This window comes from Trachurus trachurus (genome assembly GCF_905171665.1).
Source record: "Trachurus trachurus genome assembly, chromosome: 18".
NCBI lineage: Eukaryota > Metazoa > Chordata > Actinopteri > Carangiformes > Carangidae > Trachurus > Trachurus trachurus.
Window position 1 is genome coordinate 14,264,547 of NC_139909.1, and position 141,219 is coordinate 14,405,765.

At 40.8% G+C, this 141,219-nt stretch overlaps 5 protein-coding genes and 4 long non-coding RNA genes across 12 annotated transcripts; 3 read left to right on the top strand and 6 right to left on the bottom strand.

Moving 5' to 3' along the window:
• The first annotated feature begins 6,582 nt into the window (after positions 1 to 6,582).
• Positions 6,583 to 27,288, top strand: casq1b (calsequestrin 1b). Of its 2 annotated transcripts, XM_083993446.1 has the most exons (12): positions 6,583 to 7,021; positions 21,753 to 21,785; positions 23,696 to 23,789; positions 24,719 to 24,819; positions 24,907 to 25,018; positions 25,136 to 25,209; positions 25,334 to 25,464; positions 25,609 to 25,654; positions 25,758 to 25,812; positions 25,935 to 26,035; positions 26,165 to 26,239; positions 26,414 to 27,288. In XM_083993446.1, exons 1-12 carry the CDS (start codon positions 6,785 to 6,787, stop codon positions 26,720 to 26,722), a joined length of 1,368 nt encoding a protein of 455 aa, XP_083849572.1. In that variant the 5' UTR covers positions 6,583 to 6,784; the 3' UTR covers positions 26,723 to 27,288. The 2 variants fall into 2 exon arrangements, with proteins under 2 accessions (XP_083849572.1, XP_083849573.1); XM_083993447.1 differs by lacking the exon at positions 21,753 to 21,785.
• A 2,289-nt stretch (positions 27,289 to 29,577) lies between these two features.
• Positions 29,578 to 31,064, top strand: LOC311001678. Its single transcript, XR_014596193.1, has 3 exons — positions 29,578 to 29,852; positions 29,936 to 30,073; positions 30,542 to 31,064. It is a non-coding gene; the product is annotated as an uncharacterized lncRNA (long non-coding RNA).
• A 1,078-nt stretch (positions 31,065 to 32,142) lies between these two features.
• On the bottom strand, positions 32,143 to 33,623 carry LOC311001791. Its single transcript, XR_014596204.1, has 3 exons — positions 33,485 to 33,623; positions 33,022 to 33,204; positions 32,143 to 32,865 (listed from the first exon to the last, which is right to left on the bottom strand). It is a non-coding gene; the product is annotated as an uncharacterized lncRNA (long non-coding RNA).
• A 7,513-nt stretch (positions 33,624 to 41,136) lies between these two features.
• On the top strand, positions 41,137 to 42,553 carry LOC311001439. Its single transcript, XR_014596182.1, has 3 exons — positions 41,137 to 41,408; positions 41,492 to 41,629; positions 42,093 to 42,553. It is a non-coding gene; the product is annotated as an uncharacterized lncRNA (long non-coding RNA).
• Positions 42,554 to 52,299: 9,746 nt separating this feature from the next.
• Positions 52,300 to 73,593, bottom strand: LOC311001893 (uncharacterized protein). Its single transcript, XM_083993072.1, has 23 exons — positions 73,476 to 73,593; positions 71,005 to 71,588; positions 70,788 to 70,883; positions 70,165 to 70,398; positions 69,930 to 70,077; positions 69,822 to 69,848; positions 69,177 to 69,735; positions 67,349 to 67,448; positions 60,396 to 60,471; positions 60,073 to 60,156; positions 59,736 to 59,834; positions 57,150 to 57,259; positions 56,801 to 56,969; positions 56,600 to 56,685; positions 56,283 to 56,355; positions 56,026 to 56,186; positions 55,615 to 55,944; positions 55,314 to 55,409; positions 55,126 to 55,229; positions 54,919 to 55,027; positions 54,675 to 54,807; positions 54,554 to 54,580; positions 52,300 to 53,823 (listed from the first exon to the last, which is right to left on the bottom strand). The coding sequence occupies exons 2-23, from the start codon at positions 71,584 to 71,586 to the stop codon at positions 53,270 to 53,272; spliced, it is 3,957 nt and encodes a 1,318-aa protein (XP_083849198.1). The 5' UTR covers positions 71,587 to 71,588; positions 73,476 to 73,593; the 3' UTR covers positions 52,300 to 53,269.
• Positions 60,132 to 63,940, bottom strand: LOC311002222 (uncharacterized protein). 3 transcript variants are annotated; one of them, XM_083993508.1, is made up of 10 exons: positions 63,862 to 63,940; positions 63,559 to 63,687; positions 63,234 to 63,344; positions 62,815 to 62,898; positions 62,517 to 62,589; positions 62,394 to 62,434; positions 61,836 to 61,919; positions 60,396 to 61,680; positions 60,274 to 60,311; positions 60,132 to 60,156 (listed from the first exon to the last, which is right to left on the bottom strand). In XM_083993508.1, the coding sequence occupies exons 1-8, from the start codon at positions 63,907 to 63,909 to the stop codon at positions 61,468 to 61,470; spliced, it is 783 nt and encodes a 260-aa protein (XP_083849634.1). In that variant the 5' UTR covers positions 63,910 to 63,940; the 3' UTR covers positions 60,132 to 60,156; positions 60,274 to 60,311; positions 60,396 to 61,467. The 3 variants fall into 3 exon arrangements, with proteins under 3 accessions (XP_083849634.1, XP_083849635.1, XP_083849636.1); XM_083993509.1 differs by having other exon boundaries at positions 60,396 to 61,919; XM_083993510.1 differs by lacking the exons at positions 60,132 to 60,156; positions 60,274 to 60,311 and having other exon boundaries at positions 60,431 to 60,471; positions 61,582 to 61,919.
• On the bottom strand, positions 65,378 to 66,896 carry LOC311002233. Its single transcript, XR_014596230.1, has 4 exons — positions 66,697 to 66,896; positions 65,752 to 65,827; positions 65,558 to 65,646; positions 65,378 to 65,469 (listed from the first exon to the last, which is right to left on the bottom strand). It is a non-coding gene; the product is annotated as an uncharacterized lncRNA (long non-coding RNA).
• A 6,012-nt stretch (positions 73,594 to 79,605) lies between the features above and the next one.
• On the bottom strand, positions 79,606 to 81,598 carry LOC311001894 (E3 ubiquitin-protein ligase TRIM47-like; the record flags this gene model as incomplete). Its single annotated transcript, XM_083993073.1, has 6 exons — positions 81,510 to 81,598; positions 80,699 to 81,287; positions 80,497 to 80,592; positions 80,180 to 80,413; positions 79,757 to 79,837; positions 79,606 to 79,611 (listed from the first exon to the last, which is right to left on the bottom strand). Exons 2-6 carry the CDS (start codon positions 81,275 to 81,277, stop codon positions 79,606 to 79,608), a joined length of 996 nt encoding a protein of 331 aa, XP_083849199.1. The 5' UTR covers positions 81,278 to 81,287; positions 81,510 to 81,598.
• A 734-nt stretch (positions 81,599 to 82,332) lies between these two features.
• LOC311001895 (uncharacterized protein) lies at positions 82,333 to 96,156 on the bottom strand (the record flags this gene model as incomplete). Its single annotated transcript, XM_083993074.1, has 14 exons — positions 82,333 to 83,278; positions 83,367 to 83,393; positions 83,528 to 83,675; positions 84,055 to 84,285; positions 84,380 to 84,475; positions 84,793 to 85,831; positions 86,822 to 86,895; positions 88,212 to 88,738; positions 89,610 to 89,636; positions 90,467 to 90,614; positions 93,002 to 93,235; positions 94,507 to 94,602; positions 94,707 to 94,898; positions 95,683 to 96,156. 14 exons carry the CDS (start codon positions 96,154 to 96,156, stop codon positions 82,725 to 82,727), a joined length of 3,867 nt encoding a protein of 1,288 aa, XP_083849200.1. The 3' UTR covers positions 82,333 to 82,724.
• Between the last annotated feature and the right edge of the window lie 45,063 nt (positions 96,157 to 141,219).

Here is a 141,219-nt window from a genome sequence, read left to right on the forward strand (position 1 = left end):
AGTCATTCACAAATTTATTCGCCCTCTCCTGAAACACTGCAGCTCTACTCAAAATGTGTGCAAGTGTGTTGCAAGAGAGTCGTGACTCTGTGTAGTTCCCTAATTGCCACTGTGACGTTGTCTGGTGGCGTGATGAGTAATGATGTGATTTTCATTGTTGTACGCCATCGCAAAATTGGTTCGTCACGTGTGACATTTCACTGCATGACACATGTTATTAACATGAAAATAAGGCTCATTCTGGGGTTTCTCTTTCATTATCATCTAGCTGAAACCTTTTTCCCCCATCCCCCGTCTTTGTGTTTATTGTTGAGTTGCAGCCTAGCTCTTTGATATTATATCCAAAATATATTCCAAAATATCTAAAAAGACAAGACAGATAATGGGATCTCTCATAGTGACGCTTTTTTTCCACCATTTTTGGTTCTCATATTTTTATTCCTGCACTGTCAGACACAGCTATTAGACTAGGACTTGGTTGGACATCCATTCAATGATAACTGGTCTCCATTACCAGCACTTTCTTAATTATACCATCCCCACAAGGCCTGTTAGCAGGGGCCCAATTACAATTTCCAATTACGGGGCCTAAAAGGGTTGTCACATTAGGTGTTGCTCGGAAACCTGCAGAGGTATTGATTACAGCTCATTAATTGGGACACAAAATGGCTGCTGCTCAGTTTCTCAAACTAGAAAAGTGATGGAATGTCACATCTGGAAAAATTACATGGATTTTTTGGTTTGACACAATTTAGACAAAATATTATTGTAATTCCAAATGCAGATTCTGCCAGAAAACCAACAATTTAAAAAAGGCACTAAATACACTCCTATGCAAAGAAATGTCATCCTTAGAATACATTTTAGGAAGATTTATGTTCAAAACATACTTTATATGAAATAGTATAAGTTGTAGTTAATGTACATTCAATATAGTAAAATGTGATATAATGATTCTTTTTGTTTAGTATAATACAGTATGGTGGCTCGGGTGGGTCAATATAAAACAAACAAGCAAACAAAAAACGAACAAACACGAGTATTATCTAACCCACAAAGTATGACAACTATTTGTTGTATTGTGTTGACATGTCTTGGCCAATACAGTATTGATTTTGTAGATTTCTTGTCAAGAAGAAATCTCACATTCCAGTAGAGTGGTCACATATATAACCTGAACCCTAATCCAATGTATGTTGTATGATAATACATACATATACATAATTGTATGGGTAGACATCAATAACTGTTTAAATTCTTATTTGCAGTATAATGTTTTATTTTACATATATGATGCATATATGAAAATGAAATGTATGTACATAATTACATTTGCATATGGGTCCAATTTTCTGCTTTTTTCATCAGGTCATGGCCACAGCATGTTTCTCTGCTTTTCACATACGATCACATGCGTCATTTCATGCGCTGATGTCACCAGTGACTCAAACACATCAGGTCTAAAAGGAAATGAAAGACAAAATTTCAACCTTGCAACTGAAGGACCATCTGCTTCAGGCAGCTGATTACAGGCATCCTGATTGTAAACAGGTAAAGCCCTTTAACCCTGCCTCAAACACACACACGCCTTCCATGACTACCTCTTCCCACATCTTTTGGTTCACTACTCACACACACACACACACACACATACACACTTACTATAGCACGTATGCCCATCCTACACACACCAACTGTTCTGGCTGAAGCTTGATCAGTCAGTCTGTCAGGTTTTCAGTTACTAAGCAACATCTCATCCTCCAGTCATCAGCCAACTGTCAAAGACTCTCTTCATATTGACATTTCTTGACAGAGACTAAGTGGTCTCCCAATGCTGGCGCGAGAATACACACTCAGAGTCAGAAATTAACTTGTACTCCAGGCCCAGACGCCCTCAAATGGTCATCAAATGAGCAGTAAAGTGTCTCTGATTAGGTGTGCACTTCTTTTCATCTCGCCGTGTTCCCGTTTTACTCTCTGACTTGCCAAATATTCAGGGTGAATATAAATGTTGTCCCCTCCAGGCCACTGTGGGTGAGAAAAATAAAAGTGGTAGAAAACCAAGTGCGCAGCCTGAAGCAGTTGGAAACATTGGCAGCGCTGCACTTAAATCACTGCATCAACAAAAAAAAGAATACAAGCACACAGTAAACATGATGCAAACCCAATACTCAGCAAATAAGTCACTGTTTTTGTTTCTATTCCTTTTTTTTCTTATTTAAGGACACAGTGATCATTCAAACCACTGATTGGTTTTAATGGCACGCCGCCGGGCCTGTGGTGGTCGTGGCCCCCCCGAGGAGCCTGGCTCTCATTACGGGAGCGGTCCTTTATCTTTCTGCATAGAAGGTGGCCACGCTATTGTGTACCTGCCTGCTGCTTGTGAGTGTGAGATTAGAAAACACACTCTTTGCTGCCCTTTGTGGTTGCTTGGACACCGATACAGAGAGACCGGCCAGTTTTTTTTAAAGGGAGTATATCAACCCACCACTTTACCAGGAGGGATGTGTGTGTGTGTGTGTGTATGTGTGAGTGTGTTTGAATGAGTTTGTTTTTATCGGTGCATCTGAATATTTGTGCTCATGTCATAAACCTAGTGTGTGTGCAGGAGAAAATGCATAAGGGCCGTGGGTGTGGGACAGAAAGGGAGTGAGCACCAGGGCCAGACTGCTGCTCCCCTGGTGGGAGGTAACACTGTGTGGTGTGTGTGGTGTGTGTGTGTGTGTGCGAGGTTGTGACTTGGTTCTGATTCGGCACATTACTCAGATCTGACAAAGTGCTAGTCAGACACAAACCTTCAATCTGCTCGGCTGCTGTATGTTGCCGATGCAACAGGTTGTCGACACGCGCGTCACACTTTCCTTGCGGGACACTTTTTGCAAACATGTCGGAACCAAGCAGTGACCACATGGCGAAAACTTTTAATTTAAACAGCGTTTGGCTGCTCACTGTTAGTTTGTGTGGATTTTCATAGAGAGTGCAACACTTGTTTTTGCTTTGTCACACCCACACATTGTTTTTCTACAGACTAATTTTGTTTGTTTTCATTTTTTCTTTTTGACTGATAGGTATATTAGTTGCATTTTACTCTATATTACGTTTCTCAAATAATCTTTTCGTTTAAATATTATGTGCTCCAACTCAATCTTATTACAGCAATAAAACAAAAGTCAGCTTAGTCACGTCGCTCTGTTTTTAAATGTTTGCATACATCTCTGTGTGTTTTTCTGTCTCAATGCTCGAGTGCTCATTTTACATTACTCTGGTGTCAGAGCGTGGCCCCCTCATCTCCGCCGAGTGTAATTAGCCCCGCACTTATTACACACATTAATTACTGCCTGGTTATTAGCCACATAGGCACATTTTCCTGTTTTCACCTCCTTTATTTAACTTCTCTCTCCATCTTCCTCAAGTGACCTCCCTCTCCCTCTCTCTCTTTCTCTCCCTCTTAATTTTTTCTCTCTTGCCCCCCTCCTCTCCCTCCCCCACTCCTTCTCCCTGTGATAGAGCCTTTCTCTTTCTCATTAGCAGCCTAACTCCAGACGTGTCACATTCTCACCCTCCGCCATGGTGGAGGAGGTGGTGAACAAAGTGGAGGCCTTTCATCGCCCTGCAGAGCAGAGATGTGCTGCAGGTCGCCGCCCATCTCCAACCAGAACTGATGCATTCATCTCTACTTTGTCTAAAGAGACAAAGTATTCAATCAGCATCTGAGCTGAGGTGTTTAAAGCATTTTGTAAATATAAAGACTAGTCAGAAGGAGTAGAAACAGGTGTGCACCTTGAGATAAAATTGCATTTTTCATGTCTGCATCATAAATTTCAAAAACTTTTTTCACCAAACAAAAATACATCACAGGAAAAATGAAGTGACTTTAATTTGCTCCAGTTTCACCTCATCACATCCTCAGCACCAGACGTGTTTGCAGTCGTGTGTGTTGTGCTCTTTCTCTCATCTGACAAAGCGAGCTGATGGAGGCAACCATCCAGTTTCCGTAGCAACAAACTCAGCACAAACAAAAAATAAATAAATATATAAATAAAAGCGACGTGGATGCTTGTTGTTACTCATCTCGCTTCAGTCGATGTGAGAGGAGGGTCAAGAAGGGATGAGAGGGAGAGGATGGACTTAATAGAAATGAGCTTCATTAGTGCAACTGCCAGAGGGGGGAGCTGTTTACCACAGTGGTGCAACAGGAGGTTTGACTGGGATCATCAATCTTTACTAAACAGTGTTTATAAAGGTTGAAGATTGTTATTTCTTCACTTGGATATCCAAACCTTTATTTACCCGTTTGAAAAAATATCCATTTCCTATATGCCTATTTTGTTTTCATTTTGAAGTGTTAATGTTTGTGTTGCTCTTTTTTTTTTTTAGCAATATTGTATGGTTGAAATTAGGAACATAGTGATGAATGAAGAATGACATTAAAATTAGCTACTAATGAAAAATGTAGACCAGATCATTTTATTTAGAGGTATATTACGCTCATTTAATGTCTAGTTCGGCCGGTCAAAACAGTTTTTTTGTGACTCTGAAGATCCTTTGCCAAATCGAGGCTCAAGCACTAGTACTTAGACCAGTACTGCTCATGGTAGAACAAGACAAAGAATGAAAACCTGTTTTAAAACCTGGGAAAGGGTGAAATATTGGATATGTAACAGAAGTCACAGATAATCTGCTGCACAGATGTTAATTCTTTGTCATGATTTTGTTCTGTGTTATTTAAGTTTTGTGGTTCTTATGGGAGCACAATAGAATCCTAATAGTTGAGCAGTATTTAATATGATATGATTAATAGGACTTGAATTGTTTTGCAGAGCTAGTACAGTCACATCATCACGCTGTGTGTCGACTCACCGAGGTTCAAAAATACCAACACACCAGTGCTCAATTCATCAGCCTCCTACAGTCAGTCTAATGTTTTACACACCACATACCAAGAGGCAAATGTGTCTTCATCTGAAAGCTCACAATATCGTGACGACCACAGGACCCTCACCAGTGTCCAGTGCCCACACACACCCCTCACTGGCATCTATGCAGCAACACACACTGTTTGACCCACTGTGCAAGCAGGGGGACGGGGCCGATCATATTACACACTGTTATTAATAGGCATCCTCTCCCCTTTCTCTTTGTAAACTAATAGCAGCCATGATCTCACACCGTCTCTCTGTGCCGCTCCTCTGCTTACATCTCTCTCCCTCTCAAAACATGTTCCCATCTATTTTCTCCACCCAAAATATACACATGCATGCATGTGTGACAGATATGTGTGCAGAAATATGACATATGTGACAGGCCTATATAAACAAGAACTTAAGCTTCTGTTATGTGATCTTAAAAACGTAGAGAATAGAAGCTAAATCTATAGGACAAAACAAAAACAAAAACAAAACACAATTTGGGATGTTTTTTCCAAGTAATTTAATGGATTTAATTGGTACATTTGAAATAAATAACTTAATATATAAATGAGGATGTATTACGAAAGCCTTAGGCATTGGTGTTGTCGTCCATTTGTAAGTTGATTCGGGTAAAAGCATCTGCCAAGTGTAAAGTAAATGTTAAAGAGGTCAAATGTTAGAGGAGCTGTTGGCTATTAACTGTAAAGACAACAACTGAGTAAACTTTATCCACTGATGATGGTCATGAGAGGTGGCTAAAACCTCTAGCATATTACAGTAAGTGTCCTTTCAGTTCATTTTCCCCCCATACAACTATTTTGCCAAAGAATTTAACTTAAAGCAACAATGGTTTTATTATTTGGATGTCTGATTTGGACTATACTGATAGAGCATAAGGTTGCTAATGCAACATAATTGTGGCTAGGCCACAGTCAAAGTCTGATGGGCCCTTGCAAAGTCCCTTAGCAATGTGTTCCTGTAGGAATGACTTAAAAACAGAAAAAATAAGGTTGCTTTTGAATTTGAAATTTTGTAAAAACGTATGATGTAGACAGGAAAAACCAGCAGGCAAACAAGTATTCCTTGTTTATTGTCATGGCGGAACTTGCTTTAGAGTCAGAGCACAAACAAGTGCATGGTTCACAGTACTTTGCATTTCTACTTCTTCTCATCCATCTGCCCTCTGACCCTTTGCGTGGACTTTGTGGACGCCATCTTGTCCACAGTGTTGTCTCACACAGAACTTTATTTTTAGCGAGAGTCCAGCTCCTCTGCAAAACTTAATATGGGAATGGCATCTTGGAGCTCTTCTTTCCTCAAGGTCTCGTCGTACATCCATCCATACCTTCAGTCCTCCAAGACACTAAGCCGGCATCTGCAGCTCTCCAAAGCAACCAAGCTCAACCACTGTCCCTTTTCATAGCCACAGCTTCAAACAGGTGGCTGTATGACCAAACCATGACTCCTCCCATGTTGCCACCCCCTCGCTATTTTTCTGGTGACCCCCTCCCCTCCGTGCCCCATTGCCCTGAGTGTCCTGCTTTTTTGGCTGCCCCTCTTGCATTGCTGTTGGACATGTGGGATCAGTGTCTTGCCTACACACATACCGATTAGCGTCCCCAAAAAGGGCCCCACCCCTTTCTGTGGCGTCAGCAGAAACCACGTGTGGGTCTTTTTTAAAGGGAGGGCGTCACTGTCGGACCTGCTCTTCTCTAGGTGGTGGGGACAGGAAGCGGACTTTGTTCCTAACTCTCCCTGTTTTACATCAACTTTCGTTAGGGACAACGTTAAACCTACTTTTTGTACTTGTGCCCCACGTCAACAAGTTTAGGCTCTGAGAAGAGGCAGTCTTGTGGCCACCAGGTGCGATAGCCATGAAGTGGGGCTGGGTGTTTTTGGCGGTCTTCCTCTCTTTGGGGACCCTGTCCTGGGGGGAGAAGGGCTTGGAGATCCCTGAATATGATGGAAAAGACCGCGTCCATGACCTCAGCGCCAAGAACTACAAGTCTGTCATGAAGAAGTACGATGTCATGGTGATCTACTTCCACAAAAATGTGGACGGAAACCGCAGTGCCTTGAAGCAGTTTCAGATAGAGGAGCTGGCTTTGGAGGTGGGTCTCCGCCAAAGCATGCCACTGGATGGATCTGTTGCCCATGTGGGGGAAGGGTCATGGTGGGAACAGGGGAAGTAAGAGAAGGGTTTCACGTGGAGAATTTGGCTCCAGTTGGGGATTCCAAGATACAGTTGTGACTATTGCGCTTAGTACTTTCAAATGAGAAGGATTACAGTTGTTGACAGATGATGAGGAAGGCAAACGGGTGAACATGTGCGATCTGTTCAGTGAGATCGATTTCAGGGGATTTGTACACAGCATCCTTTTCACCTGAAGGAGGCAGGTGGGAGAACAGGGGATCGGGGGTACAAGATGGAGGAAGGTATACGTACCACACCTTGTGTCTGAATGTCAATTGAGTTGCGATTGGACCATCTTGTCTTGACCCTTTGAACCCAAACAACACAACCTGTTCAGAATCCGCAATCAAAAACAGTCTTTGCTTATTTATTAGCTTGGATGATAGTCTAGATACTCCAACATCTTCACACAACTACTTCCATAAAGTTCCAAGTTCCTGTCTCCTTGAAATTTGTGACTCAGGACTTTGGTGTCAAAGTCTTTCTTTCAACCTGAGCACCTTTAAGTGATTCTGGTGCAGTAGATAAATGTAGCGCTCAAGTCTCTGAGCATAACCAAGCCAGTAATTAAATTTCTTTTAGGGGGCAAGGTTGTGAGAAGAGTCAGTACGAAACCACCTCCTGTATTTCTTTATGATTTCAGGCGTTTTACTCTCCTCTTGAGTGCAGTCAACCAGAATAGCTACAAGCAGACAACACTTGTTTATAATTCAAGCATTCCCCGACCTTTCACCTCACCAAGCTACTTGGGTTAGCCCAGTTCATGTAGCTACTGTAGGGTTAAAAGCCTCCCACATTGGCAATGACCACCACTGGCCAACTATGTGCTATGTGGTTTTCACAAAAATGACTCAATGGAAAAGCAAGCAATGCGTTTCCTCATATAGCTATACCAAACATTACTTAGTGTATCCTTCACCCCATGGCCAGTTCAAACCAGGCCAAATCAATAATACATTTTATGCCTTATGTATTATGTCTAATGTACCATTAATCATATCTAAAGTAAAATTAATGCATTAATGACCTGCTTATTTTACATTATTTATATCACTTCTTAAAATTCTTTAAATGCAACTGCCCAGATTTTACTTTGTTGATATAGGCCGAGTGAATCAAGGGTTATGTTACACATTAAATAAACACAAAGGCCCTCATTCATTCATATAGTGAGTGCAGACTGTAGAAAGAATCCCACAATTGTCACATACTGATCCTGATATCTTATTATGCTATCAGAATGAGCAAAAATAACAGTGTTGTATATAGAATATACTGTAAATTGGATAACATATAAACTTAACGAGATTTTAAATAGTCCATTAGTGCTGTCATGATGCACAAGTGCTGCAGATTTGATACATCATATTTACAGCTGACTTTAATTGGCTGTTAACCAGTGGCCCTAGTAAATAGTGAAGAGGCCACAGGGTCTGTGAAGTACACACCTCTTTTGACGACTACTGCTGAGAAGCCTTTGACTTACTGTACTCTTAGATTATGACACAACTCTGGTGGTGTTACAAATCAGTCAACAGCAGAGAAAATAGACTTTGCATTTTCTAGAAACTCTTCAGATAAAACAAAAAAAAAGTCTTAAAGACCCACAGTCGCTGCACCTGGGCCCCACCGTCAGCCAGTGTATTCCCCCACACCAATCCTCTGCCTGTCAGAGCAGCAGTGTCTTCTTACAGAGGCAGCGTGTACTTTACACTAGCCTGCATAAGTCACCTCTGTAAATAGCCCAGGACAGCACTGCATGCTTAGCAAGAGGCTAAAAGCCCTCCTGGGATGGACAGAGAGTTTAGGGCAATATCTCACCTCAGCTACAGCTACCTCAGCTCTGTCAGCTCTGTCAGGAAACACACACTGCAACACACTGTTTTGTATTAGGACAATGGTCATCCCCCCACCGGGTGCAGGCTGAACTCCTAAACCATCATTTACACACACAAGTCATTGGATCTGATCAATTTCAGTATCAGTGCCGCCAAGCTGTGCTTCTTGGCTTGAGATAGAGATGCCGACTGGAACAGGTCCCTGCTGGACTCTTACATTGTAACTGACTTCCTGCCAGTCCTAACTGTTCAGCCATTGGCTCAGGAGAGGACTCTTAAGGTGCTCAGAGCGGGGGCTTAAAATAGCCGGTCATTATCACCTATGAGGAAGTATAAATTATTAAGTGCAGAGCTCAGGGAATAAAACCTTAACTAGCTTTGTTTAAAGCGGGGATGACACATATACTGTAGGAAAGGAAGTGTCAATCACATGCCTCTAGACAACAAATGTCATACCTATGTCATAAATGGAAACATAGAGTAATTAATTAATTAAGTAAGTAAGTAATCAATGTAAGCAAAATAAATGATTTTGCCACACTATATTTATTCTTTCATATAACAATCTTCCCTTGTTATTGACAGACGCCATAAGAAAATAAATGATCTTTAGTCATTTTTTAAACCACAGTTTCCTCTTTGGCTTAGGAATAGAAATAGAGTTAGAGCTAAATTTAGCAAATTAGTCTACAAGAAAAATGCTGCAGGCGCTTCCACAAGAAGATCGATCAATATTTCATTTTCTTTCTTTCTTTTTTTTGCATGACTCTAAGTATTTAATGGGACACTGTAGGTATCAGGAAATCATCACGTGTTTTAAATCACAAAGATGTAAATGATTGATGATGAAGGTTACCGTTCCACAAGTCTATAGACACAATGTGTTGGACTTTTGCCTCTGATACCTCGAAGAGTATCAGAGCATCAGTAACATATTGACTAATAATAGCATTATTCTCATACCTTCAACATGCTGTACTGTATAGCCTCAGAGGTATTGAACTGACTGGTACTTATTGGAGGGATGGTTCATGAGTAAGAGATACAGTAAGGGAGTAGATCTGGATCATTTATTATGAAGTCTGGTGCATGTTGTTTGATGGTTGGTGGAAGTGGGTGATCCCTGCTTGGCCAACTAGTTTGGATTTGTAATCTCCTGATCATGATAATCAACTTGTTTGGTAACACTTTATTTTAAGGGGTCCTTGTTCCTGTGTATCTACCTAATTAATTACAGTGTAATTACCTATGTAACCGTATGTAATAACATGTACTTACATTGTAAATACATAGTGTATTTTGGTGTACTTACAGGTCCTTGTTACACTTGTAATAAGAAATGCTTGTGCAAAGAGAGAGGCCACTTTGGCATTTCTTATTACAAGTGTAACAAGGACCTGTAAGTACACCAAAATACACTATCTATTTACAATGTACGTAAGTACATGTTATTACATAAGGTTACATAGGTAATTACACTGTAATTAATTAGGTAGATACACAGGAACAAGGACCCCTTAAAATAAAGTGTTACCACTTGTTTAGGTTAAAAGTAACAGTTAGAAATGAAGAAATTACGTACTGTAAGTCCTAGCAGAAAAATGCCTGTGCGATGAAGCAGGATTTGGGATTAATTCATTTTTTCATGGTTATGATAGTGGTCCAGTCAAATTGTTGGAGTCAGCTTTCCTACAGGATCTTGACAGGGACAAAAGAGTTTACAATAAACATGTAACATATAAATTAAATAAATAGGCATTACAGAAGACTTTATTCACGGTTCTGATATTTCGGCTTTTCTTTCACATGAGTGTACTGGAGCCAGCTTCATGATGCAGGTCATCCAGTATGGTCAGTGTTTAGGCTCAATACAGTATGTTGAACCTGCTTCGTCGTACAGGCCTCAAATTTCTGATGTTCAGATGCACAAACACGCACATCAGCGACACTATGACACACATCACAAGTGAACTTAGCAAATTTCACTCAAAGAGGCAGCATAGTGGAAAAAGAGTTCCCCTGTCACTGGTAAAATATCTTCAACATGTCACCTTTGACCCCCAGCTGGATCCATCTTTGTCTGCGAAAAACTCAAAAAATCTCAAAGCTTTGATAAGACACAAAAAGTTAATCTTTGAATCTGTGCTGTTGCTGTAGATTTAAGCTACACAATGTGAAGATGGTTTATTGTGTAAAACTGGTCTGCTAAAACATACAGTTTGTGTAAATGATGTAACACAAAAAGCATGTAATGTAAACAGTGGGAACAAACACTCATCAGTTGCAGACATGTAGCCTACTGTAAAGGAAATTACCTTCAACACCAGATGTCTGTATCATCATACGCAGACAGAACTCGTCTTCCCTGGATAAACAAATACATGGATATTAAATCTCTGTTAAAGCTACAAAACCAAACAGGGGCAGATTAGGGTTATTGAGGAGGATGCATACATGGTTTAACTGCTGCTCTTTGTACCTGAAGGAATACGATTGGATGTCACTGCTGTTGAATTAGACAATGACTGTGCAGCATGAATGTAAAAGATGCTAATCTGTTTAAATGAGCTGAAGCTTCAGTTGACTGATGAGAAAAAGTCAATGAGGTTGTTGTCATTATCATAACCGCCAAACCTTTTTCCCCCCTAGTGTTTCCTATCAGTCAAACAAAATTTGTTTCAATTCAATTAGATAATTTAAAAAGACGATGTGCCATATTATGGTCTGGCTGGAAGAGGTGTAATTCTGGGAAGCTGGAAACAGGTGTGTGAGAGGGTGGAGAAGGTCTGGTGGTAAGGGCAGTGGGGAAAAGTCTGAGGACATCTAGTGGACGACCCAGGAATAACAGCTGAGGATACTTGGATCACCTGAGGCCGGTTTGCTTGAACTTGCAGATGCAGTGGAAAATCAGGCAAAGAGATAATGAAGGTTTTGTTGATGTGAAGGTGACAAAGGGTTCATTTCATGGAGCTTAGCAACAAGGGTTCAGCATCGCTCTCACCGTGCAATTATTCTGTTCCATTTAATATCTGGCAGTGTAATCACAGGTGTGTAATGTTCGGTCTCTGCCACGTGACAACAGTTAAGTGTTTAACGAAGTGGAAGCAAATCCAGCAGGAACAGAGGAAATCGATTTGACAGTCATAAGATTAAAAAAAAACAACTAAAACACCTTTAACTCACCTGCAGCAGTTTAGCTGAAAATATCTGCTGTCATTATGATGATGATTGTGAAGCAGAAGTGATTAAAGACAAACAGGCAGGATGCAAAATTAACAACCATCCCCTGAAGGTTGGACCTAAATGAATGGATAAACACATTTAAAGGAATACTTTTGAAATGTGAATGAACAAGGTCATTCGAGACTGTTGTTGAACCTGTTTTTTTTTTTGTTGTTGCTGTTTTTTTGCTCGTCTGCATGTCTCTTGCTATCTTCTTCCTGTTTGACCTCTGACCTTTGGCATACTGTAAATGCTTTAAGGCCCACTCATCAATCACTGCACACAGCTCAGATTGCAGTGATCTTATACTCACAGTATTTATCAACACACTGCCCTTCTACCCCTTTACAAACACACACACATTGTTGTTGCTATGGCACCCTGTCCCTGTATGAACAGACAGCAGTAGCTAATCACACGTTAATTTGCCCCTTCTTTTATATCACACTACTCTATCTGCAACACCCAGAGAGGCAAGAGGTACAAATTTGACTTTATTTACATTAAAGAAATATAGATTATGTGCATGCAAGCAAAGCAGAAAGATACAGCTATAAAAACTATTAAGCGATGACATAACATGGTAGAGGGATAATCACCACATGCAATTGTCAGCAATATTCAAGGTTTTAAAAGCAATAGATAACCATCTATCAACAGTGCAGCATCAGGAAATATTAAATTACTGGCTATGCGCTGAGGTTGCATTGATGCTTTTATCCAATTTTATAGATTAGGTTATAATTGTTCTTCACGATACTGATTTTTTTTTTTGCTTTTGAAGTGACATATCTTGTTGATGCTACTGCTGTGATCCAGAGCAACATTTTCATCATAAATGGTTAAAATGGTTTTGGCTGAACTGATTTGATAAAAATGTGAAATTCTGTAGCCGTTCAACATTCACATGTTAGCACTGACAGGTCAGCATACTGTACTGGTGTTAGCATTTAGCTCAACACAGGGTCGTGTGTTAGCATTTAGCTCAACACAGGGTCGTGTGTTAGCATGGACTCACAGAAGTGCTAATGTGGCTGTAAACAAAAATTACTTTTATGGCACTTGAGTAACAGTGACTACAAGTCTTCCTGCTTTTGAGGAAGGCTTCAGCTTTGTCTTGTCTCGTCTAATCTCCATCCATCCGCTGAGAGATCTGGGAAAAGGTCAGCCTGTCGCCTTGGTAACCATTATCCAAACTGTCAGCCCTCCTCCTTTCAGTTGGCGCAATAAATTTTCATGCTTACATTTTTAATGGTAGTGGATGGTATTGACGGAGAGGGATGATAAAGAGGGAGGTAATATTGTACAAGCTATTTCTGGCAATAGCCTGAAATAGCTTAGCCTGCTAGAGCCACTCAATTTCTCACAGCTTTGCCCACATTTTGACATTCCTCTGCTAAGGAGAACTCCAACACTGGATTTTTATTCAACTTGAAAGGAGGGATTACAACACCTGGAATTGCATAGAAAGACATTTTCAAATTTAGGTTTAGACAAGACTTAACGACTTACATCTCATCTGTTGGACATAAGTGCTATAATTAAATTTTCCTCTACACTGTAGTTTGCGAAATCATACCTCTATATTTTTCTTCTACCATTTAGATTTGCTTTATGTCAAATATTCTGTTGTGTTCTCCATTTGTCTCCCTTTGGCTGTGGTCTGTTGGCACCAATGCTAAACCAATGCTTGTCTAACCCTAACCGTAACCTTTACATTTTGCCCACCCTATACATTTCACTTGTGAATCTGTCGAGCAGCAGAGAGACTATATCTGTCTCTGATTTTAAGCAACAGGCTTTGACACCCCACATCCAGAATGTTTAAGTAGGATCGGGTCTAATTTCCTCACGTTATCCTGGATCAGACTGGGCCAACAGGCCAACTCCCTGTGGCCCCTTTACCCCATGAACTGCAGATTAGGTGCTTCAGCTTCAAGCCACTTCATTTCCTTTCAAGATACACGATGGGTCTATAGTCCAGTGTTGTCAAGCACTCCTCTTCCTCATCATGATTATGTAAGATAATTAGTCTAATTCTGGCACAGTGGTCTTGTATCCAAACTGTTTTGTAAGCAAGATAACTGAGTAAACCTTTGGGCAATTTTTACACATGCAGTTCAGGGAAAATTCACAATTAAATTACCCTAAAAACAAGAGAAAAAGTAATTGTTTTTCATGCGATCAGCTTCAAATTTCCTTAATTAGGTGTCACATCTGTTGATACTTAACATTGCTCTCCATTAAGCATCATTACTGTCAAATTGTGTGGAAGCTACATCATGGCTTGGTTAGATCTCCTCTTACCTCGCTTCCTCGACTTCCGCTGTGAAAGTGGGACTAAATTAAGAAGTCATTTGTCAGATGTGATGTCATTAAATGTGACAGGAGTTATGTTTGGACGGAGTGGAGCCACGGCGTCATTCTGTGATGACATCTCATCAGTGTTGATGGGTGAAGATGTTTGTTTGCCGTCCAGATTGCCGCTGCACTTCGTCCATTTCATTTCCCTGTCAAAAACCCACCTGTTGTTTTGCAGAAGATTAATAATAGAAGCCTTTGCCTATTGATTTCAAGGGTCTCAGCTGTTGTTGAAATCATACATTTTGTTACCTGATGTGTTGTCACAATATGGATCACTGGCATCACTGGCATGCTTTATTGTTGATGTTGATGATTCCACATTGCAGTGTTTCTCTCATTTTCTCTTTCAATGCAAGAAAACCTTATCATTATTAAGCACTGGTAAGACTGTATGGAGAGAGTCCAATAGGTAAGGAAAGGATGCTGTGTGTTTCTGCCCATTTAGGAGAGCTGGTTTGTACAGACTAGATTTATTGTACCAATACTCTGAATAATCTCAGACACATGAATTCTGATATTTGCTATGGTTGTAATAAGTAATATTTAATAGTATAATCTCATTGGTAGCAGGTCGCTCTGTGCAGATGAACAGTGTTGTGAAGTTTCATATTCAGCTTCCACATGGTTGAGTTCGGCAGAAACAGCTAATGGCTTCATCATTGTTAGTGCTCCATCAGGCAGCTGTTGACGGCACTGGATCTGAAGTGTGGGGAGAGAAGTGGCTCATGTGAGCTAACTCTGTTTTCTCCAAATGAAATTCACCTCTGCAGTCATCTTTGTACAGCTGTGTTATGAACTATTACCCTAATGCTGTGAACTGTTATTGCCATAATGTAATTCCAGAAAGAGAACATAAGCCTTTTAGTGATTGGGTATTACATTTCCTTTTGGTCGGGATACTGGATCATACATTTCCCGTAATTTAACACATTGACCTTCATTAGATGCATTTGTCTCCTTATTCTCATGCATTTTAAACCTCACGTCCAGTTCATAAAGCAGATTTTCTGATGTAAAAGAAGTCATGACCCTGATGACATCACTATGACATAACCATGCGGTGACTATTTTAAACTTAACATGCCTTTTTAACAATGTAAATAAATAATATGCACTCATAGAATAATGATAGAAAAAAATGTCTAGTGGAGACATTTTCTGCAGATATGTAATATTAGAAAATACATGGCAGTAGAACAGTGACTGAAATATGTAACTTGATACAAATTTCTACAACGCGAGTCTAAACATTTCCTTTCAGCATCTCCCAACAACCGGCTAAAATAGTTCCCATGGTGCATGGCAGAAAGCAAGCACTACTGTTTCTGTCATGCTAAATTTACCCCTTCCCAACCCCCATCCGTTCCGTGAACTCCACATCTCCAACCCCAACGAAGACTGACTGTCTTCAGAAATAGGAGTTGGTACGTTTTGGTAACCTACATTTACAGGCAGTCCCATTAATCCACCTTGTCCCCAGTATATCAGTCGTAAAAGTTAATGTTGTCCTACTATGGTTAAATGAGTGTACCTCCCTTCTGAGTGACTATGATGGTGCCACTGAAACACACTGATCTCAACTTTCTGATATAAATTTAGCAACTGTAAAAAATTTATAAGGTTGCTGTCAGTTCAAATAGGAAGAAATCAAAGAAAAATAGAAGATCAACAGGTTTAAATCAGGAGGTATACAGTGTTTTCATTGTGTATACTTTTTGCTTGCCTCTAATGATTTATAAATGACCCTACTTTCCATTTCCTCCTTAAACATCACATTCTGTACATTTCTTTTGTTTTTCTCTTTCACTCCCTCGTCATCTGTATCGGGGAATGTTTTTATATCACTTATTCATGGAGGAAAAATGTCAAGGAAAAGGAGAGGATCAAGGTACTTCATGAAAAATTTAAATTTGAATTTTGTGACGTTGAAACCCTGACTTACATCCCTGCTCCACAAAGTGATGGATCTGAACAAAGACATGGACTGAGAGTACAGGGCATAAGTGCTTTACATCACTGGACGTGACTGAATATACTGTATTCCCTTCCTTTTTAGTTCCATGTTCTTCCTGTTATTTATAGTAAAGTATGGTAGTCGCCATGGAAGTCACTGCAGGATTGCTGCGTTCATGTCACCTCGGAGCTGTAGTAATTATGGGTTTTCGACTTGCAAATATGTAGATATGCTGTTAGTGAACTGTATTTAATCCCGTCATGACCAAGTCTAATCATACAACCTCTTAAGTCCCGGAGTAAGAAACAGTACAGCCAGCTGAATTTTTTATATGCGTAAAAATGCTCTTGGAAAAACTGACTTGGACCATTTTACACACATGTATTGAATTAACATTTCTAACATAAACACAGGTATACTTAATGAATCAATAATAGCTCCAGCAGATCTGCCATAGTTGGAAAATAACCAACCATAACCAATAACATATTGTTTTTTTCAAGTGTCCTCATAATCATGACTTATGGGGACACTTGAAAAATAGTGTGACAATGAGCTAGACTATCGCCTACATTATGAGGACATTGAATTTAAAGCAGCTGAGAATTGTTTTGTAATGATGGATTTTATTATTTATACACGTGTTGTCTTACTGTATGTGTTTTTTGTTTTTTTTTTGTGTGAAATTCAGGTGTTTCAATGTGCTTGCTACCAGATGAGGTTTATTGGGATATCAATGCGTCATTGTAATAATGTTTGTAATCACATCTCTAAATTAAAAAAAAGGAAATCAATGTAATATGAAAGAGGTAATAATACTTTATACTCTGATGAGCACCAACAGGATCACACTGAAAATTGTAATTATTGTATGAGTACAGATGATCATAAAGTTCACATCAAATTTACATAACATCATCTGTGCATCCTTTGACACGTTTGTTGCTTTGAGGACCTGCAGGCTTTAATGAAACCCATCAAAACAAGCTTGACAAATGCAGGAGGGACTCTGAGTTTATTAGCTGAGAGTGTTATGTGGCATGTTTCTAATGTGGCTTATTGCTGTCACAGTGACTCATTCACAGATGGTCGCAGACACTTCTGCCCTCACAAGTTGTTGTAGTGAATCAGCTTGTGTGCCTGCGAGGTTACTAAAAGCTTTCCATGCATTTCATCATATCTCCCATGGGACAATGTTGTGCAGAGAAAAAGAAAATAGTAAAATTGCAAATTAAAATCAAAGAACGGGATCTCTTTCAGCCTTTTATTGTCTTAAAGGGGGCATTTGAATAAGCTTTGAAAATCATGTGTGTGTGTGTGTGAAATCCTGGATCATCTCCTCCAGAACAGTACAGTTACACTAGCTGGTGGCAAGTCAGAGTCTGTTTTAGAAGCTGTTGTATATGAATCTTTCATGACCACCCCGGCGCAGTGTTATGTAACAGCCTGGTGTAGAACGTCCTGATGTGTTACAGCAGCCATTACTAATTTACTCTCTGGCTGAAGGGGAAAAGCTGGCTGAACATCTAATTTTGCAGAGATCCCAGGACGCTCGCTTACACAGGAAGATGGGAAATCTTACTGCTTTGAAATCCTTTTAATGTTCCCCCATTTTACACATTCAGCAGTTTTCCAAACTTTAGGGGAAAAAAATTGAAAGATGATGGTGTGATTTTTGTATTGCGTGTATCACTCACTAGTTTGTGTGCTGCATGTGTCAGTTTGTGTATTGCATGTACCATTTACTACAAATCACAGATACTGTACCTTTGCTACAATGCAACAATATCTTTCACAACCAAACATTAGGGTCATTTTCAAGAAGATTTTGAGGTTTTGCAACATATTTATACCACATCAAAATGAATAAAAAAGAGTGGGTGCCTCAGAAATCACTTGACAGAACATAATGTACTGTATAAAAGTATAGATGCTTTGGGGTAATCAAAATCTGACGTTCTAATTATTTGTGTCTTGAGGGTCAAACAATATTAGTAAAACCATATATTTTCTTCTTTTTTTTTAAAATCCGGTCTTCGACCAAAAAAAAAAAATCTACACAATATGCTATTACTGGGTTCAAATTATTTACTGTCATTTATGGCGTACATTAGATAAGATAATAAGAGAAAAATCCTCTGTTACCTTAGCTATGTTTGCACACTGTGTACAGAAAAGTGAGTAATGACAAAATATGCAACAAGCTGGTTTGAAAGCTACAGGAGTGTGAGTGTTTGTTTGTTTGTGTCCCTCATGTTCTGACTGAGTGAATGACATCATAAGGTGGTGGACACGTGTGAGTCATCAGCAGCTCAGCCTTTCACTTGAGAAAGACACGTGGCCTACGTGTGAACAACCGCACAAAAGGAGGGAACATCGTGGCAAGTTCTTTTAGAGTAACTGTGTATTCAGCTTCTTTCAGATCCTTTGGACTGTGTCTAGGAGAAGTTGAGGGAGTGGAGAAGGACAGCGTTGGCTGGACGGATAAATAAAGATCAGGCTTATAGGTCAAGGAATGTATCTCTGTTTGAATACGGTTTACATAGAGCAAATAGCATTGAAGCCACACATCACTCTTGGGTCACAGTTGTCTATGAACATCGAGTCTTGAATGTATTAAAGGATGTCTTTAAAGTTGTGTTTGCTCTTCCAAACTCAGCTCAGCCTGCATGTTCCAAATCTATGGTTGGTCTTTGTTTTAAAAGGGTAAGTAATAACTGGACCTCTGTCAGCCATCTGCCCAACAGCATGATGGAAGTCATTTCCCCTCATTAGCTGTGTATGTGTATAGAGTTTACAGTGAGCTCACTAATGAGTGTGGGAATCCAATGGAGTCATGAAGTGTAGAGATAGTCTGTCAACGCCGTGATGAGAGGGTCTGGAGAGTGCCCCACTCTCCAAACACTCTAAGCTTCGTCTGCGGCTGATAATGAAGCAAAATGAGCAGGTAGAATAATGACATATGGAGAATGGATTTTAGCAGTATAGCTGTGATGCATGTAATGGGTGGACGGCATGTAAATGGCTGTGATTACAGTGTGGCTTTATCATTTGTGCCTTTGCTTGAGAGGATTTTTAGACATCTGAAATGTGCAGCAGAAAGAGGCAATTATATATGAGAACTAAAATGTCTCCACGTGACAGGTTGTGCGCATGTGAGTGACTTCTGAAGTACTGAAATGGCCCCAAGTGAAGGAATCTTTGATCAATAACCCATCAAACACCAACCAACACTATCATCTTCTGCTATACTTTCCAGTGCAGAGTAAAAACTGAACATTTTACCTCTGTAAAGAAATCTGCCAACAAAAAACTATGTTTACTTATCCTGATCGCAAAATCCAAACATAATCAATCCACTGCATTGGTTAAATGATCAGATGTTGTTTTACACATTGAGTAGGATTATGTTACAGAAGGTTGTGCAAAGGTTTGTTGTCATGAAAATAGAGTTCTTTGAGTTGAATTAAATGTAGTTTGACATTTCCTTGAGACTTGCTAGGGCCTCGGATTGTAGTATTTTTTGTTAAAGATTCAAACCAACTAAAGTTACTGTCGTCTGTAAATGACCAGGAATCACCATTCAAGACAGTTGAGTGTCCAATCACTGAGGAAGGTGAGAACAGGAGTCTGGTGGTCTTCAAACATCTTCGACAAGAATGTCCCACTCCCAAATGTCCCAAATAACACCAGTCGGTCACACCCAATTAAATCAATGCAACCAATAACTTGGCTAACCTGCACAGAGCAGTGCAGAGTGAGCATTCAGGCGGGCTACATTACAAGAAATTTGACCTCGCTGCTGCACTGCGAACCCTCTCCTTGCTCATCATTCGGTGCCCCAGCCAAGTGCGGCGGGGACCCTGAGCACGTTTTTGACAACTCACCATGGCACCCTGCCCTCATCTTGTGTCACCTGACAAGCTGACAGTGACTGGGCATTGCGAGACGGAGCCAAGCGATTGCACTGCTGACCTCTCACTTGGCTCCGTGCTGTCAAGACTTCTGGATGGGTCGGGTGATATCAAAGGGGACAGATGGGGGAGGGGTGAACGGGGTGTGTCAGGAGACTGAAGTTATGACTAAATAATCCAGATGGATGCAGAGAAAGGGGGAAGGAGGGAGAGTTGTGAGAGGAAAAGAGAAAAACACCAAGAAGGAGATATGAGAGAGGTTGAAAACTGATGGGCACGATTGAAGGAAATGATGGATGTCAGTAAGCGTGAACTCACATATCAGGTGTCTCCCATTCATCAGCCCTGTCTGTCTTCCCCGCTCCTCTTTCCACACCCATTTCTATATGTAACAGATCTCTGCCTTCTTTTCTGCTCCTCAACATGCTTTCTTTCACGCCCTTATATAGCTGCAGAACTCCCTGCTTTGCTTCACCTCTCTTATAAATACCACCAGGGTTACTAATATGGCCATACCCTCTGCTATAATGGGGAGGGCAGCATAGTATGAGTTTTGGGGAATAGCTTTGGAGTTAAACACAAAATGAAATCTGGCAAGTCATTTCTGTCTTTGATTTGTTGAGTCTTGCTGGCATGCTTTTGCTTCTTGTGTCAAAGTCCACTGGGGTCTTCATACAGTATATTTGTGATTTAAACAAGTGCAAAGTCATGTCCAGATTAGTTGTGTCCAGTTCCATGCATCACAATAAGAGGTTGAACGATTGTAAACAAGTGCAGTGCCTCAGCAAAGTTCATGGGTCGCCTTTTTAAAAGAATATGATTTTTAAATGTTTCTCTATAACTTCCAGCGATCTTCTGCTTCTAATGATTCAATCGCTGGTCCAGAACTGATGCTGCAATTGAGAATATTCAACATCTGAACAATTGTTTGATTACTTGTGTTAAGCCCTATTCACACTCCAACATTACCTATGGACCTCATTTGATGTACGGACCGACCTCTGGTACAAAAGCAAAACAAAGTCTGTTTAATTCATATGTAATGACCACATCCTATGTTTGGATGTGATGAAAAAGATTGTGAAATGCTTGCTAAAATAGGGATTGTACGCTGTAGTGGTTTTACTTATTTGATTATAGACATGGGAACTTTGGAGTACTTTAGTGTACAAACCAGTTGGAATAACATGAGGTCCTCAGGTAATGATAGTTCTGTATGAGCAGGGCGTCAATCATCCAATCTCAGTGTTTACGTTTGGACCTATTTTGTCTCCTATGAAGGCCCCTCCAAATTTGTTGTAAACCTGGAGGCTGTGACTATTGTGCTTTGCCCTAAAGCGTTACCTCTTCTTGCAGTTGATCACAAGTCAAGCAGCAAATACCTTTCAGGTATGTTGAGGTCTGCCTTTTGTGTCTGTAAAGCTGGGCTGCGAACCACAGATTCATCTACCGCTGCTGATTGTTCTTTTCCACTCCTGGACTGCAGTTTAGTTTAAAACAAGATGAAATTACACGAAGCAACAACCAGATATCACGGACCAGTGAAGACTGAACTGCATTCAAAGTCCAGCAGCAGCAACAGCTTGGGCTGAAGTTTGACTTCATATTTGTGAAAAAGAAAAGTAAGGGTGAATTGTCTGAAAAACAGCTTCCATCTAATCTATTAATCAAACTTTAACATGCCCATCCATCCATCCCCCAACCTCTTCATCCATTCTTAGTGCAACCATCAATAATTTATAATGGGTCTTTCACCCAAATTGTAATAAATCTATTTTTCTGATTTCTTGTTAACACTTGAAATGGAATTGAGTCCACTTGTTGTAGCTACTTAGTTAGCTACAACAAACTAGTAAGCTACAGTTAATTTCAGTAAACAACAGCTGGCTACACTTAGTTAAACAACTAGCTACATTTAAATGACAACAGTTAGCTACAGTTAGCATGATGACTGGAATCAGACTAGAAAAAGACTTACTTAGTAACACTAACACTAAGTAATTTTGTCTTGTCCTTTTTTTTTTTTTTTTTTTACTTTTTTTTTTTATTGAACAACGCCGTCACATATAAATACATGTTCCAGTAGTTCCTTTTTTTTCTTTTTTAAAAATCCATACATGACTAAGATCAAATAACACCCTGCAAACTTCTAAGCTAAGCTAACCAGCTATTGCATAATGCCATGTTCAGCATATTTAAACAGGAGAATAGCATTGATCCTCTCACCTATAGCTACAATGTTAGCAGATAAAACTGAAACTATCTGCATCACTATAGGCCAAAAATGTATAAGTTATTTCATATGTACTGTATGATTTGGGAGAATTAACCCTTTAAATAAAAGAGTGTTACTCTAAAAGGAAACGTATCCATTAGCTGTTAAATGGTGATAATCGATCTTTAGTGTTTTGAGGCATATAGGCCAATGCTTGTAACCAGAATACAGAGAAATTGGCCTTGGTCCTGCAGTAATGTGTCTGAACTCTATAGGCTATACAAAAGAATGGACGGCATTAAAGACTGCCTGTGAAGAGTGCATAGCTACTATACCATACTTTACACACTATACAAGCTATTTGTGCTGGTGCTTTGGGGCATTTGGCCGCTTATGAATGTTGTCCACTTTGCAATGCTGCTTTGCAAGCTGCTACAGCACGCTTTTGATTCATTTGAATCACTCTTTCATACCCTGCGAGTGCGAAACTGAGTGACAAAGGGATGAAATGGAGACCAAGTTAGTGTTAAAAATGGAAAATGGTTGTATACAGCTATGAGACGTACAATCTATCAATGTGTGTAGATAGAAAGAAAGATAAGACTGATGTATGCATATTTACAGTATATGGATTATATTTGCGCATGTATGCAGCGGCTTTACGTTCACAAAGTATGAGCTCCTCTCTTTTCCACTACACCTGTTGCAACGTCTCTTCCCCTCGACATAGTTGGCTCAAGTTCTGCCCCTCTTGTTCTTCTGGATACCCCGCTGCCCATGCTCCTCTCATGCTGGCTACGGGGGCTGTCAATTGTTGGCTTCAGTTTCACTCCGATTTAGAAAGTGCAAGGCAGCAATCCAAAGCTTTTGCTTTTAAGGCCTTGAAATTGAGATGAAATGCCAAGGGTTTACTTGTGTAAATGAAACTGAAAGTATGTTTTTAATGGAGTTCTGAGATTAGGAAATGTCTATCATGAACAGATGAGTGAGTCAGACAGAATCAGCATGCATGTGATACTAAATACAACCTTGTCTTTATCTCCCTCCCTCCCCTACCCCTCTCTCTCTTCATGTTTCTGTCCAGCTTGCAGCCCAAGTCCTGGACGATCTTGACGATGAGGACATTGGATTCGGCCTGGTGGATGAAAAGAAGGACTCTGCTGTTGCCAAGAAGTTGGGTAAGCCTGCCAACCGCTGACCTTGCTGCTGAAAACAGAGCCTATTTGTCAATGATAGAAGCAGGATAAAAAAAAATCTCTGTGGGCAGCTCACAGTATAAATCTTCAGTTTCTATCAAATCTCTCCTGTGGTTTTTACTGAATGTTGCTGATTAAAATACATACATCTCATGACTCAGTAAGGTACAACTTTATTCCATTTGTCAACATAATTTAATAAAGCACAACTGGCCCCAATTTTAACCTGCTCACTTTTAATGCATGGTCACCAATGAATTAATGAATAATTGACAACAGAAAACATGCACTGACTAAAAATCTGTTCATCATGACACATTTGTTATTGTAAAATAAATCTGCAACTTCAAGGTTGACAAACTGAGACATAAGGTCTGTGCAAGGGGCCTAGTATAGTAAATATCTGAAACAACTCTGCCCTCAAGTGTTCACTGAAGATATCACAGTCTAAGTAGTGTTCTTGTGCTGCAATATTATAATATACTGTAAAAAATATACAAATTCAATCAATGGATTGGGCACAATGTTCTACACTGATATAACAAAACCATACAGTACAAAGTAGACTTGTATTAAAATTAAAGCAAACACATAACCTTTAATGGCAATAAATGTATGCTATATGAAACCTTCATTAGCTTATAATAACATTTCAGATGGAACATTTTGTTGCCATTTCAGGTATATGTCATTTAAAATACTATCACTATATTTGAGATATTGCTCAGTATGAGACAAATTGTGAATCCACTGAAGAAATAGTCTCTCTTACAACATATTGAAAACAGTATACCAAGCATGTAGACAATAAAGGTTTAAGGACTATTATAAACAGACACACAATTACATCACAATATACTGACCTGAATTGGCATTAAGAATTCACTAAGATATTTTTTTTCTCTCACCAGGTCTGGATGAGGTGGAAAGCATCTACATCTTTGCGGACAATGAGATAATTGAGTATGATGGAGAACTGGCCGCTGACACCCTGGTCGAGTTCCTCTATGATGTGAGTGCTTAGTGGTCAATAACAGGCAATGCTGTCAGATTTGAACACACCTGTTGTACATGCAGTTACATTTATACACTCCTGCAGGTGATTGAAGAGCCAGTTGAGATCATCGACAACGACCGTGAGCTGAAGGGTTTCCACAACATGGATGAGGTCATCAAGCTGGTCGGCTATTTCAAGAGTGAAAGATCTGCCCGTAGGTTGAAGGTCATGGTCTAGAGACTGGGCTTCAAATGGACCATATGCAATCACTCTGAACATCAACCTTTTATCTCTTTGATAATATGTTTTCTCCTTAATATTTTTTGACCAGACTTCATCGAGTATGACGATGCTGCTGAGGAGTTCCACCCATTCGTGAAGTTCTTTGCCACATTTGACCCCAAGGTTTGAATTGCTTGCGTTCTTCTAGGAGTTTAGAAAAGCCAAATATCAAATGACAGCAAAGTACCAACATAGACATTAATTTATAGACAAAGAGACCATTGTACATTCCACCCGTTAATTTTAGATTGCCAAGAAGCTGAAGCTGAAGTTGAATGAAGTTGATTTCTATGAGCCATTCATGGAGGAACCAGACACCATTCCAGGAAAGCCCTACATCGAGTCTGAGCTGGTTGAGTACATCGAACTGCACGACAGGTGACCCAGAGTGATACTAAAACAACTGGATGCATATCCTAAAGTTGTTCATATTCCATGACCACATTTTGCATAACTTCAGTCAAATCTTTCCAAAGGTTATTGGACTACGACTATTCAATTTTGGGTGTTTACATTTTTCAGACCTACTCTGAGGAAGCTCGAGCCTCACAGCATGTATGAGATCTGGGTAAGAGGTTTATTACGCAACAACATTCATGTTTTCCCTGATAGAAGTTGTCCTTCTTATCAGTCAGTCTAGACTACAAATACACCCAAGCTTGTGTTTACAGGAGGATGACATCAATGGAGAGCACATTGTTGCCTTTGCTGAAGAAGATGACCCAGGTAAATGTTTACTTTACAGTTTCACCACTGATTTAATGGTAATCGGTTGGATTGTCAATAACAAGCTAATACGTTAGGCTACCTGGAACATTGCCACACCTGACATTTAAACCTTTTCACAGATGGTTTTGAATTCCTGGAAATCCTGAAGGAGGTGGCACGCGAGAACACTGACAACCCCAACCTCAGCATTATCTGGATTGACCCAGATGATTTCCCCCTGGTAGGTCCACCCCAACCCCCTCTTAACCCTCGCCCTCACCCTAACCCTAATTCTTTCAACTTATTGCTCATGACTTTATCAAAATACAACCTAACCATGAATTTCATTCTGTCTCTGTCTCACTATCAGCTGGTTCCATATTGGGAGAAGACCTTCCGCATCGACCTTTCCTCCCCTCAGATTGGTGTGGTTGATGTTGAAGATGTAAGCAACCTTTCTTATCCCCTACAGAAACCTTAAAAGCAACCCGTTGGCTAATGAGACAGATATTTCCTTGCAGAAAAAAAAAAAAAAACAAGCAATAAGAGTGTGAATTTTGCCTTGACAAACATGACATTTTCTGTGTTTACTTCTTGTCATTTCCCCTGATGTTGGCAGGCTGACAGCGTGTGGATGGAGATGGATGACGAGGATGACATGCCCACATCTGATGAGCTTGAGAATTGGATTGAGGACGTTCTGTCTGGAAAGATTGACCCAGATGATGATGATGACGAGGAGGATGATGATGATGACGATGATGATGACGACGACGACGATGACGACGACGATGATGATGACGATGATGATGATGATGACGACGACGATGATGATGACGACGATGACGACGACGACGACGACGATGATGATGACGATGATGATGATGATGACGACGACGACGATGACGACGACGATGACGATGAATAAATGTTTACCTCCATCTTTCACTTCACTATGAATTAGCCGATAATGGCGAAACCCAAAAGTGGTAGCAGTTTTTTCTAACATTTTGCAGCGAACACACTGTGTCTCTTTGCTTACTGCATGGTTTTCTGTCAGGGACAAAACATAATGACCCTATGGGAAACTTTTACTGTCAATTAGGGAAGGAGATTTTCAAAGGAACAGAGGATTTGTTGATGAACAGCTCTCACCTCTGAGGTTCACAGTGAATGTGAGCTAAGACGCTAGCCGAGGCTAACTTCCCGGACATTTTCTACCTGATGTCACAGACCAGGGTTACCCCTCCTCACATTTTCTCCAATTTACTGTAATCCTGTTTCAATGATATGTTTTCTACTTGATGAAGAGAAGAAACAAACACTTTCTTGTACTATTTTTTAAGAGAATAAGCCTAAACTCACTGGACAGTCTTAAAATTAGTGCAATCATGGAAAGCTACCAAAATGACATATATATATATATATATAAATTCAATTTGATTTGTTTCTGTTCTCACATTAAAAAAGAAAGAGAAAAACATCCTAAAACCAGTTCTGTTTGGTGTTGTCACTGCTGTATGAAATATACAGTACCTCTATGTGTGTATGGCTGTTTTATGCAGAGGGCTTGTTTAAAAATTACTTTGTATTATTAGATCACTTGATTTACAATACCATCATGAAATATAAAAGGATCCAGGTGAAATCAACTACTCACCCAGAGATGCACCATTGGAGACATAATATACTCTCACAGTAGTTTACACAAACAAATGGGTTAAAAAAAACTTAATGACTTGAACAAGGCAATGGCTAAAATCGTGATCAAGCAGAGAGCACAGTGCCTTCATTAATAACTTAGTCGACTGCTTGGTACCAAGGTGCTGTATCATTTGTCACTCAGTCATTCAGCATTTGCAGTGCAGACAGATAGATGAACCTTTTGCGTAATTACTTAATTGCACAAAGAAGACGACTGTTCTATTTGAATAAACCCGGAACCAATGCACTCAGTAGCAAAGGTCAGAGTTCAAGTTTTGCTGTCTGCAGACAGAGAAGGAAATTTGAATGGGACACTGGATAATAAAATAATGTCAAAAATTAACTGGTTGTCATAAAATAACAAAAACATCCAGAAGGGTCATATAACCCCGTGATGTCAAGATTTATTGAATTAGGACTACAGTTGAGACAACTTAAATCAAATGTTGTGTTCTGCAGTCAGATTGTGGTGCCAGACAATCTAAACTCTACAACTATACAGAAACATGTGTGACCAATCAATAGAACTGGAGACTATGAATAAAAAACTGGCTGCTCTGGAAACCAGGCTGAATGACACTGAGAAACAGATCGAGGAACTCAGGAGAAAAGGTAGACTGAAACTTTTTGGTTGGTATTAAGAAGTTTAAGTTTGATGAGTGATTTACAGTATAAGGAGACTTTGAGCATTGAAATAACGTGTCTCTAACTTTAGATGGAACAATGGTGATATTCAGTGCTGGGGCAGGAGACAGAGGAGCAATTGGACCTTTCAACACAGAGACAACTCTTATCTACAAAACTACAAACTATTACAAATATTGGAAATGCCTATAGTAAATTCACAGGTAAGGACTTAACGTATCGTATCGTATCGTATCGTATCGTATCGTATCGTATCGTATCGTATCGTATCGTATCAATATGAGTTGAGCAATTGAAGCGATCATTGATAATCAAGAACACTAACCACTGATAATCAAAAACACTAACCCCTTTGAAAGGTAGTAGTGGTCTTCTAAATATGTCAGTCATTACAAACTCATGATGTTTATATTAAATGCTGTGGATCTGCTGCAAAGTTTAATGGGTTCTTTCCTGAGCGTTGATCCATCAGACCTCCCACGGTGGAGGTACAGTATCAGGAAAGAAATTATAGAAATAAAAAGAAGCAGTTCATCAAACGTTACCACCACCCTCTTGTTTCCACAGGTGTGTTCACTGCACCTGTTGCCGGTGTTTATTACTTCACTGTGTTTCATCATGCCGGAAGAAACTGTGAAACACAGCTGTTTCTCTTCAAGAACAACCAGCTCATCATCTGTACACAGGATCACAAAGCAGTGAGTGAAACAGCTCACAACGGAGGAAATGCTGTATTTCTGCAGCTGCAGCCAGGAGACCAGGTGTATGTGCGCATGGGCGCAAACTCACATGTTTGGGGATCCAACTACCACACAACTTTCAGCGGTTTTTTGGTTAGCCAGATGTGAAAAAACAGCAAATTTCTTGTCCATTTCTGATTTAAAATCAACAGAGAAGGAAACCACTGCACCTACTGAAAATTCACTTAAATAAATCACCTGTGAATGAGACTGCTTTGTAACATTGTACAATTGACATTTTAAAATGTATAAGTGTCTTGCCTTATCTTGCCTTGTGTGTGTGCATGTGTGTGTGTGCGTGCGTGCGTGCGTGCGTGTGTGTGTGTGTGTGTGTGTGTGTGTGTGTGTGTGTGTGTGTGTGTGTGTGTGTGTGTGTGTGTGTGTGTGTGTGTGTGTGTGTGTCTGTGTCTTTGTCTGTGTGTGCATGTGTGTGTGTCAAATTATTCTCATTGACAGAATCTGAAAATAAAACATTTATAAAACTCAAATGATTTTCCACAAGTCACTTTCTCTTTTGTTTGGATTGAAGCTACTGAAAATCCAGTGAAAAACTTGGAATTTGCTTTTGTTTACTTAGGATTTCAAACATTAACTTGTTCCACTTTGCAATGTAGCCTACTAAGACAACAAACATATACTATATACCTTCCAGCCAAATCCCAAACTAGATGTTAAAAATTAACAGGTCATCTCTAAAAAGCACAAAAGGAGACAGAGGGATCAGACACTGAGCACCAGCGAAGATGAATTTTAAAACGCTGATGTTTGTGTCACTGATCTGTGGCCTGACTTTGGCCCAGGATCCTGTTATTGTTACTGATAATGAAGGAAGCCCTGAAACACAGTCTCCCTCCTCTCCTGACACACAAACTTTTATGAAAGAGGTTGGTGAAATGAATGCAAGACTGACAGCCATGGAAACCAAGCTGAAGGAGAGTGAGGAGAAGATTCGTCAACTGGAGACAAAGGGTAAAAGAAACAAGCGTGACAGAATGAACGGTGTGGAAACACATTTACAAAGTCAAGTGATTACAATGTTTTTCTTTATTTAGAAGTGAACACGGTGGTATTCAGTGCAGTGTCAGGTGGGGACAGGGAGGGGAAAGCCATAGGACCCTTTAACACGGACACGACTATAATCTACACCCGGGTGCTGACAAATATTGGCAAAGGCTACAATCAAAACACAGGTACGTACATTTCTCCTTTTTTCTATACAACACTCTATTTTAAAATTTTGTTTTCCCTTACGATGGATGGCATACCATATCTTTTTTCTTTTTTACAGTCATTTTTTTGTCATAGTCCCCAGAGGATTATAATGGCCACAAAACTAATGATATTCCCAACTGTACTTTGTGTTTAGTGTCAATTAGCAAACAGTATGCTAACATGCCAACCAACATGGTGAACATTAGAATCGACAAGTTGGAGTTACATTTAAATAACTTTCTATTGTATTTATAGGAAAATACTAAACCAGCAATGTTTTAAAACCTGTGTGGAATTAAAATTGAACAAGTAACTAATTACTTACATTTGTCACCTTTTGCCTCAACTTTTAACATGTTGAGTTTACAATGGAAACAATATCCTTCAAGGCAGATTTAGGGATTTCCACCAAATGTTCCTATTTTAATACAGTTTTGTTTCTGCAGGTATCTTCACTGCACCTGTTGCAGGGATTTACTACTTCACCTTCTATCATCACGGCGGAGGAAGTCTACCAACTTCTCTATTGCTCACAAAGAATGAGGAAGAGCTTGTTGTGATGACCCACGACCACCGTTCAACATTTGACACGGCCGACAACGGTGGCAATGCAGTTTTCATCCCGCTGCAACAAGGGGACCGGATATGTGTGCGGCTGGGTGCACATACAAGTGTTTGGGGAAACCATGTCCTTACCACGTTCAGTGGTTTTCTGTTCAGCAAAATTTGAGAGAGGGTGAAAACGTGTTTTATTTAACTTTAAAAATATGAGCTCTGTTTTGTCTCTTAAACTCATTGTTTACCTTGATGCTTTTTAACATGTCTCTGATTTTCTCTGTTGTGCATTAATAACATTGAGCAGAATGACAGTTCTCTGTGACCTTGTGACTGATACTATCAATCAGTCAATCAATCAAAAGCAAAACATGGCTGTAAAAATACAATAAAAACCAAACATGAATACCAGTATCTGAGAGAACGCTGTCATAAATCTCATACATTTACAACGAGGAAGCACCAAAAGCAGAATAACAAAAATAAAACATTAAAGTTAAAATACCCTGCTGTAAAATCAAAGGAGAAAAAAAGGAGGATAAAGATTTACAACGCTACATTATTATCTTAATTAAACAGCTTTGAAGTAATTGTGATGGTTAAATAAATGATTTGTAACTTGTTACAGGGAGAATGGAGGCTATCTTGTTTTTTTTTCCTAAGGTAGTTCTGGCATAGTGTGGCCTTATCTTTTGGGTCAGTATCTTGCTGTAGGATACAAAAGAGGGGACTGCATGATGCTACAGAATGCTGTGGTAGCTATTTTGGTTCAGGGCGCCTTTAGTCACCGACCCCTTTGGCCCTATGGCGAGTCTGGCTGGTTAATGTGGGTGTGACACTGGCGGCATTAACCTGATAATGAAAAATATCACTTCATTCCTTTATACCAACAGCACAAAAATGAAAAGAATAGTTCCCCCACCAGTTCATGTCATTTTAAACTTCAACATGTACTGTAGCATGCAGTGATATTATGTATGAAACATGAAACTTTTTCATATGGTAACAATGTCAGAGAGAGAAAAGTCAAATTGATCAAGATAATGAATTTTAATGAGTCATAACTGTTCTCAAAAAGGTTGAGACATTGCATCTATATCTGTATTTGATAGTTCAATGACAGATCTGTTTCTGAAGCTCAGCTACTCCTGCAGACAGCTGTGCTCATACAGCAGGGAGGCAAAAACATACACTGAGCTTCCTTTAAAGTCATTCTATTGATTTTCTATCATTTATTGGATTTGTATGTCATTCAATAGACCTGCTGAAATTCCTGCTTGAGGATGAATGTAAAAATATGACATCACTTCATGAATTCATTAATTTCCATCATAGATTTGTACCTGCTGATGCTGATGCTCAAAAACATTAAACCAAACTTTGTGTACTGCTGACAGTTTGTTTGTACAGTGACCCAAAACCGTACAGTAATAACTCTTTACAGAGGGAGGGAGACGGTTGTTGCTGAAAAAACCCACACAAAATTATCATTGGTGCATAAAAATACAAAGTTTTATTTAAAATGAAAGCCACAATATGTCAACAGTGTACGTGAAAATTAGTCATTTTCACAGACGGCATTTGACAGTATATAGGAATAGGCATTTATTTACAGTATTTAAAACAGGGACAATGCACACACACAAAAATCTTGTGGGACAAGAAATTGTGTCTTGAGCCAGGTTGTAGCAGCATTTGCTAAAATCCACCTGTACTCCCTGGCCAAATAAGAAGGTTTACAAAAAGGTTTGATGAAAGCAACCCCCTCCCCCTTAGGGGGTTAAACACTAGCAATATTCATTCACTTGACTTGACAGCTTGACTGAAATATTTCGATGTCCAGAATAAATCTGACATCTGGAATTAAATGTGCACTGATCATCAAACATGCTACACACAGCGATTATTGCTTGCCCTATGGTTACTGTATCTCACAAAATGGACAGGGAGGCAACGATTGGCAACATTATTACATGCGACAATCACTTTTTCTCTACTCGGTGTTGCGTTTGCACGACATCCATTATTATTTTTGACAGAGTGGACGTGGTAAATCCTCATGGTACGTGTGCTGATGCAGCAATTTTTCTCATTTGGGGTGTTAGTAACCAGGCGTTTGCCTTTACTGCTGCAGATCTCAGTGACTGTTGACTCAGGGGAATCAATGAAGGACTGCACTGGAACCCTCCCACAGAGATGGAAACGTTCTAAATACCTGTACAATGACATCAGAATGAGAATGACATTACTTTTCTATTCCAATATCCATATATATATATACAGATTTATATATACAGATTTATATATTATATACAAAGATATAAAATAACTGTTGTTCTAATGAACAGTCACTGTGTTAGAAAAAAGTTACCTTTGCCATTCATTATTGGAAGTTCTGTCAAAACTGGACTGGAGGATGTGTTTCACGAGAAATTGCTTAAAGCTGGTCTCTTCGCTGTGTGACTGACAGGGAGCTGAATATCTCATGTCCCATTGCTGTGCCCCACAAAAAAGGGGGACAGTGAAGATGGCAGTCAGAAGAATGATGTTCATTCTGTTTAGAGGGAGGTAATGAATTACAGAGAATTGTAAACATTTATAAACCATGAAAATAATTTTTATCTGGGATACAGTTTAGGTTTTACGAGTGTACTGTAACACACAAGGTTTTGAATCACCACCTACCAGCCACAAGTGTAAAATTAGCTATTATCACACTAAAATATTTTAATGTAAACAGCCCTCAGTGTGTCACTATGGTGCTGTCTGATACAGTTCCACTAAACATCTGTTATGCTGTTTAATGAATCAAATTGGCCAACATGTTTCCTTACCTTCCTTTGTTGTTAATTTGAGGAGGATCAGTATCAGTAGCAGATGCTCAGGTCACTGCTCGATGTCCAAACACACTTCTTCAAAGAAACTGGATTTCTTTTCTTGCTTGAAGACGTTTCACCCCTGATTCCAAGAGGCTTCTTCAGTTCTGAGACTAATGCCAGAAACCCAGGTATTTAAACCCAGAGTGGGTGGTCCTATGATTGGTTTCTAGTGAAACGAAAGTCACATGGCCACACCCCCTAGACTCGAGTCACATGACCACACCCCCGAAACTGGAGGGGTGGTGTTGGACTGCATACACAACACAGACAGCTTACAGACAGAGACATGGCTGTGCCATAGGCTCTCCAGTGTCCCCCATCGTATAATAATAAATTTACTAGTGTTGAGTTTACAATGGAAAGAATATCCTTCAAGGCAGATTCAGGGATTTCCACCAAATGTTCCCATTTTAATACAATTTTGTTTCTGCAGGTATCTTCACTGCACCTGTTGCAGGGATTTACTACTTCACCTTCTATCATCATGCCGGAGGAAGTCTCCCAACTTCTTGCTCACAAAGAATGAGGAAGAGCTTGTTGTGATGACCCACCATCACCGTTCAACATATGACACGGCCAACAACGGTGGCAATGCAGTTTTCATCCCGCTGCAACAAGGGGACCGGATATGTGTGCAGCTGGCTGCACATACAAGTGTTTGGGGAAACCGTGTCCGTACCACGTTCAGTGGTTTTCTGCTCAGCAAAATTTGAGGGAGGGTGAAAACCAGGTTTTTTAATTTAAAAATATGAGCTCTATTTTGTCTCTTAAACTCATGTGTTTAACTTGATACTTTTAAATGTGTCTTTGATTTTCTCTGTTGTGCATTAATAACATTATTGAGCAGAATGGCAGTTCTCTGTGACCTTGTGACTGATACTAGCAATCAGTCAATCAATCATTAAACTATTAATTTGTATGACATTCATGTAAATAATGCAGGAAGTGTTTCAAAGCCGCCAATAGAACCAACATCTTCCTGTAAAATTCTGGCTATAAAAATATAATAGAAACCAAACATGAATACCCTTACCTGAGGGAACGCTGTCATAAATCTCATACATTTACAACGAGGAAGCACCAAAGGCAGAAAAACAAAAATAAAGCCATTAAAGGTAAAATACCCTGCAGTAAAATCAAAGGGAAAAAAAGGAGGTTAAAGATTTACAATGCTACATTTTGAACTTAATTAACCCTTTTATCCAGTTTAATGTCTCATTGTACCCTGAATGACATGAAAGCATAGAGCAAATGCACAATTCAAGTTAAAAAAAAAAAAGTATTCTAAACTTTTACCAATCAAAGTACAGTAGCCACCTTTGGCAAATATAACAGCTGAACACTTGTGGCATTCTTTCTCCAATAGAAATCAAAAATTCTTCCCAACTCTGCTGCAGAAGTTGCCATAAATGCACTTGTTGCGTTGCTTTCACCCTTCTGTCCAGTTTATCCTCAACCAGCTCAATGGGGACTGTGCTGGCCACTCCATTTTTCAAGCTTACCATCTTGCTCTTTTTTCCTAAGGTAGTTCTGGCATAGTGTGGCCTTATCTTTTGGGTCATTATCTTGCTGTAGGATGAACCCCTGACCAAACAGGTGCAAAAGAGGGGACTGCATGCATGGTGCTACAGAATGCTGTGGTAGCCATTTTGGTTCCGGGATGCCATCTGTTTGCCTACTCAACAGGGTACAAAAATCCTTTGTGATCAACTGATTTAAATTTTGATTCATCAGTCCACAACACCTTTTCTCAGTCTTCTGTACAGTCCATTGGCAGTGTTTCATGCCTCTTTTTCCTTTTTGTTTAAAGCAGAAGTAAGTGATATATTTGTGTTAATATAAGTCTTAAATAGTTATATCTTCCGACAGCAATCACTTACATAGAGTGTTTGGTCTGAAACACGGGTCTGTCAGTCACTCTGCTCTGCTCTGAGCCGAGGAGAAAACATTTATCGTATCCTACAGTTTTTATCCAATGAGGAGAGAGAACGGCATGCAGGGCTGTGTGTGCAGCCAAGGGACGCCGTGAATGTGGCGACGTAGGGACGAGGACTGTTATGGTGTGTTCAAGGAAACTCGTATTTTTCCGACCGTGAAGTCGTACCAGTTCGATCTGGTACGACTTCACCGGTCGGAAGTTACGAGTGGCCGTTATAGTGACTTTCACCGGTAAAACAGGTCGGAAAAACACGAGTGGGTTGCCTGGAACGCTACAAAGTCGTAAGTTGTGACTTGAAGCTGTAATTTGCGATTTCAAAAGCCTGCCTGGAACGCAGCATTAGCGAAAACGACCGGACCACTTACTTCTGCTTTAACATTATTTTTCAGTTTTGGGTAACCTTAGCCTTAACCTTTGAATTTCAATAACAACTAAATTGGGGTGTTCTAAAACTTTTGACCGATAGTGTATCATTGCTTCCTCATTGCTTGTCTGATATTATTCTTTGATAAGATAATGAAGTCACGTGTGAGATGTGACGTTACACATTAACAGATGAACGCTGAACAGTATAAAAGCAGCCAGAGGTGCAACATCAACAATCATCAAGACCTCTGGAGTCAACCTGTGAACAACCTTGGAAGATGAATTTTGCCATCTTGTGTTTCGTTTTGCCATTCTGTGGCTTGGTTTTGGCCCAGTATGAAGACAAGGCTGCTGAACCAGAAACCCCTAATGAAATACAAACATGTGATACCGACATGTGTGATCTCCTGAGAGAGGTCGGCGCCCTGAAACAGAAAATGCAAACCATGGAAACCAAGCTGAGCAGCACCGAGGACCAGGTTCAAGAGCTGAGGCACCAAGGTAAAGTGAAATTAAAGTGAGTCTGGCTGACAAACAGTAATTCACATATGGTTCAAGAGGTGAAATGTGATGAGTGTGATTTATGTTACACAGGAACATCCATGGTGGCATTCAGTGCAGTGGTGGGACGAGGTAGTACAGATGTTGGACCTTTCAACACGGACATAATTCTGCTCTTCAAAAAGGTGACCACGAACATTGGTAACGCCTACAGTCCATTCACAGGTAAGACTTTTAGAAGTGTTTCTGCTTCCTTTACAGTATAAATGATTTTTGAATAGATGTAGGAAATGAAAATAATGTGACAAACATTCTGTTATATCCACAGGTGTATTCACTGCACCTGTCTCAGGTGTTTATTACTTCAGCATCTTCTATCATGCTGGAACCAAACATGAGGCAAAGCTGTTGCTGTTCAAGAACAACCAGATCATAGTCATGACACACGATCACAGATCAAACGGTGATACGGCTGATAATGGAGGAAACGCAGTGACTCTGCAGCTGCAGAGAGGAGACGCGGTGTACGTCAAGCTGGCTGCACACTCACAGGTGTGGGGATCCTACCTCCACACAACCTTCAATGGGTTTTTGATCCGTCGGATGTGAGACATGGTGCACCTCTGTAACATGACAGTAACATTTGTCATATATCTGTTATTCTTAAAACTTAAGTTGAAAACCTAAGTTAGAAGTAGGCTATTGTGTGTTCAATGCCATAAATCTGTGTTTGTGAAGTTAAACAACTATGCTTCACACAGATGGGGTAAAAACCATTACACTGAGCTCAGATCAAGCTTTTTTTAAAGTCAATTTTTAATGTCATTCTATTTATTTTCTGTCATTATGTATTTGTATGTCATTTTATAGGTCTGTGATTAAAATATGTTGAAAATATGAAGCTGCCTCAGTTTGTTTATTCATTCCGGCTTTTAGATGAGTGTAAAAATTTTACATCACTTCATAAATTTAATCATTTCCATTATAATTGACGGTTGTTGCTTAAAAAAAACAGCATGAAATTATCACTGATGCATAAAACATCAATGTTTTATTCAAAATGAAAGAAACAGTATGGTAACACAAAAAGTAGGATTACAAAAAAGATATCTGCAAAAGGATTTCACTGATACAGAGTGTAGGAAAATTGTGAAGTGATTAACTGATTTTTTTTGTGATCAACTTTTTATTTATTTATTTGTTACTTCATTTGCTTTGGTGCAAAAGCCACCAAACAGTGCATACAAATCATTATTAAACATACACACAACAAAACAACAACCAACAACAAATCATACAGAACAGGACAGGGACACAAAATTAAGATAAAAACTAACAAACGAATAAACAAAACAAAAACAAACAAACGAAGAGCAGCAAGGGAAAAACTTTGAGGGTAGAGGTAAGGGTAATCATGTACATGTAGGCTACATATCCTCAATTCTCCATGATAATGTTACCTTGACGGTGGAGCCAAAAGTGTTTTGATCGTTTCTCTTCCCTTTTCCAATACCGCTACATTCATCTGTTTGGCACCATGTATTCTTGCAACTGAAATTTCCAAGTTCAAGATATCCACAACCGATGTGATTATTTCTTTATATATTTATAAACAAAAATCATTCACTTAAAGCTCAATGGAAATATCCAGATGTCAAGAATAATAAATCTGACATGCTACATGCTACACACAGGGTGTATCGCTTGACTGCTGGTTGTTATATCTCTCATAATGGACAGGGAGGCACTCATTGTCAACCTTATCACATGCCAGAATCACTCTCTCTGATTTAACTGTCACGCTTTTGATGTAGCATCCACCTTTACTCGACTAGACGGACTTGACGTGGTACATCGTCATGGGTGATGTGCTAATGCAGAAGTTTCTGTCACCCACTTTCTTTGAAGTCAGTCGTCTGCCATCCCTGCTGCAGATCCGGTCGACGTCGCTCTCGGGGGCCTCGATGAAGGACTGCACGTTCCCTCTGCCACAGAGTCATCTTCCTTGTAAAAAACTGCACAATGAAATCAGAATCTGAATGAGATTTACTCGACAATTTCATTATGTACACTTGCATGCAATGGACTTCATTCACCAATACAGTATATTAAAGGGATAGTTCAACATTTTGGCAAATTGGCCCATTGCCATAATCGCTATAGTCATAGCAGTAGGTTCATTACCTTTAATTGTAGGTGTAAGCTATTTTCAGTACGGCGGAGCGCAGCAGCTGGCTGCTCAGAGCTACGCTATGGAGGCTAATGGAATTTCTTGGTTTCCCTCATTAAACTCATCAAATTCAACATCCCAAAACTCCACAGCGCTTTTGTAGACAAGTTGTGACCTGCACAACCACCACGCTATGAGATAATGACGAAACGATACGAAACGGAGCCGTTTTCGAGGTAAATACAGGGTAAATACGGAGTCTGCTTGCTGAAAAACTGTCCCTGAACGCAACGCGCATCAGCGGTTTTGTATGAATTTACCTCGAAAACGGCTCCGTTTCGTATCGTTCCGTCATTATCTCATAGCGTGGTGGTTGTGCAGCTCACAACTTGTCTACAAAAGCGCTGTGGAGTTTTGGGATTTTGTATTTGATGAGTTTGATGAGGGAAACCAAGAAATTCCCTTAGCCTCCATAGCGTAGCTCTGAGCAGCCTGCTGCTGCGCTCCGCTGTACTAAAAATAGCTTACACCTACAATTAAAGGTAACGAACCTACTGCTATGACTATAGCGATTATGGCAATGGGCCAATTTGCCAAAATGTTGAACTATCCCTTTAAGTATTTTCTTAAATTTTTTCTTAAGACGTTCTTGAGAAATTTCTTAAGAAAACTCTACGTTAGATTCATGAAGGCGTTCTTAGACGTAGAAATGTAAGAGTAAAATCACCTTGCCCATTCCCTTAAAGAAGTTCTATTGAAAAGCTCTTGGAGGATGTGTTGTTTGACAAACGTGTCATAGTTCTTGCGGCTGTTGTTGCCCACACAGGGAGGTGAGCATGGACGGAGAACCGAGTCTGACTGCTCCATGCAACAAACAAAGGCCACAGTGAAGGTGGCCATCAGGAGAATGATGTTCATTCTGTGCGGAGAGGGAAGGAAAGAATTACAGTAAAGAGATTTTTAACTCAAATTGTATATAATTTAAAATTAAAAAATCTAAGATAAAAAGTAGGTCTGTCAGCCTAACACATGAGGTTTGGAGTCAACACCTACCAGCCACAAGTGTTAAATCAACTATTATCACACTTCCTCACACACAGCCATCATCGTGGTGCAGTCTGATACAGTCCCACCAAATGTGTTATTTTTAATAAATCAAATTAGCCAACATGTTTCCTTACCTTTCTCTGCTGTGTTAATCTGGAGAGGCTTAATACTGATATAGTTGATAATCTGGTCTCTGCTCAGTGTCTAAATAAGTTCCTCCTCTTTAAACCCCTTGACTTGTTATCAATAAGAAAAGAGACTAACAGCCAATCATAACACAGCAAACATAAATTTCACCATATATGTCATGTGATAATCAATTGTGTGAAACTCACTATAGGTCATAGGGCTGGTGGTGAATCTGTATCTGTAAACATTTGTACATTTTTGTGGATCAGAAAAAAAAGTTAGATCTACTGAAAAATGTCTAAATTAGTTTGACATGATGACTATGATGCCAACCTGGATGTGTAGGCCTACTGAGATTATAGAGTGTTTAGTCTCCCTCTAGTGGCACTGAGTATGTAGTACACACCACTGCACTAAACTGGAATAGTTCTTGATGGGCCTGATTTTCTGAAGGTTTGGGTGAGTAAACGAGTGCAAGACTGATATTACCAACAAGCAAATGTGCAAACACAAGCTGTCCATTTAACCATTGCCGAAATGCAAATAGATTGAGTTTCCACATGCAGTGTAATGCTGGATATAAATTCCTGTGATTGTGAGTTGGCGTGTTTGTTAGGAAGTGCCAATTAGCACAGCGTTATGCACAGTGGCTGCTGTTTCTGCAGCGAGGATGAGAAAGAGCCGGCACAATGAACACACATCAAGAACCACTTGACATTATGGTTTCTTACCAGACGGTACCAGGAGAACAAATTGTATTATGTTATGATCTGTGGTGTTTTGGGGGTTGGGGGACTTCCTCCTGAAGTCCACTGTTAACTCCCAAGTCTTGAACCAGGTTCAAGTTGTTCTGACCACACCAGAAGACCAGTTAATCAACCTCCAAGCCTCTTTAAGTGCAGGCATTGCTGTAGAGCGAGAAGAGCAGTGGGGAGAGCACATATCCCTGGGGTACGCCAACAAAAACATCCAGAAGGGTCATATATATGTGTGTGTGTGTCAAATTATTCTCATTGACAGTGTGTGTGTGTGTGTGTGTGTGTGTGTGTGTGTGTGTGTGTGTGTGTGTGTGTGTGTGTGTGTGTGTGTGTGTGTGTGTGTGTGTGTGTGTGTGTGTGTGTGTAGGTGTGTGTAGGTGTGTGTGTGTGTCAAATTATTCTCATTGACAGTGTGTGTGTGTGTGTGTGTGTGTGTCAAATTATTCTCATTGACATAATCTGAAAATAAAACATTTATAAAACTCAAATGATTTTCCACAAGTCACTTTCTCTTTTGTTTGGATTGAAGCTACTGAAAATCCAGTGAAAAACTTGGAATTTGCTTTTGTTTACTTGGGATTTCAAACATTAACTTGTTCCACTTTGCAATGTAGCCTACTAAGACAACAAACATATACTATATACCTTCCAGCCAAATCCCAAACTAGATGTTAAAAATTAACAGGTCATCTCTAAAAAGCACAAAAGGAGACAGAGGGATCAGACACTGAGCACCAGCGAAGATGAATTTTAAAACGCTGATGTGTGTGTCACTGATCTGTGGCCTGACTTTGGCCCAGGATCCTGTTATTGTTACTGATAATGAAGGAAGCCCTGAAAGACAGTCTCCCTCCTCTCCTGACACACAAACTTTTATGAAAGAGGTTGGTGAAATGAATGCAAGACTGACAGCCATGGAAACCAAGCTGAAGGAGAGTGAGGAGAAGATTCGTCAACTGGAGACAAAGGGTAAAAGAAACAAGCGTGACAGAATGAACGGTGTGGAAAGACATTTACAAAGTCAAGTGATTACAATGTTTTTCTTTATTTAGAAGTGAACACGGTGGTATTCAGTGCAGTGTCAGGTGGGGACAGGGAGGGGAAAGCCATAGGACCCTTTAACACGGACACGACTATAATCTACACCCGGGTGCTGACAAATATTGGCAAAGGCTACAATCAAAACACAGGTACGTACATTTCTCCTATTTTCTATACAACACTCTTTTTTAAATCTTGTTTTCCCTTACGATGGATGGCATACCATATCTTTTTTTTTTACAGTCATTTTTTTTGTCATAGTCTCCAGAGGATTATAATGGCCACAAAACTAATGATATTCCCAGCTGTACTTTGTGTTTAGTGTCAATTAGCAAACAGTATACATGCCAACCAACATGGTGAACATTAGAATCGACAAGTTGGAGTTACATTTAAATAACTTTCTATTGTATTTATAGGAAAATACTAAACCAGCAATGTTTTAAAACCTGTGTGGAATTAAAATTGGAAAAAATAACTAATTACTTTACATTTGTCACCTTTTGCCTCAACTTTTAACATGTTGAGTTTACAATGGAAAAATTATCCTTCAAGGCAGATTTAGGGATTTCCACCAAATGTTCCCATTTTAATACAGTTTTGTTTCTGCAGGTATCTTCACTGCACCTGTTGCAGGGGTTTACTACTTCACCTTCTATCATCATGCCGGAGGAAGCCTCCCAACTTCTCTGTTGCTCACAAAGAATGAGGAAGAGCTTGTTGTGATGACCCAAGATCACCGTTCAACATTTGACACGGCCGACAACGGTGGCAATGCAGTTTTCATCCCGCTGCAACAAGGGGACCGGATATGTGTGCGGCTGGGTGCACATACAAGTGTTTGGGGAAACCGTGTCATTACCACGTTCAGTGGTTTTCTGTTCAGCAAAATTTGAGAGAGGGTGAAAACGTGTTTTATTTAACTTTAAAAATATGAGCTCTGTTTTGTCTCTTAAACTCATGGTGTTTACCTTATGCTTTTTAATGTGTCTCTGATTTTCTCTGTTGTGCATTAATAACATTGAGCAGAATGACAGGCAGAATGATACAATAAAAACCAAACATGAATACCAGTAGCCTTCCTGAGAGAATGTTGTCATAAATAAATTTACAACGAGGAAGCACCAAAAGTAGAAAAACAAAAATAAAGCATTAAAGTTAAAATACCCTGCTGTAAAATCAAAGGAAAAAAATGAGGATTTACAACGCTACATTATTATCTTAATTAAACAGCTTTGAAATAATTTGTAACTTGATACAGGGAGAACTGCAACACAAACGCACCCCATAACCCATAATCTCTTGTTTATGACAGATAAGACTACACAAATGTACAAATGGTAATGCTTATATGGTGTATAAAAGAGACTAACAGCCAATCATAACACAGCAAACGTAAATTTCACCATATATGTCTATGATATCTATCTTATAGGGTCATGAGCAGGGACGTGATGACGCAAATCTGCCACTTCTGCAAAATGAGGAAGTGAACTATAGGTGAGAAAATTTGATTTGCCATTTTCCAAAGTTTCATGACTGTGATGATTTGGCCACATACACAGCACATGACCTGTAAAGTGATTAGTTAATAACAAAGATGCAGATCAGCAGCTGGAGTTTATCCTGAGTTGACACAGTGCAGACTGAACACCAGGTCAAGGCACCAACAATCGGCTACACCCAAAGCAGCCCCTCAGTCATACATCATTAACAAGTGTCATCCACATTCTAGCACATTTAACCACGACTTGATCATGACAGCATGTGAAATCACTTTATTGTAGTTAGCACCGTCGCCTCACAGGAAGAAGGTCCTGGGTTTCTGTCCCTGTGCCTGGGGCCTCTCTCTATCTGTCAGTTTATCTGTTCATTTCTTTTTATAGCATAAATTAATCAGCATTTACTGTCGAAGAGAAGGAATTTTTGAGGAAGTGCATTTTTGTGGGGAGCTTGCGTGTGGTTTCACCCTGTTCTGAGGCCGAATGCAAAGAAAAAAAAAGTGGCCAAAGATTTTTGCAGAGATAGATATCAACTCTTTGATGGCAAAAGAGGACAGGTCAGAAGTACACAAAGTCTTCAGGAATCATCCTCTGGGGACCAGATAGCCTATAGCCTATTTCTGTCTGAACCAAAGTGCATGACCAACCATTTTATCAATGAAACAATAAACTGATACTACTATTACCTTTAGAGCCATGCTGCCAGTTTCAAAACCATATACTGTAACTTACATTATCATTAGAAGGGGGTAGTACCTTTAGTTGTCTTTGAGCCTCCAGCTCTTTCTGCCGTTCTCTCTCAAACTCTTTCTCATTTGGATAGACTGCTGTCATCATTGCTGAAAACCCCACAGCCAGTTGCTGAAACTAAAAGGTATAAAAGTCTGGATAGGAATAGTCAACTAGTGCATAAAGATAACATGGCTTCTCTAATAACTTTGTGCTGTGTAGTGCGTAGCAGCCACCTTGGATCTTACTAAGTTTAATCCTTCCCTGTATCATGGTCTTAGCATTGTGCCACAGTAATGCCACCTAGTGGTAAAAAAAAGTACCAGCAGCACAAGTTAAGAACACAACATATTTTATATGAGAGTGTAAAAGATTACAACTCCAGGATAGCTACCACCTCTCTTGCTCATGGTTGCTGGGGAAGTGAATCTGGGATGTGCCTGTGGGAGGTGCATGTAGTTACCATGTTTGACATCAGTAATAATGTCAAACATGTCAAACAGTAATAATACTGCATTCTGTGTTGTTGTCCCTGAACTTGTTAGGGTTTTGATTTGTGTTGTAACTCCACTGCCCTAATGTATCTTGTCAGTCTCTCCCTGTTGGAAAGTTGACGCTGTTCAAGAACAACCAGATCATAGTCATGGCACATGATCACAGCTCAGATGGGCTGTACGTCAAGCTGGCTGTACACTTGCAGGTGTGGAGATCTGACCTCCACACAACCTTCAATGGTTTTTTGATCAGTCAGATGTGAGACATGGTACACCTCTTTAATAAGACAGTAACATGCAGCTTCTTATAAGAGCAGACAAACTTCAGATTTACTTTATTTCAAACATCTTAAAAACTCAAGATGCAAACCAAAGTTAAAAAATACAGTGTGTTTAGTGACATAGATCTGTGTTTGTGAAGTTAAACAACTTTTTTTCAGTTTGCTTTTAATATCATTCTATTGGTTTTCTATCATTAATTGGATCTGTATAGACATGAAAATATCATAGATGTACAACAATGTTTTATTCAAAATGCAAGAAATAATATGGTAACACACATATGTGATGATTCATTTTGACTGAAGGCATTTGACTAACATAGGCTATATACAGCAAAAAAAAGAAGGATTACAAAAAGCAATAGCTGCAAAATGAATTAACTAAAGTGTATAGGAAAACTCATTTAATGTGCTCAAGTGAATTTATAGATTACCTTTTTAAGTTTACATACAAAAACATTTTCTCTTTTGTTTGTAAATTAGCTTTATCATAAAATGTAAACTGCTGTAACAGTAAAGAAAATACGCTTCATAAGAAATTCAATTCAATTAAATCACATATTTTTTTTAATGATAAAAACAATTCTGTCACACACAACACACACTTTTCTTAAAATCATGTTCATGTCATAAAATGTTGTTAGGGCAGGCTTCAGTATATTAAAGAAAAAAATGTGCTGTTTAAAAACAAATATTAAAACCTGTTCATCATCAAGCATGTCTCACACAGGGTCTACCGCTGGGACGCTGATTACTATTGTATCTCTGAAAGTGGACAGGTCGGCAGTGATCGCCAACCATATTACATGCCACAACCACTCTCTCTTTAGTAGGTAACAACTCTGTAATTATACATCTACGTTTTTTTGTGTCCATGTAAGAACTGACGTGGTAAATCATCATGGTTGATTGGCTAACGCAGTAATTCTTATTGCAGTTTTGGTCACAATAATTCAGGTATTCGCCTCTACTGCTGCAGATGTCCTGGACTGTTGTCACAGGTGCGTCAATGAAGGACTGCACATCAGTCCTCCCACAGAGGTGGTTTTCTTTTAAATACCTGTACAGTACAATGAAATCAGAATGAGAATGAGATTTACTTGACAATTTCATTAAATTCACTTATGTATAAGACAGTGAGATGATGTTCTTTCTGGTAAGAGAGGTACAACACCGTGTAATATTGATGTGTTTAAATCAAGTCTACCTCTAATCAATAATTTCGTTTTTTTTATGTGAAAAATTGTTTATTACGTTGTTAAAATTGATACTTTTACATACTAATGACTTACGAAACACATTTATCTGCTGCTGATGAGGTAAATGAGTAAATGAGGAATTACAATGTGGCCTTAAAATAACCGTTGTTTCAATTAACCCTAACTTAAATACTTCATATTTTGCAATTACTCGTAATTATTTCACAAAATATTTATGTTAATGTCAACTGAAAAACAAACAAACAAACAAAAAAAACAGTTACCGTTCCCATTGGTAATCAAAATTTTCAGGGAGGATGTGTCTGTTGCAAAAGGTATTAAAGCTGTTGGCATTGCTCGATGACTGACATGGACCTGAGGGAGGAGGGGGTATCGAGTCTGACTGGTCACTGTTGTTGTCATTTTGCACCGCACAAACAAGGGCTACGGTGAAGGTAGCAGTCAGGAGAATGATGTTCATTCTGTTTGGACTGAGAGAAAGAGCGAAAGAGAATTTCAACTGAAAATGTTCAGAAATTATTATCATTATTATTATTAAGTCTGAGATATGTTTGTCACATAAGGTTTAGAATGAACACCAACCACAAAATGAACTATTATCAGTCTAATGTTTTCTAATACATCTCCACTAAACATCTGTTATTTTTAATGAATCAAATTAGCCATCATGTTTCCTTACCTTCCTTTGTTGTTCATTTGAGGAGGATCAGTATCAGTAGCAGATGCTCCGGTCACTGCTCGATGTCTAAACACACTCCTTCTTCTTAAACCCTGTCTTGTTTACAGTAAATAGGAACCAATCATATTGACCCAAAGCTAAGAGGTTAACAGCCAATCATAACACGGCAAACAGAAATTTCACCATATATGTGTATGATAACTATTTTATAGGGTAATGAGCAGGGACGAGTTGATTCAAATCTGCCACTTGTGCTAAATGAGGTGGTGCAATTTAGGGGAACTAAAGATGAGAAAATTGACAGTTTGACCACATGAGCTGCAAAGTGATGAGTCAATAATGAAGATGCAGATCAGCCCCTGTGGTTTGGACACAGTGCAGACTGAACAACAGGTCAACACACCAAAAATCGACCTCGCCCATGACACAGCCTGGCACCAACAGCCTGGAGCCTCTCTCTATCTGTCAGCTTATCTGTTGTACCACTGAAGCTATTTTGAGGAGGTGCAGCTTTGTGGGCAGCTCATGTGTGACTTTGAGTAAACAGACCCTTGAAGACTTGTGCACAAACTTGCACATTATGTACAACTCAACAAGCCAGTGAAACACAAGTGCATGCATGTAGCATTGAGTTGAGAATGATGTATGATGGCCAGTTATAACAACTGCAATTAAACATCACTTTATTTATTTAATTATTTTATACCAACACCACAAAATGAAAATACATGAGAATAGTTCCCCCCACCAGTTCATGTCATTTATCATTTTAAACTTTGACATAACAAGCTATAGGATATTTTCTGTTTTGCAAAATTTAAAAAATACAACGTCCAAATCTGACAAATATAAAATATAGTAGTATAGTAGTAGTAGCAGTAGTATGGGCGGCACGGTGGTGCAGTGGTTAGCACTGTTGCCTCACAGCAAGAGGGTTCTGGGTTCCAACCTGCTGGCTGGCTGGGGCCCTTCTGTGTGGAGTTTGCATGTTCTCCCCGTGCATGCGTGGGTGGGTTCTCTCCGGGTACTCCGGCTTCCTCCCACAGACCAAAGACATGCAGGTTAGGTTAATTGGCGACTCTAAATTGTCCATAGGTGTGAATGAGAGTGTGAATGGTTGTCTGTCTGTTAGCCCTGCGATAGACTGGCGACCTATCCAGGATGTATCCCGCCTGTGACATGTTTTGGACCTATTAAAATCTCTAATCTTATTTTGACTATACCTCCTCCCTGGCTGGACTACTGCTAACTGGTGTGCTGTCCTTTTGGTCAGGTTTTTTCCTGACCCGCAGTTTCGGTGAGTAGCTCTTTCTTTCCCTCGACCTGAGATCAGTTTGAGAGATAATGGAAGAATTTATTTAAGTGTTTCCATCTATCTTTTGGGTGATATAAAAGGAGCATGTGTATTGGGGGATGAAGAGAGATAATCAATTGTGTGAAACTCACTATAGGTCCTGGGGGGGACAGCCCTCCATTCCGAGACACCTCCACTTCGAAACACCGCTGTTACGAAAAAATAGAAAACCCCGCTATTACGATGAATGGAAGTCTATTGTCAGAAAGGCGGGGTTTCGAAAAGGCGGGATGTAACCGTCATAGGGCTGGTGGTGAATCTGTATCTGTAAACATTTGTACATTTTTGTGGATCAGAAAAAAAACGTTAGATCTACTGAAAGATGTCTAAATTAGTTTGACATGATGACTATGATGCCAACCTGGATGTGTAGGCCTACTGAGATTATAGAGTGTTTAGTCGCCCTCTAGTGGCACTGAGTATGTAGTACACACCACTGCACTAAACTGGAGTAGTTCTTGATGGGCCTGATTTTCTGAAGGTTTGGGTGAGTAAACGAGTGCAAGATTGATATTACCAACAAGCAAATGTGCAAACACGAGCTGTCCATTTAACCATTGCCGAAATGCAAATGGATTGAGTTTCCACATGCAGTGTAATGCTGGATATAAATTCCTGTGATTGTGAGTTGGCGTGTTTGTTAGGAAGTGCCAATTAGCACAGCGTTATGCACAGTGGCTGCTGTTTCTGCAGCGAGGATGAGAAAGAGCCGGCACAATGAACACACATCTAGTCAAGGACGCAATTGGCTAATCTTACTCTCCATGTGTCCCAGTGACACTCCTCATTATCAAATTGTATCCTCCAGCAAGAACCACTTGATATTATTGGTTCTTCTCTGGTTACCAGACGGTACCAGGAGAACAAATTGTATTATGTTATGATCTGTGGTGTTTTGGGGGTTGGGGGACTTCCTCCTGAAGTCCACTGTTAACTCCCAAGTCTTGAACCAGGTTCAAGTTGTTCTGACCACACCAGAAGACCAGTTAATCAACCTCCTAGAACACATTTAACAGAGGAGCCTCTTTAAGTGCAGGCATTGCTGTAGAGCGAGAAGAGCAGTGGGGAGAGCACATATCCCTGGGGGACGCCAACGCTGATGGTTCGTATTTGTACTTGTACTCTCTCTGTCTCTGTCTCTCTCTGTGTGTCACTCACTCACTCACTCACTCACTCACTCACTCACTCACTCACTCACTCACTCACTCACTCACTCACTCACTCACTCACTCACACACACACACACACACACACAGGTTGACTGCTCCTTAATGTCAGTGTGTATGATTAGCTCTGAGTGACTCTTGATGTTAATTGTAGACTAAAGCATGAAGGTGGCTCAACAAGTGCCTTTAAGAGGGTATAGGCAAGTAGTGCATAAAGATAACAAGACTTCTCTAATAACTTTGTGCTGTGTAGTACCTACATGTAGCAGCCACCTTGGATTTTACTAACTTTAATCCTTCTGTGCCCAGCACAGCAGTGCCACCTAGTGGTAAAAAGTACCAGCAGCACAAGTTAAGAACTGAGTAACATGCAGCTTCTTATAAGACCAGACAAACTTAAGTTTGACTTTATTTCCAACACCTTAAAAACTCAAGATGCAAACCAAAGTTAAAAAGTTTAGTGACATAGATCTGTGTTTGTGAAGTTAAACAACTATTTTTCAGTTTGCTTTTAATATCATTCTATTGGTTTTCTATCATTAATTGGATCCGTATAGGTCTGTGATTAAAATGTGTTGAAAACATGAAGCTGCCTAAGTTTGTTTATTAATTCCTGCTTTAAGACAAGTGTAAAAATCTGAACTGTGCTGCTGACAGTTTGTTTGTACAATATATACTGTGTATATATAACCATTTGTTGCTGAAAATACCCACATGAAAATATCATAGATGCACAAAAATACAATGCTTTATTCAAAATGCAAGACACAATGCGGTAACACACATATGTGATGAGTCATTTTAACAGAAAGCATTTAACAGTAGGCTATATAAAGCAAAAAAAAGAAGGATTACAAAAAGCAATATCTGCAAAAGTAATTAACTAAAGTGTGTAGGAAAATTAATTGAATGTGCTCAAGTGAATTTATAGATTAAACAAAACCTTTTTAAGTTTACACACAAAAACATTATCTCTTTTGTTTGTAAATGAGCTTTATCATAAAATGTAAACTGCTGTAATAGTAGAGAAAATACGCTTCATAAGAAATTGAATTAAATTAAATCACATATTTTTTTAATGATAAAAACAATTCTGTCACACACAACACACGCTTTTCTTAAAATCATGTTCATGTCATTAAATGTTGTTAGGGCAGGCTACAGTATATTAAAGACAAAGAATGTGCTGTTCAAAAACGAATATTAAAACCTGTTATTTCTTTATTCATGTGCAAAGTCATTTACTTTACGTTTGCTGGAAATATTTAAATATACATCTGACATGGAATTAGGTGAGAATTGATCATCAAGCATGTCTCACACAGGGTTTACCGCTGGGACGCTGATTAATATTGTATCTCTGAAAGTGGACAGGTCGGCAGTGCTTGCCAACCCTATTACATGCCACAACCACTCTCTCTTGAGTAGGTAACAACCCTTCAATTATACATCTACCATTTGTGTCCATGTAAGAACGGACGTGGTAAATCATCATGGTTGATTGGCTAACGCAGTAATTGTTATTGCCGTTTTGGTCATAATAATTCAGGTATTCGCCTCTACTGCTGCAGATGTCCCGGACTGCTTCCTTAGATGCGTCAATGAAGGACTGCACACCAGTAGTCCTCCCACAGAGGCCTTTTTCTTTTAAATACCTGTACAGTACAATGAAATGAGAATGAGAATGAGATTTACTTGACAATTTCGTTAAATTCACTTATGTATAAGGGAGTGAGATCATGTTCTTTCTGGTCAGAGGGGTACACCTGTAATATTGATGTGTTTAAATCAAGTCTACCTCTAATCAATAATTTGGTTGTTTTTCTTTTAATGTGAATGAATTGTGTATTACGTTGTTAAAATTGATACTTTTACATACTAATGACTTACAAAATACATCTATTTGCTGCTGGTGAGGTAAATGAGTAAATGAGGAATTACAATGTGACCTTAAAATACTTCTTAAATACTTCATATTTTGCAATCACTCGTAATTATTTCACAAAATATTGATGTTAATGTCAACTGAAAAAAACAAACAAAACACAAAAAAAACAGTTACCTTCCCCATTGGTTACGTGAAGATGTGTCAAGGTATTCAGGGAGGATGTGTCTGTTGCAAAAGGTATCAAAGCTGCCAGCATTGCTCCGTGACTGACATGGACCTGAGGCAAGGGGTATCGAGTCTGACTGGTCACTGTTGTTGTCATTTTGCACCGCACAAACAAGGGCTACGGTGAAGGTAGCAGTCAGGAGAATGATGTTCATTCTGTTTGGACTGAGAGAAAGAGCGAAAGAGAATTTCAACTGAAAATGTTCAGAAATTATTATTATTAAAGCAGAAGTAAGCGATCCGGTCGTTTTGGCTAACTTCTTGTCAGCAGATGGAGTTAGCAGTCCCCGGCCTCGTCCCTACGTCACCACATTCAGGCGCATCCCTTGGCTGCACACACAGAGAGGACTGCCCCTTTATGCCGTTCTCTCTCCTCATTGGATAAAAGTTGTAGGATACAAGGAAAGTTTTCTCCTCGGCTTACAGCAGAGCAGAGTGACTGACAGACCCGTTTCGGACCAAACACTCTATATAAGTGATTGCCGTTGGAAGATATAACTATTTAAGACTTATATTAACACAAATATTCTGCCTACTTCTGCTTTAAGTCTGAGATATGTCAGTGTAACACGAGGTTCAGAATGAACACCAACCACAAGTGTTACATGAACTATTATCAGTCTAATGTTTTCTAATCAAATTAGCCAACATGTTTCCTTACCTTTCTCTGTTGTTAATCTGAAGAGGATCAATAGCTGATGCGCAAGTCACTGCTCGATGTCCTAATACATTCCTCCTTTTATACCCTGTCTTGTTTACAGTAAATAGGAACCAATCATATTGACCTAAAGCAAAAAGGTTAACAGCCAATCATAACACTGCAAACTGAAATTTCACCATATATGTGTATGATAACTTGTTTATAGGGTAAAGAGCAAGGACGGGTTGATGCAAACCTCACAACCTTGATGGAAAATTCAGTTTGACCACATGAGGTGCGAAGTGATGAGAATTAAGATGCAGATCAGCCCCTGTGGCTTGACCTGAGTTGACAGAATGGAAAAAAAAAAATTGGTTTTCGCTGTTCACCACAAAGGTTTCCACACTGAACTGCATCACCTTAAAGTTTTCACACTGAACGACATCCCCACAAAAGCCTGTGAATATTCTCATTTGTCCAGGTCATGGAAATTAAAATCGAATGGAACTGGACTTGGGTTATTTGTCTATGAAGACGTTTCACCTCTCATCCAAGAGGCTTCATCAGTTCATGTACGCATCTGACCAGGCTGGGACTGGTCCAACTATCTGGTGTTGAGATCCAGGTATATTTAACCTCTGTGGGGGCGTTCACAAGACCGATGATGATGACCATCCATCAACAGAGGAGGAGGTCTGAGACATCAACTCTCCAATATACAATGCTGTTCCAGTGACACCATCACAAATGAGAATATTTACAGGCTTTTGGGGTGATGCCGTTCATAGTGAAAACTTTAAGGTGATGCCGTTTAGTTTGACAATTTTTTTTCCTGATACCGTTCAGTGTGACAACTTTTATCCTGAGGCAGTTCAGTGTGACAAGTTTTTTTCTTAGGCCTTTTAGTGCGATGACTACTTTTCATGTGGCTGTTTTGTGCAAGTGTGACAGAGGTTTTCCTGAGTACTGGAGCCTCTCTCTATCTGTCATTTCATATGTTGTACCACTGAAACTATTTTGAGGGGAGTGCAGCTTTGTGGGCAGCTCATGTGTGCAAACAGACCCTCGAAGACTTGTGCACAAACTTGCATGTTACGTGCAACTGAACAAGCCAGTGAAACAAGTGCATGCATGCAGCATTGAGTTGAGAATTATGTATGATGGTCACTTATAACAATTGCAATTAAACATCACTTTATTTATTTAATTATTTGAAAATGAAAAAGTGATTAAATGAAAATACATGAGAATAGTTCCCCCCACCAGTTCATGTCATTTGTCATTTTAAACTTTGACATAACAAGCAAGAGTATTTTCTGTTTTGCAAAATTTACAAAATACAACATCCAAATCTGCCAAATATAAAATATAGTAGTCTATACATTTTACAATATTCATAAAAACTTTTTCATATGATGACAATGTCAGAGAGAAGTAGAAGTAAAACATGAATGAGTCACAAAAAGGATGGGATATTATGTATATATTTAGATGCTCTGATACTTTCAAACATACTATAAAGCTTCATTCAACTGGTAGGTTTCAGCTCACATCAGATATATATATATATAGCTGCACTCCCTCTCTAACACAAAAGCAGAAACACACTCTCTATAAGCACCACTGTGTTTCCACAGCAGAGATAATCAGAGGCTCCGAGTTTTTCCCATTTTGTTTGAGATGTGGACTGAAATAGGGGAAGATCTCGCCACCGAACGAACACTTGGTGAACGAGTAGATGTGAGACTGAGTCGTCACGTCGTAGAAGGACACAAGACCCTCCTCGTAATCCACAAACACCCCCACCTTCTGAGGCTTCCGCTTCAGGGAGAGGCTGACGGGCGGAGCTGACAGGGCGGCGTACCGTTTGCCTTCGTAATGCACCGTCACCCAGTAACCGTTGTCCGGGTTCAGGGAGAGTTTCCCTTTACGGTTTGCGTCACGTCTGGCCACACCCAGATCCCAACCGGTCTTGTTGCTGACCTCCACCTCCCAGTACGACCTCCCACTGGTCAAGCTGTTGAGCCCCAGGATGCTGCCGTGCATGTTAAACCTCTTCGGAGTGTCAGGAAGTCCCTGGGTCATTCCTCCGTCTCTCACTTTCTTCCCGTCATCAGAGAGAACGAGGCACTGATGAGCTGTGGTGGAGTCCAGCTTCACATCCACTGCAGAACAGACGATGGGAAAATGGAAAGACAATCGTGATCATCATATCATACAACACAAATATAGAGTTGCACTTAAACCCTTAAACTTTTCTTCAAGATAAAGTGTTCAGAGAGGAATTCACTTTTGATTAATTGGTCACTTTCCCCTAGCACAAAACACTGTATGAGTGAAGGGCCACTGGTGTGAAAATGTCATAATTGCTGTGTGATGTCTTGGGTAAAGGTCCTTGACCTTTGACCTTTGACCACCAAAATCTATTCACCTCATCCTTGAGTCAAAGTGACAATTTGAATTTATTCAAATTTTATAAAGGTTGTTGATGTTGCATTCAGGAAGCCAAAACCATGTTATATGAAGTCACTGCAACCTTGACCTTTGACCTTTGGCCATCAAAATCTATTCTAATCATTAGGGACAGGCTGTGTCTCTTCATTTGATGTCCTGATGAAGGCCTGCTCCTCACACCCCCTAGTACCTATCCTTTACTAACTTTAAACACGTTAAGTATTGTCATTGCTACGGCAATAGGAAACCTCACAACTAGTGTTTGCCAGTTTGACATTTGACACATTTCTTTTAGAAAACATGTAATTTTATGAATATATTTTAGATCATTTGTGGAAATTTTGACTAATTTTCAGGCAAAATTATGTTAACGCTGCTCTTTGATGCATGGGATGACATATCAACTCCAAATACTGCACAGCACTAAGGCTTCAAACGTACCTGCAAACGTGGGAATTCTCATGAGCTCTGTGAAGATACAAATAATTTCAAGGTGAAAAAACTGAATCCAGATAATGATTTAATGAAATACAACCCCTGATAACCAGAGGGAGAGACTCACCAACAGAACAGAGCGTCTCAAGTTTCCGACGAATTTCTTCCATCATGGCTGAAGTTGTGGTTCTCAAGGTACCGAAGGAGAATGAAGTGTTGACACTCACGTTTTTCCAATCTCCAGGTTTGTCCAAAGGAATCTGTGTGTGATTGTAAAGGGGGAAAGAATTAAAATCACTTCATTGTTTCCTGTTTGTGCCTTTAAGTTTTGTTTAAAACTGCCTGTGTGCGTCGTCAGGTTTGGAGATCACCTGCAGGTCTGGGTTTTTATCCAACTCCTCAATGCTCTTCTTCAATTTATCAATTTCTCCTTCCAGCTTCTGGACCAGAGCTTGTTCCTCTCGCTTTATCTTCTGTCTCCTAATAGTCGTAGAACAAGAAAGAAAATGTCTGATTGATCTGATCTGATCTGATCGATCAGTGTTATTGTGCTACACTCTGAGCTACAAAGGACTGACCTCTCCTCCAGAGGCTGAAGGGCTTTCTGCCGAGCGCCCTCCACAACTTTGATCACCTCGGAGAACGCGCTGTTGATCTCCAGCCACTCGGCATCCAAGCCAACCTGAAGAGGACAACAGACCGCGGAGATTAGAGGTTCCATATTATGTATCAATCTGAATAAAAACCACAATTAGTCACACTTTACCTTGCAGCCTTTTACAGATGATCTGACTTCTGCCACCTGGTTTTTCCTGATTTTGAGTTTATGCTGTAACTCGGCCCTCTTACGGTCTTGCCTTGCCTTGAACGAAAACACAACACAACACAATGAACACACAACAGCATGTGAATGCAACATGTGTCTACAGCCATGCTAGCAGTTCTGTAGTTTACTATGTTTCACTTCAATCCAAATATGTTAATTTCTTGATGGCACATGAGGAAAATCCAAAGATCCAAAGATTCACAAAGTCTAAACAAGGTACACAAGGAAACAAGGGTGGTACCTTTAGTTGTTTTTGAATCTCCTGCTCTCTCTGCCGTTCTTTCTCTCGTTCTTTCTCCAGCTCTCTCTGCCGTTCTTTCTCTCGTTCTTTCTCCAGCTCTCTCTGCCGTTCTTTCTCCAGCTCTCTCTGCCATTCTTTCTCTCGTTCCTTCTCCAACTCTCTCTGCCGTTCTTTCTCTCGTTCCTTCTCCAGCTCTCTCTGTCGATCTTTCTCTCGTTCCTTCTCCAGCTCTTTCAGCCGTTCAAACTCTCGTTCCAACTCATTCTCGTTTGGACTGGCTGTTGTTTCCTGAGCTGTGTTTGGTGGAAACCCTAGGACCACTTGCTGAATCTAAAAGGAATAAAAGCATTAATTCTGAAGCATTGGGCCTCATTGATACTGTTGTTTATAAGTCGAACTAGTCCTACTTACGTGATACACAGGGTTAACCTGGATTTGGTTCCCATTGTGGCGTTGAAACAGCGAATCACATGTCTGCTGCACCTGCTGGGCGCCAGTGGAGAAATCAAGAGCTCGACGAGCTTTGTCCGACTTGGTGGTGGTTGGAAGAGAGCGCTGAGGAGTCCCAAAGACTGCAGAGAAAAAAAGGTCCCAAATAAAGCTGCTTTCAATTGTTTCCATGTGTGTGCTCTTGTTTTGTTGTGCATTACAGCAATTGCAATACATACACAGCTGGTTCGTCTCATTCACTGTAACATCTGCAGCTGCAGGATACATCTGGCTGGTGAAGGTCTGCGGCACCTGCACGTTTAGAGGTGGTCAAAGAAAAGTAAAGAGTTGATCATGTTCACTCGACAGAACCATAAAACCATTGACTTATCTGCCAACTTTCATATTTTATATCATTCTTGAATAATGGACAACAAGTTACGTAAAATTACATCATGAAGTATTTGTAAATGAGAAGCAAAAGACACAGAAAGATGAAATAAGAATTTTATACAGTAGTGTGTTTTTGTGTGTTCTTATCGGAAATCTATTGCACCTGCGCATCAGTGTTGAAATCAAGTCTTTGATGAGTTTTGTCCGAGCTTCCATCCATCTGTATTGTTTGCTGCTGATTTTCAACCACTGCAAGGAAACAGGAAAGTTCAGTTAAAAACAAAGCAGTTTGTTTTCCAGTGTGTTACTTCCTGATAGGCTTATGAATAGATTCATTATAAAAGGGCATTGGATTAAAACTCACCTGACATCCTAGAAGTGGAAAATATATCCACGGAAGGCTCATCTTGTTTTTGTGGCGTCATATAAGTTAACTGAGGAAGGGAACTGTTTGCTCCCCATCCTTTGTCCTCAGGGATCCTCTGGCTACATCCCATCATCCCCTGGAGGCTCAGGTCGGACATGTTGAACATCTGTAAACATTTTTTACATTTTTATATGTCAAAATGTGACTCAATAAAGAATATATTCTGATTACGGTCTCTATGTCCATTCTACTTTACATTGGGAAATCCATCTCAAAGCTTAATGTCTTTTTAAACTTGCGACATGTTTGTGGCCTTCTATAATTTCTCATCTGATCTTGATAATACCTCCTCCTTGACTGGAGTACTGCTAAATGGTGTGCTGTCCTTTTGGTCCGGATTCCTCCAGACATGAAATTGTTTCTCTGGGATGCTCATTATGCCCTTCAACTTAGGATCTGTTTGAGAGATAATGGAAGAATTTTTTTTCAGTGTTTCTATGCATCTTTTGGGGTATATAAAAGGAACATGTTCAGTTAAGGATGAAGACAGAAAATTAATTGTATGAAACTCACCATAGTTCCAAGGTGTGGTGAATATATCCAGCGCAGGGTCTTTAATTTGAGGTGACATTAAGGTGAAGGGAGGAAGGAAACTCAACCCATTGTTCTCTGGGATGTGCATTCCCTTTGGGGTACATCCCATCTTCCCCTGGTGAATTCTCAGGCCCTGGTAGGACGTCGTTTTGGACCAGCCACAGTGGCAAACCTGGAGGCTCATGTTGATCGTGTCAGGTGTCTGTAAACATGGATCAGAGAAAAGGAATCTTTGTTAAATCTACTGGAAAATCTCTAAATCTTCAATTTATAATCATTTATGTGCTGCCAACCTGGATGTGTACTGAGATTAGAAGGTGTTTAGTCGCCCTCTAGTGGCACTGAGTATGTAGCACACTCTGCTGCACGACACTGGAATAGTTCCTGATGCAAATTTCTGTACACACAGACATAAAGCTATAAAACCAACCAAAGAATTGTCATTATCCCAAATCATGGAGCAAGTCCGATCAAAGTTTATTGATCCTTTGAGAAACATTTTGCATTAGCTACACTCAAACAACAAGACCAGGAAATTTACAATATCACTTTAAAAAAAAAACAATACTATTCCCTATTCTTCTACCTGCTATCACACAATAAGCATGGGTGGACTTGGGACTTCGTCAGTTAATATTAACTTAACACATGTGCATCTATAAATAACTTTAATTGTAGGAAACATACAGATATATTTCACCATGACACCTTGGTACCTGTATACCTGTAGGCTTCCTTGTTCCTTTTATTTTGTACACACCCAGAATCCTGTGGTATACAGGTTTGCATGATAGACCTGCCCAGTTCTGCTACAATTACTCCATATAGTGTAACCATCAGTCACGAGTTACATCTATATTGCTCCTTCGCATTTTGTCAAATATAAATAAATGTGCTTAAAAAAAAAAACATGTCTCAAATTCATGTTCAAATTATAAAAGTTTTGTTTTGTTTTATAATTTGATTGTTTCCCTCATCACCCGGACATTATAAGCCACTATTATTCTGCAGCAACATATAACTTTTCCTGTTTATATTCCTTCATAACCTGACATATAATTAACATGCAGTATGACGATATCACAGAGCGTAACTAAATTTTAAATAACATGATGTCAGACGTCCAGTTGCTTACCTTCCTCTGCTGCTGCTGCTCTCTGCTCCTCTGACTGAATACTCTGTTGTTTGTTTCCTGTCGCTCCTCTTCTCTTCACCTTCTACTTTTTCAGTTTCGTTTCGTGCAAAACTAAACAGAGGCGCCTGTTTTTCCATTTACTTTTCATTTCCTACACCCAGGTTAATAATAGCTACCCTTTTAATGTTGAACAAGACCAGGTAGTCATCGTTTAATTGTTTAATTCTTGACGTAGGCTACTACAGCACAGGTATACACAGGTAAATATGCAATGTAAAAAAAACAACAACAAAAAAACACATCCCCAGATCCCTAATAAAAATTGACGAAATAGCAAATCTGATGTTCATGCCTATCAAAAATACATTTATAAATCTAAACTGGTTCAGTTTTTTACATAACGGGTTATGTGTAAAACTGACTCCAAATCAGTTTTCCAATATACCCTTCAAGTCTAACAGTCAAATTGGCCTATGACAGTTGTGAGATAATGCTAACCTACTGATATTTAGCCAGTCAGCAGTTTAGCATTCAGCTAAAATACAATAAAGCAAAGATACAGCTGCAGTATTAACAGCAGGGTTTCTAACATTAGCCATTGCAACCCACTGGTCTTATCAGACCAAATAAAGCTGAATGTGGCAGTGAAACACCCCAGTATAAAGCAATGGTGTGTTTTGTTGCTAATTAACTTTTTTTTCTTAAATGGCCCTGGCAAAAAGCATGTGGTTATAACTTTGAGTGACAGACTGTTATGTACTTAGGAGCTGCAATAAAGCATAAGAACTCACCACCACCACCCTTATTCAAACATCTAACTGGTTTCTTTTCACAACAGCCAAGGCCCATGGGTATTGTTGTATTTTGACCAGTCCAACATGTACTGTAGCCTACAGATTACAGAGGAAGCCAAAGACTTCTAGTAAACAATGTAAAATCATTAAAAGCATAAAGTTAAAGGACTTTTGTGTTATATGGAAGAGTCCAGTGTTTCTATGCTGCATAGCTAATATTGAGGATATCATGTAAAGAAAAACATTGAGTGGCAACACAGATAAAAAGAAAATACTTCCACAACTGAGCAGTGGTGACTTCTTAGCTCATACTGTAGTGGCACCATTGTGACCTGAAAACAAGATTTACCACTTGATTGTATTTTGTCTTTTGAACCCTGGAGTCAATACAATACGATTTACAGTAGACCCATCACTTGTGCCAGTTTTCTTTCTCTTAGTGTTTCCCCTTTGGCCGGATTGTTTTCTGGGTTGTAGCAGTCGAGAACATCCGAGCCATTTCTTTCACCTGGAAGACATGAAACACTCAGCGTAAAGAGGACCTATAGAACCTAACATTAAACCAAAGTGTGCATGCAACAGCTTCAGAAATAAGGAATAATTGAAAGATGATAATGACAGTATTATAACCCAGATAGGTCACAAAGAGATGGGTAGGAAAAATATAACAATACAACATTGACCCTCTCTGTGCTCCAGCAGGCCTCTCACAACTGTCATAACAATGAAGTGACTAGGTGTTCAACCTGTGACAGTGGTTGTTTCTCCTGTGGTGGGCCTGCTGTTTCCTGGGTTGTGGTTGCTGAAAACATCCGGGCCAGCTCCCTCACCTGAAACATGTCAAACATTCAGAAACAAATTACAATGACACTGACCATAAAAAAAGAGGTTGTGATGAATTTGTGTTGCTCCACAGCACGCTCCAGTACTAAAGGAGGTTTCTTTACCTTCAGGCCAGTGGTGACATCAGGATGAGTAGTTTTCACTGGAAATAAAACAGAAAATTGCAGTTTCATGTTCAAATTATTGTGCAATTTCCTGTCTTTGAACACACCTTCCTTCTACATACATGATGCGGGTTCTTCTTTTGTTGTGGCTTCTGCTGCAGCATTTGCCTGGTTACTACCCACTGACTCGGGCACAGTCTGTTAAAAAGAGGCAGAGTTTTACAGATTAATTTGCTGTCAAACTGATTAATGTATGTCAATTTCAGTGCATGGTTTTCCTGTGGGGCATAAATTAATGCTTGGGGTGTTATATATCCTAGGGTAGCAACTTGTGATGTCAGAAAACTGCGCAAAATGGGTCCAATACAGTCAAGCAATCAATCAAACTTTATTTATAGGGCACTTTTCATGCATGGATAAGCCGCCCAAAGTGCTTTACACAAAACTCGCAGATACTCACATGCACACACACACAGTCATGCAGAATTACTGTAACAACAATTAAAAACATAGAGAAATTAAAAATATTGACGAAACGCTATCCTGCACTCAACAATTTGAGTGAGGAAAGTGAGGAAACACCAGAGAGTAAAAGAAGATAAACACAGTAACAGAGAAATGTCAGTGTCACTGTGACATAAAATGTCTTGTTTTGTACAAACAACCATGGATAATCAGCACAGATTCAATTCACATTGATGTAAAACACAGAAAACAAGCAAAGCTTGCAATGGAAAAGACAAAAATACTTTACTAAACTCTTGGGCAATCTTCTGTGTGCGCACCAACTGGGCCAGATGTGGCATTAGCATTAAGAAATCATTGCTGTATATGAGCCAGATACAGGAAGTGGAATAGGGCAGAAAAAAACAGGAATGTGATCTAAGTATCAGATTTCGTTTCCCATCTGGGGAGTTATTTGTGTGAAAAGTGATTCAGATTATCAGTGACAGCCAAACTAAAATCTCTAGGACTAGGAAAACATGCTGATTTTTTATTTATTTTTAAGTATTTAAGGCTTCTATGTCTTATATGGACAGTACAGTTTGGGAGAGACAGGAAATAAGAAGACAGAGAGAGGGGGACTGACATGGAGTAAAGGGCCGCCGGGTGGAATCGAACCAGGGCCGCAGCAGTTAGGACTATAGCTTCTCTCCTGCTCAACCCACTGAGCTATACAGCGTCCCGAAAGATTTAATACCAACACATCCAATACTTGTTAAAATATTTGGGACTGGACAACAGTGGTTGATCGACACCAGTGGACGCTCCCATGGATACAATACAATAGACACACTGGTATTGTACCTGTGATGGTTTCTGATCCTGACCGTCTTTCTCCTTTGGTTGGACTTTTTTGGTTTGCCAAGCTGCTGTGGCTGAAAACCTCGGAGCCAGAGGCTTAGCCTGAAACATAGGTATGCAAAATTTAGGTATACATCAAATAAAGACAACTTTAGAAGAATATTGTACATTGATGCAAACACACAAGATCAGAAAGAATAAAACAAACCAAAACCACCATTGTAGGGAAGTGAAATGATCTATAGAAGGTCTACAACCTGTGATTCTTTGTGTTTCTCTTGTGGTCGACCTGCTGTTTCCTGGGTTGTGGTAGCTGAAAACATCCGGGCCAAATCCTTCACCTGAAACCATTTTTAAGTACAAAGATTCAAATGATAATGTCACAATCTGCTACTAAGACGACTCTTTTATTGTTGGATATTTGCGTATTTCCTGTTTTATTTTGAAGTTCCATGTGTAGCTCAAGGTCGATTTGCTTCCTGTATTTGTTCTCTTTCCCTCCTTGTGGATTGCCTGCCCCACCCTTGTGTCTTACACCTGTGTTTGATTACATCCCTTGTGTCCTTTGCCCCCCTGTGTCTCCGGTTTGGTTTTGTTTAAGGTTGGTTTTCTTTCTGTCTGCATTTTGGGTTTAGTTTCTTGTACCAGACAGATACGACCCAAACATTTGCTAAACTATAAACAAAGAAACCAGCCTTTAAACTGTGTGGTTAATGTTAACAAGTGGGCTTCAAGTAAACCACATGGATCCGGATGCTTATGATGAAAAGTTTTCAATACAACATTTTCTAAGTATGTCAAAGAGTGGACGGTACCTTCATGCCTGTGGAGAAATCTGGCTCAGCAGTTTCACAATCTGTAAAGAAAAGACCGTGAGTGATTGATTTTCCTCAATATTGAGCAATTTCCTGTGTCCAGTAGCCCGTGTCACTACATACATGGTTTGGGATCTTCTTTTGTTGTGGCTTTTGTTGTATTTGTTTGGTCAGTACTTGTTGAGTTGGGCCCAGTCTAGTAGAGAGAGATCAAATCGCTGTCGGTCTAATCCTCAAAGAGATCCATTTACATTCATATCAAACAGCTTCTGGAGATTCAGTGTCAGTAGGATTAATTCTCTAGGGTCTATGAATGTTTATGTAAGATTTAATGGCAACACACATCCGTGGTTGGTTAGATATTTCAGCCTCTTGGACATTACCATTGATACACTATACAACAGATGCATTAGCAGTGTACCTGTGATGGTTTCTGATGCTCCCTGTCTTGTTTCTTTAGTTGGGCGGCTGTTTGCTGAACTGTGGTGGCTGAAAACCGCTTCGCCTGAAACATGAGACATTTAATCCAATAAAGAATGCTGCCTTTGTTTTATGGGTGGATTTAAAGCCTTCTTTTAAAGGAACTAAATATGTTTTCCTGTTAGCTAATGTTAGCATAAGCAGCTGTTTACGTAACAGTCTTGAAGAAACATGTATGATAATGAAGTTTGATGCTAAACGCACAAACACAGATGTTTACTCCACTTCTATCACTACTTTTCTTCTATGTATAAGTGATAGAAGTTTGGTCAGAGCTAGCTGATTAGCATGCTAACTGGGCAGGGTTCAATCAGGGTTCAGTTGTGTGTTTGTGTGTTGTCCTGCTCAGAGAGCACCGACCTTTGTTATCGGATGAGATGAAGTGCAAGAGCTTCCTTCTACACTGGGATCTGCCGCTACTGCTGCTGTTGTTGTGTTTTCTTGGTCAGTACTTGTTGATTTGGGCACAGACTGTCAGAGAGAGAGAGACAGGTTTTTAAAGTTTCAAGTGAAGTGATTATTGGCTTTTAAGAACAAATGTGCATTTTTTTGATTTCAGTATGTAATCTGATTAAGAAATATCATTTGGTACTTCTGGTGATTTTTACATTCTTGGCCTAAGAAACTGTCTTCTTGAGTGTTCTTGATTGAATCTGCTTGTCGTTTCCTTCACTAGAGCACTGACCTTTGTAAGCAGACGGGCTGAGGTGCGAGTGATTCCCTCAACAATGCGATCTTGTTGTGTTGTGGCTTTTTCTTCTGCTGCTGCTGCAGAGTTAGTTTTGCTCCTGGTACTGGTTGGATCTGGTATGTTCTGTCAGAGAAAGAAAGAAGGACTTCCAATATTTGAACTGTTCCACTTTTGACAATTCTAGTTTAAATTTCACAAATCAACTTTCTTGTTGCCAAATGTATTGATTGATTTTTTTAGGGTTAGGGTTTACAGAAAACAGAATTCCCAGGAAAGAACAATCACATTTTTTTGTACCTTGCAGGGTCTCTCTTCTGCTGGTCTGCTCATTTTTTCTTTTCTCATTTGAATTTTCTGCTGTAATTCAAGTTTCAGTGTCTCTTGTCTCGCCTTGAACACGGCATACACACACACATGAAAAGTTATGTTAACACAAGGCAAGGCAATGCAATTTCATTTGTATAGCCCATTCTTACAAACAGTTTGTCTCAAAGGGCTTTACATAGCATCATAACAACATCCTCTGCCCTTAGACCCTGTGGAATACAGGATTTAAGTGCTGAAAAGCATAAGATGTGTCCCTACATAACAATGCACATAAACAGTTTTTAATATGCTTATTTAATTTCTCTTTTACATCACACAATGCCCTACTGAGCAAATGCAAATTTAAACCTAAGAGTATATTTATCACCTTATCATTCCTGTCTTTCTCCGTTGGCTGCATTGCTGTTGCTGAAGGTGGAGTTGGTGGCGACCCCCTGGTCAATCCATTGACCTGAGGTTGATGATATGAGGATACAGCATGAGAGATAAATAATCCAATAAAGAAAACAGATTCACGTAGCAAGACTCCATGTCTTGTAAGGACCTCATTTGTTTAGGTTCATGATGAGAGATTTCCATTAAATCTGCTTCACCTGCACACCAGTGGAGAAATCCGGCAGCTGATACACTGGCTGTTGGTTTGTGGCTCCTGGGTAAAACATTGTGGCTCTTCCTACAGGAGGTGGTGGTCCTGACATTGTGGCTCTTCCTAAGTGAGGAGGTGGTCAGCATATTGGCATTTTTAACCATAGTGGTTTTAAATTTAACATATTCTCAATAATGTCATAATAAACCTGAATTCCTCTGTACATACGTGATTTGGGTTCCTTTGTGATTCTGGTTTCTGTTGCTCTTTGATTTTCTATCATTGCTCTGTTGCTTCTGTCTGAAATCTAATAGGGATGTCAATGTCACTAAAATACTTAGCAAGAAAATCACATTGTAATATACAGTCTAAAGCAAACAGTTAAAGGGATAGTTCACCCTAGAATGATATTTCGCTCATTATCTACTCACCCTCATGTTGACTAAGGGCTGGAAGAATTTCCAGAGTCCACCGTCCCTTCTCTGTGGTTCGCACTGATACTGAGACCGACTGAGACTCGAGTCGGTCTCAGTGCGAACCTTGCGCATGCGCGCTGGCAGCGGAAGACCGGACAACAGACACTAGGAGCTAATGCTACAAACATGCTTAAAATATAGACTTATTTAATTTTTTTCGGGACAATTACGCAATTTGGGGCTTCAGCACAAGACGGACATTACATACGAGCATCATGGAGGTATTTGGATGTTTTTTTGTGTGTGTTTTTTTACGAAGAGCTCTGGTGTCCCTTTGCAACCGTTGCATTGAAATGCACTGCTACGCCAAGACCCCCTGTAACTCAGAGAAGGGACGGTGGACTCTGACAATTCTTCCAGCCCTTAGTCAACATGAGGGTGAGTAGATAATGAGCGAAATATCATTCTAGGGTGAACTATCCCTTTAAGTACCTGTGATAATGCTGGATCTCTTCTCTCTTTAGGGCGGACCGCCGGTGGTTGAGCCATCGGAGGCTCCCTGACCAATCTGCTCACCTGAAAGATAGCAAAGCCAGGTGGATGTTACTTTTCATCATGTGTCACTTTGAAGGCAGAATTTTAACTATTTGTGAATCTGTTCTACCCGTGGAAGTGTGGAGAAGTCCTGCTGCTGCTGATAGGCTGGGTTTGATTTTGTGGATCTTAGGGAATAGCGCTGGGAAGCAGCAAAAGCTGTAGTGAAAGGATCCAGTCAGTGCCAGCTTTAGCATTTTTATTCTTTCTGAGGTTGTTATTTTCAGTCAAGACGTTGTTTTGGATGAATTATGATGTTCATACCTGAATTGTATCTGTTGTTTGTTGTGGCAACTGCAGAGTTTAGACTGTCCATCCTACTTGGTGCTTTTGGCAAATTCTATCACATTGAGGGGGAAAGTTGGAGATCAGATATTATTGGATGTGTCCGACACGTCCCAACACAAATAGTTTTTAATATGCTCATCTCATTTCTTCATGTCTTGTAAGGACCTCATTTGTTTTGGTTCATGATGAGATATTTCCATTAAATCTGCTTCACCTGCACGCCAGTGGAGACATCCGGCCGCTGATACACTGGCTGTGGGTTTGTGGCTCCTGGGTAAAACGTTGTGGCTCTTCCTACAGGAGGAGGAGGTGGTCAGCACATTGGCATTTTTAACCGTGGTGGTTTTAAATTTAACAGATTCTCAATAACGTCATAATAAACCTGAATTCCTCTGTACATACGTGATTTGGCTTCCTTCCTGATTGTGGTTTCTGTTTCTCTTTGATATTCTATCATTCCTCTGTAGCTTCTCTCTGAAATCTAATAAGGACGCCAATGTCACTAAAATACTTTACGCAAGAAATGACATTCATAATATACAGTCTAAAGCAAACGGTTAAGTACCTGTGGTACTGGATCTCTTCTCTCCCTTCTCTCTTTTCTCTCTTTAGGGCGGACCGCCGATGGTTGAGCCATCGGAGGCTCCCTGACCGATCTGCTCACCTGAAAGATATCAAACCCAGGTGGATGTTACTTTTCATCATGTGTCACTTTGAAGGCAGAATTTTAACTTTTTGTGAATCTGTTGTACCTGTGGAAGTGTACCTCTAGATGAATGAAGTAACAAATCAGCTTTGAGCTACAGTAAATGCACAATTACTTTGAAATGCTAAACAAATGCATCATGTTTAGCTTGATCATCAGGATTCGCCCTCTGGGCATCATGAATGACTGCATAAATAGTTTGCAAAAACTCGTACCTCCTCCTCGTAATACAGTTTCCTTGTTGACTGACGTCTGGTCTCCACTTTCACTTCCATCTCCCAAAGTTTTTGTGGGTTGCCACGCTCTGTTTTTGGGATCTTCATTCCCTTGGGAGTGCATCCCTTCTTCCCCTGGTGAATTCTCAAGCCTCGATAAGTCGTCACTTTGGACCAACCGCAAATCTGACAAACATGGAGACTCTGAAAACAAAAAACAATGTTAGTTCCGAGTGCACCGACTCTTCTTTTAAATCTAATTGCTGTCTCATTCCACTTCAACTGATTTAGCCTCATCGTGTTTTACTTGTGACAATTTCAATACGTTTTGTTTGTGGCAACAATCTTTTCATTTGTGTAGTTCTGTGTTTTGTAACAATATACATTTGTTCAGCATGTAACAGGTTAAAGTAAATATTCAGTATTGTCCAGACTTGAATCACAGCCTTTCATAAGTCAATTTACCTTCTTCTCCTGTATGTCTTCACGGACAACCTCCGGATTTTCTTCCAGCAAGCAAGTATAATGACAGGACCAGTCATACACGTACCTCTCTACAGACACCTGCTTATGGTACCTCCTCTTATGTTCTGTGTAAAAGTCATCAGCCATGGCTATATTTCTATCTATCTTCCAGTTTAATCTTTTCCACCTTTCGCTGTTGGACAGTGTCTCTCAGGACGATGTTCACACGTGGGACTCTTCTTAGAGGCGTATTGCACATGGGACAAACCTTTTCAGTGAACTCATAGCTGAGGTCGAGACATCCCTTACAGAAGGAGTGGCCACAAGTTGTAGTGACAGGATCCTGAAATATATCCATGCAGATGGAGCAGGTTATGACTGCCCAAAGGAATTTTCCTTTGTAATATTTGTCTAAAATGTTCAGTTCATAACAAATTAAAGATACTATGCAATTTAGGCCACTGTTGCCACAGGTACAGGATAAAGCATGCTAAAAATAGCACGCAAAGTTATTTTTGTGATTGTCTAATTACACAAGATGACTACTGTTTCTATATTGACACAAAAATATGTCAGTGATTCATAAAGATATGCATTTCAGTGATATGTCGGAGTGCAGCAGCTGCAGCACTCCAGGTTGTGAAAGTGACAATTTTTCTTCTTTCCTCTACTGTATATTTTTTATAATGAATGTATCACTTCCCTTTAAGTCTATTAGAGAACTTGCTTACATGAACATAGGCTGAAATGTTATTTGTCTAAAAAGTTAGTATTTAAGAAAATAATTTTCCTGTTAACTAGTTAAATTTAGGGGAAAGACAAATGTGTTCTCAGTTGAAACACTTAAGTCGAGGTTAAACAATCTTAGCTCTTACAAAAGAACCCTAAAAGGACATCTGAAATTCTTGTATCCACCTACTTATCACATTTTCTCATACTCCATCCCTCTACCAAAAACTGGTGCCAAATTGGTTCACTGCTTAAAGGACAGACTTTCAAGAGAATAATTTTTTTGGATGAAAAATTACTTCTTTTTTTTATGCAACTACTCGTGCAACTCTGCCCCACCCAAAAATACCTATTTTACACACTTCATCGGACTTAAACAAAAGCAAATATTAATGAAAAAAAAAAAAAACTAACTAAAACTTAAAAGGCATCAGCGGGCTTTACTCCCTTTCATCATTTGTATTGAACGGACAATAAAACGTATTGATGTGTTACCTACCAGGTGGTGGTCCTCCTCTCTGTTGAGTTGTTACCTCTCTGGCACTAACGGTTCTCCCGCGCTGCATTTGTACTGCTTGTTTACTTTCAGTTTCGTTTCCCGCCAAAAAGGGATACAAAAAAATGTATCAAAAAAAAAAAAAAAACCGCCAAACGCCTACATCTGTCTGAAATGAATCCGGTCTCTATAACAAAAGGTGGTGAAATACTCCTATACTGACACGCTTCTCCGGTCATGGTACACTGTCATGGGTGAATTATTATTCAAGCCTGGAGTTGCATTTGAGTACATACTGTAAAAACACTACTTTTTTTTTTTTTTTTTTTTTTTTACATATAAGACATAGTCTGTCAAAAATATCTTAATAAAGCTGTGTACCTCCCTACTGATACACCTCTAGAAATATTATTTTGTTAGTGGTGAATTAGATAAGTAGAGGCAGAGATGGATATTATTTGCAAATATAAATTATTTATTTTGATTTTGAGATTAAAAAACATACAAAATGCGCATTGGAATGACAACACACCACCAAATCACTAAATACAAATATATATTAATGTGATTACATTCTTCCTTTTCAGGACTGACTCAAAGTTTTTCCTTAGCACCAGCAGTTTAAAAAAAAAATAAAAAATAAAAAATAAACTTTCTTAAATGCAAATTAATTTACCAGAAACATGGTCTACACAAACAAAGTAGTGCATAATTGATTACATTTAATCATCATCGTTTTAACAATTCATTCATCATTCATCCTTTTGCATTTTAATTGCACACTCATGACTCATCCATGAGCTGCTCAGATTGTTTCACAGCAGAAATAATCAACGGATCACCATTTTTATCATCTTGTTTGTCATGTGGACTGAAATATGGGAGCAGCTCAACCTTAAAGAGACTCTCAGTAAAGGAGTAGATGTGAGACTGAGCCGTCAGATTGTAGAAGGAGACGAGACCCTCCTCGTAATCCACAAACACTCCCACCTTCTGAGGCTTCTCGTCCGGACAGAGAAGAACCGGTTTCGCTGACAGAGCCGCGTACTTGTCGCCTTCAAAATGCACGGTCACCCAGTAACCGTTCTCTGGGTCCAGGGACAGTTTCCCCTTGCGGTTTGCGTCACTTCTGGCCACTCCAAGGTCCCACCCGGTCTTGTTGCTGACGTCCACCTCCCAGTACGACCTCCCTGAGGTCAAGCTGTTGAGCCCTAGGATGCTGCCAAACGTGTCAAATCTCTCAGGTGTGTCTTTGACTTCCTGATTCTCCCCTCCATCCTTTACCTCCTTCCCATCTTTGGAAACAACAAGGCGTTGGTGTGCAGTGGTTGGATCCAGCTCTACGTCCACTGTGAAGCACAAACTCAAAGTAACTATATGATCCCAACAGCAAAGTGTATGTTCCCCAAGGTATTATGAGAAAGAAATTGCTCACCTGTAAACTTTGGAACTCTCTTAAGTTCTGTGAAGTGAATACATAGTTTTAGATCAGTAATGTCAACATCTCAGTTTTCAACTTTTCCACAAATAGTTTAGCAGTTACCAATGGATGTTAGTTTCTCCAGCTCCTGTTGAATTTGTTCCAACATTAGTGTTGTGATCTTTCTCATTGTCCCAAAAGACAGTGATGTGTCCAGCTCTATCTCTGCCCAGTCTTTGATGTCACCCAGGTCTTGGAGAGATGGGTAACTCTGAAGAAAGAGAGACAAATAGATCAACCAACAGTCAGCACTACCTAACAGAATTTAAGTAGACAATCCAATATAACTTTGTCTCACTTGTAGGAAAAGGATGTGATCTTCAAGAGCAGATATACGATCCAGCTCAGAGATAGTCGTCTTGAAACGACTGATCTCTGCTTCCAAATCCTTCTTAAGGTCATCTGCCTCTTTCTCCAAAACCTGCCTCCTGTCCTTTAGTGGTTGAAGAGCTCTTGCCTGGGCTTTCTCCACGATCGTAACCACAGCCGTGAACACAGCCTCAATGTCCCACCACTCGCTCTCCAGCTGGTCCTGAAAATGGGAGAAAATCAAGCATTATCTATTTGACATTTGAACCTCCTGTTTTGTCTCAACAACAGATGCACAGATGCCATACAACATGGCATCAAGAACAAATCCTACTTCTACAAAATGAGAACAATTTGACTGAATTTATTGAATGATTCTGGGGGGTGTTTGGTTTTGATGAACTATACCAATCCTCCCAGTGGTGATTCTGTAACTTCAAGGGACTTGCATGTATTGTCATGTTGGCATAACTGTAATTACTTTACAGTTCCTGTATTCAACTGGCATAATGTGTGCAAAAGCAGAAAGTTGTTCTACCAGTTTTGACAACCTGGTCTGATTTGGCTCTTCACTCCAGGTGATATGAGCATCAGTAATGGTTGTCTGCTCACCTTGCAGTGTTTTAGAGCTGTCTTAACCTCATCCAATTGTTCTTCTCTCTTCTGAATTTTTGCTTCCAATCCTGTCTTGGCGTTGTCAAGTTTAACCTGTGGTAAACAAAGAATAAAGCAAGTCATAAACATTGTAAATGTGTCAACAAAAGCTTCAAGTAAGCACTACCTTTTAGGATTTGGGTTAAATTGATGGCTTTCCATAATGTTTATTTACCTTCTTCTTCTCCCATTCATCCTCAGTAGAGACGACCTCCTCTGATCCTTCTTCCATACAGCGAACACAAATGCATATGTGCTGCTTCCTGTTGTACAGCTCTAAGGGGCGTCCATGCTTCAGACAGGCCCTTTCATCCAAGTCCTTCACAGGTGCCACCAACTTGTGACCCTTCAGCCTTTTGGTTGAAGAATGATTCTCCAGATGGGTCGAACAATACGAGGCAAGACATACGAGGCAGGACTTCACGGCCTTCAGCTTCTTCTCCATGCAAATGTCACAGGCAACTTCGCCATCCTTTCCAGTGTATAATTCATTATTTTCCGCTTCAGTCTTTTTGGGCTTTTGCTGTTGGACAATGTCCCTCAGGACGATGTTCACCTGTGGGATTCTGTTTTGAGGCTTTTTGCAAAGGGGACACATCCTGTCATTGTAATCAAAGCTGCAGTTAAGACATTTCTTGCAGAAGGAATGGCCACAGTCTGTAGTGACAGGTTCCTCAAATGCATCCATGCAGATGGTGCAGGTTAGATGCTTCTCCATTGAGCAGGTCTCACTGGATGATGCTGCAGCAGAGGCCATATCTGTTTCAAGAAAGTGACCGTGAGGTATAAATATGATACAGCAGTTAGGTCTCAGTCCTCCCACTTCCAACATTTCATAGAAGTTCACCATTGACAATTTTGGAACAATTTGTTAACATTATAATCAGTAAGGTACGCACCATCGCAAACCAGTTACATACTTTTGAGTGTATTAAATTGACTATGGTTGAACTCGTTGTGTATTAATTCACACATTAAAAGGATTGTCTAATTTCTTCACACCGCGGTTCAAATTTAATCAAGTATTTATACTTTAATGTGTGTGAGGGGTTTTATTTACAAGCCATAGCTGAGTGGGCTAATATCGCTCGTCCGCAGGCATTGCCAAGGAACCCTGCTGTGTCCACGGAGTAGCAACTCTGCCACAGCAGTTGATCAGTGGATGGAAGTGAGATGACAACTTAACGTTTCATTACTCTCTTGCCATTATGGTAAATAAACAGTGAAATAAGATATATTCTGAGTCTCTTTTGTCATGGTTATGAACTAGCGGTTGAGTCAGCCAGAAATTTGTGGGCTTCCATTATCATTTTTTAACAGACACCAATCAGAATTGAGAATTCACCCGAACTATGGTATAAAACAATATAAATACTAGAGGAACCAAATCCTGAAAGACTAGATTGCTTTGTCGTGAGAGAATTCCTGGCAGCTCATTTAAGGGCTCATTTCCTGTATACGGGCTGTGTGCATTTCTCTGTGGACCAAGGCTGACACTTTTATACTTTATAAAGCAGCTTTTGGTTTCATTTACTGTACATCTGCCTTTATATTATACTAGACCTTTAAGTTTCCCTATTTACCACAGAACTCAACGGGGGGGTAACTAGAGCGTCTGTTGTAGCTCTGAGAGTAAACCCCTATAATAATAATAATAATGGCTTGGATTTATATAGCACTTTTCATGGCACCCAAAGTACTTTACAGAAACCATTATTCATTCATACCACCTCCTCACCAGTGGTGGAATGAAGCGTGGCTACCATTTTGCGCCAAACGGCCCCTCCGACCACCACCAAACATTCATACACATTCACATGGGGCAAGGTGGGTAAGGTGTCTTGCCCAAGGACACTACAACAGCGACTGGGACAGAGCTGAATTTAAACCGCCAACCCTCTGATCATTGGACGACCCGCTCTGCCACCTGAGCCACTGCCTCCCCTAATTAGTTAGTTACTAGACAGGGTAAAATTCAAAAGTAGAAATGGCTTCTCTGTTTTCTGCTGCCCCATGAAGAGCACAAAATATTATAGTTGATGATGATGAACCCCTATTTCACCCAGAACTGTGTCATCATCCCAGTATTCATGTGCAATTTAACCTCTAGTACAATGTCAGCATCAAGCACCCCATAAGACACCCCTAGCTGTAACTGGCAGCTTACAACAGACACTGAATTAACAGGACAAAGGTTGGGTTATAAAGGTTAATAAAATATACACGTTACATTACGCAAACATAATTCATCTTTTAATTCATTCATTCATCTGGACACACTTTTAAAGCCAAAATGACAAGGCATATTTCAACAAGGAAACACTAATAGAATTACACTCTGGTACTATTGTAGTTACTACAGGTAACACACCTGCCAAATGCGACAGCCTTGTGTGTTTGTATGTGTTAAATTAAAAATGGCAGCAACCTACGAAAGTGTCGACACCCAAGAAACGAATGGCAGTGTGAGGTAAACAGACCTCTGAACACACAACAGGTGATCATGCAGGACAGTGAATAGAGAAGTGCCTTACACTATAAAGTCACAGTCACCTGAAGTAAAAAATAATCATCCATAATTCCTATTTAAAATCTGCATAGCTGATATAATATTATAGGAAATATAGATGAAGAATATATTGTTACCTTTTAGCTATTTAGATGCTCCTTAACTCCCAGGCTTCTGTCTGTTGAACTGTTCCTCTTGCCTTACTCCCGTGTGGTGTGTGCATGATTGTGCAAGTGTGTGGTTCCTTCCTTCGGGACCTCCTCCCTCTGTTAGGTTTCATTTCTGTTCAACAGCCCAGTCGTTCATTTGCTTTATTCAAAGAGGCATGCAAACAAGCTATGACTCCGTGTGTATGTTTGTCCCCTGCAGGGCATGTTGCATGTTGAGGAAGTTGGCACAGATGAAATAATGTACCTCCTTAAAGGTTTTCAGATTCATGTGTACAACACTGTCTGTTTCCCAAATTTGACTGATGCTAGACCAAGAGTGAAACCTTTACCGTGAGTTTCACTGTCAGTTTCTGAGTCAAAAGCATTGACTCCTACGCAATATGAAAGCACTGATTTGTGTCACTTATTTTCAACAATGCACTTTATTGTACAAATACAGTGTTTGACGTTAAAAAAACATTGGAACAGTGAAATTCTGAACTGCATGTACAAACACTGTTCTTAAAATAAATTACATTATCCACCCATGCATAAATTACATTCATACAAAATATTTTCAGTGAGCATTTGGCTATAATCTGGCTCCAGATGAGGTTTTGAATTTAGTGAACTGGCTTTTTTTTTTCTTCTTTTAGTTCAATTCTCTGAAACTAACATCGTCATTCATATTTTATTTGCACATGAGGACTGTTTTAAATAGAAAAAAAACTATTCTAAATACAATTTAAGAGGAAATACATTCAAATTAACCTGTTAAAGCAAAAGTTTGACATTTTGAGACATACATGTCATTGCTCTCTACCAAAGATTAAAGATCAGCACCAAGGTTATCTGTTTTAATACGAGTCTACAGTTATCTTAGCTTAGCAAGAGTGGAGAGACCATTGGAAACAGCTGGTATAGCTCTGTCTAAATTAATGGTTAAGGGCAATGTCTTTGCAATGAGAAGTAATCTTGGTTTGGTTTGTCTGGGAACTGCTCCGTGCCAAGAAACGGGCCGACACATTATCCCCACATACACTCCAGTTTGTACAAATCAAATGAAAAATAATGTGATAAGTAAAATTTCCAGGTGTTAGTGAGTGAGCAAAGCAAAAAGGCTGCCTGCTGTATCATAAGTGGTATTGATTAACTCAGTTAATCCTCCCCTGTATGTGTATCTTACAAAATGTGAAACTAACCCTTTAAAGCAAACACATCACCCAACCCAGAAGAATAGAAAGTAAAAAAAAAGACAAATAATCTTTGTTCCTGTGTTCTCAGCAGTGAATCAACACTGTTTATGCAGAGGTAGCAGTGTGCAGAAATGTCTGCGTAAACGGCTCAAAGCCTGAATTAGAGGCCCAGTGGTTGATGACCAGAGTTAAAATGTCACAAAAATGTAAACAGCTGATTCATGTGTTTACTGATGTTGACTCGTGACCTTGGTGCAGACCTGCAGGAAGTGGAGGTGGTCGTCGGTCTGTACGAGCTGCTGCATCTCCGAGTTCTTCCTCTGCAGCTCTGAGATTTCTTCCTCAAGCCGTTTGATCGTCTCTTTATTCTGCACCCGTGCCTCCTTTGGATTTTCTCCACAGTGCTCCGCAGAGAGCTGGATTCCCTCCACCTTACTCAGCCTCTCTTGAATCGCTTGCTGAAGTTTCATGCTTCTCCGTCTCAGCCTAACCTGCGGGAAAAACTGAGCATCAGTGACATGTGACAAGCTGCAGACACAGTGTAATTTGTCTAAAATGACACTAATGCTCATGTCAGTGTTGTGTTCTTCTCTCAGTGCTGGGTCTGGGATGTATTTGTAATCCTGACTACACCCTTGTGATTGATATCAGTTCAGTCTTGGTCTTTCTGACATCTGATGCAAAACAGACCTTAATTTATGTCATTTTGAGACGTTCAATACAGGGAGCTTTTTATTAGAGCCAATTATTGTCTGTTTCCTCTTCAAAGATCACTTTTGTTTTTGGGGAAAAGTCTTTGTGCTTCACTGTTAAAATAAATGTTTGAAATAATAATGTCATGGCAGCGGATTTTGCTCTTGTTTCTTTACGATTGATTTAGACCAGATGTTGTATAAACATTGTTGCTTACTCTCATACAGTACTAAAGATGTTTACACCATGATGAGAAATTTCCCAAGAGCTCTCAGAACCATTAACATGTACAAGCTGAGTGGAAAAAATGGGCAAAATAAAGTAAGCAAACTGACCTGAAAACACATAAAGCTTTGAGTTACAAAAGTGTGCTGCCAGTCTTGCGAATCATCTTTTAATTTGAAAGAGACATGCCATGTAATTTCTTTTCTCAAAAGTAAGTTATGCTAATTAACTCTCTAGTCGGTGTCCAAAGTTTGGGCTGAGAAAGTCTTTCTCTTTCATGTTTTACTACACAACATATAACATGGTGCTTTTTATATAGGACTTTACCTTCTTCTTTGCAGCTTCTTTGTGAATAGGAATAGTGTGATGGCCTCTGTGCTCTGCCTGAGCACACAGAGAACAAATGCATGTTTGGTCACTCCTGCAGAACCTGTTTAGTTGCTTCCCATGCACCCTACACACAGAGTCCTCCAGGTTCTTCACCACATTGATCAGAAGATGGCGCCCAAGCTCTTCACTCTGGTAATGTGGCTCCAGATGAGTCTCACAATAAGAGGCCAGGCACACCAGGCAGGACTTGACTGCTCTGCATTTGGTGGGACAGAAGTCACAGGGAACTTCCCCAGCTCTCAAAGGCCCAGTTGTGTCCTCAGCATGGGTGGTTTGGTCGATTTTGAGCTGTGGCCTAGTGGGGTAGATGGTCTTGCAGAGGGGGCACTGACAGGCCCGATGGATCCTCCAGTATTCCCCTATGCAGCCCAGGCAGAAGCAGTGTCCACAGGGGAGGGAGGCAGGGTTGGAGAACTCAGCCAGACAGATGCAGCACTTAGGAGCCTCTGACATTAGGTCAAAACAAAACATCTGTCTTGGCATGTGCACACACGCACATGAACGTCACGTGGCGGATATACTGTGACGTGAGCTGGATCCAGTAAATCTGCAGGGAAAACAAAGTCTTACGTCAGCTGTTTTAAGAGTTGGAACAGTTCATTTTCATCAAGTGTTACGGGAACCGGATGAGTGATGCGTGTGTTTTGTTGTTACAAGTCCTTGCAGTAGCCTCTGGCATCAACGTGGACCAGGACATAGTGAACTTTCAGTTTCACTCCAGGGCAGCTTAAATCTGCTTATTATGGTTAATACATTAGGCAAGTAAACGGGGACCATCAACGACGAGCTGTGTGGTTATCAACACAAGATTATCACATCTAGTTAATAGTTAATAATGTTACGGGGGTACAAATAAGTCCTTACCAATTGAGCCCAAGCCTCTCATTAACCTTAATAGTAATGGAGTCAGGGATGAAGGCAAAATTGCTTTCACAGCTGTTATCTACCATGGGTCATCATACAAGACCTTTGTTGTTCATTTATAATATATTGGCTGAATGGGGAAAAAAATGTACACAAAGTAATGCAGGTACATGGCATCAACACTTACATAATAGCCTACTGTATGTGGCAATAGGAGTCTTGTTAATTATATGGTTAAGAGCAATGGTATGTTGTTTTACGCCAATGACATTGCTGACTGAGTCAGGTGAGTGGCGAGACTGCTTTTGAGTGTTGATAGCATCATACTTTCTTCAGAACAAAGATTTGCAATCATTATGTTACACAACGTACCAACAGTTCACAAAAATGATTATCATATGAAAAAGATAACATCTTCCTCCTGTGACCTGTACACCTGGAATGACTAACTTCCATCTATGAGCATCACGGTACATGGTGTTCATTCAGATGAGTTGTCATTTTCAAAATCATCCTCCTGCCAATCAGAGTTGAGCTCTTCTTTGTGATTATGGTTAATGATTAATTCAAGATGGCCTACTGTACTGACTACTTTTGTTGCACTTACAACAAAAGTATCTCGTAAAATTATACAGTGTTTCGAGTTGGGAAGCTGTTTTGGCATGTCAGTCTTTAAACATCCTGATTGGCTAAAATAAACTCTCTTTCTCCTTCGTAAGCTACATTAATGATGTCAACAAACTCTAATAAATCTAAGTCAGCGCAAAGTAAACTATTTCTCAAAGATCAAATGGAGTAGAAAGCACTTTATAAATCCTAAGCAATTAGAATTAAAACAGAAAAACAAACATACCTTTCTTACCTGCCCGTGTTTCCTGAGGCTCTGACACTGTTGAGTTACACTCCTCTCTGTCGTTTGGAGTAGGAGTAGACACGCCTCTCTCTGCTGGGAATGAGAGCAGCCCTGCTGTACTGTGTAATTTCCTGCTTGCTCATAAACTTACAACTGATAAAGCAAGAGATGGGGCAAGAGTTCAGGGGAATCTCCAAAGAAGGCAACAAAAGCACTCAATATGTTTATCACGCGACCAGTGCAAAGTCAAGTAATGTCAGCTTTATTTATATAGCCGAGTCCCAACAGAAGTCATCTTAAGACACTTTACAAATAGAGACCGTCTCTTCATAATATTTACAGAGACCCAACAGTTTGCACAAAGAGCAGGCACATACGGCAACACTGGCGGGGAAAACCTTAATCGAAACATTAAGATAAAATCAATTTGTGGTATCGTGATGACAGCAGTGTAAACAAATGTATATTCAGGAGCAAACCAACCAGCAAAGAAAGTCATGCATATGTGTACAAGTGTGCATGTTGGGTTTTTAATCATTCACAAAACCAAAAGACCATGATTATAAGAAGAGATTTGAAAGTGTATTTTTCCTGTTTTGAGGAACAGGCTCCATCTGTAAGCTCATCTGGCTAACAGCTAACTGCAGTAGGCCTAGGCTATACTGAGCTTTACTTCCAACATTACTTTGTGTGTATTAATTCAAAAGGAGCACTAGCACTCTACTGTGTTATACTGTATGTCTTGGCTATTTGACTGCTGGTGTTTGATATGAACGTAATGGAAAAACATTATGCTGCTAACACCTACATGTAAACTGCCTTATGTTACAAAGAGCAGGGGAATTCTTCAGTAGTATTACATTCGTCTGACAGAGCAGATTCAATATGAAACTGTTTAATAGTGTGCATATAAAGTGAATTTTTCTGTTTTAAGCCTTTATTTATCCATTTAATGACTAGCCTTTTAGCGCCGCCAAAAAGGTAGACCCAAGTTGCAAAACCAAAGATGCTGCTGAGCTGTGCTAACATGGTACTATGATTGAAATAAGGCTGCACTACATAGCCTAATAAACTTTACATCCCAAAATGATCTATGCTGCACAGATCACATCATTTAACAATATTATTTGATGTTATCAAATATTAGCTTTCAGTAGATTTCAAGGGGACCTCACTGAAATTGTGAGTTTTGTCCGAACGACAATTCTGTACTGTTGGGTTATTCCTTTGCTTCTCAAGGGAGCACGAGGGAATATAGAAGTTAAAGTATAACCAAGGCATCGGACTTCTTTGCCCAGCTGTATAGATAGAAGTAAGGGAACAGTTTCCCTGTGAAAGACTCTCCAGTGAAAGAGTAAATGTGCAGCTTCTCATCAACATCATAGAAAGACACTCTGCCTCCCTCATAGTCCAAAAAAACTCCCACATTTCTTGGCATAGGACACGGGTGGAGGGTCTTGATGGGTGTAGCGTGAACTACATAATCAAGACCCCTCTTTTTAATGGCAAAAAATCCATTTTCTTTTTTCAGAGCCACCCTCCCTGTTCTGTCCACTGTTTCCTTGGCAACACCAACATCCCAGTTACTTTTCAGGCCCACTCGAACTTCCCAGTAGTGTCGTCCTGAGGTGAAGCCCTTTGTCCCCAAAATCATGGGAAAGTCGAACTTCATATAGTCAGATAATGATGGACTTGTATTTTTGTAGTGCCTCAAATAATCAAGCTGATTCACCCTCAGACCACAGCCAGCAGTGGTTTGATCAAATGTGAATGATGCTGAAAAAGTAGGGTTGGATTACAACAATCTTCCTGAGGTATAATATTGGAATTTTAAAGAAATGTAAAATAAATGTACATAGGTACAGTATGATCTCACCTTTGTATTTCCTCATCGTGGTCAGTTCTGCAAGAAGAAGTGAACACAGTTATTCACAATTACAGACACATTCTCATGAATGCACCAAATGCAGCAGCTATTTACCAGTGTTTGTCACAGTCCTGAGTTCTGCTTTTAAAGTGTCCACAAGATGAGACATGGCTCTCCTCACCGTCTGCACACACATGTCTGGGTAAACCCTGATCTTTGACCAGTCCTTGGCTTCTGCTACAGTGTCTATGGCCTTCAAAGTCTGAAATGATTCACAAACACATGATCTTGAGTAGCATGAGGTTATATTTAGGATTTAAACCCAAGCACTGGCGCCCAAACTGACTCTTTCTTATAATCTTGACACACTGTCACTGTCTTAGCGAGAGTAGGAAAATGAACATCATCAATCCTTAACAGTAACCCAGAGGAGCCAATTGCCTAGCTCAAGGTAAAGTTGCCTTGAACCATCTTTGCATCTCTTGCTCTTGAAGAGGACAGACCAATTAATGAGAAAAAGATGCAAAGAGAACACAATACATGCAGAAAACAATGCATCACTCACACGAGGTGTTTGTGGTTCGTGGGTGGGTGGTCGTCTAACCTGCAGAAGCTGAAGGTGGTCATCATTTTGCGACAGCTCCTCCACCTCTGATTGTTTTCTCTGCAGATCTGCAATTTCCTCATGCAGCCCTTGAATCACCGCTTCGTCCTTCTCTTGTGACTTCCTGAGCTTTTTTTGTATGTTCGATTTCAGTTTTGTATGTATGTCTTGTACTTGAGTCATTAGAACACTGAAGAGATCTTCACTGTCAACAATCACTTTCTCAGCTCTCTCCTGTAATCATGAATTATATCAGTAGCAATCATTTATAGAAAAGGGCAAAATTTAAAATGTGCAAAATTTGCCGCATTACTCACTCTGCTCACTTCAGAAGCAGCTGTGAATTCCTTTATCTTGTTCATTCTTTCGGCAATCATTGTTTTGATCTTTTCATTTTTGGCCTCAATATTGACCTAAGATGAAGAATTTCACGGCAACAGACCAAACAATTCTGGTTCAGTTTACTTAATCGGGTATTTAACAATACAAAGTTGACCTTTTTAAAATGAGCTGTCTTACTTTCTGTCGAGTTGCTTCTTCTTCCACAGTCACCGTGTCATGGTCTTTGTGGTCCGTCTCATTGCACAGCAGGCAGATGCACACCTGCTCATCTCGGCAGAAAAGCTCCAGGATCCTCTCGTGCTTCTCGCACACCCTCTCCTCCAGGTTCTCCACCGGCTCCATCAGTTTGTGTCTCATCAGGGAGGGAACTCTGTGGTGAGGCTCCAGGTGGGCTTCACAGTACGACGTCAGACACACCAGGCAAGACTTCTGGGCCTTGAGCTTCGGCTCTGTGCACACATCGCACTTCACTCGCCACGGCGCATCGGTGCTTTCCATCGTCTCAACTTTCCTTCTCTTTATTTGCACCGAAATCTCTTCAATGACTGAATTTGTGGAGATCTCAGGCCTCATGTGGAATCGTTTATTACATGTTGGGCAGTGACACATCTCGCTGCTGTCCCAGTGCTCGCTCAGACACGTCTTACAGAAGTTGTGACCACAGGGTGTAGTGACCGGGTCGCTGAAGACGTTCAGACAGATTGAACACTGGAAATGTTCCTCTGGCAATGAGGCGAGGATACTAACTGATGACATTGTGGGATGTCTGTGGAAGAAAATATAAATGATTATATTCATTTTTATTTCTACCTTTCTACGTCTTTGGAATCAAGTCTATTTTTTAGGTTGTTTACAATGTTAATAGTGACCCGCCCAATGAGTCATAGTCAGGTGAATCAGCTTGCACATCTGTATCTTGCGTTACATTCTGTATTTTAAAAGCAAAGTAAAAGGAAAAACTGCAAAATAAGGTGATGGAAACACTCACCCGACTTTCCGTGATTGTGTAAACTCCAGAAACCTGAGCTGTCTTTCAACATCAGGACCATACGCCGTAATTAAGGGACTGAAAATGAAATTCAGTGCTCACGTCTTCCATGGCAGAGCCGAGCCCTGAGAAGCTGGGGCAGTTCCTGTTGGTGGGTTGGCTACATGCCATCATTTTGCTGAAATGAAACTTAAGGCTTCTTATTTCATGAGGATGGAAATAGTGACATGTTGGAATATTTGGGAGAACATTTATTGTTGTAAACCGTAAACACATTTATCCTACAGCTTGCAAATAGGAGTCACACATAATTAAAAACAAACATGCAGTTATGAAACTTGACTTGAAAACTGTCCTTAATTTTTATGTTTTGATGTGCATGCATTTAAAATGATAGTTAATTTCATTAAATACGCATTCTTAGGAAAGGGTTTATGAGAAGACCATATCACTCTTATGTCTGTAGATAGGAAGCTAATATGAGCAGCTGTTTATCTTAGCATAGCATAAGGACAGGAAATGGCTCACAAAATTAGCCTAACTCTATATTCCACCAATTAACATGTTACATAATGTTTGTCTAATACATATAAAAATATAAATGTTTTTATTTTGTAAATGGGGGAGCATACGTCAGTCCGACTGCCCAAAAGTCCGACGGCTCATTTTTCCGACTACCCATTCTACAGTGTTAAGGTTGTTTAGGGTACGGTTAAGGGTTAGGGCTACTTAAGTCGGAGAAGTGGGAGGTCGGACTAATGGACGCAAAAATAAAGAAATGTATGGTCGGAGAAATGGGTAGTCGGACAGACGTCATGCGCCCTTGTAAATGCTAGAAGCTAACCAATTTATAGCTCAAGCTAGATTAGCATTGCTGAATTTCAGTTTGGATTGTGTTACACTAATACTTGCTGTTTCTGCGAGCATCCAGTCTTTCCCAACTAAACCAAATAAGCTGCTAGCAGGAGCCTCTTACTAAACACGCAGTATTAAACTTCCCAACAAGAAAGCAAACCATGAAAAGGCGTACAGTATACTGTACATTTACAATCACATGTACAATTAACATATTGTTGACCGTCATTTTATATGAAATAAATATACATAAAAGACAGAACGCATGATTTCATAGGAGCAGGTTAGCCTTTGATAAAATACAGTCTGTTTTCACTTTTCACAAGGGCTTTAATTGTTGTAACTGTCAAACATATGTCCTTAGGTTTGCTTGATCAGGTTTTTCTCATTCACAGGACAGATCACGATGGTATCAGAGGCTTTGTCGCAGCAGTACAGGTAGAAAAATGGGAGAATCTTCCCCATGAATCGATCTTTGAAAGTGTAAATATGAGTCCGAGCTTTCACATCATAAAAAGACAGCTGCCCCTCTTCGTAGTCCACGTATACACCAACTCGTCTGGGCTTGGGGTCGACGGTGAGCAGTATCGGGGGAGATGTTGACACCCGGTACCCCTGGCCTTTCTTCATGGCCAGAGCCCAGTAGCCTTGAGTGGTGCTCACAGAGATCCTGCCCTTCCTGTTGACCGAGGACCTGGCTACTCCCAGATACCAGTCGTCCTTGTCCCCCACCTGGACTTCCCAGTAATGTCTCCCTGAGGTGAAGGTGTCGCGGCCCAGGACGATGACCACCGTGTCGAAGCGCTCAGGGTGGTCTGGGAGGTCCTGCCATGCTCCCAGGTGTCTCACCTGACGTCTGTCCTGAGAAAGCTGCAACCACGGGTTGGCTGTGTCAGGGTCCAGAGTGACATCCACTGCAGAGACATGAGACATGACAAATTATCTACTGTATTTTGTTAGGCTATATTGATTAATTTAAATGCAAAAAATACAGAAGATTACCTGTATATTTCTGAATTTTTTTGATCTCTGTAAAAAAAAAAAAAAACAGAAGACAAAGTTAAAATAAATGTACAGCATCAAGTTTCTTCTGGACAGTCAGTTTAAAATCAAAATGAACAAGAACATATCAAAGAGATGCTGTAATGGAAGAAAAATCCTACCACTATCGGAGAGTGTGTCAATCATTTCATTTAATGTTGCCTCCAGTTTAGACACGGATCTCCTGATCATCCCCACACATATGTCATTGGGGACCCTGGTCTCGGACCAGTCTTTGACAGCTGGAAGAGAGCTAAGAGCGGGGAAGCTCTACAGTCAGAAACAGAAAATAAATTATTCAGTGGTTAGTTAGAGAAATGGCATATTCACAACTTTAATGAAAAACATAATTAGTAATTATTTTGCAAAGTTTATTGATTTCTAGTGTAATCAGCTGCCTCCACATTGAATTTCTACTGTACATGATATGTTTAGATGGTAATACTATTCAGAACAGGAAGGGGGCACTGTTGTTACAGCACAAGTCATGTAGCCTAAAGGCTGAGAGAGCAGATGGGAGGAAAGCCACTGGAATCACAACAATCCTGTTTGCACTGAAAAACCAGAGGATGTCTGGTCTTCAAAATAAAAGCACAGAAAGCAAATTTGTATTTGGCAGTAAATGCATTATAAAACAAAACCCTCTCACCTTTAAGAAGTTAATGTGGTCGGTCCGGGCCACACGTTCCAGGTCTGTGTTCCTTCTCTTTAGCTCAGAGATTTCCCGCTCCAGCTCGGTTATGAGGCCTCCGGCCCACTTCTCCGTCTGCCTCTGCTTCTCCTCGATGGCCAAAACCAGCTCGGCCTGAGACTTCTGGATGGAGCGTATCAGCTCTGAGAAGACCTGCATGCTCTCCTCAACCTCCCTCTTAGCGCTGGCCTTAACACGCAGACAAAAACACACAAACCTGTGGTAAATAACCAGGCGTAAATGAAATCTCTGATGTTATTCGCTGTGTGACAACAGCACTCACTTTGTTGAGCTCTAGAGAGTGTTTGATGTCCTCCACCTTTTTCACTCTGTCCTGGATCATCTGCTGGACGTCTATTTCTGTCCTCTTCAGATATGCCTGCGCAGCATAATTCAGTGGCTCATGACAGATTCAAACCCAGCATGTCAAAAGATATTCATCATGATCTTTACTGCAGTTTTGCCATCATTTCTTGTGGGAGAAGTTCAGCTTTTGGGTTTCTTTACTTTCATTTTATAGTGAGAATTGAAGAGGTATTATTGGGGTTTTCAGGGAATGTTTCTTTTACGCATGTGCAAGTTGGCATTTATGAAAAATATTCCAATTGCAAATTAATTCAACCAATGACATTTCTACCATGACAGCCGCTCTGACCTCTTAGAGACATTTATCAGACCTTTACAGATGGGCCTCACCTTTTTGTCCATCCATTCCCGCTCCACCGGGACGGTGTAGTGCGACCTGTGATCGGTCTCTGTGCAGAGCACGCACACGCAAATCTGGTCCTTCTTGCAGAAAAGCTCCAGGAGCCTTTCGTGCTTCGGACACATCCTGTCCTCCATGTTGGCGACCGGATCCATCACCTTGTGCTTGGTGAACCTGGCAGAGTGAGACTTGAGATGCTCCTCGCAGAAGGAAGTCAGACACACCAGGCAGGATTTGACCGCTTTGGGCCTTCCTTCTCCGAGGCAGACGTCGCACAGGGCCTCCTCCTCCCAGGAGGAATGGAGGAGTGAGGAGGAAGGTAGGGTTTGAGCAGATGGAGACACAGGAGTTGGAGTAGCAGGAGATGGAGGAAGAGGAATTTGAGGTGAAGGTGGAGGTGATGTCTGGGGCAGTGGAGGTGGTGGATCCTGAGCTGTGGCTTGGTGTGATGCTGAAGAGGTTTTGGGCAAGAACACAGGAGGAATCAACGGAGGTAGCTCCTCATGTGGCGTCTTCCTCCCTTCTGGTTTTTGCTGTGAGGACTCTTTCTTCTTCCTCTCCTCTTCCTGCTTCTGTTTCAGCTCCTCCATAAGCTGCTCCTTCTGATTTTTCTCCAAAAGCCTCTCCTCGTCCTCCTTCTTCTTCCTCTCCATTGTCCACTTCTTGCCTTTCCCCTCTTCCTCCTCGTTGCTCTCTTTCCCTTCCACGCCTCTAACCCTAATCTCCTTGAACTGCTCGGCGATCTCCCTCAGCACAGTGTTGACGCTGATATCGGGCCTCTTGTGGAAGGACTTCTTACACATGGGACACTGGTACAGAGGGCTGGTTTTCCAGTATCCCAGGATGCAACTCTGGCAGAAGTTGTGTCCACAGGGGATGGACACGGGGTTGGTGAAGACGTCGAGACAGATGGAGCAATGCACCTGCTCTTCGGAAAGGTTCCCGGTGGTTGCCATTCCTACACGGCGGAGAGGCAGCGTCATTTTTAGCGCAAGCAACCTGCAGCCTTTGAGCGGGGCATCAAACCTGCTGTGATATTAAGGCGGCTGGGGTTAGATGATGGATGGACTTTAGGGGTCAATTGCATGCAAATCTACTCAGCAAGGCATGATGGAATTCCTTCAACAAAAAAAACATGAATTCATGACATGACAATTTTGAAAATACTGCTTCTTTCAATTCAAGATGTTTTACAACTTTTGTAAAACTTTGATATTTTGCACTGATCTATGCATAGATCTGAAATTTAAGAGTTTAAAATTGTTGACTTTTCTGTCACAACATATTTTAAAATTTGCAAAAATCTGAAAATAGTTGGAAAGATTTTTAGCGCTCTCTGGTGGCTACAAATTGTAGTATATAGTGAATCTGTTAAATTACTTAAACTTGTGATTGTCATTCCTGTGCTGCAATGTTTTGATGTGTATCAGCCAGCATACAGTACACAGTATCACGCTGATACTGATATCTGTGATGAGGTAACCGCAACAGATATCAGCAGCTGAAAATGGTCATGTGTTGTTTTAGACCTTACATTTCTCCACATTTTCTTCTTTTTAAATCTGAAACTATGGATATATACATACATATGTATATATTAATAGATTCAGTGGATAGGGCTTTTTAATTAGATGCATGTCTGCAAAGCTGGAAATACTTGAGTTCAACTTTTAAGGCAAGCCGCTCTCTGCCTGAGGCCTAGGTGTTCATGGCAAACCAGATTAAAATCTTTCCAAAAATAATAGGCAAGCCCGTGATCTGTCTTGCAGTATGTTTTATGTTCTAAACAAGACTCTGGGTTATTTATGGATGTAAGCACCTAAAAAAAATTGCCTTGTCACATATTAATCTGAGAGGCCATGACACTGAATCTATTCAACAATCCCAAGCACAACAACAACAACACAACAACAGGTATATTGTATGCTGGTGCTCAGAGAAGCAGATGTGAAAGTAAAGAAATTAAAGTGCAGGACAGTACGAGAGACAGAAAAGACATGGAGATATGGGGACACTCACCAGAGAGCAGCTGCCTCGAGTCTCCGCTGTTCACTGACATATGAGACAGTCTGTAACCTCACTAACACACACACCTCAGACCCAAAATATCACCCCCTCCCTTCCTGTCCCTGTACCCCAGATACAGATTTATACTCCCTGGTCCTGGCCCTCACAGCTCCAAGAGGAAGGACTTTAACCCTTTGGAGAATATCCAGCAGTCCGACTTGGAGAATCGTGTTGGTTCAAGGCAGTGTTACTTTTTTAATGACTTTTATAGTAGTTTGGTTAAAAGCAAAGATCCACTTTCTATAATCTCAAACAGTGATAATATATAAAATTTTTGGCCTCAGTCTGCTGTGTATTCCATCAACTGATGAAAAACAACTGCATTGTTAGCATTTAGCAGCCAGTTAGCACACCTTGTCCAAGCTAGCCTGGTTCTGTCCAAATCTAAAATAATGCTTACTAGCGTAGCTCAATGATACATAACGAGTGATAAAAACTGGGTTGTGGTCAGTCACTGTGCACTACTTCTATTATTTTTAATTGCCTTAGCACCATACAGTAGTGTTTAATACATAGCATGCAGAGTTACCCTTCAGTTGGATAGCTACTGTAGGTTACTTCCTCTTCAAAAACTAAACCGATGAATGAAAATGAGCAAAATGACAAATCCTATCCAGCTAGTTGGAAAAAGAAAATCAATTAAATATTTGTTATTGATGATCTTTATTGTATAAGTTCAGAAAGAGGGTACAAAAGCAAACATTTATCACAGTAATACATGGTCTTAAACAATCCAAGGCCTACAAGAGTTTTACAAAAAGCTTTTTCAAACAATGTCATGGTCCATAGTACAAAAACAAACTCTCAAATGGTTCCCCAGGCCTAAACCTCTATGAACATCATTGTTTTAATCTCTAAACTTGCCAAAGCCTGAGTGATAGTTACAGGTAAACAAAGAGTTGGACAGAGAGTAAAGCGCAGCATCACTCAAACTGAACCATCCGACTGAACCAGAACAATCATTAATTGTAGTCCTGTAGGTCCTCACACCTCGTATATCCTTCATTTTTGTTTCATACACAATTTGACAATGTAGAAAATATGACATTTGTTCCATTTTCTTTCTTCGTAATAAGGAGTCAATCAGGGTTATGGAGTGTTCTGTGGGTCAGTCACCTGTTGGATCTGTATGTAACCTTATTTTATTGTATTCTTTATTTTCTTCATAATAGTTTGAGGTAAAGTGCTTTGCAAACAAGTAAAACTGCCTGGCTTCTTTGGGAAAATTTTATTTTCAGATCAAAGTGGGTTAAACTCTCTCCAAAACACTATCTGCACTTTGCACCAAACTATTTTCTTGGCCAAAAGAAAGGTTGTAGCTGTGACTGTCTCAGGTGTGTTTAACAGGGGTTACGACGAGAGGGGAAGCGTTCTTGCCCTCCTGGATGAGACAGGGGCTGAAGATGGGGTACAGGCTGTCGCTGAAGGTGTCAGCAAAGGTGTAGAGATGCAGACGAGCCTTCACGTCATAGAAGGAAATCTGGCCTCCGTCATAATCCAGGAAGACTCCCACTTTACTGGGCTGTGAAGGCAGCAGCAGAGGCAGGCGGGACGACGCCAGAGCCTTCACCTCCCCGCTCTTCAGCCACAGACACCAGTATCCTCCCTCGGGGCTCAGCTTGATCTCTCCCTTGCGGCGGGCCGAACCGCGGACCACGCCCAGAGTCCAGGCCGTCTTGCGCCCGACGTCGACCTCCCAGTAGTGACGCCCGGAGCCGTAGCCCTCTCGGCCCAGGACGAAGAGGGCGGGGCTGAAGCGCTTGGGGCCCTCGGTGTGGGCGGTTTTACGTTCTTCGTACTTGACCTGGCGACCGTCGTCGGAGATGATCAGGTTCCTCTGGGCTGTGGCCGGGTCCAAAATCACCTCACCTGGAAAGAACAGAGGCCCCATCACTATGATATCTTTCATTTTACCGTCAGAATAATGACACTTGTTTGCATTAATTAATTTGTTTAGCCAAAATAAGATACACCAAGGGGCGCTAAGGCCTTTAATCTCAATGTCAGCTGCAGTAGTGGAAGAACTTAGACCTTTTTCCTTCAAAAAATTGCAACACAACAAATTCTATTTAGTTTTTAATGTCTATTGCACTTTTAACCCCCCGTGCACTTTAAAATTGTTTTTATTTATTTGTCTACCAGTAGCACAGTATTTTTATGAATTGGGTATTTTATTCTTTGTATAATTTCTTGCATAGCTATGTATATATTTATTTAGTATGCAATGTCCTGCTTTTTCTTCTTTTAATGCTGCTGTCACAAACTAATTTCCCCTCAGGGATAAATAAAGTATATCTAATCTAATCTAATCTAATTTAAATACTGTAGTTTACTGTTATATAAACACTAATACTAACTTTGAATCCAGAAAATGATCTGACATAGCAAAAGCAAAGGTTTTCATTGAGCAGAGTGGCTGCTTCCCCCCAAAAAATATGGGACACTTAAGGGGCTCTAGTTTAAATATATTACAGTAGGTATTTGAATACTCTCAATCCACTAAAATGTGAGCAAAAAGGACAAGAAAAATTAACTTAAGTACAATGAATTTTATACTTTTTGTTGGCCTGTGGTTTGAGGAAATGGCACCATCTTGTGGGTAATAATGAGAACTGAACATCACAGTAAACTGGTTCAAGAAACCTCTGTCTGTCTTCTCCTTAAAGACCAGCCCGTGAACAAACAATAAAAACATAACTGCAAACTAAAACCACAGGTAACAATTTAAAACTTTACTCACTTGAATAGTTCTGCACCTTCCTCAGTTCTGATAGAGAGAGAGAGAGAAAGAGAGAAAGAGAGAGAGACTGTGTCAGCAAGTCACTCGGCTACAGAGTCAAAGTCAAAGCAGATGGCACGTGTGGGTGGTAAACATGTAGATCTAATCCTGAGCTGTAAATGCTCAAGACATGTGGCGTTGTCAGTCAGTCAGCTCTCTGCTGCTGCCTCTCCATTGATTCCTAGTGGATGAACTGTGGCATCGACACTATCTCCATCTGCCCAACCATCTTGCGTGTGTACGTGTGTGTGTGAAAGTGTGAGTGTGGTGGGCTGCTTGGTGCAATGATGAGTCACTTTTCTATTTCAAAGCGCTCGTACAGTGACCCACAGATGCACGGATTTGGATTTTGCGCAGGAAGTGTGGATGGATTTGTGGATGAGAGGAGGAGGAGGAGGAGGAAGGGGAGGGGGGGATTTTACTGTAACTATGCATAGATGATCCACACACAATAGAAAATACTGTATATCACTGAGCCTATTTAAAGATATTGTTCCCCTCAATTAGTGCATTTTTCATTTGTAAATGTGTAATTGCACAGACGGTGGAGCAAACACATTATAATGCAAATCAGTACATGAACCCTTTTCCCAGCCATAGTTAATGGTATTGAATTGGATGCGGCTACATTACCGTGAACTTTTTCTGTTTGTCCTGTGCTTTATATGTGTATCAAAAGCCATTGTTTTTCTAATGTGACATTTTATCTATCAGTGGGATTTAGAAAGCTGCACGCTGTCATCAAACAGTGATTGCTTCAGGTATTTCCTTACACAAATCCATGTGTTTTATCACAACAGAGTGCGACTGCCCTTTACCTTTCCCGTACAGCCTCTTAAGCTCCTCCTGGAACTTGTCCACGAGGCCGCTGACGGAGGAACGGATGGTTCCCAGGTAGAGGTCGGTGTTGACGCTGACCGCCGACCAATCGTTGGGCTCGAGCGGGGGCGGCAGCGTCGCCAGATTCTACGGAAAGCAAGGGGAGAGAAAAGGTTACGCAAGGTACGACGATGGAAATGAAAATTTAATGACCCCTCGGGGAAAAGAAAGCCTTTGCAGAGAAAAGAGCACATTAGGTACGACGAGGCAGCTGTGGAGGGGGGGGAAAAGCACAGTCTCACGATACTCAGCTCCACTGAATCTAGATTTATGGGGTTAAATTCTTCTAAATCTATCAAATCCAATTTAAATCTAATAATGCAAATGTCCACTCGGAGCGTTCTGCACATTGTCGGTCTGAGAGTAAAAAAAATCAAAGAACAGTCAGAGCAGGATTTTTGTCCAGATAAGCAAAAACCACAGCAGGACAGTTGCAGTGAATGTATCAGCATCAGCAATATTCTCAACTTAGTTCCTCCCAAACACTCTCATCGCTCGGAGAGAGACTCTAGATCAGCAACCTGAACCTCAAAGACGTCTTTCATGTGTGAGAGCATCAACATTTTATTTACATAAGCAGTCCGGGATAAATGCACCAGGGGGTGGGACTTCCATAACAGCTGGCTCTGTTCACGGAGACTTTGATGTTGTGTCGCAAATATCCGAGCAGCTACAGCTGGCGAGGTCCACTGGAGAACTGGCTGTGCAGTGATGAGTGAATACACTGCATAGTTTTTGAGAAAGATATATTTAAAGTGATATTTTCTCCCAGCTTGGTTACTTAAAATAGATGAATATGGTCGATTTCTTGCAGATTTCCAGCACTGTGAGTGGAACACAGCAGCTTATAATACAAATCCACTAAACCAAATTCAGGCCCCTTGCTCTGTCCCAAATGCATACTAATTTTGTTTTTGCGTATGTAGGCTACACACTGGAAAAATGCCTAATGAGGTAATGCCGGCGACGTGCATCTTTAAAATTCTGTTTGAGTACGGGATATGATTGAAGGGATTCATCATCTTAGAAATGGAAGAGCTACACTGAGAACAAACAGGGTGGAGAGGGGGTGGTGCAAGTACTACGGAAGAGAGGAGGGAGGGTTTTTTTTCATTATGCACTTGAGAATAAAGTCAAAAATTCCTCTCTGGCTCATCAAATTAGGAGTGGATTATATCAATTAAGTATGCAGGTGCATAACTTCAGAAACCTACTCTTACTGTTACACTCTTACACAAGGATGCATGCAATTGTCACTCACACTCCTAGAGAGGAAATTTTGGTAACCCTTTAATTTACAGGCCACTAATTACGTGATAATGTCAAGAAATAGCCAAGAAATAACAGTCAATTTCATAGTAATGCCATGTGTTTCATGAAGGCAAAAGATTATATGCTTTACATGCTTTGAATTTTTTGGGAAAGGCCAGAATTTTTCTCCACCAAGTCCTTGACATTGACCGATATTTCTGGGCTATTTCTACGCAATCAATCTTTATTTCTTGGCTATATTTCTCAACATTACTATGAAATTGACTGTTATTTCAAGACATTATGATGCAATTACTTGTTATTTCTTGGCTATTTCTAGACATTATCATGTAACTAGCGGCCTGTAAATTAAAGGGTTATCGAAATTTTGACTTCACTTTAGACATTGTATTTTAACTTTATTCTCGACATTTCGACTTAAATCTCTAAGTGCATAATGAAATAAAAATTTCCCTCCCCTCATTTTTTTTTAATGAGTGGCCCTAATACTCTTCCATATAAGTACAGCTCGTAAACAAAAGAATATTTTATTTTGAAATTTGAGAATCGTCTGCATTGTTTCCTGTCACTAAAAAAAAAAAGACAAAGAGCTTCATAATTTAAAGGAGATATCAGTGAAATGTTTTTGTTAATATAAGTCCTAATTAGTCATATTTTCCGTCAGCAATCACTTACATAGAGTGTTTCGACCGGAACACGAGTCTCTCCGTCACTCCGCTCTGCTGTAACCCGAGGAGAAAACATTTCTTCTGGGATACAAGTGTTATCCAATGAGGAGAGAGAACGGCATGAAGGGCTGTGTGTGCAGCCAAGGGATGCGCGTGAATGTGGTGACGTAGCACGAGGACCAATTGATGCCTGACAAGGGCGGGGGCTGCTAACTCATGGTGCGTTCAAGGAAACTCGTACTTTGTGTTTTTCCTTCCTGTGAAGTCATACCAGTTCGATCTGGTACGAGTTCACGGGTCAGAAGTTACGAGTGGCCGTTATAGGGAACTTTCACAGACAACAGGATGGTAAAAACACGAGCTACGGGTTACCTGGAACGCTACCAAGTCGTAGTTGTGACTTGAAGCTGTAACTTACGGTTTCAAAAGCCTGCCTTGAACGCAGCATTAGCCGAAACGGCCGTGAAGCTGATATCTCCTTTAAATTTACTATTGATAACGTCTTCAGAAATGTAGTGTGTGTGTCATATCCACCTGTAGGAAGACCACTTTGTCCTGGGTCTGGGCGTAGGCCTCCAGCTCGTTGCTCCTCCTCCTCAGCTGGCTCAGCTCGTTCTCCAGACCTCGCGCCAGCTCCTGCGCGTGGCGCTCGGCCTCGCGTTGCCTCGTGGCGATCAGCTCCACCAGCTCGGCCTGACTCTGCTCCACCAGGCGCTGCAGCTCGGCGTACACCTGCCAGCTCTCCTCCAGCTCCTTCTGAGCGCTCACCTGCAACATTAAACGTGAACGTGAAACCAAAAACTTTTACATCGGAAAAACAGGAAACAAAATTTGGGATTTTTCCAAATCTGATAAAAATAGCCCTGATGATGTCACAGTGATGTTATCAGGGTTATCTCAGCTTGACAGAGGAAGATTTAAATTTTACGATAAGTTGTTGGAAATTACCAGCTAGGAAGCATCTAAAAATATCTTATTAGTTGCATAATGGGAAATGTAGGATCCTGGATTTTGAAAAGCTTAGCAGAGAGTAAAAGCCTCTCTTGTCTAATCTAGCAGCATAAATGAAAATATGCACGAGTTGTTTACAGTACACACACACTCACACACGGATGTGGACATTGTGTTACTCAACCCCTCGGGTAACTTAACTCTCATTGTGTTCGTAAAAGTAGATAAAAATGTCACCGGGCAGGAAACTAAAGAGCAGTGAACCCTGGGAAATCTTCCTAATCTGAAAACATGTGACTTTGTTCATATATTATTTGACAGATTGTACACATACTGTACATTTCACCTTTTACCTAATTATGATAATTGTGATCTCCAGGTCTAATCCCACTCATGACAGCCACGGGATTGTCATAGAAAACCATTCAACACTGTAATAAACTATCAATCATGTGCATAACTGCAGCTAGAATCCTTTCAATTACACGAACAAAAGCAGCGTAATCATTTATGTTTTGATCTTTTGTCTTGTGCCGGAGGTAGACTCTGACTGTGACGAGGCTGTAAGAACAAACAGGGTGTGGGAAGTTGCAGGTAAACGCTGCACTGGTCGCACCGGTTGAACAGCCTCAGACATGGATCTGAAGGGGGAGAAAAACCTCCCCCGAAAAGCCCGAGAGGTATGAGAGAGATGTGGGCAAAGTCCTGTCACGCAACGTGATTTAGATTCTCTGACAAACAGTCTAGGTGTTATGCAATGCATTAGAGTAAACTGGGCAAATATTTAACATGTATAACAGCAAGCAGCTTGGACAATTTTAAAATGTAATAAGAAATAATACATTAACTCTAAACAACAAGGAAGATTGTGACATTTGCAAAAAAGAAATTAAATCTGAAGTTTAATTCAAATTCGGATCAAACAGGAAACAATGGGTGTTGTTAAACTGAATGTTTCTGCACTGGACTTGTATTTCAAAGAGTTGAAAATTGACACCAACACTTTCAAACATGCTCTGTTTTTTTTCTCTCCTCCACTTACCAGGGTAAACACACAGGTGAAACTCACAGGTTCAGCCTTCTCTTACCTTGATGACCTTGATGGATTGTTTGATCTCCTCCAGTTTCTTTGCTCTCTCCTTGATCAGATGTTTCAGCTCCGACCTCTTCTTCCCCAGATTACTCTGTCAAAGGAAAACCAGGATTTATGTGGATTAATAAAATCAATCTTGAACCAGCGTTATGCCGTCAAAATCACATGACGTTTGTTTGTTTATTTCCAGCTCACCATCTTCTTCTTCCACTCGTGGTCAATGGAGACGAGGTCGTGGGATTTGTGCGTGGCCTCGGCGCACGCCACGCAGATGCAGGTGTGGTCGGTGCGGCAGTAGACGTCCATGAGGCGTTCGTGCTTCTTGCAGATCTTCTCCTCCAGGTGGAGGATGGGTTCGATCAGACGATGGGATACCAAAGACTTCACCTGCACACAGGGAGAGAGCCATGGATTTGAATGGGAAAATGTAAGAATAACAAACCCAGGACGGTGTGTTTTGCTTCTTCAGGTATGATGGGAAATCTGCAATCAATGATTTGCCTCCACATGAGTGCGTGAGTAACCACGATAACACAGAAAGTCTTTGTATAACTTTAAAGTTTGCATGTGTATTGTGTGTGTGGATGTATTCATTTTTGCAGGTTCATCACAAAAACTCATGATGTGTAGAAAAGCATAATTAGGAGCAATTTATGCTGTTTGAATTCCTCTATTTAAATGTATTTGAGGTTTCTGGGGTTGAGTCCATTGAGGCTTCGCTGCTCGGGTAGTCCAGATGTTCATGTTTGAATTTTTCATGTTGAATTTTATTAATCCACTCAAAGCAACCAATTGAATCTGAGCAACTTCAGCACACAACTTCAGATTATAGAAGAATTCAGACCACATGAGCTCAGATGTATGTTGTATGTCGAAGTAAAATAATTAAATGCAATAAATCCAGTAGCATTTCAGTAGGGACATTGATTAGTTGGTGTTGAACCTTTTGTTTCCCTATAATACCGAAACAAAAGAATAACTGGGCAATTTATTAAATGTATGTCAAATTTTTAATCTGTTATTGTGAAACTGACATTTAATGGGAACACTGTCAACATTAAGGATCAAATACATTAACTGGATTGTGGTTAATTAAGTGTGGAGAAAAAAAGGAGAAACATGCCCAGGAGGGAAAATGATAATTATTACTTTCCAAAAACCCAAAACTGACCTTTTTATGGTGTCTCAGATGAGCTTCACAGAAGGACCCGGGGCAGTTCAGACAGGATTTGAGGGCTTTCAACTTCCTCCCAATACAGGCGTCACAGGGAACCTCCCCAGCCCGGGCGAACTCCCCGGTATCGGGCCCTTGAGATCCACCGTGGCCCGTATCGGAGCTCAGGTTCAGGGTGGACCCCGGCGAGGCGGCCCCTCCGTCCATGCCGCCCCCTCCGGCCATCATCAGCCCCTGAAACTGGGAGGATATTTCAGCCAGGACCCGGTTGACGCTCATCTCCGGTTTTCTGGCGTAAGTCTTCTTGCACATGGGGCAGCAGAACCTCTTGCTGTGGTTCCAGTAGCCCTGCAGGCAGGCCTTGCAGAAGCTGTGGCCGCACGGCGTGGACACGGGCTCCACGAACACCTCCAGGCAGATGGAGCAGGTGAACTGGTCCTCGGAGAGGACTCGGCCTCTCTGAGGGCTCATGTCTGGAAGACGGAGAGAAGTGATAGATTAGATGGACAATCTTAACTTCTTCTTCTTCTAGAAACTCTGAATCTACTGGAAACTACTGGAGTTGTTTGGCCTCCAACATGGTGATGACTCATCCAGGGTCGTTAGCACCTTTTTTGTTAACAAAGCAGTTGTATCACAGTCATTGGGAATGGAAAAAAAAGTGAATTACTGTGAAACTACCTGACAAGAATGGATTTCAGGTTATTTAAATCTTCCATATTTGACTAAAACCGACTTGTGTTTACACATCGAAGCGAGTTTGAATGTGCTGATATTAAATTAAAGCCTTGTGAGGTTAACCAGAACAGTGGCGTGCCTCACATTTTTAAACTATAAAATAATCAACCCAGTGATCGACACACCCTCCAAAAAATGCTTTGGGGGACACGTGTTCAATAACTCATGTGCGGATGAGATTCTTCATTTCCCAGGGAGACGGTGATGGTGGTGAGGAGATGTGGTGTTTTAACCCCCAGTCCGTCAGACAGCAGGGTCAGAGGTCAGCGTGAGCACACGGCTTTAATCTGCCATTGTTCCTTTGGTATTTGAAGTAGGTCATTAAGAGTCACAGAGGAGGAGCGGAGACAAAATGATTAGTGGAATTAGTTTTTTTTTTTCTCTAACATGACCTGAAAATTGTTATATGATGACCTATAAAAAAAAAAAAAATTAAATATATCCACATGTGTTTTTGGTAAGTTTATGATCAGATGATTTAATGTGCCCTGTTTTTATTTCCCCAGATCAATAAAGGTTTGTCAAATATTCAACAGCGGAGGACACTGAGTTAGTTTTTTTTTTCCACACAGGCAGGTTGCGTCTGTCATAACGTCAGTCTGCCCGGTGGTGGGTGACAAACCATGTGAGGAATGTAGAAACTCAGGACCATCTACCTTTACAAGCATCTGCCTCAGATTCAAAAGAAAACACAACCCAAACTAGAAATGTACATCAAACAATCGCTGCTGTGTCTTTCCTCTTGAATCCGAAGTTATGAAATATATCAACACTAATGTAGATTATTATTATTATTATAGAGTCTTATAATATAACAGCCACTGGAGCCACAACTCCAAAAACAAACATGTAAATCCTCTCAGCTGTAACTTTTCATATACTGTGTCCAACCTTTACCCACACTGTCTGTTTATAACTCCTCCACTTTTATATATAGGTCGACTATACTTTACAAAACATGTGTTATAAAACACAGTGAAAAGAAGAGGTGGTCACAGCTGAAGGTGAAGAAGAGAGAGGAAGAACTTACTCTGCATGTTTTCCTCTGACGTGGAGCTCTGTCTCTGCTTCAGTCCTTCACTCCAGCTACTCTGCCGTGGATCACACGCCGACAGGTGCTCACCCAGGTCGTCTTCCTGGAACTGCAGGTGGCCCCTCCCACTCTCGGTGTGACACACCCGAACTTTCACACTGTTTGTTGTCACACTCTGCTGTGTATACATGCAAAGGCCCGAACCACTGGGCTTTGTTGTGCTTTCTGTGTTTGAATGAACCTTTTCCTGAAAAGACACTTGAACAACTAAATTAACATTTTGACAAAGCCAAAAGAAACAGAAGAACATACCTAAAGGATCACAAACAACTTAAATTATGACAAATATCTAATTTTGATGTGAATAGTATGTCCAATATTGTAGTTCTGAGTTGTTTTGAGGTGGGTTTCCCTTTAGTTCTTTAATTTATGGCCTAACAAAGTCAAAATAAGAGGCAGTGAGGACAGAAAAAACTATTCAAATTGATCAATGATTCACTTTATCTTTGCTACACTATGTCCTACCACTCATGGATAAAGCATTCATTCTCCCTTTACTTGAATGTGTATGTCTATTTTTGGTTATATATGTGTGATTCCTGTGATATTGGCCTTCGCTTAGTGTTGATAAATATGTATCATTTTTCCATTTCATCATTCATTGTGATCTTCTCCACAGGTACGACTCTGAGAGGAGCCGCCTCTCCTCTTTTCTGTTGCCAAGCATGGATCAAACACGGTCCAAGTCCTGTCTGCAGAGTAGCATTTTGTGAAGGTGAAGCCGTCGAGTCTTGGTCTCCTCTTAATCCACAAATACCCCCAAAACCTCTGGGGAGCAGAAGACAACATTAAAGGGAATGGATTTTGTGTTCCCATCTTCAGAGACGATAAGCCAGGGCCCTGCAGTGTCGAGGTCGATGGTGATGTCCTCTGCTGGAAGAGAATTAAACACTTTTTATAACATCCAGAGCCAGAAAGGAAATGACTGACTGCATTTTTATTTAAATCTGAATCAAAAGAAAAAGAACATGGAAACTTCCAACTTAGTAGTTACAAGTTTTTTAGTAGGAAATGACAAAGCTGCAAATTGCTGCAATTTCTTGAGCTCTAGCTACAAGGACAGACAGAGCGTAATTACCAAGGAGATAAATGATGCAGTCGATGTCTTGGGTGATGAATGACACAGTGGTTAAATGATTAGAAATAGCTCTATTTATCAAATCACCTGCACTGTTGAAATCATCTCTGCCGACAACGTAGTTTATCACCCTTTTTCATGCACTTTCACCCATTTTTATCACCCATCAGACTGTCGGTGACACAGGGTCAGAAATACTGACTGATGTTTTCCTTAATTCATTAATCCCCCCAGGACTTTTATAACTACATTTTCAGCAAAAAGAAAAGGGGGATGGAAACACCAAACAACACAGTTAGGCCTATATCAGACTCTCATATATTTACTAGGTAGGCTACACCAGTTATTTCTATGAATAGACTGACAGGCTACCAATGCATTTGGTTGTATAACTGAGATTTTAAACATTAATGAAGCAGCAGACATGTAGCTAAATATAGGCCTATAGCTAATGGCGTATGACGTCACATTCTCTATAGCTACTGTGTGTAATGCAATATAATGGATCAGACAGCACCTGCATGAAAATATTAAGCTCCGCCCACAGGTGACGGATGACAGGTACAAACCTACAGTAGCTACCAATGCGCCCAGTCTGAAAAAAATAGATAATGCCCAAGCTAAGAAACTGTATACACTTATGGAAATGCTTCAATTGTGATGAACCCCTTGTATCTTTTTATTTGTATTTTATTTATTTATTTATTTATTCCTTTTGATAACTTCTTTTTATTTATTTCATGTTTTAATTTTTATACTCTCTATAGGCTCTGGTACTCAGCCTTTATAGAAAATATTTTGATTTCCTATGTAATGCAAGAGGTGTGATTTTTCTTTCACTGTGATTTGATTTGTACATATGGACAGAAATGAGTATGTCATTGTATTTGTTCTTCATGTTTACATGTTTAATAAAGAAAGTTAAAAAAAAAAAAAAAAAAAAAAAAAGCTACCAATGCGCCCCCCCCTCCACTAATATAAACAGATAAGACGCACATGTGAACTCACTATTTATTTACTTGTTTATTTAACAGGGACAGTGCAGAGTTAGCTACTAGCTAAATTTCATCTGTAGTCCCTGAAGTCCCTGAGTAATGGGATCACCTGGTCTTACCTGGGATGGCGCGGCCCGGCCCGGTCCTGGTGGTCCACGGCTGAAGGCTGCACTCCCCACCTGGTCGGACCGTGGATCTAAAACCGGTCCAGCTTCACACAGACCCCAGGAGCGGCGAAAGGGCTCCAGCTTGACTCGGACCAGGGTCGTCTCCTCTCCAACCTGTGAGTAACTTGCTGCTAAGCTATGCTACATGCTACATGTCTGTTTTTAGCCTGCTGTTGCTAACGCTAGGCTATGCTAGCTTGCGCTGATTGTTTCTTGTTAACTCTGTTGGTGTTTAAAGGTTAATTTTACTCAGTTGTGTAGCCTACTAGTCTGTGGTGATGGCCGTTATAAACATGTTTTGCATCCAGTGGTTGTCAATTTTAGCACGCTATCTTTGTGCAGTTGTTCGTGTTTTTGCTAATTAGCCGGTGCTAACCTGCTAATTCGGTCCTTCATGTGGTGCTGGACAGGTGACACCCACCCGGTGTGTGAAGCTAAAGTGACTTGTGTACATTAATGTGTTAAATTTATAAGTTGGATTGAGTGAAATAAGAAAACCTGCTTTCAGTGGTCTGCCTGTGCATAAATTAAATCAAATTAGCCTACACAAGGCATGTAGTATGCCAGAATACTTAGAATTCAAAACTCACTAAGAGAAATACTGCATTGCCATTAGCTGCAATGTACATAGCCTACTACATATGCATTGTGTTATTTATGCTTTGACATTTTATCCTGCTCCATAATGAATCATGAATTTAAGGTTTGTGACCAGAAAGGCATTTAATTTCCTTGTATGCGATTTCCATGTTCAGAGTGTGGGAAATGAATCAAGGCACATGACTTAACAGGTGTGCTGGCACAGATGTTCACACCTGATAAGACAAACTGTTCTGTCTTGTCTGTAATGGTTTGAATCTACCTTCCTCCTTAAAGGTAAATTCATGCAAAACCGCTGATGTGCGTTCCCGTCGGGGGCAGTTTTTCGGCAAGCAGTCTCTGCATTTGCCTCTAAAACAACTAGGCCTAAGTCTCGTATCGTTCCGTTATTATCTCATAGCGTGGTGAATGTGCAGGTCACAACTTGTCCACCAGAGCGTTTTGGAGTTGTTGGATTGTGTATTTGATGAGTTTGATTAGGGAAGCCAAGAAATCAAATGAGCCTCTGTAGTTGCTCTAAGCAGTTTGCAGCTCTGCTCCACTGTTCTAAAAATAGATTGCACTGACAATTAAAGGTAACGAACCTACTGCTATGACTATAGGGATTATGGCAATGGGCCAATTTGCCAAAATGTTGAACTATCCCTTTAAGGCTTGTGGCCTTTATCAGAGTATCGATGTGTGAAGTGTGAAGGGTCCAGGTTTCTAGTAGCTGGGAAATGTCGACAATATGGTGTGAATGTTGCAGAGGGGAGCTGAAGTAGAAACAAACCTCCAGTGATACTGAAGATAAAGATAGTAATTTATTAGATTTTTGAACTCAAACTGCATGACAAACAACCAAGCCAATTTTTTGGACCTGCCAAAAATCCATCTAATCATCTGACTGTCACCCATTGTTGATCAATGGGACGATTGCATACACCTCCAACAACAATAAATCCTGCAGAAATGGAGTTCTAAAATTTCATGAGTCTGGGTTTAAACCTGATTTAATGGCAGTCGGTCCAGTCCTTGTCAAAGTAATCGACTAAAATCACACGTCAATGTCACGTTGGCGCCTATAAGGAAAAGTCAGCATTTCTTTTAGATGACAGATTGTCATCTTAAATTTCATTTATGACTGATGCAGTGTCACATGATATAGGAGAACACACGCCTTCTTTTGTTTTAATTGCATTCTTGGCAAAGTCTTTCCTCAGCTTTCTGGATATGAACTCTTCTATGTTCCCTTCAATGTGATTTTGCTGCAAGTTTTCATTTAAATGCAGCTGGTTGTAGTTTGTACATGTGATAAGCTGCAATTCTTGGTCTCCACCACTAGTGGGCAGCCTTTGACAAAGCACTGAAGGAAACACCAGCTTCTGCCACACTAGACACTTTACATTCAAGGTGCATTTTTTCCCCCTACACAGTACCTGATGCTGCTGTCGTCCATGGCAACGTGTGAGCACAACAATAGAAAAGGCTTAAATACTCAGCACACACACGACAAACACCGAGAAGTAAATCGTCTCTAAGGTGAAACCACCATAATACTGGTGACTGGTCATAGACGGTTAATATAATTACACTGAAATTTCCCTCTATTGAATTACGGCCCCTTAAAAACCCGACACCACCCAGGTCTCCAAAAGATTGATTTCTTTGCGCTGCAGCGTATCGACAACTCCGGTGTCGATAAGACATTAAAGAGGAGGTTCGGTTCTAAAAATGACCACTTGTCCAGCAGGTCTCTTCAGTGAGATGATATTGATCCTTCTCACGTCCTGCAAATGTCACCGCATCTCTATTTATCTGTTGCATGGTATCGACCGTCCTGTATGTCTTCATTTTCCTCAGTTTCTGTTAGCGAGTAAACCGCCTTTACTTGTTTTTTTGCTATAATCTTATTCCATCATTTTATACCCGACAACTCCCTGCTGAATTTCACCATCTCTCTTTTTTACTTAAAGTTTTTTTTTCTTTTAACTTTACTAAGAGATGCTGTTTTTTCATTGTTTTAATTTAAATCATTGCAGCAGCATGTATGTTTTTTGCTTGTTTGTGGATGAGCTGTGTATGATTCAGACCGATGCTGCTGTCAACCAGATGTGTGTCTTATACTTGCAGCCACAGCTTGTACCTGCACGTGGGGCAGGCGTACGTACATCTGTGCATGCATATACTATGATATATTCAGTGCAGCCCCTCCAGCGAACCCACTGCAGAGTTTGTGTCGCATGATGTTAGGGAGCTACAATTTCTTGGAGTGGGGGATTCTGCTTTTCTCTTCCTGTCGCAGTGTCAGTCAAGGTAAATGTATTCCTCCTCCTCCTCCTCCCCCCTTTTCTCCCCCCTCTCCCTCTTCTCTTCCTCTCTTCCTCTCTCTGTCCACTGGCAGCCCCTCTTTGTATCCATCTATCTCTTCATCTTTTTCACCCATCTGCTTGTCTTTTTTCTTTTTTACTCCCCCTTTGTTCTTTCTTTCTCTCTCTCTCTGTCTGTTTTATTTTCCATAGCCCTATCCAAATCTTCTCTTTCAGGTTTATAAATAGAAGCTATACCCTTCTTCTTGTGCTGTCTGTCCCTCTCTCATTCTCTCCTTTGCCTCCTGTTTTTTCTCTCCGTCTCTGCAATCCAGCACTTAGCAGAGACTCTGCTGGAAGCTTCACTGCACTGTGTTTTCACCTCACCTCTCACTCTTAACTCCCTCACGTTGCACCTCCATCCCCTCCTTTTTCGTGTGTTACAATTTGAAGAACACGGTCTGTAAATAAACTGGAGAAATTGCAGCTTTAGTTTCCTCACTTTCCTCCTCATCCCTCCCCCAAAAAGAACACCCAAGAAAGAAAAACCTCCAAGCTCCCAATCTATGTAGTTTTCTCCCATCTCAGCATGTTGCTTCCTCCCTCTCCTTCCTCCCCCTCTCTTACATATTCTGTCGTCTTCCTCCAGATGCTCTCTGGTTTCTCAGAGGAGGGTATCAGTGCTCTCACCTCCTTTGGGGGATACGGTATAGCGCTAGTGAGCATTATTGATAGTCAGTGCGGATACTGTCGCGCTCTCTATGTTACTGATAACCTCGCTGTGCCCCCGGCAACAGGAGATGACGCCTCCTGGCTTTCCACTACGGGGGTAAAGAGGCATTCGTGTTGCACCATTAGCTCCTAATCACACACTGAGACTTTTATATTGATCCCAGTTTGGCTTTTTTGTTAATGGCTGTTCAGAGCATGTGACGGCAGGGTTTCTTGCTCAAGGGCACTATGGCAGAGAATGTGCCTACTCTATGCCTGGCATTTGAAACCATTGTTAGTGGTTATGTAAAAGTAATGGTGTACTGGAGACTCAATGATTTTTCCAGAAACAGCTGATGTGACATAACCTACATTACATCAACACCATTACTTGATCCATCCATTTCATTCGCTTGAATGAAAATCAATGCACTGCTAATGTACAGTACTTGTACATGTGGTCTCTATATGAAATTTAATAAACATCATTGGAATTTAGTTAAAGGGACTACGTGGAGTTTTGGAAAGCAAAGTGTTTTCACACTACATTTCCCATGAGCCGCTGCGCGCACGGTGAAATTCTTGGACCGGCGCAAGTAGGACGAAAAACATTTGCCAAGAATGTTCTCATTAATCAAAGTCGGAGGTTCGAAGACGATCAGATACCGTCATAGTTACGACCGTAAACGATGCCAACTAGCGATCCGGCGGCGCTATTCCCATGACCTCTAAACAACAAAAATAACTCTAAAGACAAAACTATATATTTATCCAAAATGGACCCATTAACAAGTATGGGTAACGTAGATTCATCCACATTAATATGAGACTCTTTTATAACCAAAAGCAAACTCCTCAGGGTCTCTTTAAACTTGACATTCATTATTGTGTCGACTAACTCATTTGTAAGAACGGGTTAAAAAGAGTTAGTCATTCCTCATTTATTCTCAAACTTTGCTTTCAAATTAGCTCCACTTTATTTTCTTTTTTTCTTTGTTTAATTATTCATACCTGTTGAATGATATCTTTACCATACCTATCTTTAACTCTTGAAACCCTACACCATTCCCAGACCGTTGCGATCCTCAAATAAAGGCCTGCTCCGTGGCACCGAGGCTTTGGGATGCCCTGCCTCCTGAACTGAGAGCTGCTTCCTCCGTCATGTCATTTAAAAAGCAGCATTTTATTGAATTGTAACTATTTTATTGCTGATTGTTGTTCTGCTGTTCCTGGTTGTTGTTTTGTGTCCGTCAATGGGTTCTTAAATTTTTCACTGCTTGTGCACTTAACTTTGTACAGCACCTTGTGACTGTTGTCTGCGAAAGGTGCTATATTCTTCTTTTTCTCTATCAATATTGTAACTTTTATTTATTTATTTACTTATTTAATCTCCTTAGATTAGGATGCACTAGCCAGGATTTTGTAGGGTGGGGGGATGGGGTGGGTGGGTGAGGGGATTTGTATACTGTATGTGTTCTGTGAATAATCAAAAAGTATTATCTTTTTACATAACTGTCTTTCTGTACCATGTCAATCTCAATAAAAAAGATAGTTGGAAAAAAGGGTTAGTCAGAGCAAATATGATGATCTAGTGGTACAGTACGTTGCCTTGACTGGCTCCTTTTTACACCTCTGCTCTCTGAAATTGGTTGTTTTAAGATAATCATCAGTAGGCAGCATCTTCATATTTTATGTGTGAAGAAATTACATCAATTCTTTGATCTAAGAAATAGATCAAAACTGTTAATTGGGTCAAAACCTTGTCCAGTTAATGACCAATCATCTGGGAAACTGAAGATATTTTATTAGCCTAGGTCGTACCTTAGTAAACTATAGTCCCCATGGTTAATATTATAGCTTTTAGCACTATAGCAGTGTTATTTAATTGTGTAATGTCAGTATGCAGCCTCACTGTTCTACATTACACTAGCGTGGTTGTAGACTTGAATGATGCCAACCAGTGTCTACATGAAGCAGCAGCTTGAAGGTCTTGAAGAAGACCCAATCATCATCTGATGGACTCTGCTCTCTGTCTTCATTTTGGTCTCTTCGAATACCTTTTTTTATTTCTATTCCAATCAAAAAGTCATCACTGCTACTTTAAATATTAAAATCCAGCACCAGAGGATTTTCCTGGGAAAGAATGACTTCCGTTGACATCAGCAGTCTCTGCCTCGTATAGAGACTGTCACCGCACGCTGGAGTGACTGTGTGCCGCTGTGCGAACGTGAAACAAAACAATGCTGAGAAAGCCAAACCATCCCAGCGGAAAATGAAAAAAACACGCCGCTTCGGAAATGATTTTATTTTTAGCCAAGCAAATCATTGAAAAGCATTTTCCCCCCCATTCCTCCTCCTCCTCCTCCTCCATCTCCTCCTTCTTCCCCAGTGTTTCCTGTGGCTCTGCCGCCCAGACACATGCAGCTGATGAACGGCTCCAGCACTGCAGTGCTTCATTCACATGCAGCATTCAGTCAGAGAGCCGCTCTGCTTCCAGCTCCTGCCTGTTGCATGTTGTGTCTCTTTTCAATCTGTGTGTGTGCGCGGCGTCCTTGGATAGAGGAAGTAAATCTCCATGTCCCCCTCTAAATTCTTTCACTGTAACATCTGTATCACACCCGTATCAGGTAATACCCTCTCATCTTTTCATGCATCACATGGCTGATGACTGGTGTGTGAGTGTGTGTTTTTATTTTTTTCCCAATGTAACCGAGACATGAAAGCGTGCGCGCCGCTCAGGCCAAAGTGGGATTTTCTTTAAATCATATTCCGCTTTAAACAGCTTAAACCGAGCACAGTGCTGCAGTTGACAGCAGCATTATCTGCTCTGTCCTCGGATGTGATCTGATCTCATGTGATGTGGTCTGATCTCATCTGCCCCCCCACCACCACCACCCCATCTTGGAATATTCTCCACATGTCTTAATAAAGACGGTGGCAGCTAAGGCACACAGCGCGTCTTGTCATGTGATGATATGAGACGTTTTGAGGTTAAAGATCATGAGGTTCAATAAACATGTGTAAATCCTTAAATTATGGACTCCAGAAATAGGTCTATGGAAAAAACAATGATTCTTTTGAGCTGCAGGATTTTTAAAGGAGCATCTCAGGTCGAGCCACGGGAAACACTGTTTTCTTTTCATTACTCCTTATCGTATCCAAACATAAATAAAGACAGACTTTAAGGTTTTTTGAATGTTTATTCAGTGTGATGTTTTTCTCTTTCCCCAAGCTATATACGTACCCTCTTTCCCCCCTTTTTCTTACGTAAGTACCACAAACGAAGATTACCTCTGACCTTTTTAAAAATAACACATGTATATATTGACAAAATATTCTCATGGGGAACATGGACATCTCCTAAATCCTTGGATCTTTCTGTGTTTCAGCTTTGTGATGTACTGTAGGTGATCAATCAAGTTGAGCTGAGTGTAGTTACCAACTCACTTAAAAGGATCAGCTCATTAGCCCTTGAAATGTGAATTCAAAACCACTGCAGAAATCCCTGATCTCTGCTTTGAGACCTGAGGCATCATCCTCACCTTTCGGTGCAGGGGGCTTCTTTATCGACCTTTCGACGGAGGAATTGATAAGAGGGGAAATTGATCCTCCAGAAAAAGAATTGATCCTTAAAAAGGAAATAAAATTGATCTGCAAGAGGAAGAAGAGATTCTCAGGGGAGGGGGACCTGCGATAAATAACTAATGAGACAGAGACACCGCCGGAGCAGTAAAATAAATCCAACGATGAAGATTTAAGATCTCTAATCATCACAATCCCATTTGAAGTTAATGGTGCACTGATTGTAACATATCTTGTCTGAATAGCACTTGACAGCATGTCATGTTAAAAGCATCACAAAAGATGTAGAGAAATGAAGGTCACAGGGTTAAACAATCAGAATGAAATCATTTCATGCTTCTCCCATGTCCACAGAATAAGAATACCCTGTATTATACTTTTTTATGCTGTGAAATATCTATATCTATCTATCTACTATATATATGTGTAAATATTCTGTGGTAAAACTGTATGGTTAACCAAGGAAAATCAGGAAATAAAGATGGTGGAAAATTAGGATGTTTTTTTGTACTTTTTTGCCAAGACAATATTTATGTTCATGATGAAGCGGTCCTCAGTCTTGAATTATGAGTCAAGTCCAAGAAACTGCATTTAACATGCTGAAGTTCTTTCTGTTTTATTTTATATTGAGAAACATGTTGCCAAAAAACTTCTGGCCAGTTTGTGGATGATTATTTTACTGGATGGAAAATGATAATGCTTTTTTTTTTTTCTTTTCAATTTCATCCTCCCACTGCTTTTCCGTGAGCAGTGTCTCATCCTGACATTGTTGGCCACATAAATATGCAGAGTGGATGACGAATGCATATGTGCAAGTATTATTAGGAAAATTAATTTATTTCAAAGTTAAAATGCAGTTGAAAGGAAACTTTTTATACCCACTTTTTTCTTCTTGTCTGCTCCTCTTTGGGATCATGGAAATGGTGGATATCAATGTACCCACAATGTAACAAAAAGCAAATGTATGAATAAATAGCTAATTTCTGATCACTGGGGCATCAATGTTGTAGAAAACCCAAAGAAGAGCAGCCATCACCCTTAATATTGTGTTGTAGCCAGTGTTGTGCTAGTTACTGAAAAATAGTAACTAGTTACAGTTACTAGTTACTTCATAAAAAAGTAACTCAGTTAGTAACTCAGTTACTTAAACCAAAAAGTAATGCGTTACTGAGAAAGTAACTTTTTCGTTACTTTAAAAGGTTTTTTTTCCCAATGCTCCCATTAAATAAAGGTTGATTGAATTCCCCTCTAGCCTCATTTCAGTTCTGTAGCCTACTGATGCTGATGAAGAAACACGTGTTTTTATCTTCTTTTTACAGTCTATGGTTTTTATCTGTAAAATTTTACCATCATCATCATGCTGCATTGCTGCATGATGTCAGCAGTTACGTTTAAGACTGTTTTCAGTGACGGAAGTAAATTCACTCCTGCGGTATTTTTTTATCGATCGATCAGCTGTGTTTACCCAGAGCGATCAGCTGTGTTTAGCGTTTCAGGCGTCATAATTCGAGTCCGTCTGTCGGACTCTAACCGCTGCTGCTCGGGTGGAGTGGGTGCTGGTGTGTGCGCGCTGTGACTCAAGCTGTGTCCCAGTTCAGGGGCTGCAGCCTGAACTGAGACACAGCTTCGGTCTCGGATGCTGCGTTAGCAAAGTTACCTTAGCTCGCCGTCATGCCCTGCCCAGAGAATCGCTCTGACCTGCCCAGTCCTCTTCATGTAGTGTGTTTGATTACGTGTGGGACGCTAGAGGGCGGCCACCAACTAGTGCTTAGTGTCTTTGCTCTGTCTTTCTTTCAATTCAATGAAACTTGCTGAAATGTTATAGGAATTGTGTGTGCCGCTGTAAAACCTCACCCAAAGGAACGGAAAGGAACGGAGTAACGCAGCGTTTGGTAACGGGAACGGAGTTACTGATTTAAAAAAAACAACGCGTTACGTTATTAGTTACTGAAAAAAGTAACGGCGTTACGTAACGGCGTTACTAATAACGCGTTACTACCCAACACTGGTTGTAGCCTATGTTGTATGCCCGAAACCTTGACTTGTTTTTATGCAACCATTCTTAATTTATTTTTTAAATCAAGTGTATTCATGTTATGTAAAATATTTTATTTATATGGCTTCATTTTATTTTCTTGTCCGTCTAAAAAAAGATGTTTAATTAATTAAAATGGTATCAAAGTATTTCAGAGCAGAGCCATGAAACATGCCAGAACTCAATGACCCCCGTCACTATCAGCCATGCATTCATTTCATGTCAAGGGAATATGCAAAGACATAATAGTGTCCTATTTACCCTGTGTATAATTGAGTGCTCCAAATTCCTAAATTCCAGCACTGTAATAAAGCAGCCATATTCTGTTAGTGTCATCCACAAGCCCGTTTGAACTGGAGCAGCACCCAGAGGGGACCAGATTGAAACTAGCTCCTCAGGGGGGGCGTGGGGGTTGGGAGGCCTCATGGCAATACTGACGTCCCCTGAGGGGTCCAGGTCAGAGAGATTCTCCTTCAAGCTATTGGAATTACTCTAGTCTTCCAGAAATGGATCATTTTTATTAATAAAAATGTGTTGGTCAGTGTAAGTGCAGATAAAATGAATAAAGCGAGGAAATGACAAAATGGACAAAAAGCGAAGCGGATAGAGTTGAAAGCGATATGCAGCAAATTTTATTTAGTGCAGAAAACACAATACAAGTAGTGTTCTTGTGCATTCTCACCTCAGCCACCATTTCTTAAAATCCAACAACACATTATAGATTTGAAATGTCAAAATACACAGAGGGAATTCATAGTCTAAAACACACAAATCTGGGTTTCACATGCCTTCACATCAGAAACACAACAAAAACAAGTCGGAGGAGTTCACACCAACGCAGGTATCCACATAAAGTATAGAAACATAATTCAGTAAACGAGTAAACAAACAAAGCATCAATCGTTAATGGTAGAAGAAGTGACGAGGCGATTTTAAAAAGATTGGTGGATCGTGAGATGGGGCCCTGTAGAGCTTCCTGATTGGCAGATGCCTCCCTGAAAGGACAGTGGTCACTGATTGGCCACGCTGTGAAGGGTAAGCCTCGACGCCACGATGTGAACATACAATCGTCTCTAAAAACACAAACTAAAAAAATCCTACTTCACATGTCTTCTGGTTGTGATGATCGCGGACGAAACTAACCTACCACTCACTGAAAACATGCTTTTCTCAGTTGTACTGTAGCGTAGGTCTTTGTAGTGGGATGCATCGGATTGGATTTTCTTCTTCTGGGTTGTTTCGACTGTCGCTCTAACAGCACTACGGACAACATAAAGAAGGGATTTACAAGGACAGATTATCTAAATATACATGTTTTTGTTCTTTAAAGTATGGCTTTGATGTCGTTTCTAGGCTGTAAAGCTGGGCCCAAATATCCACTGTTGGCATACCGCACCAATTACTTTCACTATCGAAGTACAATATATTCTTGTCAAGCATAATAAGAAGTGGATGTAGATAAACATATACAAGCAGAGGAGAATATTAAGTTCGCAAGCATGGATTTAGGGAGACGCTGTACAGACACTGTGGTGTATAAATGGTATGTACAAAAAGCCCTGGATGCTGTTCGCCAAGCTCTTGTCTGCCGTGACGTCAAGAAGGTTCTCTAAAGGAGGACGTGGGGACTTCACTTAAGCCACCTTGGACCAAAGTATACACAGCTTTGCCCCATTCATGATCACAGCAGTGAGACAAGCTTTCTATTCCGCCACCTTCCATCCTCTTTTTTTTGTTCCCCCTCCCTTCATTCACAGCGAGCGTGCTGCGCTCGCCGAAAAAAAACACAACCCGCATTTGGTTGCCTTCGGGGAAAGTGAAATGAGGTCAGGCTAACAAAGCAAAGCGAAAACACAGCATCGACAAAGAAAGAAAGAAAGAAAGAAAAGACAAAACAAGAAAGACCAGTGTCTTTATATTCTATAATGTGTGCAGTGTGTTACTAGGGGGGAAGGGGGTTTGGGGGGGCTAAATTTAGCCCAAATTCTCAATCAGATATTTAAAAAAAATATGACTTAAGATTCAATTAGATGCCTGTGACAGATCTAACCTGAAATATCTGGTTGATGCTTGTAGCCACGCGTTGAACAACATGCTGAAGTGGCAGCGTCCGTAACGGTCATGTGCTGAACTGTAGCTGAGTACGCAAAGTGCTTTTACACTAATGGCTTATATTGGATCGGTAAAGGTATTGGCTGTCATGATACGGCAAAAAAAGAAGTGATATCCCTGCTTTTGTGAATAAAAAAATAAAAGTCATATGGATGGAGTTACAGGAAATTTAAAGTGGACTTTAGGGTTTACATGCAACTCATGAGTGGTGGTAGGGAACTGCAGCTTCAATGGCTTTATCGAGTTTCCACCTCCTGCTGAATTTGTATCAAAACTCCTTCCTCCCCTTTGACTCTGAAACAACATTTAGAGTTGAATCAGAGACATGTTGTTGGACGGCTTCAGTGACTCCTGCGATGATCAAACCCGTGACCTTTTCAGCATGGAGGTCACCTCTATCCCAACCGGCCCCGAATGATCTCACAGCCTCAAATCCACGAGGCTTATCACAAGTCACACTTCACATTGAAATGACCAGCTCGGGAGTTACTTTCTTGCGTCGTGTCTGTTGCCAGGCAACATTAAGCCTCTTATAGATGAGTCTGACAGGTAGCTATTTACAGCCTCCAGACAGAGACTCTGTTTTCAATTAGGTGGATGCGGCTCCTGAGCTGGATCTACATTGATAATTCATAATCTCTCGTCTTAATGTACAGTGCATGAATCACCAGAGATGTTTCACGTGGTCGTAAAGTCCAGGTCAAACCATCACAGTTGACTTGATCTTGATTTTATCCTCTCATAGATGTCTATTCTTTATAAATGGTTCAAATACGTAACATTTGGACAAACCAGGATATAGTAATGTAAGGAAAAAGCTTCTCTGCATTTTAAACCACTGAAAACCTGGAAGTATGTATCATATTTTCCATAAAAAAGTCTAAACATTGAAGAATCTGAAGCAAAAACCATTTGCAATATGAATAATCAGGTTATCTGATGTTTTTAGGGTGTTTCTAATTGGTCGAATCAAGGTTTTATTAGCCAACCATAACAAAGAGTTTTCAAGCTCAGCTCTTTAATTAAAAATCCCATCACTCATACATAGTAAGACTCTACCTGAGGAACTGGGTCTAGGTGCTTGAATTAATCAGAAGTGTTGGTTTGGCCAAATTCAGAGCTTGAACATCTGGTTATATAAAGGAGGCAGGTGCAGACACACAAACAAGAGCTCATCTGTGCTGTTTTCTAATGTGTTTATCCTTAAAACTTGCAGCGCATCTGCTCCAAATAACCCAACACACTTTTAAAGAGTTGATACACAACCTGTGCTTTTTACTTAGATGTGCCTGTTGGAAAAATGCCTGCCAAATCAAATCCAACCAAATCCGCATTACCAAAGTGTACGTCAGGTAATTATTTGAAAACCATGTCAAATCCAGTTAGGGGAGAGAAAGGGGCGTTTGATATCAAACTCAGGTGATGTCGCTGTGCGCAGCGAGGGAGGGAGGAAACAGAGAGCGGGCGGCGATGACGGCTTTGTGCTGGTTGCACTTCTTTTTTTTTTCCTTTTTCTTTTTTTTTTCTTTTGCAACCGCTTCCTGTTCTCGAAATAGAAAAGAGGTTACATTCCAATAATAATTCTAGTAATTAGTGAGATTATTATTATTAAAGCAGTGGAGAGTAAGTCTGGCTTTTAGAAGCAGTTCAGTGTGCTACATACGTACATTGAGGCTGGGGAGGGGACATGGATGAAGCAGGTGTGTGTGTGTGTGTCTGTGTGTGTGTGTGTACAGTATATAGTATATGTATTTCCACAATGTGCTTCTCTGACAAACAAGTGCGTTGCTGTTGTTGCGTCTCAGTCAGTGTCTTTCTTTCCGTCTCCGTCCAGCAGCTGCAGTGTGTCTCTCTGTCTGATCTAAAGGTGACAGGGCTCAGGTTCATGTTTGGCATCTGCTCAGAATCATTATCAAGTGTTTATTTAAGGATGCGGGGCTTCGAGTTACCTACTGGGGCTCTGAGTAACCCGACCCCCAGCGGGGCCCTGAGCTCCCGGCTACAGACGGACGGCGTTTAAATGCTGTAAAAGTGACTTACGCTGCAGAAGCAACGTGATGCCTGTTGTATAGATTAGCAAACATCTTTCTATATCGGTGTCTTGTGGCCTTTGCCCAGCTGGGTAAAGATAGTAAAGAGGTGCAGAGGCCTTGAGCTCCAGCACAACAACAAAGCACGGTGTCAAATTTGTGTCATGTTATGAGCCTCTCACCTAAAGCCTATATTGTTTTCTACAGAAATAATATTAGATTAGACAAAGGAAATACAATCTAAACCTTTATAATTATTATTTGATTGAATCTCAGTTTTGCTCAGATATTAGCTCTTAATTTGTCTACAAACAAAAAGTCGATCAGAACCACCTGACCACGTGAAGCTTATTGACAGTCGACTCGTCAGGTCATCCACACAAACACCACTGAGAAATCAGACGCCTGCTTCAGTCGAAACTCTCCACACACCTTAGTGGTAAATCTTCCACAGTTGGCATAGAAACAGCATAAATACCTGCGAGAGAGTGAAGCCTGACTGGCGTTTAACTAGTAACTGGTTGAACGGGGCTTAGCGCAACAGTTGAGACACCAGAATCAGGACAATCCAGATTTCCTTTTCTCACAAGATTTATCTGGCACAGGAGGAAAGAAGGAAGACAGAAAAGCATCAGGTTACGCTGCCAGACCTCTGCTCCCGTGCCGCTGTCGGTCTAATCAGATTAAAACCAACAGTGAGAATTATTTATCACGCGTCTTGTCCTCGGACAGCAGCAGCCACTGAGGTCCATTCAGATCTAATGACACGACGCAGTTCATTTAGAGCCACTGAATTGTTGTTTTTAAGTGGGGGGATGAATATTCAAGTGAATTTCCATCAGGTCATCCAGCGCCGGCTTTGTCGTCATTTAACGGCATCAGGTATCGGCGAAGCGAGCGTGAAAAGATCCGGACACAGTGGTGGTGGTAGTAGTAGTAGTAGTAGACAACCGCTAATGTGTCGATCATCGGTCGTAACGCGCTACAGAGGTGTCGGCCGCCCCGCTCTCTCTCCCTCCATCACATATTGATCTCGCCTGCAGCAAATTGCCTCTGACTGTGCAAGTTAGCAGCCAGTTTCCATGACCACCACCACCACCTCCGTCACCTGCGAGATCAGGCCAGGCAGAGGCGAGGCGATCCAATGTCTGGTCTACTCTGCACGGAGGCGAAGGCGACACAGAGGTGATTTTACACCCGAGACAGCCGCCGGGGTGTACTTTTCATCCTCGGCAGAGAAAGACACGGAGGATAAAAGAAAGCTCGCGACGGACGGACGGACGGAGGCGGAAAGAAAGGAACTCTGGAAACTAGAGAGTGTGCTTCTGTTCTTTTTTTTTTTTTTTTGTGCGTTCCTGTATCATTGTCGTTGAAGGACGTGTGCTTGTTCTGTCAGTCAGCAGAGAGGAAGGAGGCCTCTGTCTGGTCCTGAAGCACCACCTCTTATCTATCTGCCCTGTGTGCTCGGGTGGTGTTGTATCTGCAGGACGAGGGCGGGGGGGGGGGGGGGGGGGGGGGGGGGGTGTCGGGGGTCAAGGGGTCGCATGTTTGTTTGTGGAGCGTCAGGTTGGGGGGGGGACACACGGGTGATATGTGGGGATATTTGCAAAGGTAAATGTGGTGACGGGAGGTTACAGTATTTTGTCATGCTAGATTATAAATTCCAAATCTCCATTGTTTTTTATTTTTTGTCATCTTTTTCGTCTTTCTTGCCCCTTGACTTCCTTCCATCCTTTACCAGTCGATCTCTCATGCAAAAAGGCGTTTCATGACACTTTGCATAATATGACAATAAAACCTGAACTCTGTCACCCCCCCCCCCCCCCCCCCCCCCCCTCCCCCAAAACCACTCATCTCAATCATTTACTGTATTTCTGTACATCTGCGGAATTTTTTTTTGTTCTTTTTTTTATGTTTTTTTTTTGTTTTCCTCATATCATTTACTCTCATCAGTCAGTCACTCTACTTCTTTTTCTTCTGGAAACGTCTGAACTGGTTCTGGATGGCGAGCGCTGCCTTCTCCGTCTCCGGCGCCTCCAGGTCGATGTCGACCTCCTCCTCCTGTTCTTGAGGCTTCGCTGCCGTTGCCTTCTCTGGAGGGGAAACAGGGGCAAAGGGCTCGATGTTAATACGGAGCAGGAAATGTCAGTGTGTCGGTCAATCTGTCAATATTTCAATGCAAAAGCAGCGCTTCAATTATCTCCTTGACTAAACCTGAGTGATTTCAGATTAAAACCCCCAAAATAAAGCAGTTGTTATTGCAGCTTCAGCAGTTTGGAACCAATCAAGTCTTAAAAAAAGAAAACACCCAACTTTCGATTTGCGATGAGAAATGTAGAGAAATTAAACCCAAGAATAAGACGATAGAAAAGCTACAAACCAGAAATGTAAGTGACAGAAACAACTGTTTGGTGGAGCTTTAAAAAAAAAAAAAAAACCCTTTGCATGTTGGTGTAGTAACTCCTGCAGAGACTTGTGTGAATGCATAAACAGCACAAACATCATGTAGATGAACACAGTCATGCGGAAACGCCTCTTCAAATCCTGTGCTAAGCAACATTTGTGGATATTGTGAGACGTTTCAGTTGGCTTGTGCTCAATTTAAAAGGAAAAAAAAGAAAGAAAGTGGGAACTAATTTCTCTGGTGGTTGGGCTCATTAATAGTTAGTAGCTATTATATTTTGGGACTGAAGCACCAGGTAGTTTTGAGTGAAATTAAATGGTTCTACTCCAATATAGTTCTTAGGGATGAAAAATGCTCCTCCACTTAGAAATGTCATATTTTAAGTCGGGAAAAAAATTGCCAAAATTGAGTCTGTCTACACATCACAACCCTAACCCTTTGTGTAAGGTTTTCAACAGCTACACTGTAAAACCCCATAAGCTAAGTTAAAACTGCATGTTTCCCTTTTTAAAAATGTGATTTAACTGAACTTGAGTGATATTTTAACACTACTCAAGTCAAGAAATGTATTTAAAAAGTAAATAACTTTTGAGTCACAGACATCATTAGTCTGATTTTATTCTTCCATCTACATTTTCTCAGTTTGAAGACTCAGTCCATACAGTTTCCATCAATGCAGAAATGTTCCAAAAATGTTAGCGGAGCACGTACACAGAAGACATTCATAAAACTGGCTGATAACAAATGTCAGTGTGTTTGAACTGGACCGAGACTGTGACTGTACATCATAGGAATAGTATCTATACCTTCGCCTGCCCTATCTGTGTGCCTATGAATCAGAGCACGGCGAAGAGCCCGGGGCAATCTACAACTCTACTGTACATCGTCTCCAACCACATATGTTAGCTGCAAGGTAGCACAACCATTACGGCTCTTTGCCTCGGGGCTAGAATGGAAAAACCTCGGCGTATGATGTATTTTAGGGAGAGGGAGGAACGAGACACATTTGATGTAGTTGGAAATTGCATTATTATGAAAAAACACAAAAGATATTAAGAATGATGATCAAGAGACGTGGATGGCGGAGGTGTAAAGCGCACATGACTCGCAAGACATCACACAGTTCCTGGCCGTTGAGTGATTGAGCGTTGGCTGCTGCTGCTTTTGATAAATGTGAAATTCTGCAGCGCTGGAATTGGTTATTGATGAGCAACGTTGCACTAAAGTTAAGCCGCCCGGAGCCAACTTTTCTTGGCTGACACACTGGTGATCCCTGCCAAAAATTCTACTTTGTCTTTGTTGCTTAGCTCATGGAAAAATCAGGGGGGCTGACCTCCATAAAGCAGAATGTCAAGTTTCTTGTATTGTGGACGCTCAAAAGAGGGAGAGTAGACAGAGACGAAAAGACAGACATAAACAGACGGGGAAAAAAAGGAGCTGTGGAGCGGTTGACTTTCAGACACTTTTGGCCACTTTGGCACTAGATTTACAACGTTTGATTTCCCCCCCGGCAAGACTCTCTCTCTGGACTGACCGGCAACAAATGTGGCTATTTACAGCCTGAATTTGTAGAGTGAAAAACGAAAAGCGAAACACAGCACCTCACTCAACACTCACCTCTTTTTTCTTTTTTTTACATAATTTAAAAAACTAAAAACAAACTTTATTCTCTGTCTATGCCAGTGACTCAGCTGGAGCTGGGGGTGCAATGTGAGTTTGAGAAAAAAAGAGACAAGAACAAATAAACCCTGGAGACTCCCAGAACCTCTCATGTCAATATGAACTCAAAGAACTTTGCTCTTGAAGAATAAAATCGTTAGAGTTGTGTCTGAAAAGATGCCAAATATTGCAACAAAGCTGCTAAGTCGGCCGCAGCGACAGTGATCTCGATGCTTGCCAATATTAGCAGCACTTCAAACAACCAAAAGACACTTTACTACAGCGAATAGTTTGCATCACATCATGCAAACAAGGGGAAATTTGCGTTCAAATTTAGCTCGTGCTTCAGTCCAGGACCAATGATTGCCACCACAGCGAGCTGGACATCATTACAGGAGAATATAAAGAGAGAGACGTACCTTTGTTGTCAGCTGCAGTCGTCTGGCTGCTGTTGGCAGAGTTGGTGGATGTCAGCTGCAGAGAAGAGAGAGAAACGCTTTGAGCAACACGTTCTGTAGCTGTAAACATTACACTGCTCCATTACTGCAATGCTGCTGGATCTGTTCAGAAACTACACTGTACAATTCGTCTCTGGGCTGTGTAGTGTACACACACGTATAGAAATAGATGGTATAAAAGTATTAAATATCATGATATGAACATGCCACTGTAACAAAAACCTGAATATTAACTCACATAGAAACATAGAAATGAAAGGCTATGAGTATCCAAGTACCCGATGTTGAAAAACCTGGATAGAAATGTACCAAATGGTAAAACATTTAGATATTAGTGAATCAGAGTATGAAAAACCCAGGATAATAATGTCTCAAATTATTTTTTTAAAGGGACAACGAGGAATTTCTATTTGGTTATAAAAAAGTCTCACGTGACGTTAATGTGGATGAATCTACGCTACCCACACTTGTTAATGGGGCCATTTTCGATAAATATATCGTTTTGTCTCTATCGTTATTTTGTTATTATTAGTGGTGGCGGAAATACTGGTCGAGCCGACCAGCGTTTCTTTACTTTCAGTTTCGTGACGAGTCATGAGAATAACGCCGCCGAATCGCTGTTTATGGTCGGGACTACGACGGTATCTGATCGTCTTCGAACCTCTGACTTTAATTCTTGATGAATGAAAACATGAGTCCGTCTTGCGCCGGTCAAAGAATTTCACGGTGCGCGCGGAGGCTCATAAATATAGTGTGAAAACGCTTTGCTTTTCCAAAACTCCTCGTTGTCCCTTTAAGTAGATTATTAATGGATCAGAATGAAAAACTAAGATAACATACCAATGTATTAAAATGCTGGCAAATTGTCAAAAATGTAGATATTAATGGACCAGAGGATGGAAAACCTAGATATAAACATACCAGCGTATCAAACACTAGGATAATAATGTTCCAAAGAATCTAAAAACTAGCCTAATATATTTTTATATTGAGCATTTTCTTGATATGCGTAACAACTACAAAGTCAAGCCATTTCCTGACTGCCAAGTTACAATATCCTCTGTCATAAGTGAACTATCCAAGAGTCCTGATATTATTAATAACTACTGCAGCTCCCCCACAAACTGTGGATGGATCTGTACCTCATTCTGTTTGTGTTACATACAGGACTCTGCCAAACAGTACAGTCTGAGAGACTCATGCTTTGCTCTAACGCTTCCTGGCAGCGTGGACGAGAAGCAGAAGAGTGTATGGTGTCTTCTTGGAACCGTTCAAATGACTGTGAGGGACTAAAAATGACACATCGCCTGTGAAGAGAGAGCTGAATGAGAGGAAGCTGAATGAGTGCGAGCGTAAGCTGGGCTCTCCTACGTCTTGTCCAATGCCAAAATTTGTCTTGGGTTCACATTGAGAGAGAGGAAAACAGCATAAGGCAGAGATGAACTATGGCTAACATCACCAGCAACTCCAGATGACAAGTAATCTAATTTTATGATCTTTCATCTCTCCATCTCTTTCTGTTTTTCTGCCTCACTGAAATCCAATTTGCTTTCCAGCCATCCATCCTCCGCTCTCCTTAAGGATCTCTGTTTGTCACTCTCTTGGCTAGTTAGACCTCCTTAACTTAAGTGCTGTAGTCTCGAGAATATGCTATATTAGTTTATGCTAATCTTCAATTTAATGGCTGCTTTTGCTCATTCTTACTTTAGCTACATGTGTCAGGTTTTTACATCGAAAAGGAAATTCTGTCCAAAGGCCGTATGGTCATCCAAATGGTATGGAGTCCATCTTCACCTCATAGCTATATGTTTTAGTGTCTTTCAGCTCATTGTTTTGGTCTTCATAGCCCACAGCTTATTTCTCAGTCTTGGTAACATAACTTACTGGAGCAACAGGCAGATGTTTTCATAAAAAGAATAGTATTAGTAAAATTCCCTTACAAATGGATGACAGAAAAAGTTAGCAACTAGCTAGTTCTGATCTACCATCATCAGTGGATGTTGTAGCTACAGCTTGTTCTGCTGGCCCCAGGTGGCCTGAAATATTAAGCGTTAATGCTTAAAGGGATAGTTCAATATTTTGCCAAATTGGCCCATTGCCATAATACCTATAGTTTTAGGAATAGGTTTGTTACTTTTAATTGTCGGTGAAAGCTATTTTTAGAACGGCGGAGCAGAGCAGTGAGCTGCTCAGAGCTACACTACGGAGGCTAATGGGATTTCTTGGTTTCCCTCATCCAACTCATCAAATACACAATCCAACAACTCCAAAACGCTCTTGTGGACAAGTTGTGACCTGCACATTCACCACGCTATGAGATAATAACAGAACGTTGCGAGACATAATTTGTTTTAGAGGTAAATTCAGGCAAAACCGCTGATGCGTGTTCCCATTGGGGGCAGTTTTTCGGCAAGCAGTCTCTGCATTTGCCTCGAAAACAACTCGAGTTGGGAGATTTAGAGCCACTGCCACAAAATACAGGAGAACATCCAGAAAAGTCTGGTATTTCTGTTTATTTTCTTGCAAACAAGAAACCAACCGAGTGTGTCCAGACTTCTACGACTCTTTAGCCTCAGCTCTATCAGCGTTTTTCATCTCTGTAGATAATGTGAATCCCAGTTCACGCTCTCCTCCGCTGCGGTTTTGGTTTGTTTTGCTGTTAACTCGGCGTCTTCTTCTCCTTCTTCTTCGGTTCACTCGTTTCCCTTGTTAAAATGTTATTTTTACCCACACAGCCATTAGCTGTGAAACTTCTAACAGCTTCTCTTCTCTTTTTATTCAACTCCAAGCTTTACTTTCCCTTCTGCCACCACACAATTAGTGTTACTCATGTGGACATGTGAGTCGGAGATACAGGAGAGAAAAGAGAGAGGGAGAGAGAAAAAGAGGGAGAGAAGAAAACTGACATAGAGGAACATGGACAGAGAGGGAAAGAGGGGTTGTTGGGGGGTTTAGACAGATTCTGCGATTATGCAATATCGTGTCAGACTCAGGAGGAGAAAAAAAAAAGAAGTCGGCGCGTGTCCAAGTGTGTGTTTCCATGCGTATTCATGTGAGTGTGAGCTTAAGAGTGTGTGTGTGTGTGTGTGTATCCCTGCTTAACTCTGTCCTTATTGCACTTTATGATCCATGCAGCAAATGGACCATGCATAACACAATCTCCAGCAGAGCATGAATGAGTTGGTGAAGAGAGGCCTGTCACTCCAGCCCTGCCAATAACTCAGAGCCTTTACTGTGCGTGACACTGTGTGTTTGTGCGTGCCTGTGTGTGTTTGTGTACCTATGTCTGCAAGCATGGGTGAGTGCATGTGTATGCTGATGTGCTGATTTGTGTGGGAGGTTTTTCTCCGCTCATAGAGTGTGTGGGCATGATGTGTGTGATTTATGTGTGTGTGTGCACACGTGCAAAAGGGACCCATCGGGTCTACAGCCAATCCCGGGCCCCGGTTCAAAGCCAGACATGGAAGAGACGATGGTTCAGAGACTGCAAGGGTATAGAGTATGTGTCTGGTCGCAAGACAGGGAGGGGGAGAAACGAGGGGGTAAGAGATATCAAGAGAGAGGAAGAGGACAAAGGAGATGCGAGGGGATGGAGAGACGAAGAGCTGGGAGAGAAGAAATTCAAATGACAGGCAAGGAGACGGAGGTAGAGACACATCGTTACAGAGTAGGACGGAAAGAAAAACAAAGAGCACAAAGGCTGAGCGTTGATGGAAGCTTTTATACCACAACCAAAACTTCACACGGTTGAAGTTTTGATTCACAGCGACGCTTAACAAACAAGTATGAAGTTGTTGACTGTGAAGGCTTCACTAGGCGACACTAAGAGATGTAATGGTGAGAGAAGTACAAATGTTGTCCATAACGTTAGCATTTAAGTGAGTTAGCAAGAACAACGCCAACAGAGTCCCGAGAATGTGACATGTCAAAGTGGAAAAAGGACCATGATGACTGTTATCATCACTGTCACAAAAACAACAATAGAGACTTCTCTTTTATCTCATACTGTACAGTAGTTGCACTTGGTGGTGGATAAGGAGAGAAAGAAGCTAGCATCTTTATTTGATTCAATTTTATTTGTAGGCTACAGTGCCAAAATAGTAATACACAATATCTGAAGGCACTTTACAGGGTGAGGTAAAGACCTCAGTTTATTAATTAAACCAACAGCTCAATTAGTGAACATTTGGTAGTTTATAGGCCTCTTTTGATGTTGGAAAGAAGAGGAAACACAAAGTGGTAGCTAAGCTAGATACTTCTAGAGTCCTATAACTTTGTGCCTAGAGATAATCTGTATTATGACTCTGGTGCTGTACACATGACATTGAATTGAATATAGATGCTTTGCTTCTTTCTCTCCAAACCACCTTTGGCGAAGCGCAACCATGCTGCAATAAGAGAAAAGTCTCTACTTTTAGCTAAGGCAGCTACAGTGTAGCAATGTTAGCATTAGCGTTAATCAATCAATTTCTCAATATTACACCTTTTTTAAAACCATGATGCTATCAATAATAAAACTATCTAACAAAGAAAAGCTGCATGTAATAAATGGTTAATTATAATATTAGGACTAGCATGATTAATAAGGAGTTATCGGCTAACTATGAAACCATTAAATTAAGATTAGATTTGTTGAGATAGGATAGCATCTTATTTAAAACTGCACTGACCACAACTATGTCCTTTGTTTTTCAACTTATAGAAAATAGCTTCTTTCAATTCATTTGAATAATAAACAGTTTTCCTCAAATGATTCAGCTCTACTGGAGGAAGATGGCGAGAGAAAGAGGCGCACTCTTCTTCTGCACTGCTGCAATCATGGTGAAACATCAAGGCGACGCACTACAAAAGAGAAAATGAATAACAAAGGTGCAACAGAGACGGAGAGAGAGCGAGAGAGAGACACCAAGAAGAAAGGGGCTAAAACAAAAGAGAGATGGTGAGACACGCCGAGGGAGAAGGAGAGAAGGACTGCAGAGATGAGTGAGTGTGTCTGCAGCAAGAGGGAGAAACACTGCAGAGAGAAAGAGGGAGGCTGTATGTTCAGCATTAGCACACATCACACAGCGAGAAGTGCCGAAGCTTTAAAAATGAGGGGATCCATTCTGCACAGTGGGTTCCATAAGCTAAACCGTGGAAAATTCGGAAAAACATAAATTTGGCCCCTGCAAACATGAGGATGAGGAAAAATTATAACTCTGAAGTAAAAGGTCCCAAAGAGAGGACGGAGAGAGAGGAAAATTGCCTAAAGACGAGTGACAGTTTAGAGGATGTTTCTCAGCCATCACGGTTATCAGAGCACATTTCCGTCTCGGCTCTCTCTCTCTTCTAATTCCCTCCTTCAGTCTTTTTTCTTTATAGTGTCCGTAAAGCGTTTCGTGTTCATTCAGAAGAGACGTAGAAGAAAAAAGGTGGTGAGTGAGCATATCGGTGGCAGTGTGATAGGCCTGGATGACATGTGAGTGAAGAGCCAATAAGAGATAGGGAGAGGATTAGAAAGAGGGACAATGTAGAGGCACTTGAACAGAGAAAGAGAGAGTAGGAAAGATAAGGGAAAGAAGAGAAGTGGTGAGTTAGTGTAGAGGAGGAGTCGAACATCCTCACTGTGATATGACCTTGACTTGACCCTGACTTTATTTCATCACATGGAGCTTTAATTGTATTATGTGCCGCACATATTTTACCAAACATTTTTAAACACCCGCAGTTGAGTTAGTTTTTTATTGTGTTAAATGTTTTATCCTCTTCCTGCTACAAAATGATTTTCATCCTGTGGGATGGTTAGTTTAGAAAGTCTCTGCATTACTCACACTAAACTATGTCTACTATGTAAACGTATGAGATGACTTAAATCCTTCGTCCGCATGGCATCAATCACTTTAGCGACCAAGCTTTTCCAACTAATCAATTATTTTTTGGTTTGGGCTGGGCTGGATGTTTTGTGGCCAATCTAACTCTTCACTGATTTATGGCCCTTTTCCACTAGTGCTACTCAGCCTGACTTGTTTTTTCCTTTTCCACTATAGTACCTGGTACTTTTTTTAGGTAACGCCTCAGTTGAGGTTCTAAGCGAGCTGAGAAACGTCACGTCAACTGACAGCCGTCTGACACTAGCATCAAACCTGCTATTTTTAAAAACACAGCGGCCACTGGTCTGGACTGTGACCGTTGATATTCTTTCACGCAAGTTAAATGGCTGCTAATATGTAGCCTAGATGAGTGTGTTTGGTGGCTGATGAGAGGATCCAAAAAAGAGAGCTGGACGGAGCGACCGTAGCAGCCTTGCTATGAAGTAATTAGTTGTAATGGAAGATGACCTAAACCAAGTTGAGTAAAGCCGAGTAGAGCTGTTACTGTGTAGTTCAAAAGGGCCAATAGTTCAATTGTGGTGTTCTACGTTTGGATATGACAAAAACTGTTCACCTACTGGGTGCCAGGAAATAATTGTGGGAAATTACATTTTGTGAATCACAGTCGTGTAAACGGTTAGATTTTTCCACATTTTTTTCCGTATTCAAAAATTACTGGTACCACCTCTTATTACAGCCTGTTGTTTAAAATGACGGACTTTCCGTCATGACTGACTGGAAAAAACTAAAAATGAAATTACAGGCTGATGAGAAGCCGGAAAATATTATAACTGTACCGTTCTGTTAAGTCCTAATCATGAAATGAGAGCAGATCTGAATGGGGACGAAGTCTCCAAGGGGACATTTACATTTCTTCAGACAAGACCATCGTCCCATAAGCTATTGGTTTTTTTATATAATTGAATGACTACTGAATATTTGAAAATTGTTGTCCATCACTAGTAGACAACTCAAAAAGAAACATCTAACATCCATCTTAATGTGTGAAAGTCTCATCTTCTAACGGTAAATAATATTCAACCTTGGTTTTGCAGCTGACCTGAAGATGGCTCTGATCTTTTTATCCCTCTCTGTCTCTGCTCCCTCTGAGCCGTCTCCTCCTCCGTCCTCACACCCTCTGTCTGGTCTTTTCTAAGTGAGAGGACGACACTCACTTCCCTCCCGCTCTAAAAAACACCAAACCAACTCTCTGTGGGGTTAAAGAAAACCGTCATGTTTCTGCAGGGAAGGTCGTCCGTCTGCGCCTCGGACCTGCTGGGAAATTCAGCTTGAAAATAGAGTGCGAGAGACACTTTTCTCCCCCCCCCACACCCCCCCACACCCCCCCACACCCCACACCCCTCGTCTCCCCCTGCCATTACTTTTGAAGGGCACTTAACCCCCTTTTGCTCCAGTGAAGCCGCTGTGTGATCGACAGAAGATTAATGTTACTGTGTGGAGCAGCTTCCTGTAAGAAAGTCACTGTGTTAATGCGAAGTGGAGCGATCTCACTCTCACTTGCCCATAATTCAGCACTCCCCCCCCTTCCCTCGCTGAGATTTTTCCCGCTAATGGTGTCGCAAATTAACTTTCTGAATTGGCTAAAAATGAAATTAAAAACTGACCTCCGACCCTGATATCCTCATATAATAATCCTCCTATCATCTGTCCATCCTTTTGTCCCACTCTTTCTTCCCTCCCTCTTAATCACAAATGACTAGCCGGCTTTAACCCCCCCTTGAGATATGTCCTTATCACCCCCCTCCTCCCTCCACTTTCTGCTTTTAGTCAGGGATTTCCCTCTTTTACATGTAGTAGTTAGCGCTGTGATTCATGAGTGGAGAGCCTCGGAGAAAGGCTGAGAGAAAGGGAGGGAGGGAGAGAGGGAGGGAGGGTGAGGACGGGAGACAGAGACAGATTGCAGCATTTAACAGGCTGCCCTGGGGAGTCGCTGAAGGTGATAGAGAGAGAGAAAGACACATATGGAGGGAGAGGGAGGCAAGGTAGAGAAAAAAGAGACATTCACTGTAGCAGAGGGTGATGGAGGGAGGGAGAGAGAGGGAGAGAGGGAGTGAAAAAAAAAAGAAAAACAAAATGCTCGCAGACTGGCTCAGTGAGAGAGATTGGAACGTACACAGCCTATTCAGAGAAGACTCGGCTGGCGTAAATGGAGTCCAGATGGACGAGCACGCGCGCACACACTCGTACTGTAGCGACACACACACACACACACACACACACACATATGCAACCAAGAAACACATGCAGCAGCAGCAGCCTTCCCTCCTCCTCTTCCTCCTCTTCCCTCCATCCCTCTTTTCCCATGCTCACTCCTCCTCTCACAGTGCGATGCGCTTCATTTACAACAAGGTTTTCCTTTGGGGAATACACCTCTCCGAGCTGTTTTCCTCACACTTCTGTCACATTTCTTTATCTGTTCGCAGCTGTCCCCCTCTCTCTCTCTCTTTCCCTCTCCCTCCCTCTGTTCATCTTAGAGCCCAGTCTTTGTGGAGTAAACAGAATAAATATTAAATTACTTATATAAGGACCTAGAGAGCTGCCTGCAATTGTCAAAGATGATTCAAATCAAAAGCAGACCCCCACCCCCCCTTGCTCCTCTCTTGCACAGTCCAAACTTAGTCGTCATGGGGGAGGTGTCTGATCAAGAACAGATCAATCAATAATAAAAAATAACATTTGGCTGCTGCTCAAACAATTATTTGATCTATAAAATGTAAGAAAAGAGTGAGAAATAAAGTTTTCCAGACCAATAGTCTAAATTCCTGGACATACATTTGATTAGTGATACTGTAGGTGATTAATAGGCTGTCAATCAACTAATCAATTAATCTGTTAATCTACTTGTTAATTGATTTTCCCAGAATCCTCACCCCCAGCAAGAAGCTGTGTTTTAACTCCTGTCTGTTTGTTTTTTGACAGAAAAACTAGTGGAATGATTTGTACAGAACTCAGAGGGGTCAAAGGTCATGGAAGGACATATATATTTTTAGGGCAGATCCGGATTACTTTTTTTTTCCTCTGGTGGATGTTGTTCTGGCCTCAACAGAGACTCTGCTGCTCTGGCTGAGTGCATTTCCTAGTTTGCTCATCTGTTCATCTGCTGCGTGTGACATTTGAGATTCAGCTACTTATCTGATTTGGAATACCTCAATAAGCAGCTGTGGTCTCACAAATTAATTACCTCATTACATCACATTGATTTGCCTCGTCCAAGGCAACCATACGTGCTTATTTAACCTCAGCGGGAACAAAAGCTTTATGTAACTGGAAATGGAGAGAATCTGTTCCTAATGGATAAAAGTATGGTATGGTGCAAGTGCTAACTTTTAAATTACAGTCGTGCAGTGCTTTTTTTTCTTTCTTTTTTACCTGTTTTTATTTTATTTATTTATTTATTTTACCTCTTTTTAATCAGTTTAGACACAAATTGACACAAAAAAGTTCATAATAGAGACATAAAACAGTCTTAAAGAAAAAAAAGACAACAAAAGAGATATAAAATGACCAAAAATTTGCCTTACATATAAAAAACATTAAAAAAATTAAAAGAAATCAAATGTATATTCATCTTTAATCCAATATTTCTGTAGACGATCATTATGGATATATAGGGCCCGATGCCAATATTAGGGAGTAAAACGTTCTGATAACCGATTTATCAGTTTCTACTGATTATATAAACACACACTTAACTTTTCTTATTCATAATGGCCTCTATAAACTCTTGGAAAATGTAAATAAAATCAATAAAAACAAGCTAACTAAAAACAAATTGAAAGCCTCTTGACTTTGTTCATAAGTTCTACAGTGTTGTGTTGAGCAAACCTATAAAACTTAATGAACACAACACTAACATCATTTTTCTCCAGTGGATCAACCGATGTAAGGACGTCATTTATTTCTACATTAAACCAATTTAATGTAGAAGGCACAAAGTTTGAAGGCACAAAAAAGTCTTCACATTGATTCCTGACTGATTAATCGGTTGGGCTCTATTTTTAACCATGAAGGAGAATGTCTCCATGGGGAAAGTGATGGTGTCCCATCAGTGGGACAAAAGACGATGAGACGGGGGGGGGGGGGGGGGGGATTTTCTTTGAGTTTAAAGTGACGTGCCAGTGACGCCACCGCTTGGTTAAGAGGGAGGATTCATCATTTGATGAAGAGGCACCGCTGTTTTTTGTCTTATCTGAGCAAAGAAAAGGGGGAAGAAGGCTTTAGCTGGGGTTTCTTGTCAGCATCCATCCATCTCTCTGCCTCTTTTCTCCTCTCCTCTTACATAACGGATGCCATTTGCGGGGCTGTTCTCATCCACCTTATCCACCACATAGTCTTCACAAGTGCGTACATTTTTAGCCCGGGTGGGCTCATGCTCTTCTCTCTTTTCATCTCCTCGTGTCCTCTTCTGCACTCTACCCTTCCATTTTACACCCACCCAGTTGTTGTTTCCATCTCATCTAGGCTGTACCACCACCACCAACCCCCCCCCATCCCCTTTCACTGTCCTACACCACCACCCACCTCCTCCTCTTCCTCTTCCTCCTCCTCCTCCTCCTCCCCTCTCCATCAGTCCTCTGAGGACACTCAGCCAGCGGTCTGTGTTTGGCCCGGCCAGCCAGATGTGCATCGGTGCTGCCGAGTGTGCGCTACTGTACGAGCTGAACATCTGCTCAGAGCTGCTCTTTACTGTACTATTAAGTGGATCAAGCTGTTAAGCTCTGGATGCTCTGTGTTCATCCAAACCTCTGCTTTTAGACCAGGATCACAGATTGTAATGGACTGAGATGAGCTCTAGGTTCTAATGATCTTGTAACTCTAATATTATTAGAATTAGAGCTGGACTTTGAGCTGTAATGGACACTGATTGTCTATAAGATCCAGTCTGGTAAATAACAGAGCTTTAATGGACACAAAAGTCCACAAGATTATGCTTTCATCATGGATGTATTTTATTATTAAATGTTCTTTTTAGCTGCAGCGGGACGACCCCGAACTTAAGAGATTAACCTGTGTGGAGCTGTGTTGTAGGTCCACTTACATAATGTCTAATCTGTTCCCTCAAAGTCTACATTTACATCCAAGTAGGAGGATGACATGATCAAACATTAACAATAATGTTCGGATTTAATCCTTTTGGTTTTGGTGCATTTAGCTGCTTTAGCATTTACCATGCCCATGTGTTTGCCTTTGACTTTGTGATCACTTTTTATTTTTAAAACTGGAGCCTGTTCCTCCATCTGTCAAATTGTGCAGCTCAGCTCGCCTCAGCCTCAGCCTCCGTTCTCAAGCCATAACAATCTCCTCATGCTGAAACACACTGTACCTGCCCACTAAAAATAGCACAATGTTGGTTAATGGCTTTATATAAGTCAGTGGGTGTGGGTCTGCGCGGCGAGAGCGATTCAGAAATAGTTGTGATTCCTGGGGGGTAGATGGGGATAATGGCTGGTGCTATGTGCGAGGACATGGTATAGAATAGGTAACAATGAACGAGCATAAAGAGAGGGCACCAGAAGGTATACAGGCGACAGTACAGAGTACAGAAGTTGTTCATGTATTATTTTATTATGTAACTTAAAATGTCACTTAATTTTGAGATGTATATTCATGACAACCTTAGTTGTGTTATTAACGATGTAGCATTTCAATTGGTATAGCATTAACAAAGCTTTATATTGTAATCATTGGCACAATAACCAGTAAGAGTGATAAAAAAAAAATCAGGATTCATTTGAATTATTAGGATACTTCCTCTGGAAACCATGATAGTACAAATGTCCATCCTGGATAGTAATCCATCCAATCGATGTTGAGGTATTTCACTATCAGCCAAAAACTTCAACTTGTGCATGGAATCAGAGAAGAAGCCAGGGAATCACCAACATTATGAGGAGATATCTGGGAACCATGACAGTCTGTACAAATTTGATGATTTGGAATAGATCTTGAGGTATTTCACTACAAACCCAATATCATCAACCTGCTAGAAAGGAAGTCAGGGAATCGCCAAAGTTAGGTTATGGTTCGGTTAAGTATGGTATATCCTCTGAAAACCACGCATATACAAATGTACAACTGTGATGGCAATCCATCAAATAAATGTTGAGGTATTTCACCCTTCCAAAAAACCAAACTGGTGGAGTAGAAGCCCGGGAATCACCAAAGTTATCAGGATACATCCTCTGTGAACTAGGAATGCACAATAACCGATATAACCGATAACTTCATGCTTCTCATAATCAATGCTGATACCGATTACTGAAAACTTTCTTAATAGTTTATACACACCTGAGGTTAGGAAATGGCTAAGATGTAGTGAGTAAAGATGAATTTTACATTATAGCTCTGCCTCTGACAACAAAAACAGTTGACAGGGGTCAAACTGACTGAAAATGAGCAAAATCAAGGCAATGTTGGCGAATTATTGGCTCTAGTAATCAGCGGAAAATGAAATTATCGGATTTATCTGTGTAATGGCCAATCAGCCAATATCGGGCTGATAATTATCTGTACTGACAGTTATCCTGCATCCCTATTGGGAACCATGACTGTCGATACAAACTTGATGGGAATCTGTCGAATAGGTGTCGAGGTGTTTCAGTGCAAACCAAAAGTGTCAGACTACTGGTGAAGAAATCAGTGAAGTCGGGAAGCTTAATTCTCCAGAGACCATGAACGTCTCCAGGGGCGTTATTATAGTCTGGACCAAACCAACTGATAACGAGACATCAGCATCCTTAGAGCGGCTCCTGGAGCGTGGCTGAAAACATCAAACATTTTCTGGTCACAGTTTCTGAGATGTGAGGATTTGCTTCTTTTCTGTTTTATAGGATTATACAGTAAATATCTTTTGGCTTTGGGACTTTCTTTTTTTTTATGATGATGTTCAGTCTATTTGAGAATAAATAAACAGAATCCACATACAGAATGGAGTCCTGGCTGAGCATATCCAAGGTTCTACTTTTATGGAGCGGAAAGACACTAAATATTCATGTTCATTTTTTTCATTTTTTTTTTCCATACATGATTATGTGTAAGTGCTGCTGATAAGGAGGAAATCCAGTGGTAGCTTTGACATATTCAAACGTAATTTGCAATTGATATTCAGAGCACGCGTCCGTTATCAAACATGCGTATTCACATTTCAGCGTTTGATATAGGATAAACACTCACAGCTTCTTCCCTTTGGGAAATAGAAGCAAGTGATTGGGTAGAGGACTAAAGGAGGGGACAAGACGAGTGGTGAGATGGAGAAAGAAGTAGAAGGGAAAAAAACACAGTGGCTAAAAAGCAGGTGCAACAACCAGGGGACTGACAGCACTTCTTCAGCTTTCCCTTAATAGAAAAACACATCCTGCACTGGTCCCTCCTCTCAGCTTGAGCTTGTCTCCGTCCAACTCTCAACGGTGTCTTCGTTGAAAACACACACACACATGACATTTCTAAAGCCATACACTCACACATACACACACACATAGGCTTAATGCTGCACTTGCTGTCAGAAGTGGGGAGGGGGGGGGGTAGAAGGAAAAAGAGGCAGAAGAAAGCCTCTAAAAGCTCAGCAGAAATGTATTTATAGACAGAAATAAAAGGATTATACCTCCATGAAGGAGTAAAGGGGGGGAAAGCCAGTGATTTCCAGACATGCCAGATGCTGTAGAATCTCAGTTGGAGGGGAAGAAGCGGGGGCGGGAAGGAAGACGCGAAGAGAGAAAGAGGGAGAGAGAGGGGAGGAGAGGGGGGAAGTAAAGAAGTGTAGGAGAGAGGAGAAGGGACTGACAGATGGAGAGAGACAAACTGACAAAGAAGAAACATGGACCGCTGCTTTCTCAGTTTTACTTGACTAGCTTCAGATTGGCCTCGGAGCCACATCAGACCTTGGTAATTATCCCCTGCCAGCTTGCTAGGAATAGGGTGGCTTTTTGTGAGAGTGGGGGAGCTTGCTAAGTGTTAATTACTAGCATAATGAGAAAGCTACCGTGTGTGTGTGTGTGTGTGTGTGTGTGTGTGTGTGTGTGTGTGTGAGGGGGCTCTGCTGTACATTGAGGTACCTCTGGATTACTGGCCTTATTTTAAAAGTATTAAAAATGGCTCTGACTTCTTATTTTTCTTCCTAATGCCGTCCTGCTTTTGAGCGCTAGCAGGGATAAAAGGAAAATCCACCAAACAGCTGTCAAAAGTGGAGCCACTGCCAACGATGAATTACATAACACCCCCTCCCCTCCCCTCCCCTCCCCACCCCCCCCATCCTCCAACCTCCCCAAACTCATTTCAATCCCCGCATATTCCATTCATATTCCTACAAATTAAAAGCGTTGACCCCATTTCCTCCCCCGTTCTCTCTCTTCCTCTTCTTCTTTTTTCTTCTTCTTCTTTTTCTTTTTTTTTTTTGACTTTTTCTACGCCTCACGCTGTGCAGATGTTAGCTCCCGGATGTGCGCATGCAAGTGTTAATACCCTGCCCGAGTCCTCTCACTGTTGCTAAGGAGAATACAGTCAAGCCTTTAGAGAGGAGGGGGGGGGGGGGGGGGGGGTAAAGGCAAATAGAAAGAGAAGAGGAGAGAAAGACATAGAGAGGGAGAAAGAGAGAGATGAGGTGGGGGATGAATAGAAGAGTAGCTGGTGAAAAGAAAGAGGTGGAAATGAGGCAGTGGGTGACAAGATTTCAGCTGAGGAGTCTGTCAAAGCAGTGGGAAGGTGCAGTGTAGTGCTCATCGCCATTACTTCAATGGAAGTGTATGGAGCTGGCAGACTGAACACACACATATGCGCACACACACACACAATCTTGTACCGCAAATTAAAACGGGAGGAAACGCACACCAAGATCTCCTATTGAGGGATGTTCTTGCAATAATTAATGACTTCCTTAATGTCGTTATCGGTCGTTGAACAACTGGACTCCTCCTCGGTGTGACTGTGTGTGTCCATGGTATGTGAGTTTATACATGATTGTGTGTGTGTGTGTGTGTGTGTGTGTGTGTGTGTGTGTGTGTGTGTGTGTGTGTGTGTGTGTGTGTGTGTGTGTGTGTGTGTGTGTGTGTGTGTGTGTGTGTGTGTGTGTGTGTGTGTGTGCGCATTTCTAACTGAAAGGACAGAGAAGAAACGTTTGATTTTTCCACTCTGTTTAGTTGCCCCGTCCCTTTGGACCGCGGTTCAGTCTAATGGACGAGGTCACCGGTTCAACTTGTGTCCGTCCAAATGGAGCGAGTCAGGCGGACGGAGACGTCCTGGGACCGCCGTCGTGTACACTGCAGGCCGCTAACCACAGCTGCACGTCTATGAAAAATTCAACATTTAAGGGCAGATACAGACGCTGTGCAAAGGAGGAAGCACTCTTCTTGGTTCCTCTTGGTTTTCAAACTAACGTCGGTCTGTACAGGAAGTCAGCGGAAATGTACGAGACAAGTGTGAAGACTGATGTCAAACTTAGTTTCTGCCATTGGGAGCAAAGTCAATTCATCAACACTTTCTATCTTGATGGATTGATTTTGAATGTTTGGTTGAAAATAGTAAACATTAAGAAAGAAATAGTCTTGTTAAGCCCCTAAATGATGAGTTTATTATCACTTAAGAGTAAAAAAAGAGCAAATTCTCACAAATTAGATATTTTTTCTTATTATCCATTATCCATTGGACACTGGTTTGAATTTAAGGGCATCATAACTTCCTCTGCCACCAGCTTTAGACTTGACATTTTCAAAATAAGAGCTCATGACTCATTGTAATGCACAGTGTGGGAGACGGGCCTCCAAAGTGCAGCGTTGTGTAGCTCCGTCTATCCTTCTGTGTTTTCCATCCATCATCATTTCATGTGTTCTAACAGTGGCATCATCTGGTTCGGTATCAAAAGACATTGACACCTCCCATCTGCCCACATCTGGGGAGGGAGCATAAGCAATGGAAACACATACAGTATTAGTGTGAAAGGTCCCATCGGAGCAATGCTCTACTTCTGACAGGGAAGTGATTTAATCGCCCCGCGGGGACTTCCACCACGGCCATGATGTTATCGATGTGGAATTGATCATCTGAGCGGCCGTCTCCTGATAACACAGGTTACATAACACGGCTATCTTTTTTTTTTATCATCCCGATAATAGTCGTCCCCTTCATGGAAGAGCGTGCTGCCGAGAACGCCAGCGTATACCGAGAGATTTTCCACGAGATGTAACCAGAGACACTTCCGGGGTCAAACTGGCAGGTCAAGAAATACAAGTTAATCCAGTGAGTTGTTGGGACAATCTCAACACAGCCGCTCTAAACCTGCAGCAGGGCAATGTTTAAAAAAAAGAAGAAAAAAACTAAAAAAAAAAATCATTATCAATGCTCTATAAAAGCTGCTGTGCTTCTTCTATACCTTCACATGCTCCATTAGCAGAGTCTCCTGCAGCATTAAACCATGTTTCCATCATAAAAAAGAAAAAAAAAAGCTACTTTATTATGCAAGTGATGCATATGCAGCAAGTTTGGGCTTCTGCAGTAAATAAACCACTCTATACTGTGAGATGAATGTAAAGGAGCTCCATCACTCTGCAGGGGAACCCCCTCTCTCCCTCCCTCCTTCTTCTCTCCCCCCTCTCCCTCCCCCCCCAAAGACAGCACAGCAGCTTAGTGGTGAATCATCATCCTCCAGATGTTTGATACTGAATTTAAATGTGATGTTGTTGTTGATGCATTGGAGCCTCCATAAACCCCCTTCTCTCTCTGTATTTGGAGGTACACCCGGACCCCCACTCTGGGGGAAACCCTCATGCTCCACCAGATGTTCACAGTGCCCACTGGCGATGTGAGCTGGTGTCACTGCTGCTGTTTCGCCTCCTCTCATTGCGGCGCTGCTGTCAGACTTGGGATCAAAGCCAGAGAGTGGAGGGAGCGCTGCGCTAAAACATTCTGTCCAGATTCTGCAGCCGCCGCACCTCTGGATGCGGCTTTTTTTTTTTTTTTTCAGTTTTTTATTATAGGGAGGAGGGAGGGAGAAAGAAAGAGCAGCAGGTTCAAAGCCCTTCGCGTGCACGCTGGAGTGAAATGACTCGGTTAATTCCGTACAGGTGCACGCGGTGGTGACAGGAGGGGTTTATATATGGATGTGAGTGTGAGTGCGAACCGCCGCAGCGCGCATAGAAATGACATGTTAACTCCAAGAAGTGCACTTGTAGCCTGACAGCCTGTGTGTTTTTAAATAAAACACTGAACATGACTGACACACACACACATTCACACGCACTCACCTCGCTCATCTTGGTAAACGTGCGCGGGAGGGAGTTCTGCAGCAGAAGTGGACTTGAGTCTTGTCTGGTCTCCGAGCTCAGCCCTCAGTGTCAGAACCGAAGCCAAACCGCAGTGAGTTGGAGGAGGAAGAAGAAGAAGAGGAAGAAGAAGAGGTGGAGGAGGAGAAGCTCCTGGTGTCTGTGTGGATGTGGATGTGGATGCTCCGAGACTGAGACAGAGACCGAGGGGGGAACGCAGGCAGGCAGCAGCGGCGGCGGCGGCGCGAGGCTGACGGAAGTGAAGTGATGCTCAGTTTTCTCCTCCGGTCCAGATGATGGAAGGAAGCGTCGGTGCTCGGAGCGGTGCGGTTTATGGGCAACAGGAACAGGATCTCTCTCTCTCTCTCTCTCTCTCTCTCTCTCTCTCTCTCTCTCTCTCTCTCTCTCTCTCTCTCTCTCTCTCTCTCTCTCTCTCTCTCTCCCTCTCCTCTGTCTGTCTCGCCCACTCAGTCTCAACCAGTCACCAGGGAGCAGACTATTGCCCTAGTACAGGGATGTAGGCTAATAGGAACATAATAAGAGAGGCAACCCTGGAGCGTTTAGCTCTGCCTTTCACTCACTGATATTAATTGACGTTTTATATTTAGCATGTTTATTTATTGTCCCTTTGGCTTGGTGTCGTCATGGACACACGTGTGCCCTGTAACATATTAAGAGCTTATTGGTCTAATTTTGCACCTTTCACTAAAACCCACCCCAACAGAGTTCACATTTCTTAACAACAATGATTTAATTTCAACATCCACCTTTGTGAAAAGACACTCGTTTAATGTACCACTTCCTCTCATGACTTTCACACTAAAGTTCATGTGTGACATCATAAAAACAAATATCACTACTTTAAAGTCAAAATCGGTATAACATTATAATCTTGTTGTTGTTTAAACGTATTAAGGCATGTTCATATATACTGTGTAGATACAAAGTAGAGATTCTAATTTGGAAAGGCACAGCCATGGGATTTTATTTTGAAGGCAAAATGAAAGACATCCGGTTTCGTGCACGCCGCCTTCTGACTTTACTCAGGTTGAGCTGCGTGTCTCGAGGGCAACTAAAATCACATTAGTCATAACGTAAACATATAATATCAGCCTATGGCGTGACTTTGTGATTAATCTAATCTTATCTTATTGGAGCCACTTCAAAATGACCTCATTTGAAGCTCTAATAATGCAGAGGAGGTGCTGGTTATGTTAAAACAGTGTCTCCACTGGAGGGCGCCATTTCATCACCTAATTAAATCTCATGGTGCAGTTTCAACCTGCTCTAGGCAGAGATAATTATGCAGTAATTAATTAGATGATGCCTGAGGATGTTTTTAGTCTTCGCAGTTAAAGATGTGTGTATTGCACCTAGGAGGAATGGCTGAGGTACATGCTGCAGGGATGATGGATGACCACATGAACCCAGGGCCTCCAGAAGTCAGAGGACCTCTGAGTCAGACCTTTACCATTACCTTAGTCTTGGATATTGTTGCTGATATTACTTGAACAAAATGTAACCCACGCTGTGGACTATAACATCTGGGATGTCCTATACCGGCATACCTTGGTACCTTCTACCACTTGGATCTGGATCTCATCACAGGTTTCCCACCTCCAGCTAAGGCCAAAAACTATCCTTCTGAAATTGACCAGGTGATATAGTTTAAAACATGAACCCCCAACATAAATCCCCAAACTGTTTCGTACCTAAGTGTAGTGTCTCCCTACCTGGGGTCCTTCTCAAAGACCACCAGGTCCTTCATGTATTCTTAAAGAATACATGAAGGAACTACTGAGGAAGAAGAAATACTATTACCAGACTTACTGTCCTTTTTTGTTGGAGGATTTCACTCAAAACATTAGCAAGGAAAACCTGTCTTCAGATTGCTCTACCGCTAGTAGACCAAAAGTTGCTGTTGTTCTCGTAAAGGGCCATGATTATGCCATAAGGGTTGGAGACCTTTGCAGTAGAATACAAATTAAATGGTGATTAGACCTAACAATACACACAACCATGACATTCAGTCCTTCCACTTAAACTTTAATCCTTACTTATACTGAAATACCTTGGCATGTTCCGACGGCCGTCATGCGTATTCATCCGAAGACGGATGACAGCCGTCAAACGTGTCAAGGTAAAGAAACGTTAAATTGTCTGGGATAAACGGAACAAAAACTCTGTTTAATCCGGACTGTAATGTGTGTTGACTCACTCCCTTTGTTCTCACTCTGCTAGAAAATTAAGTCACCCACCATTACGCTGTCAACCAGACGCAGAACTCGCTGCTTAGTCCTTCCTGACACTTCCAAACCAAATCAGTTCAAAACATTTGCATATATTGACGCTAACCCTATCCTTCACCGGCTCACTAGGTGGCGCTGAGGGTTGTGGGAGGGAGTCCTGAAGCTCTGGAAACATGTTTTGGGAGAGATCAAGCTGCAGTGGAGAATATAGAGTCCCTCAAAGTCCTCCTTCTACCTGCAGTTCTGCTTTTAGCCACAAGGGGGCTTCACAGCCCTTCTCTAAAAGTGGTGGCCTCTCAAACAAGCAGTGCAGTGTGAAGCAGCTCGATTCAAGACTCAGGAATGTACTGCAGCATCCCAAACTTCCCTCAACATAAACAAGACGTCTGGTGTTTCATGCAGTCACATGATGTTTTTTTTTTACCGTCTTAAAATATCAGAGTGTTTAAAGCTTAAAAGAGAGAGAAAAAAAGGCATAAGACATAAGAAAGAGAGACTTTTGTTTGTTTGTGTTTATTTATTTCTAATGTGTTTTATTTTTATTTTTTTTTATCTGTCCACAAAGTCATATTAGTCACTACTATGTTAGATCAGTTTTCCCTCACTGCAATGGCAGTCAACTACACAAGAGCTCAAACCCAGCATGGCCCCCTCACCTCACAGAGATTTGTCATTTTTCCAAAAAAGCAAAAAAAGAAAAGAAAAAAACCTTCCTCAAAATGATGACCTAATAAACACTGTTTAGGAGTGGCTTCTCTGAGACCATTAAGTCCTAATGGTATCCTTTTGGTGAGATTTTCTGATTCAGAATCAGCAGATAAGGTGCAATTTTCACATTTTCACACGAGGGTGCCACGTCGTATTCAGGTGAGAGAATGTGCAAATGTGAAGAGAGGGAGAGTTCTTTTTGTGGAGATGTATTTCTTTCTTTCTCTCGCTCCCTTTTTTTTTTTTTTTTTTTTTTTACATTTCTTCCAAATCAACTCAGACTTAGATTAATATCAAGGATGCCTTTTGTGTATTTTCATTAACTGAATGAAGTGAGTTCACCTTTTGTTTTGCTCACTTAATGGATGTCAGTGTCAGATGTCTCATATGGAAGCTCCTCTCAAAAGAAACAAACGGAGAAACATTTGTTGAGAGATTTTCTTAAAAGCTTTCGTAAGAGCACACAAGATGATAATTATGTGACAATTAGGAAGCATTTAATCTAGAAAATCCAACATGGCAGATGTGTAATCTGACTTTAAAGAGACATTAGTAACTTTATAAATACATTTTCATTTATATTGAAGATATGTTATTAAGTGTGTCAACTGTTTTCAAGAGGAGCTTCTACTGATTCCATAGATGAGCTAAAATAGACATTATAAGACAAAAGACTTGTATTAAATGACATTACACCTTCAGTAGAATATATAATTGGCTCAAGTGCTGCTTCAGTTTTTCTGTGCAAGAAATTTGGGAGTGGTGTTTGGTGTCAAAGGCTGTCTGGCGTCTACATTCAAATTTCCAAAAGTAATGTGATATAGACAAACCCTTTATTTTGAAAATCTGTCCCCACATTGGGGTATTTTTTATGGTTGGACATCTAAGATGATTGGCAGCCATTTTTATTCCCATCTGCCGGTGGGAGGAGAGGAAGGGACCATCACTCGGGTTTGTGCTCTCTTTAAAAAAACACAACATCTCTAGTGCTATCTGTACAACATTCAACAACACATTTCTCTTTTTTTTTTGCTTCTTTTTTTTTGTAACCATAATGCCAAAACAATAATAATTATCATTATAAGAAGAGCATTTTTCCATCTCAACGGCATTGAACAAACACCACACAAACTGAAATAAAAATCTAATAAAGGCCTCAATACCAGATAGTACACGTCACCTTCAAGTGGTGCTAGAGATAGACAGTTTACGGACGAGAGAGGGACACGGAGGAAGAGCAAGCGTGACAGTGAGGAAAGGAAAGAGGAGGGGATGAATGAAAAAGGGGGGAGAGAGAGAAGAGGTGAATTATTGTGTTTTCTCGAGAAGATACATGCTTTAGTGTCACATCGGACATGTTTTGGCACCTCATGAGATTAAATACAATATTAGTCTTAGACTTGGGCTTTGGTTTTCCAAGGGTTAGTATTAAAACTGAAAGTAGACTTACCCTACATCTATAATGATTTTTTTTTAAACTTGTCTAAGGGTTAGGTAGTCCTTTCTTTCAAGAGTCTAGCCATGCTAGATTGTAATTAAGGCCTAGTGACCTTGTTTAAGGCCGAACGGGCCTGAACCGTAGGAGAGAAACATGGCATGAAAACACCTTCCCCCTGGAGACAGGGGTCAGGAGGTAAAGACACGAGAAAAAGATTAAGAAAATGGGCTGAGGTGATGAAGGAGAAGCGGAAGAGAAGAATAGGGGGAAAGGAGGACGGTGGAAGGGACAGAGACAGGGAGGAAGAAAGAGTGTGTAGATATAGGCTAAGTGCTTTTGGTGAGTTTTACAAAATACACCAGGAAGTGCTTGAAACAGAAGGCACGGTGGCATTGACAGTAGTTGTTAAGGAGACACCACTAAGGGACTTTCACTACAAAACTCATAAGGTGCTCTAAAAAAGAACTTAGACACATTAATGCACATTAAGGTGTGGTTGCAATCAAAGGATACCCCATCAAAAAGTAGTCTACGTAGATAAATAATGGTTGTTAACCAGCGTAGGGGGTATTTCTACCTTAGTGTTTTTTTTCCCATAAATATGCCTTCAAGCCACAAGAATGATATATTGATTTTTTTTCCATCTATAGCAGTTGGTGTGTTTATGTTTCCACAGAAATGATTTTGAACTTTCTTTAACAACCAGTTCAGGGGTTGAATGTTTGACACACTGATCAACTGATCGACAGATCGTGCTAATCGATGGGGTAGATCTAATGAAACCACAGCTTCACACATTTAAAAAGACAACAGAAAGTGACACCTTCCATTGAAAAAATGTTTGGTCTATCCATAAAGTCAAAATAAAAACAACTACTTTGGGAACTCAAACCTTGCACAGTGCTCTGTATAGACATTCCGACTAGTCTTAGCTCACAAACATTATAATCAATATTACCTATATTGATAACCTTTTTCTGTAAGCATCTTGAAATGAAAATAAACAAAAGTCTGCTTTTTTTTTCTTGTTTTTACAAAAGCTACACATATTCTACTGGGATGTCTATGCATTTGTTAGTGTTTTAATAATTACTCCTACCATTGTCTTTTCTTTTCTTATAAAAAAAAAGAAGAAGAGAGGGAATCTACTCATCTAAAAGACACCGTACCCCACAAGTACAGTTTCTCAGATTTTAGTCCTGTTTGTCAGGGATACTGCTTTCTTTTTCGTTCTCTACCTTGTATCTTCTCTTCTGTGGAGAAAAAATTTAATTGTTTTTTTCTTTTTGACACAGTTGCTAAGTCTCAGTCTCTTTAAAACCATGTGTCACTTGATTGTGTTCGGGGGCTCGAGCGACGTCCCTACAGCCCTCAAACGGACCCCGCTTTGTGGTTTGTTCTCTTCCATAAGTCTACGACAACCTTGAGTCGCCTTAGCAACCCCAACCCACATCCAGCACCACTGTAAACACTGAATTTTAAACCAAGACCCTCCCTACCCACCCCCTTTTTTTTTTTTTTTACATTGTTTACCCTTTGACCTCTGTCATTGCATTATACATCGAGTATCACCTACTTTTTTTTTGTTTTCAGGCTGAACCGCAAACGGCTGCCGTCTGTGTCAAGGACATCACGCTACAACGTAGCATTTCTTTTACAACTTAACTATTCACAACAACCTAGAACCACTTTTAACAAATATACTGTACTTAAATTGTTTTAAACTGTATATTCAGATAAAATGAATGACCTATCAGAGCCTCGATGAGCAGGAATACCAGAGACTCTCTTGATAACATACAGTACATGAACAGGCACTAACTGAAAAAGAAAAAAAAATATTACAAACTTTTCTCTCTGTTTTTCTTTAGGACAATCATCTAGAAACACTTTTCAGACAAACAAGGCAGTGATATACAGTTGAGAGAAAGCACATGGCCTGCAACAGTTACCTCATGCCTTAATTTAATACCAAATAGCTTAGCTGAGGTTCACAGCTTGAAACGTTTCTACACTAATCTTTCCTCCATGTCTCTATGGGTTGAGGAGGAACTTGAAGCTTAAGGTTTC

Excerpts from the sequence above, each read along its gene's own strand:
- casq1b (XM_083993446.1), top strand. The coding sequence starts at position 6,785 with ATGAAGTGGGGCTGGGTGTTTTTGGCGGTCTTCCTCTCTTTGGGGACC. Across the intron at positions 26,036-26,164 it reads ACCCAGATGATTTCCCCCTG|CTGGTTCCATATTGGGAGAA; the intron begins GTAGGTCCACCC and ends TCTCACTATCAG. Across the intron at positions 26,240-26,413 it reads GTGTGGTTGATGTTGAAGAT|GCTGACAGCGTGTGGATGGA; the intron begins GTAAGCAACCTT and ends TGATGTTGGCAG.
- LOC311002222 (XM_083993508.1), bottom strand. The coding sequence starts at position 63,909 with ATGAGAAAAGAAAAAATGAGCAGACCAGCAGAAGAGAGACCCTGCAAG. Across the intron at positions 62,899-63,233 it reads CATCTCATCCGATAACAAAG|GCGAAGCGGTTTTCAGCCAC; the intron begins GTCGGTGCTCTC and ends CTCATGTTTCAG. Across the intron at positions 62,590-62,814 it reads AGCATCAGAAACCATCACAG|ACTGGGCCCAACTCAACAAG; the intron begins GTACACTGCTAA and ends TCTCTCTACTAG.
- LOC311001893 (XM_083993072.1), bottom strand. The coding sequence starts at position 71,586 with ATGGCCTCTGCTGCAGCATCATCCAGTGAGACCTGCTCAATGGAGAAG. Across the intron at positions 57,260-59,735 it reads AAAACTGGCACAAGTGATGG|ATCCTAAGTTGAAGGGCATA; the intron begins GTCTACTGTAAA and ends TCTCTCAAACAG. Across the intron at positions 54,581-54,674 it reads TGAGACGCTCTGTTCTGTTG|AGCTCATGAGAATTCCCACG; the intron begins GTGAGTCTCTCC and ends GTATCTTCACAG.